This window comes from Cavia porcellus, unplaced genomic scaffold, assembly GCF_034190915.1.
Source record: "Cavia porcellus strain 051 isolate PalLab524CR breed Dunkin Hartley unplaced genomic scaffold, mCavPor4.1 scaffold_8, whole genome shotgun sequence".
NCBI lineage: Eukaryota > Metazoa > Chordata > Mammalia > Rodentia > Caviidae > Cavia > Cavia porcellus.
The window spans coordinates 83314771-83419818 of record NW_026947491.1 but is presented as its reverse complement, the minus strand read 5'-3'; the positions used below and the strand labels follow the sequence as shown (position 1 = coordinate 83419818).

The 105048-nt window shown below is 42.2% G+C and overlaps 2 protein-coding genes across 6 annotated transcripts; one reads left to right on the top strand and one right to left on the bottom strand.

Moving 5' to 3' along the window:
* Nucleotides 1–10025: 10025 nt before the first annotated feature.
* Ube2n (ubiquitin conjugating enzyme E2 N) lies at nucleotides 10026–42415 on the top strand. Of its 2 annotated transcripts, XM_063255298.1 has the most exons (4): nucleotides 10262–10459; nucleotides 37043–37289; nucleotides 37476–37616; nucleotides 38479–42415. In XM_063255298.1, the coding sequence occupies exons 1-4, from the start codon at nucleotides 10430–10432 to the stop codon at nucleotides 38517–38519; spliced, it is 459 nt and encodes a 152-aa protein (XP_063111368.1). In that variant the 5' UTR covers nucleotides 10262–10429; the 3' UTR covers nucleotides 38520–42415. The 2 variants fall into 2 exon arrangements, 1 of the variants encoding a protein (XP_063111368.1); XR_010049426.1 differs by lacking the exons at nucleotides 37476–37616; nucleotides 38479–42415 and adding an exon at nucleotides 12914–12991 and having other exon boundaries at nucleotides 10026–10459; nucleotides 37043–37235.
* A 2136-nt stretch (nucleotides 42416–44551) lies between these two features.
* On the bottom strand, nucleotides 44552–63403 carry Nudt4 (nudix hydrolase 4). 4 transcript variants are annotated; one of them, XM_063255296.1, is made up of 5 exons: nucleotides 62686–62925; nucleotides 50803–50913; nucleotides 49722–49766; nucleotides 47426–47513; nucleotides 44552–47181 (listed from the first exon to the last, which is right to left on the bottom strand). In XM_063255296.1, the coding sequence occupies exons 1-5, from the start codon at nucleotides 62782–62784 to the stop codon at nucleotides 46979–46981; spliced, it is 546 nt and encodes a 181-aa protein (XP_063111366.1). In that variant the 5' UTR covers nucleotides 62785–62925; the 3' UTR covers nucleotides 44552–46978. The 4 variants fall into 4 exon arrangements, 2 of the variants coding, with proteins under 2 accessions (XP_063111366.1, XP_063111367.1); XM_063255297.1 differs by having other exon boundaries at nucleotides 47426–47510; nucleotides 62686–62924; XR_010049424.1 differs by lacking the exon at nucleotides 44552–47181 and having other exon boundaries at nucleotides 47422–47513; nucleotides 62686–63403.
* Nucleotides 63404–105048: the final 41645 nt, after the last annotated feature.

Below are 105048 nucleotides of genomic sequence, written 5' to 3'. Positions count from 1 at the left end.
GTGCCTCACTCCACGTGTTCCCCAGAGAGATCGCCCACCCTGGGATGGAGATGCCACGCTCCAGGGGATCAGGGGTATCTCTCCCCACATTCTCAGAATAAAGGTCATTTATATTTCATACTTCTTATCTTTTCAGCCACCACCTGTCCCCCACAGTTCTATCAAGACCACCGCCATAACTGTACAGTAGTTCATTCTAGGGCCAGAATCTTTCAGGTGTCACCTTAATCTGCAAATGATACAGAAAAATGAAATTTCTGACCTACTAAGTCCGCGAGTTCATGTTCTCTGAAATCAAAGAATGAATTTTAGGAACAACAGAGGTTAAGAGTAGAATATATTTATTGAGAGAAAGAAAGCTTCTGTGTGAAGAGAGACAGAAGGGGTCCCGAGCGGATTGCCAAACACTCGGTCTTTCCTAGGGACTTTTATAAAGCAAAATCATGGGGCAAGATGAGTTCAAGTTGGGGAAGATGGGGAACTCAACAAAGCAGATGGGTATAAGGTGGGACATAACTATAGTTAGCCAATAAGATCAATAGTTCAGGTAAAATTGATTACATTAGGGACAGATGGGGAAGCGAGTCACATAGAAAGTGGGCATTCTTTTTTTTTGAAAGTGGGCACTTCTTAAGGAGCAGTGACTCTTCCCTAGGGGTTTGGAATGGGGACTCCTGGCTTCCTCAGGGTGATAGGGAACTATTTAGAATATCAATCCTCAGGATATGGGTGCATTTGCTTGGTTTTTTTGTCTTGAGGCCTGTCCCACAGCAGGAGATATCATCCCCCACCCTTGAAGTTGCCAGGTATCTGGGCTTCTGCACTGGCTCCTTTGAGGACCTAGCCCTGTCTCACTGCCTATAATATTTCTAACTCACTCAGCTGCGTGCAACACAGTGATCTGAAGAATCTAACATTTCGACCGTGAGAATTTGAATAAGCAGGAAGAAAGCTATAAATATGGGTCAGAAGAGTTTAGAAAAACAGGAAGAAGGGTAAGTCAAGGTTGCTAATGCAGCTGTTTAGTTTTTCTTGACCAAGTCAAATAATGTGACATAAAAATGCATAGACTCCTAAGGTTTGGAGCCTTCTGTGGCCCTGGGTTGTGACAAACAAATGTATGAGGCAAGTGACTTGAACTTCACTGTTGGATGGAGTCCCTTCACCTTTAACCAGGTTCCAAGGCCAGAAAGCACCCCAAAGTCTGAAAACCCCTGCTCCAGGATATCTCTGATGCCAAACTATGTACTAGGAAGAAAACACAGATTTCAGAATCATTTCTACTGAAGCCAGAACCAAGCACAAGACAGTTTCCTGCAGACAGTGAGCGAGACAGCTGAAAAGCAGATGAGACATACAGAGGAGGAGAGCTGGGAGCTGGTGGGGTACTGAGAACACCCCTGGGTGGGGCAGGCCAGGTAGGCAGAAGAGAAGAAGGGTGGAGGCCCGGCGGGCTGAGTGTGCAATCCCAGGTGGAACCAAGGACCCAGAAGCCCGCAGTTCTGGGCACCAGAAAGGGTAGCGCGCGGGAGGCAGGGCGGGATCAGTTGTTGCCTAACCCAGCAAAGCTGCTGGCCAGTGAGTTGATTCACCATCCTCCGGAATCCTGTTTCCGCTGGGAACTGGTTCAGGAAAGGAGACAAAGGTAGTTGGATGAGCTGTCCATCCACCTTTTTAGAAACCTTGTGGAGTCAATGAAGGGCTCTGCAGAACTCTCCAGTGGTACAGTCACTGAAGGGTTCCCGCTGGTTACAATAACAATCCCTCCTCTTACAGATACTTGTGTCCAGATCGCCCACAAGGCAGTGTCCTGATGCTGCAAGGTATAATGAGGGAACTTGAAAACAAATACTTCTGCCTCCACAACTATGACGAACTGAACTCAGGCTTATGAAAGAGAGCCTCTATTAAAGGTGTCTGACGCATTTTCCAAACGGATCTGTTTTGTCTTTGCAAAGCCTGAGACTTTGTGAAAAGCTCTGTGGTCCTGTTGCCAGGAAGGCAAGCTGAAAAGTGGAGGGATAAACAGAAGCATCCTGTACTTTCTGTAAGCCCTGGCTTACAGAAGTTCATGAGTCTGTGTTAACCATTTTCAGGCAAGTGTTTATTTTCAGCCCTAGTTCATTCCCATGGCAGTTGTTTTCTCCCAACAGGGTTTTGCTGCACAGCCTAGATTGGCCTGGAACTTTCCATGATCCTCCTGCCTCAGCCTTCCCAGTGCTGGAATTACAGGGTATACCACCATAGCTGGTATGTGGCAAAATATTTTTAATTTATTTATTTTTTGTCTTTTTCATTTTTATCGGTACCAGGGATCGAACTCACGCCTGCTTGCTTGAAAGGCAGGCGCTTATGCCGCTGAGCTAAATCCCCAGCCCCAAAATATTTTTAAGAGTCTTCATGTAGCAAGAACCAGTGCTAAGATCCAGGGATCCTAGGGTCTTGGTTACAGTGGTGACCAAGATACAATAGACCCCTGATTCTGAGGACCTAAGTCATAAGAAATGTACTAGGTTTTTGTTGCATCTGTTAGAAGTGATGCATCTGTTATTATAGAACTGAGGTAAAAAACCTGCACTATTTGGGGTAGGGAATAAGGAACCCAAGGCAGTCAAATAGTTTGCATAGGAGTAAGAGATCCTCCTGGAACTCTGATTCCTCCAACTCAGCATCCTTGCGTGCTCTTCCTGTATCATATTGCGACAGAAACAGAGACTGGAAAGAAACAAGTCAGACAGCAAAGACTGACAGATTCAAAAAAGATGAATCAGTTGAGAATTTGGCCTAGCGCTATTCAGAGTTAGCCATTTTACCTGTCCACTGTGATCATTTAATTCAGTACCACGGGCCAGAAACTCTGCCGCTGAGTCTTTTCTTTTGTAAGGCAAGGCCTTTCTGTGTAACCCAGACTGGCTTTGAACTTGCCATGATCCTCCTGCCTCAGCCTCCTGAGGCCTGGGATTCCAGGTGTACACCACCACACCCAGCTTTTCTCTTTTTTCTCGATTCCCCCTGCTGCCGTGAGGTGAGCAGTTTCCTCTACTGCATGTCCCCACTGTGACATAAGGCCTTACCACAAGTTGAAAAGCAAGGAGCCAACTGAACATGGATGGAAGCCTCCAAAGCTGTAAGCCAAAATAAACCTTTCTTTTAATTTTATTGGTACGTTTTATTTTATTTTGTTTCGTACATTTGAGATACACATCATGATAACAGTCATGGTAGGGGAATGTGATTGTCATGTATATCTAAAATGTACCAATAAAATCTCATAAAAAATTCCATCACAGGCTATTTGTACATGGTATATCTTCCAGCTTCTTTCCCCCCATTCTCCTCTCCTCTCTCTCTCTCTCTCTTTTTTTTTTTTTTACCCATACCAGGGATCGAACTCATGACCACAGGCTTGCAAGGCAGGCGCTTATGCCACTGAGCTAAATCCCCAGCCCCTCTCTTCTCTCTTTAGCCTGACTTCCCCTTTTTATTTACAAAAGTTTTGTTTCTATTTTTCCTTCTTTTTTTCTTGTCCCTTCTTTCCTTCTGCCCTCCTTGGACTCCTCATTTGAACATTTTCTTGCCATTTCCCAATACCTATAAACCTTTCTTCTTAGAGTTAACAGAGTTCTTTTAAGAGTTACTGTAATAGCAGGTATTTTTTCACAGAAACAGGAAGCTAACACAGTAAATTAAAATATTTCCCTTTTGTTTCTTTCCTCCAGGTGCCCAACACCTCTTCCTCGAAGGAATGGATTCAGTTAGTTTATTCAAGATCTTTATTTTGTTTGTAATTTATGGATATAGTAAATGAATTGTTTAGCACTGAGTAGTGAACCCAGGGCCTCACGCATGCTAGGCAAGGGCTGTAACCTGAGCTACAAGCCCAGGCCTTCCAGCTTTATTTTGGAACAAGGTCTCCTAGTCTCCTGGCTGGCCTCAAATCCCATGCCTCAGTCCCCTGAGTAGATGGAATTAAAGGCATGTGCCATTGTACCCAGCTAGAGGTCTTCTAAAAAAATGAAATGTTATTATGTATATTTAAGGCACACAGCATGATGTTTTATATAGATAGTCAAAAAAGTTACTATAACGAAACAGATTAACATATTCAGCACTTCTTATAGTTATCCATTTTTTGTAGCAAGCTATTAAGCCTTTCCATTTAGCATAAATTCCATATACAGTATATGTTACTACCTATAGGGCTGGTGTCACCCATTAGATTTCTAGATCTCTATCTTTCCTCCATGTCTGCTACTTGATGGCCTCCAATCCATCTATTGTCTTCAGCTCTATCTCTGTAGTGCATGTAGTAATAGATTTCTAAGCCAGTCTTCTCAACCGAGAAGAAACCCTGTCTCAGTCCAGTGGCAACCTGTCCTTCTTGAATATATCCTGTTCTACAGGACTTGAATGAATCAGAGGTTTAGATTTTGCTTTCCAGATTTTTTTTTTCCTTTCCAGATTATTGCAGTATGAGCTGTTCTCCACGGAAAACAATTAGGTAACATGAAATATATGTGTATGTCTATCTATATAACTATAGCTATATAGATATTTAGGGTTTTTTTTTTTGATATTTAGTTTTTCAAGACAGGGTCTCACTATGTTGTTCAGACTGGCCTTGAACTCACTGTGTAACCTACTGTGGCTTTGAACTTGTGTGATTCTCCTACTTCAGCCTCCCAAGTGCTGGCAATTACAGGCATACATTACCACGACCAGCTTAAAAAATATATTTTTATATTATTATTTGAAAAATACACTTTAACATGTCACTAATTGGGGCCAGGGATTTAGCTCAGCAGCATAAGTGCCTGCCTGGTAAGTGTGAAGTTGTGAGTTTGATCCTGGGTACAATAATAATAATAATAATACTAAAATAAAAGTTACCAATCTAAGAGAGTGTCATACCATCAAACTGATCTCTGCCAAGCAAAGTTATAACGTCAAGTTTACATCACAATCCCAGATTTGAAGTTACAGGTACAAAACTACAATGATAAAAACAGCATGGTACTGACACAAAAACACACAAGTGGTTTAATGGAAGAGAATGGAAGCGATAGAAACAAACCCAGGCACATCCAGCTATTTGATTTTTGACAAAGAAACCAAAAGTGTGCACTGGATGGCCTCTTTAACAAATGGTGCTGGGAAAATCAGCTATCTACTTGCAGATTGAATCTCAAACCATTATCTCACCCTGTGCTAAGTTGGCATCAAAATAGATTGGAGATCTAAATGTTAAAACAGAATCTGCTGGAAGATAAAGTAGATCATAAACTCTTGAACAATTCTTGAAGACATAGATGTAGGCAAGAGCTTTCTGAACAGAATCATAATGACATAAGAAATAGTACCAAGAATCAATGTGAGATTATATCAAAATGCAATACTTCTGTATGGCAAAGGAAACAATCAGTCGAGTGAAGACAACCTATAGAATGGGAAAAAATTTTACCAGCTGTTCCTCAGCGGACTAATATCTAGAATATATAGAGAACTACAAAAAAAATGAGATCATCCAAAATAAAAACTCAATTATGGCTATGGCTGGTGGCATATGCCTATAATCCCAGCACTCAAGAGGCTGAGGCAGGAGGACTGCCCTGAGTTCAAGGCTAGTTTATTTATTTATTTATTTGTCTTTTTCCTTTTTATCGGTACCAGGGATCGAACTCACGACTGCCTGCTTGCAAAGCAGGTTGCTTATGCCGCTGAGCTAAATCCCCAGCCCCCAAGGCTAGTTTAGGCTACATAGTGAGTTCAAGACCAGCCTGAACTATGTGGTCTCAAAAATGGGCCATTGAAATGAATAGACCCTTCTTAAAAGTACAAATGGCCAATACATACATGAAAAAATGTTGAACATTGCTGGCTCTTAGAGAAATGCAAATTAAAACAACATTGAAATTCCATCTTACCCAAGAAAGAATGGGCATCATCAAGAAATCAAATAATCCTAAAAACAAAAGAAAATAAAAAAGAAAAAAGAAATCCAATCCTGGGTAACTTTCTAAAAGAAATTAAATGTGTCATACCACAGCAATATATGCACACCTAAGTTTATAGCAGCACCCCAAGTGCCCATCAACAAATGATAAAGAAGATATGGTTTCTTTATTTAATGGAGTACTGCTCCACCATAAAAAAGGATACCCTTAGCTCAGCAGCATAAGCGCCTGCCTTACAAGTGAGTTCGATCCCCAGTACCAAAAAAAAAAAAAAAAAAAGGACATACTTGAGACATTTCTAGGAAAATGGATGCACCTTGAGATCATACTCTTAAGTGAAATAAATAGGTCACACGTGTCAGTATCGCATTGTTTCTCTGGTGTGGGAAACTGGAAGTGTAAATAAGGACCAGCAGGCATAATAGGTGTTATGAAACAGGAAGAAAATGTTCAAATGGGAGGGAAACAAGGGAGAGGGAAGGGGGACAGGAAAGAAGGGAGAAGTTTTTAAAAATGAGAAGAGAAGGAAAACACGGAAACAAAGCTTTTGTAACTAGGGAGAGGTAGAGGGGTTGAAGGGAGGGTAGGGGAATCAGGAAAAAAACCCACGTTATATCGTGTACAGTACAAATTCTCTATGAATGAATTGGATCATTAGGTATATCTAAAATGTACCAATAAAATCTAAATTTTTAAATTTTTTTTGTGGTATCAGGGATCAAACTCACAACCTTGTGCTTGCTGGGCAGGCACTTACACTGCTGAGCTAAATTCCCAACCCAAAATCTCATTTAAAACAAGGAAATCAAACAATAGCAAATGCTGGCCAGGCTGATGGGGGGCTCCTTCAACACTATTGCTGGGAAAGTAAATTAGTACAACCACCATGGAAATCAGTATGGAGAGTCTTCAAAAAACTACAACTGGAACTTCCATTTGACCCAGATATTCTCCTAAGTATCTTCCTAAAAGTGTTTGAGACATTATATTACAGTGATACCTTTATACCCGTATTTAGCCACACAACTTTTAATAGCTAAATCTTGGAAGCAGCCAATATGCTCATCAACAGATGAATGAATAATGAAGATGTGGTATTTATACATAATTTACACATAATGGAGTATAGTGGGATTGAGGGTGTTGGGATTAAGGATGGGTGGTTTCCGGATCAGGCCATTGGTTGGACTGGCACCACCCTAATCCCAGTAGACTGGATACAACACAAGGGACAGAAGGAGGCTTGTCTCTCTCTCTCTCTGCTGTTGCTTTTGCTGTCTTATGCCACTATGAATTGTTTCCCCTCTGCTATGTGCCACCCTGCTCTGGAGCCAGCGGATTATGGACTGAAACCTCTACAAACTGAAATTATTAAATTTCCCCCTTTAACTTTGGGGAGGAGTTTATCTCAGAGATGAGAAAAGTAACAGAGAAATATCTTTTGGTCTTTTTCATTTTTATCGGTACCGGGGATTGAACTCACGACCGCCTGCTTGCAAGGTGCTTATGCCGCTGAGCTAAACCCCCAGCCCCTAGAGAAATATCTTTTTCAAACGGGAAGAGGATGGAGGTGGAAGAAGAGATGAGGGATTGAAAAAAGAACTGAAATGTGTCATGTATATGTACCAAGTCCCCACAAGGAATGTCATCATTATGTAATACAAACACATTCTAATAAAAAATAGAAACAAAAAATGTAAAAGATTTGATTTCCAAAAGAAAACTATACCTGGCTTTACCAAGTCACAAAAATAAAACATGTGGTAAGTGCTATGTACTTTTTAAAAAATTTATTGTTGTGTTTTTGAGACAGGGTCTTGCTATTAATTCTGGCTGTCCACAAATTTACAGCAATCCTCCTGCCTCAGCCTTCCACGTGCTAGGATTACAGGTATGCACCACTGCACCTGGCAAGTAAATATATTTTATAGGTGAAGAAAATGAGAGTTAAGCAAAATGCATGTTTCCTACTCAGGCCAAGACTTCAGAGCCTCATACTTACTCTGTGTAATAGTCATTAAATGTTGTGATAGACAGTAGTCAACAGAGACCAACAGCAACTCCTGATTATACTTTATATTTGTTCATTCAAAACTCTTTTGTTCACAAATAATAGGATACATCAAAATTACCTATGTTGTTTAATGTAAACTCTCAGTTCTCAGCACAGGGCAAGAGAATTCCAGTCTCTGCAGAAAGGCCTTCTGGAGACGTTTTTTTTTTTTTTTTTTAAACCCATGCTGCAGGTGATTCTAAGGTAAGTGGTTGGCAAGCAGACTGACAGATACATATGCAGCAGTTCATTTTCCAAAGTTAGCCACAACCAAGCCTTCCATTGTACATGGTCTAGGAATTTTGAAATCTCACCACTTCCTTTTAAGAGGTGGATTCCATGTTCTGTATCCTTGAAACTGGCTGGATTTTTGTGGTTGGTTGATCAATAATAGATTATGATGACTACGATGTGAATGTGGCTTCCAAATTAGGTCAAAAGAGACACATTCAGCTTCTATTTGTGCTTGCCGGAACTCTCACTTTGGAAGTCTGCCACCATGCAGTGGAGAAGGCCACAGTTCCCCAGCGAGGCGCACTGAGGGGAGTGAGCAGCCAGCTCCTGGTGTAAGGAGGCATCTTGCAGCTCCGTCTTCTGGCCGTTCAAGCTGCCCAGCCTGAGGCACATGATGCACAGCTGTGTTCCTGGCTAAGCCCTGTCCAAACTGCACACTCCCAACCCTACAGTTGCTGTTATTCTACCGGGGCAACCTCTCATGTGCCCTTCCCAAAATCTTCTCAAAGCATCTGTGTCCCACGTTACTGATCTTTTAGTTCACTAACAAGCCATTTCAGATTCCTGGTTATTTGAATTCTCATTTTTCCCTCTCAGCCTTAGTTTTTTATTCAGGAGGCACTGGGAATAATCCAACCTAACTCGTCTTCACAATCAATGAGATGATCCATGTAAGGAAGCAGTTAGCACCATTCTCACACAAAATGTTGCGTGTTATTCTTACTGGGTTCACCCATTCACAGTCTCAGTTTCTTTCATTCACTTTCTTGTTTTCCTTTTTTGTGGCACAGTGTCACTTCACAGACTATTTCTTTTTTGTCTTTTTCCTTTTTATTGGTACCGGGGATCGAACTCACGACTGCCTGCTTTCAAGGCAGGCGCTTATGCCGCTGAGCTAAATCCCCAGCCCCTTCACAGACTATTTCCTGTGCCAGGCGTGCTCTTCCCTGACCTAATCCACTACCTTCTTACTCATTTTTTTTAGGTCTCTACTCTTTAAGACGCCTTCCCTAAATTCTAAAGCAGTTAATGCCTTTCTGTGCTTAAATAGCACCTTAGAGGAATCTGTCACAACCCTTAACGTATTAGACTGTGATCATTTGTCTAGCTCTGAGGGTACACTGGACCCCGGACAGCATGGCCAGCCTCGTTTCTTTGCAGTCTTTCGTCCTCAGTGCCACCTGGTACCACTTCGTTTGCCATCTAGTGTCTCAGACTGTGATAAGGCTTTGGCAGACTTACCTAGAAAAAAATAGTCCCACCTTCTGCTGCAACCTAGCAAGGTAACTCCCTAACGTCTGTTTTAAAATGAAGATAGCTTCTCCTAAAGACAACTGTGAAGACTAAGTAAACTACCTCAAAAGGAAAATGCCTAACAAGGGTTCAATCATCAGGGCACAATGCGTTCGAAACTATTTCCGTCCCCACCCCTACTCACTGATCTTCCATTTTAGCTCTCCATTCTAGAGATAACCCCTCCTTTAGGGGTACTCTGCGTTCTCCCATCCTAGTATAGCTAGCAATTCTTCGTCTCAACTGCGGGGTGCAGGCATTCAGAAATAATTCTTAGAGCTCCTAAATCGCTGCATTCCCTACTCCCTGGCCTAGGGATGTAGCAGAGGCATGATTTATGCAAATATATAAGTTCTGCAAGACTGGCGAGACCCACAGTTAGAAGCCTGACGAGCGAGTTTAGGTCGGCTAGGGCGCACGTCCGCAGTGGCTGCCGCAGCCACACCGAGCCCTGGGGTAGGGCAGACGCGGTGAACTGGCAGAGGAACAAATGAATGGGCTACGTAATGGGCGGAGCCTCTGTGACTCCGCCCCCACCGCTGGCGCGCCCTTGCGTGCCTGAAGAGCCTACAGGCTCGGACCGCCCTTTTCCCTCCGCCTCGGCGCCCGCTCGACCTCGGCGCGGAGCTCCTCCCGCCTCCCCTAGGTCCCCGCCCCGTCGGGCGCGTCACTTCCGCCACCCCCAGCTGGGGTTGGGGGGGGTAGCACGGGGAGGGGGCCAGGTTGGAGGGAAGCCGCCCGCGCCTGAGGAGGGACTACATTTCCCGAGGGGCCTCGGCAGCGGCGGCGGCGGGCGCGGCGACGTCCCCCGGAAGTGGAGCCTGGGACTTCCAGTCGTGCGTGAGGCGAGCGGAGCCGGAGACGCGACCAGAGGCCGAACTCGGGATCTGACAAGATGGCTGGGCTGCCCCGCAGGATCATCAAGGTAACCGCCCCGACTGGCCTCCGGCTCCTTATCCTGCACCGTCCGTCAGTGGGGCGGGCCGCGCGGCCTCGCCTTTCTCCGGCCGGCGCTGAGCGGCCCTAGGCGGCGCGGAGGGGGTCTGGCCGCCGCGGCGAGGGACGTCGAGCGCTGAGGAGGGGGCGCTCGGGAGACTTCCGGCCGCGGCGGGGCAGCCTGGCGGCGGGAACGCGGCTTGGTCGGCTCCCAGACGGACTGCAGGGCTGCGGGCTCGGGCCTTTGGCGCGGGCCTCCGCGGTCTCCCGGACCACCCCCGGCGGAAGCCGCGGGCGCGCGGGGATCGCGGCGTGGCCCGGACTCGCGGCGGGGACTGTGGCCTAGCGTGGTCGCCGGGCCCTGAAACCCGGATTCTGCCTGGGCTGGAGCGCGGAGGTGCGACAGCCCAGGTACAGAATGAATGAACCGGCCGGGCGGGGCCCTGCGCTGCGGGAGGCGGCCCCGGGAGGCCGCGCCTCAGGCCCGGTAGGCACTGGTCGCCCCTTGCTGCCGGCTCCGGGATTGGGGGCCCCGCGCCCCGCTGCCCTCGCTTCCGCGATCTGCTCTTTGCTGAATGCATTTCCGCTCTTTATCGCCGCGAAGTGATTTCACTCCGGTTGGTAAACTCTTTTCAGAGCGGTTTCTGTTCCTAGGAAATAGTTTTAACAGAAGGTTTGGAGGACCGCAGTGATGGGGGATCTTGTGACATCTTTTGCCTCACGATGTTGTGCGTTTTAACGATTAAATCGTCTTTTGGCTTTATACTCTTGTCAAGTACATATGGAGCTATGAAAAATTCCCAAGGTACCTGGATCTTGTAAAGTCTTTACATAATGTCGCCGAGTCCTCAGACTTACTGAGTCTTTTTGCAACCCACGAAAACTAAGCCTTGAAAAAAATTTTTTTCGGTCAGTTTTTATAAAAGAAATTATTTGAACATCTGCATTGTTGGGGCTGCACCGGGCGCGATATAGCCTGGTGAACGTGTATCATGCAGTCACAAGTTTAACTGAGATTGGGAGGTGGGTAATTATCGACCGAAAGGTAGATATTAGAAATGAGAGAAAAACAGATAGTAAGTGTGGAACCTAATAATTTGACTCTTCGTTTTGTGTTATACATTTGTCTCAGACTGTGCGAGGTGGTTTAACTGCCACACATATAGGAAGGTACTTTTAGTTGTGGTGCAATCCCATGTTCACCAGTGATAGTGTTTATTGAGGCCCCAGTAGAAAAATGAAAGCTGTGTACCAAATATCTTAGAATTTTTGCTTATTATTTAGGTTATAAACAAGTACGTAACAAATTGACAGTGAATATAACTTCTTTTACCAACAGCAGACTGAAACAGTTTTCCATTTTTGTTTGATTTGGAAGATATTCCTCAGTAATAGGAAAGCCTCGAATGGTAAAATAAATTCTGTGAAATCTTTTTTATAAATTTATAGAAATGATTTGCTGCAAAAAGTAGGTATCTTTATAATTCCCCTTAACATGCAATTAAATTTACAGCAAGTATTTAACTATTTAAGTGATTAACTTAATCTTGCACTATAATCTTATTTTAATTTCTATTTTATTGATGGCATCTCTAAAGTATGTACCTTGATTTTCTTTGTTTTTTGGCAAAAGTTAAAATTTGGTGACTTAATAGCCTTTATAATTGTAAAGACACTTCTTCAATGCCTAGAAAGGATTAAAAGGTAGAAATTGATAGTACCCTTGCTTGTAGTATGTAGGCTGTTGTATAATTAGTGAAAATACTTTTTCTTTTGGTACTGTGAAATTTGAACTCAGGACTTTTCACATGCTAGGCAAGTATGCTACGCTAAGCTATGTGCTCTCCTGAAAATGCTTTTTGTGTAGCTGTGTGGAATATACTGGGGATGAGGCCTTGACAGTGAATTGCACCTGTGGTTGGTGGATCTATCACTCTCTCTCTCTTGTAAATTTTGAAACAAGGCCTTGTTAAGTTGCTAATGTCCCCAAGCTGGACTTGATGAACTTGCAGTCCTCCTGTCTCAGGCTCCCAGAAGAGTATCACCATGACTGGCTTATTTTTTTTAAATATCAGAATTTATTTTAAAAAGTTACTATTCTGCCAACCATTACGACAGGTACTATGTGGAATATAATGGTGGGTGGAAGGTAGCTGTACTGTCTTGAGGTGATAGAAGCATAACTTCTTTTATTGGATTTTTTTTTGGTGACTTTATTGTTGCTTATGTATCTGTTACTATTCTTAGTGAATGGAAATATTAGGGTGGCTTGGTTTGAACAAGTATTAATATGATGCTCTCCATGTCATAATGGTCTTTATTTACATTTGCATATTTCCTTAGCCATTTGATGCTTGCAGAAATTTGTGAGTAAAAAATTCTTTTTTTGTGAACTAGACAGTATGTTTACAGTCTAGTAACTGATTCAAATGACTTTCCTAAGGTCTTAAACTGGCAAGAGACGGAACTTGGATCTTGGCCAGTGTGACTCTCGTCTCTTGTTACTGGGAAATGACATGAGGTATGTACAAGTACCTTGACAACTGTGAATAACTTTTATCTGTAGATGTCCTTTTTGGGTTACTGTTCACCCAAGTGCTTTCTTACTCTAATTCCTGTATCTAATCCATAAGCACATTGAAAGTGCTGTATCTACTTTGAAAATTTGTTGCGTGGCCTGCTGTTTCTACATACTTTACCCTTTTTTCATAGGGAGGGTACTGGAGATTTAACCTAGGAATGCTTTTACTGAGCTATAATACCCAGTCCTTTTTTCCAGTCAGGGTCTGGTTAAGTGGCTTAGGCTGTCTTCAAACTGCCTTAGCCTTCCAAGTAGCATGCACCACAGTGTTCAGCTTGTATTAGTCTTTTTTAAAAAAATGATTTTTAAAGATAGAGTTTCTCAGTGTAGTTTAGGCTTGCCTTGAGTTTATGGTGTCCCCCTGCCTCAGCCTACCAAGTGCTGCATCGCCATACTTGGCTTGTATTAGCCTATTTCTAAGCCAGGGTTATCTTTTAAAAATACAGATGGTGTTACTTCTTTGCTAAAAAACGTTCTCCACATAACAAAATCCTGGTTTTCCTCTCTGAGCTCATCCCCTGCATCCCTGTTGCACTGCTGCACCCTCAATAGGAAGTGGTGAGCTCACTACAGTCACAGGACTTCACTCCTACAGCCCTGTCACACTTTGGTTTTATAGCAAGCACTCTTTACTCACAAGTATCCTCCAGCCTATCTTAACTGCTTAGTATAAACCAGCTTCTTTTACCACCATTTCTCTTTTTTGTATATAGCATTCATCACTGCTCAAAGATAGATGAGGACTTTTGAGTGACCTGGACATTGCTCTTTACTGCCCAGAATAATTCTTGGCACATGGTAACCACTGAAATATTGATTGAATGAATAAACCTTATTTTTTTTTTCTTTTTCTTTTTTTTTTTTTTTGTCTTTTTCCTTTTTATCGGTACCAGGGATCGAATTCACGACTGCCTGCTTGTAGGGCAGGCGCTTATGCCGCTGAGCTAAATCTCCAGCCCTAAATAAACCTTATCTCTTTGGAGAAAAGTTCTAGGAGAGTTGTTACTCTGTGTCATAACTTGACAGTGCTGTAGGTTCTATCTGAAGAGTGTCTGAGCTGAAGCCTCATATTCCTAAATTGGATGCTGTGATGCATGCTTGTAATTGTAACACTCTAGGAGGCTGAAGCAGGAGGATGACAAGTTTGAGGTCGGCCTAGGTGACTTAATGAGACCCAGGCAAAAAACCAAACCAAAACAAAACTGGGAATGCATCTCATTGGGATGATCCTGGGTTCAGTTCTCAGTTACTTCCTCACCTCCAGATCTTATTCCACCCATTCGTTTATTTAAAAAAAAAGTCAGTCTTTTGCATTATTGAGTAGAACTTTACAGTGCAGCCTGTAGAAAGGCTCACAGGTGTGTCCAATCTGTGGCCCGTGAGTGGCTTGCCTCCTTTTTTAAAAAATGTAATAACAAATGTAAAAAATACAATAGATTTTGTTGCTTATCTATATAGTATGCATTTTGTATATAATTCAAAATAATTTTTCTTCACTCGGTGTAGCCCAGGCAGGCTAAAAGGTTAGGCATGCTTGCAAAGGTACAGGGAGAAAATTAAAGACTCCCTCAGTTATCCTTTAGTGTTCTCTCCTCAGACAGCCACTATTTTTAGCTTTTTTTTTCCCTTTTGTCTTTTTGAGGTAGGGTTTTGCTGTGTTGTTCAGGCTGGCCTTGAACTCACTTTGTAGCCCCAAATGACCTTTAACTTGCTGCAGTCTTTTTGCCTCGACCTCTTGAGTGTTGGGATTCCAGGAATGCACCAGCTTGCCTGGCTTTTAATTTAATTTTAACTTCAATTAATTTATCTTTTGACATGAGGTTTTGCCTGGTAGCCCAGGCTGACTTCAAACTTGTGATCCTCCTTCCTCAGCTTTGTGAATGGTGGAATTACAGGTGTGCCACCATGCCAGGCTGGCCAGTCACTATTTTTGTATTTTTCCTGAAAAGACTGAAGCAACTCAGTGTTTATATGCTAGACTTCTTCCCCTCTTCATGCAAATACCTTGATCCTCCTCACCCCCAGCCTCAGTTCCAACCAACAATTTATCTCTGAAGTAACCTTCCTCTTTTTTTTGTTAGACTTTTAACAGATTGCTTATTAGTAATTTTTAGATTATTCCCCAGGGTGTGCTATGCAAGCAGTGGTATAAAGAAGAGAAACTGCCAGCTGTGGTGGTACACACCTATAATCCCAGCCAGCTGGAGGCAGAGATAGAAGTATGCCTGTGAGTTTGAGGCCACCCTGGGGAACATAATAAGTTCACTACCTGACAAAAACCCAAAAAGAATAGAAATAATACAGCAATGTGATCAGTGAATATGGCGTTTTGTCTAAGTCTTGGCATTCTGTTTTTAGCCAGAAATTTTTAAATTTACCTTTTTTGCTTTTTCTGGCCAAAACTAAACCTCTGAGTAATTGAACAAGTAAAGGTTAAAATTCATTCAGATTGAGTTATCGTAATACCTCTAAAATGAGAGTTCCTCCCTTATCCTGTCATAAAGAAGAACCAGTTATTTTGGGAATACCTACATGAGATTGACATACATGTTGAATCTGTTTCAGTTTTATGTGTTACATTGATGTGACATTCTTTGCTTTTTGAAATTAATTGTGAAAACTGGCATATAGTCTTAGGAAATAGTCATTATTATTATAATTACTATTATTATTATTTTGGTTTTTTGAAACAGCATCTTGCTATGTAGTTCAGGCTGGCCTTGAACTTACTATGTAGAACAGCCTGGCCTTGAACTCGTGACAATCCTCCTGGCCCAGCCTCCCAAGTGTTGGGATTATAGGTGTGTGCCACTACACTTGGTCTGTTTTTTTTTTTTTTTTTTTTTTTTTTTTTTTTAATATATGACTTCTGGGAATTTAGATTCTTGCCAGACTTACTTGTGAATTCCCAAGGTCCCCTTGGATTCCATGTTAAGAATCCCTGGACTACTCTTGGTAGTGATTAAACTTTTAGGTTGTACTGATGCTACTTAATATATGATCTAATGTGTTGATTATGAAATGTAAGTATAATTGAAAGAATAGCTGACATTATCTTTTAAGCTCCTCTGTATTGAGCATTCTTAGATCTAGATTGATAACTCCCACATGATATGAATGAGTTTTGTGAAATTGTCAAGCACTTGAGTATCTACCATGTTAAGTGACAGTTACAGCAGAAATGATACACCTTTGCTTTGTCAAAGTTTGGTTATTCTTACTCTAAAGGTTTTCCCAAGTGGAGTCTTTTTTAAATTTTTAAAATTTTTTTTTTCCAAGTGAAGTCTTTTTAAAAAATATTCAATATAGTCACGTTTCATTTGTGAATTATATAGTGTCTTAGTTACTTTTTACTCGTCGCTGAGACAAAATATCTGATGCTCAAAGTTGGGAAAGGAAAGGTTTATTTCTTACAGTTTTTGGAGGTTTCAGTCCATACTCCAAGGCAGGGTGGCATGGTGGCACCACAGTTTGTGGCGGCTGCAAACAGTGAGGCGGAAACCCACAAGAGAGAGAGACGTACACCTTCTTCCTGCCTTTACATTACATCCTGGCTCCACCCCCAAGGCCAGTGTAGCACTCACCCCCCCAATCCAAGCATTAGATGATGAACCAATCACAAATGAACAATGCAAGCGCCTGAGGCCTGGGGGCTACCAGCATAAACCATGACATACAGGATGTAGAATCATAGTAGTCCAAGAGACTGAGAAATGTGGCTCTATGGCAGTGGTGGCAGACTTTTTGGAGCTTTCACCTGCTATGGTGCACACACCATGGATTTACCACCACTACACTAGGGTCTGTTGTGGCAGAAGTAGGATAGTAGAGTTGAAAGAATTCGTAATTGGTAGAAGCCCTCAGAATCAAACAAAAGAATTCTTCGTTCATTCTTTTAAAAGCTGTGTATGTGGAGTGTGGTCATACATGCTTGTAATCCTAGAAGTGGGGCTGAGGTAGGAGAGAACCTACCTGAGTTCAAGGCCAGCCTGAATTACTCTGTCAAAAAACCAACTGTCGGGGCTGGGGATTTAGCTCAGCGGCATAAGCGCCTGTCTTGCAAGCAGGCAGTCGTGAGTTTGATCCCTGGTACCGATAAAAAATGAAAAAGACAAAAAACCCAACTGTCCTCTGCCCACAAGCTGCACAAAATCAGTAGTGTCACTGTATATTTGTTAAAATGTTGGATGAAACTATTCTAAATTTCCCTGATGTTACTTAGGAGTAGGCATAATTTTGAATGGCCTGTGTCTCAGGTGTATCTGCATAGTTTGCATTCTGCTGTACTTTAACGTTTTATTTTATCTTCGGTGCTGGGAATTGAATCCAGGGCATCATACATGCTAAGCATGCACTCTACCATCGAACTACACTCCCAACCCCTAAAGTACTTAGAAACATTGGCTTCATAATCTGGTGTCATATTTTGCTTTTTTAAAAACTTGGCTATTTTTTCCTTATATATGCAAATTCTATACCATATCTGCCAGTTTGTCTAGGTTTAGGCAAATCAGTTTATATTTTCAAAGTCTTTACAAGTCTAGGGATTGAACACATTGTAGCTGTCAACAGTAGAAAGAAATGTAACAAATGTTACCTATGTATTTTAAAACCTAGGATAATTTTATTATCCCTCTACAACTTTCTAAGATTCCTTTTAGTTTTGTCAGGAGAATGTCATTTCAAAAGTTAACTTTTTGCATCTGTAATCTCAGCACTCAAAAGCCTGAGACAGGAGGGTTACATCCACTTCAAGGTCCACCTGAGCTATGTAGTGAGTGCAAGATCAGCCTGAACTACACAGTGAGACCCTGTTTCACCAACTCCCACTGCACCAAAAGAAAGTAACTTGTTATGACTCTTCGAGTTGGATAACCATTTTAAAAATAGGCAGAGACACTGACTATAAGTAGGTTACTAATAGCCTAAACCAAATTTCAATCTTTAATAACATTGTGATTTGTCTTTTTTATTATACACTCAAGATGTTTCAGTTATCTTTATTGGACATTTACCTAATGTGTGATACATACGCAGTACTAAGCTAGGTAAGATAGGCATCCTTGTCTATTAGAAAACACAGTTGTGAAATTAGGAATTACTGACTGGATGTGTGATGAGAGAGGAATTGCAGGGATTTACCATAGGCTAAGGAGATGTATCTGTTGAGAAAGTGCTCTTAAACTGATGAGTTGACCAGACCAGGAGAACTTTAGTTAATGAGTTTCTATTAAAGGGCAAGAATGTGAAAGCTAGAAGAAGAGACAAAGAATTACATATTCTAGACATCAGTGTGCGTAAGACTTTTTAACTGTTAGGGTCCTATGAAAAATTTTTACTTTTATTACTAAATTCAGAGTTGACATCGAGAACTATAATAGGGCAAATGCATTGTTGGCTTTTCAATTGTTAAATTGAAATTTAGTCTGCATATTATATTTACCAGAGTGAAATGTGATGACGTTCTTGAATTGAAGTTGGGTATACTGTTTTTTATTATGTAAAGGAACGTATTTTTTAAAAATATTTACTATATTGTATCTAAACATGTTACATGAATTAAGTTCTAACAGCACTCTGATGATATGGATCTTAGTTTTACTGCTATTTTATAGATGAGATGTATCCTCCACGAAGAAGTAATTTAACTAGAGGCTTTTACGTATGGTACTCTTTTCAGTAATGGGGTTTATTAATAGAGCTTGCCTAAGGTAGAACGGCCCTGGTTTAGGTGCCATGACCCTTTCTTGCCCTCTGGAGTCCTTGGATTTGGGGGAAGTTTCTGGTTCTGTGGGAAGAGGGTACAGAGCAGTTACTCCTTTTCTTTTCCTGCTGCTTCTTACCAGCAAAATAGGTTTGAGGTATCCCTGGATTAGACTTAACACAATTCTAATGATAGTTTTAAATAGGAATGTTTTTACTCAGTAAGCCAAAATACAGATTGGAATAATCTTATGCTTGTTGATGTATTAGGTTGAGTTTGGAGTCTTGTTGTTTTTTATTTAGAGAGGGCACCAAACTTAATTTCTCGCATTCAGAAAAACAAAGGAGAAGTTTTTTTTCCCCTAGTATAATCCCTTTGTGCCTGCAAATAAAATTCTTGCTTTGACTTTTAGAAAAAGTTATTTCTTTTCACAGTTGGAAACAGTGATTTACAGCTGTAAAGGTTGACATTTGCCTCAACTGTAAAAGAGCTGTTAATGTATCTACTGGTGGAGCTAGGAATCAAAACTGGCCAGGGTTTAGGCAAGCAACCTGTGACTGAGCTACATTCCCAGTCCAAAGAGCTGTTCTAATTAAGTAACACTATTTCTTTTAAATAAAGCAGTTGACCACCCTCTACAGATAGATAAGGGTTAAATTAGAAGTATTAGGAGCTCTATTCTGGTGCCTGCCAATAACTGTGATTCAAGAGGGGATGTTGGTCAAATGGTGCCTATTTCTTATCAGAACCTTCTGGTTTGGTTGGCAGAGTTGATTGATGAGATATTTTCTCTGAACACCTATTTGTAATTTGAGTATTTGGTTTGTGGTTATCTGGGGTGTTTGTAAATTTGACAATTGCCAGCCCCAGTTTTTTTTTTTTTTTTTTTTTAAAGATGTCCAGATATTGGCGTGTGCATGTTACCAAAACACTTGTCTTGTGTATGCTTGGCTTCAGTGCAAGGATGGGTAAAATTGTGAAGACATTTTTTAGAGGGTAACAGTTGATCTGAATTTTGAAGGGTAAGCAGAAAAGTGGGGTGGGGGAGTAGAATACCTTTCCACATTAGACATACTAATAGTGCTAAAACTACCATGAGTCAGCATGTCTGTGCTTGGATCTTTGATATTTAGCTTCAAATTTTAATTTGAAGTTTCTTCAGAACAATTTCATACTAAAAAGCTACTTCCCTTAATTTTATTGTACTATTCCAATCTAGTTTGTAGACTAAATGCTAATCTTACAGAGTATGTATTGAAGGAAAACCTAAATGTGTTAGGGTTCCAGGTTTTTGTTTTTTTGATGTTAATTCATATGCTATAAGTAGTCACCTTTAAAAAAAAGTTTGCAATTTACTGTATTTTAATATATTCACAAAGCTTTTTGATCATACCACTAGTTTCAAAAAAATACTTACACCCCCAAAAGAAATCTTGTACCCACTGGAATCACTGTGTGTCCCTATTCCCCTTCCTCTGTTGTTGCCACTGGTCTACTTTCTGTTTCTAGGGATTTACCTATGTTGCACATTCCATGTAAATGGCGTCATACACTATGTGGCCCTTTCCTGTAGGGTGGTAACACTTGGCATAATGTTTTCAAGGTTTGTCTGTAATGGAGCATATATTAGAACTTCTTTCTCTTGTAATTTTTTTTTTTTTTAGCTGAAGCTTTTTCTAAATCAATATGTTTAAGAAATGATTGATAAAGCAGGAAAGAAATTTCAGGAGAGAGGTAATCTATATTGGCTCCCATAAAACTAGCTAGTAACATTGACACCTGATTCTGTATCTGACACACTAATTTTTTAGTGTGGAAGGTTTTTTTAAAGGTAGAAAACTGCCTGGTGTGGCCAGCCCAGTAGTGACAGGGAAGGTGAGAAGCCTGTGAGACATATCAGTAGTTGGTTTGACTTCAGTCCTATGAAATTAGGAATTTTTATAGCATTGTGGTTTTTGTTGTTTTAAACTCGGTTGACTTTCAGGTTTCTTTAAATAGAGCATGGTATGTTCTAGAGAAATGTCTTTGTTCCAAATCAGTTGAACTTTCCTACTTCATAGGGCTTTCCTGCCAGCTCTAGGTAAGAGAGAATTATGTTCCTGCCTTCAGATGAGAATGTTAGAGAAAAATGAAGCATTAGAGAAAAAAATGTGCAGAGGAGATGGGCAGATGGTGCCTCTGTCTTTGTGCTTGCTGACCCTTGTCTTACCGGCCAAGGACTATCAGAACATATAAAGAAACTTTCTGTTTTAAGCTCTTAACATGTCTTTCATTTACAACTTCGTCATTATATGGGAATGGGAGTGTAGGTGTGAAGCATCAAGGTTGCTTAGAGATTGAAATTTCTAGCAAGGTGAAGGAAGTATAGAAGTATAGAATAATCCCTTTGACCCTACACTTTGGTCATGTGGGAGGTTGCTGAGGACATTTCTGTCTTCTAGGTCTTCAAAGGTTGGATCTGAAGATTAAATTGACATTTAATACACAAATCCATTATAAGGATTAATCTGGGAGTCAGTCTCTTTGCCTCAGAGTTGTGGTTATATTTACATAGCTTTTCCATTCATTATTCCGCTCAAATTTCAGTGCCCTGCCTTGGTTTTGGCCAGTTATCAGATAGCTTAAGCTCTTGAGATTTCCTTTCCTTTGTCTATGGTTCTGGATTTGTATATGTTAAATCTAGACATTGTGCTTAGCCCTCTGAACAGCTTCTACAGAAGAGTCCACTAATTGCAATCATTTTTTAAGTTTGATGGTTTTATTGATGATTTAGGGTTAGGGTTGGTACCTATAATGCAGCAAACAGCCATGACCCATCTTGTTGGCTCTTACTGGTTTTCCTCTTGTATTGGTCCATTGCTCAGATTCTTTAAACAGGGTGCCCAGTTAATGTAATTCTTGACCTCAAATCCAAACAAATAATATTCCCAAAGTAAGATGCATTTTCTACCTCCAGTGAATTCCAAGATTCATATAGCATTTTTCCGTTAAGTCAGCTTTATTTATTTATTTTTGGTCTTTTTCATTTTTTTCGGTATCGGGGATCGAACTCAAGACCGCCTGCTTGCAAAGCAAGTGCTTATGCTACTGAGCTAAATCACCAGCCCTAAGTCAGCTTTGTTAATGTTTAATTTATGTATAATGATACCTTTTTAAAGTTTGTTTTTATAAATACATACAAACGTGAAGCCATTACCTTACTCAGGCTACAGAACATTTCCTTATTGTAGCCCAACACTTAAATAAGAGATTACCCTGTTTCTAAATGTGCCTTTACTTTTTTTTTTTGTCGGTACCAGGGATCGAACTCACGACTGCCTGCTTGCAAGGCAGGCGCTTATGCCGCTAAGCTAAATCCCCAGCTCCAAATGTGCTTTTACTTGTACAGAATAAATATTTTTCCCTAATGTTACATATTACACGTAAAGAGTTTTTTTCCTGTAGGCTTTGGTATGATTGTTGTGATTGTGATTCTGGGGGGTATTCCTTACAATAAATTCTAAGAAGTAGAATTGTTAGGGAATCATCTTATAGTGAATATCAACAGTTGTATATGTTAGTACAGTTTTCTCCTCAATACCAAATGCTGTTAGCATTGCTTTTTTTAAGTTGTGAATGTTTGTAAGAATGTTTTAAGTTGTAAATGTTTGTAAGTTGTGAATATTAACAGTACTCTTGACGAGATATTATCTGTTTTGAAATAGGGTTGCTCAGATGTGGCGTCTCTTAGGTGACTTTATTATCTTGCTTTTTTGGATAGCATTGTTTTATATGTGAAATGTCTCATGTTTCAGAGGTGGAACCTGACAGAAAAAAGCTGGTCACTGGGGTCTTGACCTAACAGGGTATGTTCTCATCACTGGTCCTCCTTTTGCCCACTACGTCCTGACCAGTTGAGCAACTTTCTTCCACCAGGCCGTTCCTACAGTGCTGTTTCTGCCTTCTAGCTGGGCAGCCGGGAGCTGAACCATGGGAAACTGAGCCAGATAAACCTCTCCTGTAAGTTGTGAGTGTTGTAGTCACTTGCCCCATCAACAGGCAAGTGACTGCTGTAGATAAATAGTAAGTTCTATGAAAAGGTTTACTGTGGACGAAATGCTTTCTACCTGTGTCTCAGCTACCTAATTCCCTATTTTAAGAAAATCATCACTATTTACACTATTTCAAGGGTTATTTATTACTTTGTAGCCTATTACTCATATAATCTCATGTTAATGGTTTATGTTGCTGGCAAAAACTGAGTCCAGTATTGATGATATGTTATTTCAGATTCAAACTATTCATAGGAAGTGGATTAATTTGGACTGGCATTACATGCACAAGGTTCCATCATATTACACCTGCCTTTATACATAAATCTCTATTTATTTAAAGTATCTAGATCATTTCTTTCCCTGGCTTAGCAAGGAAAGAATAATCTTGTGAAATCACAGAAAAATATAGTCTCTAACCTTGTATAAAGTTAGTTTCTTGAGCAATATAATTTCAGATTGTTCTAAAAACTGCTGAGATAGTGAGCAGTCTTTTACTTTATTTTTGTCTTTTTTTTTATTTATTTATTTTTAAAAATTGGTGCGGGATCAAACTCATGACCGCCTGCTTGCAAGGCAGGTGCTTATGCCGCTGAGCTAAATCCCCAGCCCCTATTTTTGTCTTTTTAAGACAGGGTTTAACTGTGCAGTTCAAGCAGGCCTTGAATTTGCTTTGTATCCCAGGCTGGCCTGGAAGTTGCAGTGATCCTCCTACCTCAGCCTCCCAACTACTGGGATTACGCCACACTCAGTTGAGAGCAGTCTTAATATATGAGCCAGTCTATTTGAGAAAAATAATGGTAGGATGGTCAGAGTTGCTGGAAGAAGCAGAAAGTCTAAGTATAGTACTATATCTCTGAGGCTTCGCATTTGGTCCTTTTAAGTAAGTATGGAACCTAATATAATGGCTAAGACTATTGAGCAGAAGTGTGATATGATTTGTGAAGATACTGGAAAGTCCCTTTTTCCATATATTCCTACATTCACAGTCAGAGTAATTTTAGTCCTACCAGTTTTGGAGGTTCTTGAATTTCTACTCTCCCAGTGAGTACAGTAATTATCTTTCCTCTGTGGAGTTGGTCTCAGTGATTCGCCAGTTGATCTCTTCATTTAGCTGGTGTGGAATGTGAGTCTGTGGCAATCAGCATTGGACCGTGCTGGTTGTGGAGGCAGAATAAGATAGCCAATGACTAAGGGACGCTTTCTAGGCAGTATTCATGTCTGTTTTCCAGCGGTGTGCAGTAGCATTTAGTAAACTGCTTACATCATCTTTTGTGTGTGTGTGTGTGTGTGTGTGTGTGTGTGTGTGCTGGGAATTGAACTTGGGACCTAGTGTTTCCAGGTGGGTGCCGTGTCGCTGAGCTGTATTCCTGGCTTCTGCTTGTATCTTAATAGACAGCTGCCTTTCACAATGATAGAATGACTGTTTTTTATGTCTGAAGTAAAGTGTGGATCAAATTGCGTTTTTGTGTGTGTGTTTTTTCAGGGGGTGGTAACATGTTGAACTCATGACCTCACACTTGCCAGGCAGGCACTTGTGCTGCAAAGCTAAACCCCTGGCCCAATCAAATGGTTTTTATGTTACTTCCTAATTGTCCAGAACAAAATACCAGACTAAGGAATGGGGAGGTGCATAGTCCCAGTATAGGAACCTGTGGTAATACTTTAAATCTACTTAAACTAACTTAACTCTAACTAAGGAAGGAGTAGAGTGTAAAGAGGAGTGTAACCTGATACTCAGCCTTACGTGTTATTGGGTTTTTATGTGACCTGATTTTACAAAGATGGTGCTTCATCTTAAATATAAAAAAAATGAACATTTATATTTTAGTAAGTAGAAAAAGTCACATGTTAATTCCACAAAATAGCATTAAACCTGTCTAAAGTGAGGCAAACATTTTGAAAGCCCTGTAAATGTCATTAACAGTGGATAGGAAAAAGTGAGTGTTTTAGAAAAATACTACATTTTCCTGCCTGGCAAGTGTGAGGACGTGAGTTCAATCCCCCGTACCACAAAAAAAAAAGAAAGAAAAAAAAAAATACTACATTTTAAATTTTATCAGTGTTATCGTATATACAGTCAGTTTTCATGAGGTAATTTATAGAATGTGAAAGACTGTCTAATTTCTTTCCCTAAACTAATTGTGCTAGTAGCACAACTGGATGGAGAATGCAAATTACCTGGATGTGGTGATACAACCTGTAATCCCAGCTCTCTGGGAGATGTTGACAAAGGAAGATTGCAAGTTTAAGCCCAGCTTGGGCAACTGAGTGGCTTAGCAAAACTATTTCTAAATTAAATTATTAAAAATGGGCAGTGGGTGGAGCTCAGTATGAACGCCCTGGATTCAGTCCCCAGTATAGGGAGAAGGGAGAGGGAGGGAGGTAGAAGGAATATGCAAATCTGTACCAACTGATACTTGCCTTTGCTTGCCTTGCTGAAAAATTCAGTAGCCCTACTTTTATCTGTTTTTGTCTGCTATTGTAAGCGTGGGAATTTTGTATTAATTGAGTCCTTAGGCATTAAATTTTGATGTGATTGTGGTATTTAAGACTAGAATTAACCTGAAGGAAAAAGAGTTGAATAAGCAGTGTATAATAGCTCTATGTAAGTATATTCACTAGCTTATAGGCCAGGGAAAATACCAGACAGTTTGCAGAGAATACTGATTTATCTATAGAACACCCAACTGTGAGGAAAGCCGACAGGAGTGACCCAATGAGTATATCAAGCAGAATCTTCCTTTCTCTCTCTTTTTTTTTGTACTGGGAATCAAACTCATGACTTTGTGAATTTGCCAAGCAGGCACTTATGCCACTGAACTAAACCCCCAGCCCCAAAGGGCTTTTTTTTTGTCTTTTTCCTTTTTATCGGTACTGGGGATCGAACTCACGACTGCCTGCTTGCAAGGCAGGCGCTTATGCTGCTGAGCTAAATCCCCAGCGCCCCCCCTCCCCCAGGGCTTTTTATTTGTTTGTTGTCTTTTTTGTGACAGGTCTCACTATACAGTTCAGGTTGGCCTTGAGCTTACTTTGTAGCCCAGGCTGGTCTCAAACTTGCAAGGATCTTCCTGCCTCAACCTCTTGAGTGCTGGGATTACAGGCATGAGCCACCACTCCTGGCTCTTATGGCTTTTGTTTTTTGTTTTTGGTACTGGGGATCGAACTCATGACCTTGCCACTTACCAGGCAGGCGCTGTGCTGCTTGAGCTATATCCCAGGTTAAAGGGCTTTTATTTTTATCAGAACAAAAACATGTTAAACATTCTATAATGTTAGCGGGATTTTGGTTAGGAGAAGTATGACTAATCTTTTTCATTGATAAACATGTAAAAAATGGGAAAAAGCAGATGCGTGAGCTGCATTTCTTCCTTATTTGATGTTTAAATTAGCGTAGATGCTAGGGGTGTAACTTGTATTCTGTCCCCCACTCTAGCAGGGAAGACTGTTGAACAATATGTACAAGACTCAAAGGGACCTTTCAGTAGCAGTCAGTCTAAAAATAAAGCGGTCAGTTTACTGTTAGAGAAAATCTTTGAAATGTTCAAGGGACTGGTTTTAGAAGGCTGGAAAGGTAGTTGACTTCCTGATTACATGGCAGATTTGTCCAGTTAAAATTTGGATTTAAGTTGGATTTGGTGGCACATTGCTTGCAATACCAAGTACTGGGGAGGCTAAAATACAGATCTAAAGTCTGAGGCTGGTCTGCGCAGCTTAGTGAGATCCTGTCCCAAAAGAAAATAGAAAGTCGGGATGGGAATAGCTCTGTGGTAGAGTGGTTGCCTAGCCTTTGGGGGCCCTGGGTTCAAACCCCATAAAAGGTATTAAATTTAGATACCCTAAGTCTTTAAGCCTTCCCTCTCTCTGCTATGATGCACTAGTCTACTTAGTTGAATTTCAATCTCTAGTGTGAATTTAGTACTATTTTAAAAGGCTTTTTAACTAGGTAGGACATTGTTAATAAAGAGATTAGTGGACCTTATGCTCTACTTTGATTTTGTTTAGTACCAAAGAGATGTTTAGTTTCTTAACCTTTATTCCATACTTTACTCCATTTCCCAATCATTTAACTCCCTTTTCTTCCCTGTCTAGTTCATTTAGAGTTTGTATCTGTAGCAAGAAGCACATGCAGCCTGCTTTTTGGCTATCTTAAGCAGACTAGGGTATTTATTTCAGTTTTTTAAAAAAAATATTTGCCATATATAGTGATTACATTCCTTGTGTAAAATTGGAGCATGAAGTTTTTTATATATGACATTTTAATTCTTTTTCATTCCTGTGTTAGTTGCTGTGACAAAATACCTGACATCTGAAGTGAAAGGAGGAAAGATTTGCTTTGGCTCACAGTTTGTAGAGGTTTAAGTTCATAGATGGCTGGCCCCCAGGCAGTGTGGTATGTATGGCAGAGAGATATCATAGAGGAGAAACAGTTCGTGGTGGCAGAAGACAGCAAATCGTGAAGAAGCAGCAGGTGATGACAGCAGCCCTCTTTCTGTCTCTTATATCCAGGCTCATATTCAGGCTGAGGCACTGCTACTCCTACCCAGAACTATAGCAAACCAATCTGTGCACTAATTTAGTAATCATGCATCCTTGATCTCAGCATCATACACTCCAGATCTGTCCGCCTCTGGAAAGCCCTGCCTATGACCTCATGAAGCTTTGGGGAGACATCTAGACACAAGGCAGAACAATCCCCTTCCCATTTGGAAAAGGTCTCTCCCAACGTCTCTTATTTTGCTCTTTGTTTATGCTTTGGGTTTCTCATGTAAGAGAAACCTTGCAGTATTTAAGCTTGTGTGTCCGGTTCACTTAACTTTAACGTATGGTCTCAAGGTACATCTATTTTATTGAGTTGCTAAGTAGCTCACACTCTTGAAAGGAGCGCCAAAGAAAGAGGCAGCCTCACAGTGGAAATGTCCCCACATTCTGTGGTTGGCCCTATGCTGTGTGCTGTGTAGTTGCTACTGCCAGGTACAAAAGGCCTCTACCAACTCTCCGCCACAGGGCCTCAGTGGTGAGTAGAAGAGCTGCGTCCTCTTATGCCTCAGATGCCTTAGCTTCTGAGACTCAAATGTTGACTGATCCTAGATGACATGCTTAGGTGCAAGTGAGAGGAAACAAACCTGGGCTTCTATTGAGGGAAATGGGGATTCATGAAAGTATGTGGGGGAAGGACGATGGGGTGTGAATGTCTACTGCAAACTTAATTTTTCCATTACTGCTGCCAGACAGTCTTTTTGTGTTAAGTTTTTCTGTAACTGTCAACTTTAATCACCTCCTCCAAACCCCTTCACTGAAAATAATGTTAAAGTAAAATAAATCAGACTCAGAAGCTTAACTATCACATGATTTCTGTTATGAGAAACTCAAAATATAAATAAATTAAAGAGCAAAACAAAAGATAATAGAAAACAGATATCTATTGTAAAAGGAAAGGGGACCAAGATACAGAATGGGGCAGTAGGTAAAGAGGAAAAAAAAAAAGTATTAAAATGAGTCCAGGTATTGTGATGAATGTCTGTAACATTATTTTCTCAAGGTGGATCCATTTTCCCACAGACAACTCAAGTTATCCCTTCTTTATGGCAGAATAGTATTCCATTTTCTTTATTCATTCATCTGTTGATGAATATATAGGCTGCTTCCAAGATTTAGTTGTGAAGATTTCATCCTTGGTAACAGGGTCTTTGAAGTAGTTCCCTTCTGTATCTGCTTCCTAAGAAATTATGGCATAAGGTTTGAGAGTACTTGCTGAACTATATATGTGTCATTATTGGCATTTGACATTAATAAAACCATTTTTCAAGCATTCCTCATGGCTCCTGGCAGCTCATTTAGGGGTTGTAATGGGTTAGTGGCAAGATGCCCAGAAGGCAGAAGCAGAAAAGGAATACAGAATTAGCTTAGTTTTTTTGCTTCTGTTGGGTTTTTAAGTTATTTCTGTTGCTTTTAGAATATAGATCACAGTAGGATTTTCTTAAGGATAGAGTCAGATGAGTGCTAAGTTTGCTTTGCTTCTCAAGGTGTGATTTTATGGTGTGCTGTGTATTTATTTTTAAAATAAACCATTATAAGTAATATAGGACTTCAAAACCTTATGAAAGCAACAATAATTACCATAATGCCTTTTGTTGTCTTCCAAATAGCTGTAGTTACTTTTGGACATAGTAAAAGTCTAACAGATGAGAATAGAATAGAAACCATAAAACCAAAATAGTGAATGCACTAAAGCACTTCTAAACAGGGCTGGGGATTTAGCTTGATGGCATAAGAGCCTGCCTGGCAAGCCAAGGTTGTGAGTTCGATCCCCACTACAGAAAAACAAAAAAAACCTTCAAAACAGGCCACTAGTAAATAAAAAATGGCTACCATACTGTTTCTTACTGTCTTTCAAGTAGCTGCTCCCAACATTAGATTTAACATAAAAGAGAATAAAACCCAACCCAATGAAACAGTGAAGATGGTAGTTTCTCTGTCCGGATTATCTCCTGGTGAGGCCCCTGGTTCTCTGCCCCCACAGCCGTTGAATGGCACAGACTCATCATGCTCTTTATTTTTTATTGTTAATTTACTGTGCGCTTTATTATGGCATTGGATTCTTTTAAAGAACCTGCAGGCTAGATCCCTCCAGTGTGCCTTCCTCAGTAGAAGCTTCACCCCATGGGAATCTCATGTCTTGGGGATCTGCCGGGTAGTTGGGGCAGTAATGCAAGCCAGAGGTTCTTGATTGGTTCATGTCCTGAGGGCTGGGGACCCACCTTACAGTACAGTGCCTCCTTTATTTTTCCTTCATGTGAGGGGTTTTTTTTTTTAACCTTTTTGTCAAACGACTTTTTAAAATGCTACATGGAAAAGCACTTTTTTCCCTCGTAACTGCGTTCCAGGTCAGTGAGATTCAGCTGATGACAGATTTGTTGCTTGTCTACCAGTCCATCGATATAAAATGGTATGCACTTTCAGAACTTAAAGAGATTTGGGTGAAATGAACTTTCATAACTGTTGTTTTGTTTTCTATTTGCAAAAAGGCATCTCTACCTCATTTGAAGCAGTGGTGTCTTATGTCCACTAGGGGGTAGTGTATACTGTTAACATTTCCTTAATCCATGTATCATGCTATTGTTTATTCTGAATGCATTTTTGTTCATGTAGCATCTTTGTTTTTTTGAAGCTGTTAGAGATAATTTTTGAGTACAGTTGGTATGGTAGCTAATGCCAGTGCTTTAGCCACACGGGAGGCAGAGGAAAGGGGATCACAAGTACCCAGACTGGGTAACTTGGCAAGATCCTGTCTCAAGATAAAAATATAAAGGGCTGGGGGTGTGCAGAGATCCAGTGTAGCTCCTGAGGTTCTTGGGGTTAAGGATCCGGAGAGGATGAGAAAAAATAAAAGACAAAACTAGGGTCAGGTGGAGCCCTCATCCTCCTGATGGGGGGAAAGGAACTGCTCAACCAATGCAGGTGTATTTATACCCTCCAGAGAAGGATGTCAATTTCAGCCCCACTGCCTAGCAACTTGTTTGCCTGGCAGACCCCCAGCCTTTGTCTTTTTGGTGCTGGAACAGCTTGTTTACATAGCTTGTTTCCTCTCTGTTTTTTCTGGGCTGGCCTTGCTTTAGCCTCACACATATGATCAGCTCCTTACATGGGATGGTGCTTCATGGTAGAGCATCCTGGGTTTGGTCCCCAGTACTGCAAAAAAACAACAAAAAGATCTTGGTCAAAGCAGTCTTTCATACATATTTGTTACAGTACTCTAGGTGCCAGAGGTAAATAGTGATAATTTATAGTTTCTCTTCAGAATTTTGCTGACCATTTACAGTAAGTTTAGAGTCTAAATGACCTGTAAGTAACATGGCAATGGGGTTGTCCTATTTTTCTCTATTCTGTGTTACCATGCTGGTCCTTTGAAATGAGGCTGTTATGCCTGATGTGTGTTGTAGTTGTAAATTACACACAGCATTTAAAGACTTGGTATAAAAATATAAAATGCATTAATAATTCTTTTTTTTGGGGGGGGTCTTTTTGAGACAAAAGTCTCACTGTGCAGTTCAGGCTGGCCTTGAGCTCACTTTGTAGCCCAGACTGTTCTCAAACTTGCAGTGATCCTCTTGTCTCAGCCTCTTGAGTACTGGGATTACAGGCATGTGCCACCATGCCCAACTTTTTTTTTAAAGTAGGCCTTCACTCTATATTTCTGTTGATCTTGAGCTATATACCCCAGGTGGATTCCTGCCTTAACCTCTTCAGTGCTGCTAGAATTACAGGCATGTAATCCTGTAATCACCAACTGTTTTTCTTATGTGTTAAAACAATATATTAAATATATTGAGTTAAGCAGGGCGTGGTTATACACGCCTGTAATGCTAGCACTCAGGCTGAAACAGGAGGATTTGCAAGTTCAAGACCAGTCTGGGCTACAAAATGAGCTCAATTGAAGTCAGTTGAACTGCATAGTGAGACCCTATTTTAAGGCCAAAAAAAAAAGTGTATATAAGGTTAATAAAATATTATTACAATTAATTTACTTTAAACAAATTATACCACTTTTCTAAGGATACTATTTAGTGTGTTTTTCAAATTTTACTAGATACAATTTAATCATTGGCTTATAAAATGTAGGACTTTGTATCACCTCATAGCACAAATTATTGAATATAAAATGAAAGCAGTCTTGATTAAAAATTCATTGAGAGAATGTCAGATGTAGTTTACTGTGATAGGATTCTTGAGTTTGTTTAAATTCCAAAAGATCTACTGATAAACAGATCAATTTGATGTGGTGCTCAATTCTTTCAAAAATATTTGTGGCATATGCTGTTGTACATATTCTGTAACATATCCTCCTTGAGACTTAAATCTTGTTGCCATTTAAATCTATTTCTTCCCTTCCTCTTTTTCTTTCTTTCTTTCTACTTACCTGCTTACCTACCTATCTACCTACCTAGTCTCGCTATGTAATGCAAGCTGGCCTGGAACTCACTTTGTAGCCCAGGCTGGCCTTGAACTAACAGTAATCCTCCTATCTCAGCCTCCTGGGTGCTGGGATTACAGTTGTGTGCCGTTATGCCTGCCTGTATTCTGTTCTTCAATGTATTTCCATTTCTACATTTTAATAACTTACTTCCTGAATGCTCTACAGTGTTTTCTGTAAGGAGATCTAAGCTCAGTTCTACCTGGGCTTTCATTCTTGGATTGCATTTAAACATAGTAGGATTAGAGTATAGTTAAAGGTTATTTTGTTTTCTTTAAAACAAACATTGTTATACTTCGCAGAAGAAAATCCCTGGTCTCTACAAGGTTTTTGAATCGAGTGTGTGACTAGCCACCTCTGATCTCCTTTTGCAGTGTTACCTTATTTGATAACTGTAGTATGGTCCTAGTACCCAACACTCTGTCTGCCTTTTGGTCCCGGTACACACACGGATTCAGTGCCATTTCTGTCTTAACTAAGAGTTTACTGTGCACCATCTTGTGAGATCTTGGCAAGGTCAGGATACTGTGTGTTTTTGTTAAATTGAGATCTGTCATCTTTTCTCTCAGACGTATTTAAATTGCCATTATTACTAGTAATGCACTAGTAAGGGTTACTCCAATCTGACCTTTTTTGTTGTTTTGTTTTGAGACAGAGCCTCAGTTTGTAGCCCAGGCCAGCCTTAAACTCCGCAATTCTGCCTCGGCAGAATACTGGGATTACAGGCATGTGCCACCATGCCTGTCTTTCTAGTCAGTTTTGATGGTCATTCTGATAACTAAGACTAAGTGGCTATGAGCAGCTGATGGCCCAGGAGTATATTCCTTTGGGGGAGGCAGGGCAAAGAAGAATGATTCGCTTCCAAGTGGGAAAGTGAGAATTCCTTGTGCTACTCAGAATGGTGCACAGTTTAATTGGGTATTATTTTCAGATTATCACTGAGACTCAAACTCAGCTTTTGCTTTGACTGAGCTACATACCCAGACTTCTTTTTCTTCATTTTTCTTCCATTTTGTGGCAGAGTCATGCTAAATTGCTTAGACCGTGTTTGAATTTATGATCCTCCTGCTTCAGCTTCCTAGAGTTCGGGGATTAAGGGTGTGCCACCATGCCAGGCTTGGAGTTTTCCGTATTTTGACTATGTTGACCAGGAGTAGCTGAAGTCATAGAAAGGCCAGTGTGTAAGGAGGAGACTGCTCTAAGTATGCTTAAGACCTGGTGAGGCAACTGGCTTAAGGCCAGCTTGCTTACATAGTTAAGCAACTGAGGAGGAATTTGAGCCTTTTAACTTATGCCTTGAAAGAAGTCATACTGCACTGTGATGTTTTTCTGCCAAAAAATAGTGTAAAACTAGAAGGTATTTATTTTATGGTTAATCATGTAGTAAGAAGGATTGCATTTTCTACCTAGTTTTTTCTTTCTTAGGGAAAAAAGTTGACATCAGTTTGTTTCTGTGCTCATGTCCTAGACTTTCTCCTTTTAAATCCTTTCTCCTTTTAAATCTTGGGTAAAACAAAAGTCTCAAATAACATGATTGGATTTCATTATTTTCACTTCTCAGGATTTATACTGTGGATTGGCTTGGGAAAAATTAACTATGTTTCATTGAATAATTATGTATCTGTTTATTATGTTAAATTAATTAGAATCTGGAGCATATAAAAACTATTTCATCTGTCCTCCACCCCTGAAAGTTTATTCTTGAAGGGATTCCTGTAAAATCCTAAGGATTTCGAGGCTACGAATGTGCTTAGTGAGTATGCTGTTTAGCAAGAGTGACTCTGAGGGTGAACTGATGATGAGAAAGTGACCATGGCATTCAGCTCTGCCAGTGCATCCTGAGAGTGATGCTGAAGCTATTTTGGGAACTGATCTTGGAGGCCCTTCTGGGAGTTTTTTGAACTTTAAAAAGAGCTGCCACTATTTTGTATAACCATGGAAGGGCAGTGGGATTCTTAGACCCCACCCTTCTCTGACCTGTCTCCCTTTTAATGAAAATCTTGGGTAAAACAAAAGTATGAACTTCTAAACATGAACCTCCCAAATTGCTGGGATAGAGGTACACCACTGTGCCTGGCTCAAAAGTAAAATTCTAATTGTTTACTTCACACTTACTATTCATAATTCAATAGATGTTTGTTGAATATCCATGATAGTGCCAGGCATTGTTCCAAATACTGAGGATGTAACTGAATAAAAAAATCTAAATCTGTCTTACTGAGGACTGTTTGGAGCAAAATCAGTGAGATGTGATCAATAAAGGGGGAGAGTAGGGCGGTGTGGAATGGAACCTGCAATTTCAGCATTAATTACTTCACTGGAAAACATGAGTTTTTCAGACTGGGTTTCACTAAGCAGTTCAGGCTGCCCTTGGAATCACTGCGTAACCCAGACTAGCCTTAGTCTTGTGATGATCCTTCTGCCTCAGCCTCCTGAGTGCTGAAATTACCGCTGTGTTCCACCATGCCTATTCTAGAAAGCATATTTAAATGAAGACCTTAGGGACCAAGTGAACAAGCTATGTAGACACCTAGAGGGGAGAGACCTTAAAGTGGAAGGCATGCTTAGTAAGTTGAAGAACTACAAGGAAATACAGGATATGAGACTGTGGCAGGAGGGTTGTCACAGTTTGGAGACCAGCCTAGGCTACTTAGTGGGTTCCAGCCCAGCCTGAACTAGCTAGCCAGACCCTGTCTCAGAAACAACGACAAAAGGAACATAACACTGGAATGAAGATAGATTTACATTTTGAAAACAAAAATAATTTTTGAAAACTGAATTTCAGGCAATCGTAAGCCAGATTGTTTGACATTGAGATAGGACATTTGGCCCAGTTAGAAATGCTGGAGGAATAGACCCTGTTTTTTTAAAAAAAAAAAAAGAAAAGAAAAGAAAAAAAATGAGAGGAAAGACTTGAGTGGATGAATTTGAGAATAAACAAGATGAGAAGTTTGGTTTTGGTCATGTGAAGCTCTGTCTGTAAGTCCCATTTTCTATTGTTAAACAAAGTATGGCACCTGGATACTTTATAAAGAAGAGATATAGGGCTGGGGGTATGGCTCAGTGGAGGACTGCTTGGCTAGCATCAGGAGGCCCTCTGATCCCTAGTAGCATCATGGAAACTGACAGGCCAGGCTTGCTGGACAGCGACTGGGTCACTGGGGTCTGGGCCTCAGAACAGAACTGTGCTGCCCTAAATGAAGTCACCCTATGCCTTCAGCCTCTCCAGTGCACAGCCCTTTCCTTCCTTGCTTGTCTACGGTTGGGACAGGTGCAGAGCAGCTTCTCTGATAGCTGGCATAGTCCCCTTCTGAGGCCGAGCCCCAATGACCCAGTCACCCACCGTGCACTGGGGTCAAAGTTTCCAGGGCCTGAGCATTGAGAATATGGGACAAACCCAGATGTGGGGGCGTAGCGCGGCATGGTAGGGTTGGGGACCATATCCAGAATGTACTAGGTGCTACTGCTTTAAGAGAAGATGACAGGCTGCAGGTGTGGACAGAAGAGCAAAGCATGTCAGGGTAGAGGTTGACTGCATTTGAATCACCTCAGCATGGAGGGAGTATAGGCAGTGTTTAAGTCCATTGTGATGCGTGAGATCACTACAGAAATGCACAGACTGAGCAGCAACGCAGGACAGCCCCAGCTAGGCACAGAGGAACCAGCAAGGAGAGTAAAGGTTGCCGCCAGACTGGGGAGAGCCAGGAGAGTACAGAGATAGGACGCTGACTGGTGTCTTGTGAAGAGGAAGGCAGAGCAGCTGGGTAGGATGTTACCTTCAAGTCAAATAAAAATGAAGCACTGGTTATTGGAGTTAACTGAACTGTTGAGATAATCATTGGAGACCTTGATAAGCAGGTGAGGGGTTACATCTGATTTGAAAGTGGTCAAGCTAGAGGAGCTGGGTAGTGTGCCATGTGTCTGCAATTCCAGCTCTGGAGGTTGACACAGGAGGTTCACAGGATCAAGTCCAGCCTGGGCATCTTAGCAAGATGCTGTCTGAAAAGGCACCAAGAAGTGGCTCTGTGGTAGAGCACTTGACAGGCATATTCAAGACTCTGGGTTCATTCCTTAGTAGTACTATATTGCTCCTGCCCCGGGCAGGGAGGGGAGGAATGGGAGACATGCGGTTCCACACAGCTTCCAAAGGCAAACAAAGCAGTTGGTCAGTAGCTGAGGTGAAGAGAATTTTTTCTCATGAAATAGGAAGCAGAGCATAGCCACAGGTAGGTATGAGGATGGAGATTTCAAGAGGAGAGAGAGAATTATTTAGATGGGAGGGAGAATGATGGAACATGACATTAAAGCATGCGGATCTATTTCTCCAACCCTGCTTGGATACTTAGCTTCTTCTTATTTCCTTTCTCCATTACAGTTGATGCTTGACCAACTATGGGTAGAAAGTATTGGGGAAAAGTGTTTTTGTAGTGAACATTTATAGATTTTTCTTGTCATTATTTCCTAAACAAAACAGTAGAAGGACTGTTTACACTGACTTACACTGTTAGGAATTAAAAAGTAATTTAGAGAAAGTTTGAACTATTCTGGAGGAGGTTGTGTGTGATATCTGTAAATTCCTTGCCATTTTATATAAGGGACTTGATGAACATCCACATATTTGAGCATCTTGGGGAAGGGATCCTCTATACACAAAAGTCTCAAATAACACGATTGTTATATTTTACAGGAGATTACTTTTTGTCTTGTAAATAACTTGATTTTGATAATCATGTTTTCTTATGGTATTCCTGGTATTGTTTCCCTCTTTTTCACTTTTGAGTTCGTTATTTGATTTTTTTTTTTTTTTTTTTGGAGACATAGTCTTTCTCTGTAGCCCAGGCTGGCCTTGAAATTCAGGGATCTTCCTGGTTCAGCCACTCACATGCCGGGATTATAGGCATGTAGCTCCCCTCTCTTCCCTTCTCTTTTTTGAGATGGTCTCAATGTCTATTCAGGCAGGCCTGAGTTCACTGTGTAGGCCAGGCTGGCCTTGAACACACAGTGATCCTCCTACCTCAGCTTCCAGAGCGCTGGGATTGCAGGAGTGCGCCACCATGCCTGGCTCCCCTGACTTTGTTGGCAATATATTTTGGTAAGCCATCAGTATTCTTTTGCAGTTGCATCACCTAGCTGTAATTACTTAAAAGGTCTTTGGATTTTAAAACTAAAAACTCATCTGGAAATTGGAGAGGTTTTGTTTTAGTTCTGAGAGGTGAACTTTTAATTTTGGTGTCTAGTGAAGTGGCATTTTGTTTCACAGCTGTTTTGTTTTTGTGTTGCAGGAAACCCAGCGTTTGCTGGCAGAGCCGGTTCCTGGGATTAAAGCAGAACCAGACGAGAGCAACGCCCGTTATTTTCACGTGGTCATTGCTGGTCCCCAGGATTCCCCCTTTGAAGGAGGGACTTTTAAACTTGAACTATTTCTGCCAGAAGAATACCCAATGGCAGCACCTAAAGTACGTTTCATGACCAAAATTTATCATCCTAATGTAGACAAGTTGGGAAGAATATGTTTAGATATTTTGAAAGGTAAGTGCTACCTTGTCATCATTTACTATTTCTCCTTGCTTTGCTAAGTATCCCATATTAGAATGTAAACTTTGTAATCTTACCTTGGACCAAGACCACAGAGGTCTGTGGGAGGGAAATGCAGCAATTCTGAGCCTATGTTTTCCTGCTTTATCATATCATCTACTGGGCCTGTTGCCTTCATAGATAAATGGTCGCCAGCACTGCAGATCCGCACAGTTCTGCTATCGATCCAGGCTTTGTTAAGTGCTCCTAATCCAGATGACCCATTAGCAAATGATGTAGCGGAGCAGTGGAAGACCAACGAAGCCCAAGCCATAGAAACAGGTATTTAATATTCTCCTGTACAGCACTTGTGCTTTGAAAGCACATTGCTGCACCATTAAAATCTAAGCTTTCGGCAAGCAAAAGTAAAGTAATTAATTATATTGAATCGGATTCTGCTTTTGGTATTCAAGATACAGTTGTACCTCAGTTCAGGAACACCTTTGTTTGCAGAGAGTTCCTTTTGCAAACAGAAGGCTTATTTGGCCAATATATATATATATATAAAATGTATGTATGTATGTATTTTTTCTTTTTTTTTGGTTTGCAAACTCTGCATTAGGTGACAAACACCCCTGTGGCCATCTTGTCCAGAATCAAAGAACAAATGAAGTTCATGAGCTGAGGTACCACTGTACATCTTAAAAGATGTTCGCCCTCCTCCTTTCACACCCTGCTTGCGCTCCCACTTTAAAATCGTAATTGGGAAATGTTAAGACTCTGGCATGTCTAACATTCATCTAGCAGTAAATAGACACCAGAAAACTTTTGAACCATTTTTGAACTGTTCAAGAAATTGACCATACGGCAGTAAGCTATAGAGCATGGAATTAGTGAACTTCATTCTGCCGCAGTTAAAACAACGTGAGTGGGGAGCATTATATATCCAGAAACAAAGACTGCAAGTCTTCTCATCCTATTGAATTTTGTAGGTCTTTTGAGTTTCATTGTAATCTTCTGGTAACTCAGCATCAAAAGAGTCTTTCAACCCTTGATGGTTTATAGGAGATAACATGAATTTGAAAGATTGTAGCATGACATGTCCATAATTAACTTAATTGTACTTGTTTACTGTTGCTAGACTTTGAGGAGTAATCTGTTGAGCTTAGTAAAATAATAATCACCTGTTTGTTTTTGTCTGCAGCTAGAGCATGGACTAGGCTATATGCCATGAATAATATTTAAGTCGATCTGATCATCACGTTTGTGTCACTTCTCCTGTTCTGCCAAGACTCCTTCCTTTTTGTTTGCATTTAATGGACACAGTCTTAGAAACGTTACAGAATAAAAGCCCAGACATTTTCAGTCCTTTGGTGATTAAATGCGCATTAGCAAATCTATGTCTTGTCCTGATTCACTGTTGTAAAGCATGAGCAGAGGCTAGAAGTTTCATCCAGATTGTCGTGAAACATTGAAAAGCAGTGGCCCTCTGCTTTTATTCATTTCCCCCATCATGGTTTTAAGTATAAAGCACTGTGAATGAAGGTAGTTGTCAAGGTTAGCTGCAGGGGTATGGGTGTTCTTTATTTTATTTTATTTTATATTTTGAGGGGAAAGGTAGTTTCAGTTTTATGGGCTCCCCACCCCCACTTTTATGGTGATCTAATGCATTGGTTAAAAAAGCAGCTAACCAGTTCTTTTAAGATACACTCTCTAGCCAAGTCTAACTTTATTTAGACACTGTAGATGGACAAGCTGATTGTTCGAACCAAAATGGGAAACATTAACAACTTCACAGCTCTCACTAATAACATTGTGATTTTGCAGTCAAGTATAGATTCCCTCCTTCAAAAAAGCTTGTGACCATTTTGTATGGCTTGTCTGGAAACTTCTGTAAATCTTATGTTTTAGTAAAATATTTTTTGTTATTCTACTTTGCCTTTGTATAGTTTATTTTACTGTGTTTATTTCATTTTCCCAATGTGACAATCGTATTTAAAAAATTAAAACTGATGGAACATTCTGTTTTGGTCTTCACAATCTGACAGAATGGCAAGAGATGGATTTGCCAATTTCTTTTCACTGATGCAAATTTATGTTAAGATTACTGAATGGAGTTTATAAACAGGGCTTGAGCATGCATAAAGCATCAGTATCTGACCCTTTCCCACCCCCTAGAAATTCGAATAAAGGTTCTATGTTACCTGGTTAGGAGATTGTTGGTGTCTTGCCATAATGTTTGAAAAGCAGTGCACAGGAGCGTGGCAGCAAAGAACGCAGCTGTGACTGACATCTTGGACTTTCACATTGTGCCACTTCTTTCTTTTTGCCTCAACTGAGCTATGACCTTTTTCTTGGTTCTTGTCTGAAAACTTCATGTGTTACCATTGGTGTGTGATTAGGAAATACCAATCTGATAATCATTTGGGGTTTGCAGAGATACTTGTCAAGTTTTCCTTACAGAACTAAGAGGAAATCTCAAGCAAGCAGCTTGCATAACCATCATCAGAAAGATTTTTTCCTTGAAGAGCACCAGATTTTCAGTTGAGTCTTGTGTCCATCCTTTCTAGTGTGCTGTGGGAGCTTTTATTCTTTAATTTGCTTACAGTAAATTTTTCATTAGTAAGAATTTCTTCCCTCACAAAACAGTTCTTTCCCACCTCTCTCTCCATCTGATTCCCAATTTTTGTTATTTTAAAGTCTTACGTAGCCAGTCTTAAATGTGTAAATGTTAACCTTTGGGTTGGGATTGTTGTCTCTTGCAGTTTGAGGTAATGGATATTGTAGCCCATCTGCATTTTCCTTACTCGTATTCTCATGACTTCTGGCATTTCTTCAGAATGTGGTGTATTTTATTGTGCTCCTATGTAAGATGAAGAATTATCTATTAAAATTACATTTTCAACATACAAAAGTTTCTGGTGACTCCTGATATCCTTCCAAATAAATGTAATGCTTAGTAACAAACGTTACGTTCAGAATACACAGTTGTTGATAACCCTAATGTCATATATTTATAGCAGTTGTCAACAATTGTTGAGCACAGGGCGCCTTTGACTACAGCTAAGGAAATTGTCTCATTCTAAAAAGCAAACTCAGGACTGGAAGTACTTACGTAGAGATCAGAAATCATCATGTACTGCTCATTATAGATAGCTGATGTCACGGTGACTTATGAAGGTCCAGATCTCTCTTTATTCCATTATAAAGTCCATCCAGAGTATGTCTCGAGCTTGAAAGTTAATGGAAGTATAGGATGGAATAAGGCACTGGTTTCTTGTGGGAATTCTGTCTTTATGGACTCGCCTTGTGTAGCTTCAATGAGAGTCCCCTTTGTTATAAGACTTGCTTTCTCAACAAGTGGGGTAAAGTGAGAGCCAGTGAATAGCTGTAGGTCTTGTGAGGACCTGAGAGAGGTCAAGGCAGGTGTTGAACATCTGACCTGCTTTCCTCGGCCTACACTTAGTTGGTTAACCATTCTGAATTTGATGCCGACATTTGTTCACCTCCAAGATTGCCATGAAAAGCAAGAAATTTGTCTCTTTTAAATGACAACACTGTTAAGTAGAGCCAACCCACCTTTGTGCCTGATCTCTCCTGGGAGGAGCTAAGTGATGCTTACTGGCAGGATTCTCCACCACTGTCCTCTTACCCAGGTCCTCACCAGGGGCCAGGGTCCTTCCAGCTGGTTGGCTTCTTTGTGTAACCCTGTTCCCGTGTAAGCCTATCCCAAAGTAAAGGGAACAACTCACTTGAAAAAAATAGTGATATGTTGTTTCTCAAATTCACTTCGTTCCAGAATCATGGAGCACTGAAAAGTCTGGACAAGTGAACATATTTTTCCCGTAATAAATAATGAAAAACCAATCAGTTCTGAGACCAAAAAAATTGTACTTATAAATTGTTTTTTTTTCAAGACTTATATTTTTGCCGTGATTTCTTTTCCTCTATAATGGTTCTCATTGTTGCTCTTAGCTTTACTCCTTTCTTTGGAGCCATGCTTATAATATTTAATGCAAACAAAGTGCAAAATGAAAAAATCACAATGACAAATGCTTTAAGGCACCAGCACAAGCACTGTGTGTTGCCTGGGCCAGAGTGGCGTCTCTCACTCTCATCCCCTACAGGCTTTTCCAGGTTGGTTGGTGTGACTGTTGAACAAAAGTTGCGGACACTGAGCAGATTATTCTTGAATTTCACTATTCGAGTAGTGGAAAATTCAGGCTTAGAGCTGCTCAACAACTGAGTATCACTGCAGATGATCCCTGCTCATTACTAGTTGGTGACGAGGTCAGTGAGTGCTAAGGGGCTTTCCCGTGAGGATCTTGCAGTCAGATGAGGGGAGGGGACATGAAACAGTGCAGCTTGGTCATAGAGATGGGAACCAACTGGGAGGCCTCTTTCTGGGACCCATGTGAATACCTTCAGGCAGGGAGAGAAGCACTTGGAGAGCCCTGGGCGAGAAGGGAAGAACCAGGGCCTATTGATGAATCATTTGTCTCTTAAAAATCTGAAATCCCGAGATGTTGATTTGAGTGTTGTCTGCTTTGCTAGGAGTTGTTTCCACTGACAACCAGTTATCCTTGGACCTCTCAAGAGTCCACCTAGTATGACGTTAGACCTAATGTATGTAGAACTTAAACCTTACTCTAGACCAGCAGTGTACTTGTAAATTTCAGAAATGTTAAAAGCTTTAAATACATAATCAGAGTATAAGGGCCATAGGTGCTGTGGTTTAGTACTTTTTTTTTTCTTTTTTAAGGGAATGGAATTGGTGTCCTGTCCATTAGAAATACATTTAACAAAGTAAAACTAAATGGTGTAGGAACTGGCTACATTCTTCTGTTTGATGTTTTCTGGCTATTCTAGCCACTTTCATTTTTGTTGGTTACTATAGTACTAAAAGATTAGTAATATTTCATCTAGAAAAGCTGTCCAAAAATAAAGCACATAACTCAATTTGAGAACGATGTAATATTTGATTGAATAATGTGTTTCGGGGCTGGGAACAACATTTAACTTAGCTATTTAGCATGTTGCCTATCTTACAGAATTATAGCAGGGTTTATATTTAAATGACAACACAAAGGAAAACATGTTGAATGTAACTTGAAAATATAAATAAAAATCTAATACACCAATTGGACTGACTGGCGGTATTTGTCTATTTCCTTAACTCTAGGACACTCTTACATTATTTTCCATTTTATCTTTTGGAACCTTTTTTTTTTTTTTTTTGGGTACCAGGGATTGAATGCATGACCTTAAACTTGCCAGGCAGGTGTTTGTGCCACTGAGCTAAGTCCCTGGCTCCATTTTATCTTTGAAGCTAGAAAGTGCTTTTTAGAAGTTGGCTTTGCCTATATAGCTTTATGGTAATCAGACAAACAACCATTGGCTGAAAATCTGGAAGCTGGTCTAAAATTTCCCAATATGAACAGTTTGGGTTTTCTTCCATTTTTCTAATTTCATCTTTGCTAACCTTGTGCTGACCTCATTTTCTGTGTGCATATTGGTGCAACACTTAACGGTTGTTAGTGTAGACCTCTTGTCATGCTGAGCTGCTGCTGAATTGGCTATGTAATTGCTTCTATCAGTTGAAATCTCACTGTTTTATATAAGCTTTTATGGCATGGTACTGCTTATGGAACAAAAAGAAGAAAAAAATAACATCATAGGCTACAATCAATGTAGAATTACTAGCACATTTCCATATTATACTCATGATCCATCAGGACTGCTTTGGAAACGACCTAGCATACTCAGTAGCTATTAAATTTCACTATAACCTTGTAATGTGATGTCTTATGACTGAAGTTTAGGAGCAGGCTATTTAAGACTTACATCAGGCAAAAAAGCAGGCTGGTTGTACATTTTTTCTTTCCTTTTCCCTTTAATACTGAGGGTCAGACCTGGGTGTTCTCGTGCTTCATGCGTTCTTCCGCTGAAGTTCTACCAAGCCCCAGCCATACCAGATTGGAACTTCATGTGTAAGTTTTGGCAGGAAGTACTGGGACTACCTACCTAAAAGGGTAGTCAAGTTTTCACAATTTGCATTTTTTCTCTAGTGAAACAGTCTTTTGTCTGATGACCCACAGTTCTATACCACCTGCTCAGTTCTGCCATTGTAGTGAGGTGGCAGCCGGCCATGGACATGCCTGCCCTGGTTTACCCCCCCCCCCAACTACCCAAGATGTAGAACTTCACACATTTTGGGTGTGAAGATAGGTAGTAGGGAAGGTGACGTAGTTCCCACCTTTGACAGTAATCACTCGGCTTTACAAGAGAGTATGCTTTCTTCAGAAGGGCCCAGTACTTCCCATTACTTGGGTCAGGATTAGGGGGCTGTGGTAGTTTTCTTCCCCTTGCTGATACTAACATTCTGAGACAATGTATAGTTTAAGCATTTATCAGGCCCAGAGTTGCACGAAGACTATTAGACACTTCTCAAAACATTTAAACAACTGTATTGTTTCTTTACAGAAAACGTGACTTACAGTTTTTAAAAACGCCTTTAGCCTGGCATGGTGGCCCATGCCTGTAATCCCAGATTTGAGAGGCTGAGGCAGGATCACTGGGTTCAAGGCCAGGCTGAGCTGCACAGTGAAACTGTCTTTAAAAAACAAGGCTGACCCTAGTTTTTCATTAGTGATGTTTGCAATGCGGTGCTTACATTCCTTGTGGGAAACTGATTACAGGTACATAACACATCTCAGCTTTTTTCATCCCATCTACCTCCTTCCTTCCATCTCTGATCCTCTGGGAAATTCTGTTTTTAAAGATAAGCCTACATAAAACTGTATTTAAGAAGTTCTCAACTAAGTATCGGTCATTTATCTGTGCTCTACTGCAGTGTGTGCTCCTCAAGGGTGGAGACTTGTGCTTGTTTGACCAGCCTGTGTAAAAGTAGACGGGTGCATACCCTGCAGCTACTGGAAGAGGTAGAAACAATCTTAAAATCAACTACACAGTGGCACTGTTTAAAACTATCCTGGAAAACGTTTCAGTGACTAACTGGACAGGACTGGGACGTAGAAAACACAACAGCTCCATACTCCTCCAAATAACCAATCCTTAAACTATAACACTAACGGCACCAGGGACAGGGGTGGGGTGGGGTTAGGTGATTTGAAACCACCTGTGTGCATGGTAAGGTATGTGTACACCCATCCTTGATGGGAGGGTACTCTAGATCTATGATTGAGGAAGCAGTGCATTCAAAGTCCAAAGCATGTACCTTAGCCTAAGCTTAAATCTGAAAAAGAAAACCAGAGAGATGCGTTTCCATTTTTATTTGTTTCCAAATATAAAAAAGTCAAGATCCTTACACCAATTATCTCAAACGGGACCATGCAAAGCAATTCATTGTGTACAACAATCATTTCTCCCCTTCAGTTTTTCTGGTTTATAGTGGCGTGGCTGACAGAAAACTGGATATCCTGTGCTTGGTTGGAAAATACCATCTCTTTACAAAAACATGCAGGGCAGTTCCTACTTTGCCTGTGAGTCAATTTACACTAACTGCTTAATTTCTGTTTATACAGGAGGCACATGGAGCTGAAAGTTAGCTGCCCAGTTTTATTCAGCTATCTCACAAATAAGCACAAAGGACAGTATCAACACGGTAAACTTTGGAGAGTTGAGATAGTAGACATTATTTATCCTTAGTGGATTCAACTATATAGGCCTGGTATTACTGGCTTTTTCTGAACTTCCTTAGGACTTCCCCCCCTCTGATTTTGCTAGACTGCAGAACCCCTCATGGAATTTATGTGTGAGAACTGTATTCTGTTGTATACAAATTTTTGCTAATTGCATAGCCTAACAACAGTTGGGTTTGCTAAATAAATGGTACTACAGAAAATCTTGACCCAAGTGGCACTACTTAGTCCAAATGTTTCTGACCAAAGAAAATTATACAATATTTATAGTCTACAACTTAAGAGATGGCTGACAAACTGTACATTTTTACATGTCAAATACATAGTCCAAGAGTTTATAAAATAAGTTCATGCATTATTACCTAAGAATACCATGTACAAGAAAAATCGCCCTAAGTTCTTGTGACAGCATTTCAGGTGGAAGCAGCCTTATATACAAAAACAATCCAGTTTTTCTGTTAAGTATATAATTTGACGAAGTTTCAGAGATTGCTGAGAAAATCTTAGTCTACTGATGATTGGTAGAAAATGTTGATTTGTGGGATTTGAAATGTTTACTTAAAAAAAAAAAAAAACACCCAGAATTATATAACCTCTGTACAAAGAAAAATATAAAAAATTCTGGATGACCATGCCTGATCACACTACATAATTTAGAGTGGAGCGTCACTGGTTTCTTTCTCATCCCTTTGACAGCATTAATTTGTGAACTATCACTTATATTTAATTTAGCTGCATTCATGACACAAGATCTCATTTTCAAAATGGCACCAATTTTCCTTAAGTGTAAGGACTATATTTTTAGCAGCAATTTTATCTCTAAAGGTGAACAATTTATAGAGCTTATGTTTTAACTTCTACTTCGTACTCACCAGCTGTAATATTTACAAGACTAATGTCTACATTAAAAATTGTTTCAGAAGCCCAATCCCACATCTTCAAAGATTTTGCTTCCTTCCTCATCTCTGACCTCAATGGGGAAGTGTGGGAGTTTCAGACAGGGTGTGTATGTACACTTTAGATGGGACGCCTGATTCTGAGACAAATCCACAACAAGATCATTGTTAAGTACGTTCCAGTGCCCCACAGGCTCTGTGACAAACAGTACTGACAACCTAGAAAGGGTGAGACATTCAAAGGTGCCCTAATACATAAGCCTGTGACAGCTGCAGCAAGGCGGCCTCAGCCCCCACTGGGAGGCAACCACCACTGACTGGTTTAAGAGCCATTTACTTTGAAGGAAAACAGTTCTAAGGTATTCTATGTAAAGAGATTACAGATAAAAGAATTGGCAACTGAGCATGCTAAATAAATTCCATGAAATACAAGTTTCATGACAATGTACTACATGCATTTTGCTAATATTTCCCTAAAAATTAATTAACTATAAAGTTGTATTGCATTTTTAAACCAAACTTTTAGGGGAAATAATTGTCTCTGGTTGATGGTGACAAAATATATGGAAATTCAGACAAATGAATTGACAGAATCCCAATATAGAAACTTAAAAGTTCTCTGTCAAAACAGAGGATCATAATGAAATAGACTGAATCTACAATTTATGAATTAAAATCAGGATCCTATAAAGTTAACTTGGGTAGATGGATTTAAATACCAAAAATATTTTAATTCCAGCTGTAGATTTCTTGAATAAGTTAATGCTGCAAATGAGAAAACAATTTTGGGAGAATTTACCCATTGAGTAGTTTGATCTCTGACAAAATAAGCAACACTGCTTATATGGATAAGAAAAACTGAAAATGCTGCTTAAAAAATGACAACCAAAATAACACTGGGAAAGGGGAGCACAGTTAAGGCATCTAAAAAAAAAATTCCACATGGCTTTGGCTTATTAAAATATTGTACACTTTTTTTTTTTTAAAGAAGATTTGAAAGCATCTGAAAAACATGCAAATTGTTTGAAATTCCTGCATGGCAAATTCAGACAGTTTGCGGGCATCATTCAGATGTTGGCCAAGGACAGTGCGGAGCCTCTCCCTGAGCTGGAGGAGAGTGTGCATCGGGGCAGCCCTCTGACTCTCCCTATCTCACGCTGGATGGCAGCCCAGGGCTCTGTGTGGTGCTCACGAACAAGGCGCTGTTCTCTGGAAGGGATGGGACCGTGGAGTTTCCATTGGTTGGGGAACAACCCAACTTTAACTTTTCCAGATACTCTGCATGTACAGGCTTATGGCACTGGAGAACTTTGATTGCATCTTCTACTTTGAACCACTCTCTTTTCCTTCCTAGAGAACATGAGGACATGGGTTACTATTAAGTCAATTATTAAAAGTACACAAGACCTACTGACACGATCCCCTCACTCTCTGCAATGTAATGTCTTTGTTTTTTAAGAAATGGCTTACATAGTATGCTGGAAAGACTATTAAGGTACATCTTCCCTACTCTGAAACAACTACCCAAAAAACTTAAGATAGAAATTAGATATAACAGTGACTGAAAAGAATTCAGATAACAAAAAGAACTTACCTATATTAACAGAATCTTCCCAATCTTCTAATATTTCAGTGACTGTAAGAACATATACATACGTTCTGTGCTTTCGGTCTTGGTTCTGCTTGAATATAAAAAGAAAAGCATTTTAATTTACAGGTGCTAGCTGTCAAGTTTTCAGGGCAATCCGTGTGGCACGCTGCTGATTGGTACGCTGCTGATGGCAACAGACAGGGGCCTGATGTTGGTATAGAAGGGTTCGTACAGGCAGAAAGTACACGTAAGGAAATGGAACCTCATCACCACTGATGGTGAAATTATCTCCCAGTAATAAACTTCTAAGAATTATATGTCTAATTTTTATAAAGAAAATCTTAAGATGTGAATGGAATCTGTATTAAAACAACTGTATTCCTGTAATTTTTATCCCTCCTTCTACTCCCTGGGCCTTTTCAGTGCTGTGAAAAGCTGCTTCAGTCGGGATCTGTACAGCAAAGCTCCCAGTTCCGTTAGAGCACTTGGGGGATACAAAGTGCACATAAAAGCACAGGCTAGCTATGCTGGCTGGGGCCTCTGCCTTGGCTGTTAGAGAGTATTGAGAATAAATGGCTTTCTTTTCCTTTCTCCTGCCAGTTCCAGTCACTTAGGGATACCTGTAGTGCTAACATTTTGTTTTAAAATGAAATATAGCCTGGGCTGAATAAATACTGTTAACAGAGCTAATGTTTCCTTTTGTTTTTGAAATGGCTTCACTGTGCAGTTTAAGCTGGCCTCAAAGTCAGCAGGATCCTCTTGCCTCAGCTTTCCATCTGCTGGGATTATAGGCGTGAGCCACCATGCCCAGTGGAACACAAATTGGCCTTCACATGAAGGCTCTTATCCTGATTAAATTTAATCATTTATAGTGTTAGGCTTGAAACAACAGCCTTCATTTTTTTTTTTCCTAAATAATTTGAGCAACCACTTCAACTATTAGTTTTGAGAAGGAATAATAACCACAATAAAACATAGGCACGTGTCATGTAAAAATATTTTCATTCTTAAGAATTTTTCTTATTTTTATGTCCAGCAAATCAGTGTTTACTGTAGTGCATTCACAATCACCAAAATAATTTTCACTTAAATTTGCTAAGGGGTTAGATATAGTTTGATGTTTTCTATTAAATAGTATTTTTGAGGTGGGTGTGGTAGTATGTGGCTATTATCCCCGCATTTGGAAGCTGAGGCAGGAGGATCACTGAATTTGAGGCCAGCCTGAGTTACATGAGTTTCTTAAGGCCAGGCTGAACTCTACATGGAGACCTTGTCTCATCCTCCCCTCCGAAAAACAGTATTTGTAAAACAATAGTTACTTTCCAATTATTATAAGCCTTATAATTAGTAAGTTTTCTTCAAAGACCTTGTCACCACAATACAGAGATGTCACTTGTATCACGATATCTAAATCACAGGGAAATCTCGGTGGTTTTTCAGTTTAACCAGGAGATGGTGCTATGGAACTGGGTAAAGTAAGTGCTCAATCTTGGAAAACTGTGAATAATACCTCAAGAACTTTGTTGTAATAACTACTGTACTCTAGTCTGTCATTAATTCTACAAAGTGCTATGCTATACAGCTCGGATTTTTTCCTGAAAGCTTCAAAGTAAAATCTGTATGCTCCAAGAAGACTGGGCTAACCCTTAAGTATTAAGTTGCAAAAAGAGTAAGTTTAAAGTGCCCATGCTCTGGCATACTCTGTAGCCAGGTCTGAAACACTTGAGAACTCCTAATTCTTGGAACCTGACTTCGTCTGTCCTCCATGAAACACCTAACATTTCAAATTCCCTCTCTGAAAATCCAATTTTGCCCTCAGGAATAAGCATTACATGGTATGAGAATTCTATTCCTATGTTTTTTGATAGGGTCTGGCTATGTAATTCAGGCTGGCCTCAAACTGGCTGTGATCTTTCTGCCTCAGCTTCCCAAGTGCTGGGGCTGCACGCACACACCATCTTGCCTGGCGGAAGCTGACTTTCGTTGTCTCCCTACAGTCCTTTAGGGATAGTCATTATGCTGTCTTAATATCTGCTGAGGGGATGACCAGCAACTGATCCTTAGACGGCTCTGCAGGTCAGTACGCAGTGTGGTCTGGACCAAGACTGAGCTTTCTGTGTTGCCCCTCTGCATGTCAAACAAGCAGTCACGCATATTGATGGCAGATGGGAAGATGCCACTCTTACTTACTTTTCTTGATCCTGTGACCAACCTGCCTATTGGTAGTTTTATTTTTCTTATTTTAGAAAAAAAAATCACCTATTCTATGAGCCAAGTGAGATTTAATTTTGTAACTCACCTCAAATATTCCCAGGAGCCTACCCAATTTTCCTCTGACTCCTGCCTGTTAAAAAGATAAAATGCCAAATATTAATTTTTCACGACACTTTTACAAACTATATTCTGGCTCTTTCAGATTTTAAATCTAAACATAACAGACCTTCTCTACACCAAGCCACTATCTTTCAGCTTTGTGAAGACTGCTGCCTGTAGTTTGCTATAAAGCCTCAAGTGGCAAAATCTAACAAACGAAAATCAGACTGCCAATTTGGGCCAAACATCAGAAACGAGAGGCTTTTAAGGATAGACTTCTGCTTTCTTAACTAAAGGCCTCTCTCCTTTTACTGGGGTGCAGGTAGACAGTTCTTTCCGCACAATACCCTTCTGCAGAGTCCTCTTGTTTACCGAGGTATGCAGCCCAACAGTTCTCTGGGGAGCCCCTGCCCCTGCCCGAGGTGTGCTTCCCACAGGAAACTGGTTTCCAAGACCCACTGCTGCAAAACCTTCCCTGACAAGCAGCATGAAAGCACACAGCACACACTTCTGTGGGGACTGGCACTGCTGCTCACTTGTGTTTTTTGTTTTACCTGTCACAAAAGTGAACCCTGTGGTCAAGGAAAAGACAACTAGGGGATCAGGTCGTGTGCCCCTGTGCACAGGATGTGCCACGTGTGCTAAACTTTGAGAAAAAAAGCAACTGGCTTCTCATTCATTTGAGAACTGTAGCACACAATTAACTTCTGTGCAGTCATGTTCACAGCAAAGCCATCATGTTACACACTGATCACTGGTCAAACAAATCTAACAGGCAGTTAGGTACTAATGCAATTTTGGGGGACTTCCACATTGAATTTAGCACTACGTATTTTACCAGGTTGAAAAAATATCTTTTTTTAAGAACTGAAGGTACAGTCCAGTGGCACAGTGCCTGCCTGTCAAGTGTGTGGTTCTGAGTTCAATTGCCAGTACAAAAAAGAAAAAAAAAAGTATCTGTTTAACAAAATAGTATCTATGGTCACATGCCTAAAATGTTGAGTTGGACCACAAAAAAAGCACTGCTGTGATCTGACCCCCCAATATTACATAGTGAAATCCCTCACCTCCTCATAAACTTCCCTCACGGCTGCACCGCCCGGCTCCTCCTCAGGCTCCATTCCGCCTCCTGGGACGATCCACTGGTCTGGATACCGACTGCTACTCACCAGCAGCACCTGCAAGCAACGCCCATGTTCTCAGCCTGAGAAGCACGATGAATGCAAACATTCTCAAGTCTTCTGGGCTATATATAGCTCCTGCCATGTCAGGCCTTCAGTTTTGTCAAAATTACTAAAGGCACGTGTTGTATCACCAAGAAGCATCTGGGGAATTTTGTGAGCACAAAGGCTAAAATCAGCTGGGTGTGGTGGCACATCCTTGTAACCCCAGACTTAGGCTAAAGTGGAATGATGGTCAAGAGTTGAGGCCAACCTGGGCTACATAATCTGTTCAAGGCCAGCCTGGAATACATACAAGATGCTGTCTCCAAATAACAGGCTAAAATCAGAATTCACCATTAACATGGCCACACCAGTAGAGCACTACAGCCTAATGGAATCACTTACAGTACAACTTTCTAATTTTTAGGTATTAACAAAGGCTAAAACCAAAGGTTTTTTTTGTATTTGTTTTTTTTCCAAAGCCCTAGAGTTGAATGTGCTGAGGCTTGTGGTCAGGTCAGTTATAAATTTAAAGAACCTATGTATCTTCCAAATAAGCGTGTATGACTGTTTGTAGGACACCTTGTTCTCTTACCTGGAAGATGTAAGATGTAGTGAAGTTTTTAGTAAAATGAAATGTAAACTTAACCCTTAACGTAAGGTTTAGGTATTACCAACAGGACTTAACATGTTCCCACCAGCTTGGAACGCCAGTGGTGCAAGCATAACTGTCCCATCAGACAGCTTTTGGTGCTGGATGACACCATCCCATGCTGTCCAATGGCTAGCAGAGACAGGTATATGTCAGCGGTGGTCCAGAGCCATCTGGCAGCAAGAAGTAAAAGTTACAGCCTCACCATGAATGTGCTAAGTATCAAAATTAGGAACTAAACTGCCAGAGTTAAGCAAATCTACCAAGTATCAGAAGATAATACGTTTGGACTTGAAAGTATCTGTGACTATACTGATAACTAATGGGTTTCTTTCCGTGGTGCTTTCCAATGCATTAATATCCTCACCAGGGATGTCCAATCTGTGGCCTCTGGCTGGACATGCCCGTGAGAAATAACTATCTTGTCCGCCTGACAGTGCACTACACACCTCAGACACGGGCTGGGCACACGCTGCTGACCATTCCATGATCCATTCTCAACTTACTGAGGTGGACGCACTGCTCAAGAACTAGGCTTGTTTCCAAATGCTACCAGTTGTCCTTGGCTTACAATTTCTCAGGATTGATGATGACATGAAGGAGAAAAGAGACATATCAGAACAGAGTATGCAGTGATTTATTAAAGGTGGGCTAAGAAATTAAGTATAGATAAGACTAATGTAAAAGTTTGGAAAAAGGAAATGATCAGCTAAAACGCTGCTATGGTTCCTTTGTTCAAATTCTACTTTAAACAAGGTGAAACTGGAATTTCAAAACCTTTGAATTCTATCAAAAAAGAGGTGTGGGCCACAGGTGTGAAGCAGGGGTAAAGAACTTGCATGGCTTGATCTCATGACCATTAGAAGCCTGAGTTTGGATCCCTAGATAGCAACCGAACCACCACTCAGAACAGGGTTCCTGAGGCTCTATGGTAACCCATGGCTGTGTCTCAAGACTGGTCCCCAAATATGGGTAAGGGCTCACAGGCTCCTTCTAGCCCCATCAAGTTCTTTCTTCCCCTTTCCCTTGCTCCCTCCAAGTCCCCTTCCTGCTTGCATAGGATCTATCTCCCTCTTTCCTGTTACATAGATTTAATTTTGCTGTTTATACCTGGAGGTTGTTTTGCTTTGTTTTGAGACAGGATATCACTATGTAGTTTCAGGCTGGCCTTGAAATCACAGCACTCTTCTTGCCTCAGCCTCCCTGAGTGCTGGATACAATTTTCAAGTTTGTATGTTTACATTATCTCATTTAACATTATAGTTTCAAAGTGCACAGCTGGGTAACATTCTTGCTACCCAATTCTACACTCTCTAAGCAACTTCACTTAATGGGACCAGTCTAGGTGGCTAGCCACTGGAAACATATCATTTAGTAAAGGAATTTTAAAACCATCAATATTCGATATGTTGGAGCCCCGAAAAATAAAATTGAAAGTGGTATGTGAACAGGGCAATGATTATTATGTTCCTAATTCTCCACAATCGTCTTTAAGAGCATGTTGGGAAACACATTAGTATAGTCTGTGTCTGTTTTTCTGAACATTTAAGCTTCAAAAGTTTGTTTAGGGGGATGGTGCTGGGAATGAAACCTTAACACTGAGCTTTATATTTTGATAGGTACTCCTCTAAATCACTAAAAAGCCCAAGTTGGATTCAACCCTCTGGCTTCACCCTCCCAGAGTGCTCAATGGCCACAAACAAGGCCAGCTTTTAAACTTTAGATTTTAAAACTAAATTTTCATCTACAGGATTTCAAGCAAGGTGTGATTAAGTATTCTTCCAAAAGCCAGAGACTGGAACCCAAATGATCCAGTATCACCCTTTCATAAATTATTTAGGAAGCCTCATGAAACAGACCTACACAAATTATGGGGAAAGGCTTTAGCCTAAAATGTTGTGATGGTTCACCTATAATCCCAGCATGCATTGAGAGGCTGGACGAGAAAATGGCTCCCAGTTCATCCTGGACCACACAGGGAGACTATGTCTCAAAACAAAACCAAACCAAACCATGATTTAGCCTAATCCAAGAATTTTAACATGCTCGGAGTCCCTTGACAGGCTAAGAAAGATTAAATTTGATCAAAAGATCAAACACCTATAAATTTGAATGAGTAATTGTTAAGGTCTAGGAAACATCTATGTGACTAGCTTAGGAAAAGAGATCTTGCTGGGCATGGTGGTACAAGCCTGTAATCCCAATACTCCAGAGGCTGAGACTAGGGAATCTTGTGAGTTTGAGACCAGCGTGGGCTGCAAAGTGAGCCCAAGGCCAGCCTGAACTGCACAGTGATACTGTCTCAAAAAGGGGGGAGGAAGCTCAGCGGCATAAGCACTGCCTTGCAAGCAGGCGGTCGTGAGTTTGATCCCCAGTACCGATTTAAAAAAAAAAAAAAAAAAAAGGCGGGGGAAGAAAGGAAATCTCCTAATAGCCATCTTTCGGGGATGGTAGATTTGAAACCTAGCATATTAAGCCTCTCCTTCTCGTCCCCACCAACAACCCTTCAGATGAAACAGGTCCCTGACTTGCCAAGAATTCCGGCCTGCCCTGAACCCTACTTTTGGACTTGTCATGTTTTTTTAGGCTGTAGAATTACACTCTATGTCACACTGTCATTAGCACCATATGGCTATTTAGATTTAAGACTGGATAAAATATTTATTTATTTGAGACAGGGTCTTGCTTTGTGGTTTGAGCTAGCTTTGAACTCACTTTGTAGCCCACGCTGGTCTCAGACTCACAAAATTCCCTTGCCTCAGCCTCTGGAGTATTGGGATTACAGGCATGTAATCCAGCAAGACTGGATAAATTTAAAAATTGAGTTTCTTTGCCCACTAGTCTTATTTTAGGTGTCCTATATTGTTCAGACACCACAGATCTACGCCTCTGGAAAGGTACATCCCTTTGTGAGACTTACCCTAGTGATTTATTGTCCAAGAACTCTGACATTCCAAAAACATTAAATATGATCAAATCATGAAATGTGTTTTTTTTTTAAATCAGTTTAACTGTGTATTTAATTTATATGGTTTAAAATGATAAAACCACGAAAAAAGAAATAAAACTTTTGTAAATAAGAAAGAGAAGAGGGTTTGAAAGGAGGATAGGAGAATGGGAAAAAAAAATCAATGTGTGTCATATACAGGTACAAATTCCCTAGATGAATGCCATTATTTGTACTTAATATATCCCAATAAACTTAAAAAACTGGAAAACGACCAAAATACTAACTTAAAAAACAGAAATCTGACATATGTGCCCCAGCCTTGAAAACCAGCTCGCTTTATGAAACGCTGCCTACTTATCTGCAAGACTCCATTACAATTCCAATGAGAGCAAGGGCACCCCTGGGGCATCCGGGAAGGTGGTGATTAGGAACAAGATAGAGAGAATGAATGGACTAGGGCACTGCCTGCAAGGGTGCACGGAAATCAGCAGCGCGAGCATGGACAGAGATGAGGATAATTCACACAGCCTCTCTCGCCCCCAGAATAAAAAGATGAAGATTTGGTTTCTGTAGTACTGGGTCCTGGACTCAGCACCTTTACACTGAGTTTCATTCCCAGCCCTTCCTCTTTTGAGACAGGATCCATTAAACTGCCAAGAGGGTCTTGAATTCGAAGTTCTCTTGTCTCAGCCTCCCGGTGCGGTGCGCTGGATGTGTAGGTGTGTGCTACCACACCCTGAGGATGGACAAATTTAATCTGAAGTCAGCTAACAGGGTGAGCAAAGCCATTCTTAGAAACTCACTGGAGTTTACCACAGGCATGAGACAAGGGTGTGGAAACACACAAATCATCCCTAATACTAGATTGATAGAGGCAACAGAAAAATTAACATTGCTTCAGAAGATGTTCATATTTTAATCAGGCAGACTACAGATAGTAATTTCTTAGGCAAGGGGTTAAAATGAACAAATAGGATCTCTCAATACCTTTCTTTTTTTTGAGACAAGAACTCATTACATAGCCCAAACTGGCCTTGAACTCCGTGATCTCCCATATCAGCCTCCCAAGTGCAGGATCACAAGCGTGTGCCACCAGCCCGGGAGCTCAATACTTTCTCAGTATTTTGTAAGCACCTCCTCCTTACTCCCCAAGAACCCTCACACTTGCTCTAGTTCAGCAGGTTTTGAGATGAAAGCCAAATTTATACTCATACATCATTTTATAGTTCCCAGTGTTATAAAGCCATTTTTCCTGCTAAGGAAAGGTTTCCGAAAGTTAAAAAGCCTCGGATTACTGGCAGTTGGGCCTGTGAGTGGTGAGCTACCTGTGCCTGCCACACAGGTCTCTGTGGAACCCTGGAGAAATCAAGTCCAACCTGTAACTCATATCAGGAAACTGCAGGGCTCCTGGATCTAAATTCAAGGCCAGCCTGGGCAACCAAAGGAGAGCATCTCAAAATACAAAGTGCTAGAGACAGCGCTCAGGGCTGGAGGTCCTGACTATTTGGGCCAGTCCCCATTACTACAAAAACAAAATCAGAAAGACGTAAGAGGGCTTCCTGCTGACATCACAGAAATTTGTTACGAAAAACATCAAGTTAAGACTTTTCTCGATCACAGTATTTTTCAAGAACCACTAGAGAAATTCCACTTTAAGAATAATTTTGTAGCCAGGCATGGTGGTTCTAGCATTCTGGTGGCTTAGGCAGGAGGATTGCTGGGAGCTTAAGGCCAGCCGGGGCTACACAGTGAGTTCAAGGTTAGCCTACATTACATGGTGATACCCTATCTCAAAAAAAAAAAAAAAAAAAGTTTTTAGTCTATTCAGCATTGTTTGAAGCCAATTAGTTAACTTTCATTATCAAACTCTTATACTTCTTTTTTTTGTTTGGCACTAGGGCTCAAATTCACGACCACACGCTTACTAGGCAGGTGCTTACTACGCCTAACCCTAACCCTGACCCAGTTGTATTCTTCTAGTTGAGTTTAAAACAAGTAAATCTAATGTCACTAAGTCTTCCCCATTATCAGATGTTTAGAGGCAGCACATCTTTGTTACTACAAATTTAGTTTCCACAAAATTTAAGATCAATGGCCAGGTGTGCTGGTATACACCTGTAATCCCAGGACTTAGGAGGTAGAGGCAGGAAGGTCACTTTACTGAGTTCAAAGCCAGCTTAGACATAGTAAGTTCAAGGCCAGTCAGAACTGCACAGTGACTACCTGTTTCAAAAAAAAAAAAAAAAAGCTTGTATAGTTAACAAGTGAAACTTTTTTTGTATGAATTCTGAGATCCTAGTACTGAGCACAAGTGATTGTTTTTACTGAAATAATTCACATCCTCAGACTCATTATACCTTTTTATGTAAGTCTGTCAGTAAACTGAACTATCAAATGTCTTTTTGTTTTGTTTTTGAAATAAGGTTTCACTGTATAATTCAGGCTGGACTTGAGTTCACTATGTAAGCCAGGGTGGTCTTGAACTCAGAGTGATCCTCCTGGCCTCAGGCATGTGCCACCAGGCCCAGCTAAATGTCTTGTACACATGTGGAAATCTAAAAAAAAAAAATCAAGCCTCAACAAGAGACTCCCCCCGCACAATAAATTAAAAATAAAAAATCCCCCAAAGCATACTAACAGCATCAAACATTTTTGTAATGCCTATCCCCTACACAGAAAGACAGCTAACATGCTAATTAATGCTCTAAAAATGGTACTGCTTAAGTAACAATGCTGAAGACTAAAGGTTCCAGCAAGAAGACACACTAACAACTGACAGAGCTATACATGGTCATTCACAGGGTAACTCCTTTAAGGTATCCATCAAGGCAGCAGGTCTGTCACAGTAGTGACAAGATGACAGATGAAAACAGACATGAAGCCTTCCATCTAAACCAGAGATTTATAAGAAAAAGGTTACATACCCCTCTCCTAAGTTACAGAGCCAAACAAGATTCATACTCAAAGCCCAAAGCCAAGGCTGTTGGAGTGGGGAAAAGCACAACTCCTCCTGGCATGCTCCAGCCTGGCAACCTCCACACTGCGCTCCTATGCAACCCTCCGGCTGCCTTATGCCCTCTCCATGCACCTGACAATGACCAGAACAAAACAGCCTTCCCTGACATGGCTGAGTAGTCACTTCTCACACCTGGCTTCTTCCTAGGTCCCTAAGGGGGTATTCAGTGTCAGTGGTGTAGCTGGACGCTGCCTCGTGTCTTGCAGGATGAAGGTGATGTGTGAACTAGAATGATTTCCAGTAGTGATTCCGGACCTGCGTCAGCCAACAGCTCCTCCTGGCTGAGGATGTGTAAGAGCGCGTTGAACAAAAGTGCAGGCCTGGTCCTCATAACGGGGTTGCTGCCTTCAGGGGTTACGTTGGCCATTCTCTAACAAGTGGCCCCAAATTGCCCTCTGGTTCAGCTTTTACCCCTCAAATTGCTAGAGGTCATAGCTTCTTGCTGAAAACAGCTAAGCACCATAGATCACCTCTTTGCTCAGGGTCACGGGGTAGAAGCTTAGTGATCCCCTTAAATCTAAGAGTTCCTTCTTCTACATACTTAGGAATCAGGGTATCACGAATGACTAAAACTGTACATTAACCTACTTACTTCTACTGCAGCCAACAGTTTCAAAGGAATCTAACCAAAAGTAGGCCAGAGCAGGAGATCAGGAACCTCCACAAGGCACCAACATGGCCACCTCCAAAGACCGCAGGCCTTGTGGCTGCGTTGTGCTCTTGCTCTGTTCTGTGCTACTTTCTGGACTACGAAGACACAGAAGGTCACAAGCAACAGTTGCTTCTCCTGAACTATGCCTAATTTAAAATGGGTGGCATTAGATTGGTAGCGACAGAGGCACAACGGTTAACACGTTCACGACAGGTGAGCCACAAGTCTCGCTGCCAGACAGCTCGGTCCCATCGGGTGGCATGGGATATTCTCATCATGTGGTTCAAGCTGCCAGAAAGGTGATGGATTAGGCACAGTATTCTGAAGTGAGGATACGCTGGTTCACAGTGAGAAAGGCCTGATCATATATTAAGACCCTAAGGACAAGGTGTGTCGGTTCTACACAGGAGCCTCCCACGAACAAAACGGCTCAGCGTGTCCTAACAGGCTGCCCTGTAGGCAGCTCTCTACACGTGGACATTCCCTCTTTGAAAAGACTGCTTTTTCACAGAACTGAATCTTGATGGAAACAGCCTCTTGAAGAAAATCTTTGGTGACTTGAGAACTATAAGCTCCAGAGTACACATATACAAAGACTGCCAAGTCTACCTGTAAATAAAGACACAGCTGGGCGTTGTGGCGCAAGCCTGTAATTCAGCACTCTGGGAGGCTGAGGCAGAACGAGCAGTTTCAGCCCAGCCCAGGCAACCTGGTAGTACCCAGTCTCAAATGTTTTGAAAGGATCGGAGAGGGGCGTGTCAGTGCTTTCTTGTTGTAATCCCAGCAAGCACTGTGGGAGAAAATAAAGCAGGATTCCAGTCTGAGCCCAGCCTGGTGACCTAGTGAGTCAGGGAGACCCTGTCTCAGTAAAAGGGAGAGAGACTGGGGAGGTTAGCTCAGCAGGAAGGCCCTGGGTTCAATCCTTAGTACTGCAAAAAGTGCAAAGATGTGAATGGAGATTTAATATTGTATATGTACTAATATTTTTTTATTAACATTGCCACTGTTTCTATTTAGGGTTTGGTTCTAAGTTTAGTTTTCTCACTCTATCGTTCCCTACCAACTCTTGGCTTTACTGTGATCCTGAGAACTCAGATCCTCAGGAGTATGTACTCAGCATTACAGCAGACCCAGGTATGAGACTCAGTCCATGCCCCTGGGGCTTAAAACTAACTGGAGTTACAAATCCATTGGCAGAGTAGGGTCAGTTCTAGGGCTGCTCTAAGTTAATGCATCCCACTCCTGTGTCTGTGCCCAGGATCAAGTCATTTCTATTTCTCCCTGTGGCAGTCTATACTATTTTGCTGCTCAGTCACTCTCAAGCTTCAATGCACTTGGATCCTAAATGTTCTTCCTTTGTTCAAAAGGAAGAATTCTTTTCCTACCAAGTAAGTTCTCCCTCTTCCATGTATGGTGCTCTGATTTTCAATTGCTTGTTCTATGCTGTCCTACACTGTAGCCCACTAGACCACAGCCCCAAGGCTTGCTCCATTTGGAATGTGTGGTCCCCTATCCCACTCATTCAAAGCCAATTCCAAATGATCCACATTGGATTTGAACCCCAGAGTACCTCAAAACACTTTTATCTTACTGTGCTTTCCTTTTCATCAGTCATAACCTCCTCCACTAACAGAGTATGTTTGTACAGTGCAGAAACCATCTCTGCATTTACTGTTCAGACTCTGCTGTAGCAAATACATTCAGTGCAACGCGTTTCTAGTTATCTACTTGTATTGTTATCTTTGCTACCCAAGCACAGTGTCCCAGTTACTCTACATACGGTAATTTGTGGCCTTTTCTGGAAGCTCAACTATCAAAAATAAGGGTGGTTCCCCACAGAAATAATTATCTAGAAAGGTTGGTCAGATAAACAGAAGACTTAAAAACCTTGGGCTCAAAAGGCTTCCATGACCTTGGGACAAGTTACTCTTGCTAATTTCTTGCTATACAAATGCTAACAAGACTACAAAGGAGATTTCAAAGCCAGCAGGAACCACAGAGATCCTGTCTCAAAAAGAGAAAATCCTCTGTATCAGAAAAGTTAATAAAATTGATGAATGTTAAAACAAAAAAATGAATGCTAACACTTATATACCTCAAAGAAAGGTATATACGGGAAAGGTAACACGGGAAAAATATAAAGCTACTCAAAAGAAAATGAGTCCACTGTTAGAACAACCTTCTTTCCTTAGAACTACTTGTTCTAAAGTTAAGGACTTACTGAGAACGCGTCCCTTCACGCAGTACAGAAAGGTCGGGTTAGACACCTACCTGTTCAGGGTCAAACAGCAATTATTCCTGCTATTTTAATTTATACTCATCATTAAAACATGTATTTAAAATATCCCAACCAGGATCTAGATGTTCTGAAGCCAGGAAAAACATGTCTTACTTACTAGGTAAAGAGGTGGGTCTGAGCTGGTTTGTATCCTATCCTTGGAAGGCTAGCAATGTAATTACAGAGTGGAAGCAAATCCATAGCTTTCCTGGACATCTTCCCCTTTTGCTAAGAGTTTATACTGTAATTACACAATAGAAAGTGCCTGGACCATACACAGCCACAGAAGTGATTCTGGAGAGCTAAAACCAGATGTTAAAGCTGGTTGTGCATTTTTCTTAGAGAATTCCAGTCTTCCCCTCAGAGCATATCCTCGCAAGCTGATAAGCTGATTCACTTCATTCTCAACCTACCACTGATAGTTTTACATAATGCATTTCTCTAATCTCAAAATCTTGTTTCTTCATTTAATCTAATGGCAATAGTCTCTTGTACACTTAATAGTTATTTTACAGTAGAAACAACTTCCTGGCCTTTTTTTTTTTTTGGACTGTGCTGGGATCAAACCCAAGGACTCCCCATCTTTCAGTAATGCGCTACCACTGAGTTACACCCTCAGCCTCCAGGCAGAATAATTGCCACACACAAAACAATCCATGTATCTCCTAAGGTAATTCCTGAAGCTCTTGTTAGAATTTTTCCTTTGCCATACACACAGCATGGACTATTCAATTTCCTTCCATTGCTTTTATTTTTCCCTAGAGTCTTTTATGTTCACAAAGCCTTAACTTCCAAATTCACATCATGGCAAGACTTCAAAGGTGGCACTTTCAGAAAGACTTTGAGGCTCTGCCTCCCAAAATCTCACTCATTCAACAATCAGTGAGCATCCAATTGCCAGGCCCAGGCTGTGTGCCAGGAGCTCAGCACCAGGGGTGGGGACTGGACTCTGGATTTTGACAATTCCACTTCCTAACTGTGTCACCTGGGCACCAAACTTAGGTTCTGCACTCTCTCCCCACCAATAAAACAGGAATACTCACCACTACTTCCAAGTGTTAAAGCATTAAATGTCACAACTGTTCTCTGGCTGTATTAAGAGTATTGTAAAACTCTCAGCTAAGGACACAGCTCTTCTTGGGAAGGCCCTAATCGTTTTTCTTTTTTTGGCAGAATTTAATGCTGGATGGCTCTGTTCACTTTGTAAATGTTAACCCCCCTGCCCTGCAGTTTCTATGTCCCCTAAGGAGTCCCATCTCAAAGCCACTCTTTCTCTGGAAACTTCTTCAGGATTTCAGTTTAACACTAATGGCCTCGGAATGAGTAATGATCAACCAACCTAAGTGACTCGTTTCTTTAAAAAAAAAAAGGCCAAAGGAGTTTCAGAAAGGGTAATTTTCAAGCACATGACTTTTGTTAACGTAAGAACAACTAAGCCACCGAGGGTAGACTGTCATAGTTACAGCGCCCAGCAATAAGGAAGCCATTCGGTGTTCCATCTCCAGTTTCAGCCTGCATTTTACTGGACACATCTGGTTATGAAAGAGAGAAGATTAACTTCTTCCCTCTCATTTTTATGCCCGGCAATGCGAAAAGATTTTATCAGCTACCAGATGACTACTTACTCTGTCACATCGAAAACAGTGAGCCGTTTAGAAATTAAATAAACGCAACCTAACTAAAAACCGAGAAACTCTAGGCACCTTCCTGAGAAGCTCAGTGCAGTGGTAAGCGAGAGCACCCTGACCGCTTCCTCTTAGCACAGGCCCGGTTCCTCCCCGGAGGTCCCCGAGCGAAGCAGCCTGGAGCAAGGCGCCAAGCGCCCGAGTCCGCTCTGAAAATGGCAACCGTGCCCGCATCTCGCCCAGTTTATCCCTCCTGGCATCGCTCCGCCTCGCTCCCTAGCTATCTCTCGTCGGTCGGGAAACTTTCCAGGAGGAGGCTGCTTTTTCGAAAATGCAACAGAATTACGCCGACGGCTGGTGAGGCCCTGGGTCCTCTCAGAGGGGAGGGCAGGGGTTTGACGTTAGCGCCCGGGGACCGATCGCCGCCCCGCTCACGCCATTTCGGCCCCGGTCGGCGGCGAAGGCGCGCGGCGCTAGCGGCTAAGATGGTGCCTCCCTCCCGCTGGGGACCCACCCGACCCGGCCAGGCCCAGCCCGGCCCGGCCCTTTGTCTCCTCTCCCGCTGGAGCAGGAAGGAGCGCGGGCCCGCCGCCGCGGCTCCGAGCGCGCCTCACCTCGTCCTCCTGCTCGCTGCGGAAGCACAGGCACGCCGCCCGCTTCTTGAATCCCTCGCGGTCGTAGGTCCGCGTCTGGTTGGGCTTGAACTTCATCATAGAGGCGGGCGCCGGCGGCCGCCGCCACCCCGCCGGGCAGCGGGGCGAGGGCGAGTCGGGGCGGCGGCGCGCGAGGGGCGGCGAGGCCGGTCAGCCCCGGGGCCGTCGGCCGCTCCGATGCGGTGCGGGACGCGGGACGCGGGCGCGGGTCACTGGAGTCTGAGTGCCGGGAGGAAAGCGCCGCCGCTGCTCCGACGTCTGCCGCTCTCCATGGAGCCCGCCACCACCGCCGCCTCAGCTCCCTGCCGCTCCTGCTACTGCTGCTGCCGCCGCCTTGAGCGGAGAAAGCGCGAGGCTCACGACGCGAGGCTCGCGCAGGGAGGAGACAGTTGCGAGAAACCGCGCCGAGCCAGCAGCGGCGCCGCGACGGCTGAGCACCGCCCCCTCCGCTCTTATTTATACTGCCTCCGGCCCCGCCCCCCCCCCAACGGCGCGCGCCCTCGCGCCTGCGCGTCCCAACCTCTGCGGCGGGGAGAGGCGGTGCAGAGCGGCGAGGATGCGGCCTCGGCCTCCGGGTGGGCGGAGCCGCGTGCTCTGGGCTCGGAGTTGGCGGGACCTTGCGGCTGGTGCTCGAGCAGACTTGGGGTAACAAAGCCTTGGGCATGGACGTGCGTGGATGGAAGCCAAGCCTTGCCGCCTCCCTGGTTGAGTCCCGCGCCAGTCCCCCGGGGATCCTTGACCCCAGCGCCGTAGAGGGCGCCTGACCACCGCATCCTCCGCCGAGCAGGAAGTGCGGGCGCCTGGCGCTCACTGTGCGGCGTGGCAGGGACCCCGGAGCGGCAGGCATCCAGCTGCCCTCAGCTGCCCGTCCTGGGCCTTCTCCTGAACCCCCTTGTTTATTTCCCTGGAAGGCAAATTCTCTGTCTCTTCCCAGCTCAAGCTTCAACAAGTCTTTGCCACCACTAGAGCATCCCGCATTGTCTCACCCTCCTGGATGAGCTCAGTGTCACCTCTCAGCCCCTGCTTTTGCCCTTTAAGCGCCCAGGCAGTTTAAGTCCTGCACCAGATTGGCTTTTCACTCCTGAGGGCCTCGAGGTGCCAGGTCTGGCCTCTAACAAAAGCAGTCAAGCGCTTTCCAGGAATGTAGGACCCAAGAGCAGGCAGTCAAATGGCAATCAGGAACAGGGGCAAAAAGATGACACTTGATCTTACCTGTAATCCCCTGCACTTGAGAGACTGAAACAGGAGGATCGCTGCAATCCCTACCAAAACCTTCTGAGTACATTGGATTAGAGACATGAGCCTGTGATGTTTTTGCTTTAGAGACAGTCTCGAAATGTGGTTCAGGCAGGTCTTGAACTCACTATGATTTTTTGTTTTGTTTTTTGAGATAGAGTTTGCTTTGTAGTTCAGGCTGGACTTGAACTTGCTATATAGGCCTTTAGCTCATGTCGATCCTCCTGTCTCAATCTACGAGGCCTGGGATTGTAGTCATGTGCCACCATGCGAGCTTGGCCTTGAACTCACTGTGTAGCCCAGGCTGCTGCTCTCAAACTCACAGTGATCCTTCTGCCTCTGTGGTTTCCAGCATCTTGCACAAGGCTGACCTACAATACCACAGCAAGTCTCAAAGTGTTCTGAAACTGTAACAACACAACATGTTATTAGCAAGGTCATTTTCACTGGAACAATGTCCTTTTCTTTTCCAGTAAACACTAGAAGAGTATGGAAAGATGCTCAGAAAAAGCTCCAGATTTTTTTTTTTTTTTTGAGACAGGGTTTCAGTATGTAGCCCAAGGTGTCCTCAAACTCCTATGGACCCTCCTGCCTCAGCCTCTCTAATGTTGGAATCACAGGCGTGTGGCATCATACCTGGGAAGCTCTGGATTTGAAAAAATTTGTTATTTTATTTGAGGTGCTGGAGATTGAAGCCAGGGCCTTGTGCAACATCTCAGAGTTACACCCTGAGCCCCAAGCTCGAGATTCTAACACTATAGAGAAAAGGGATGTAACAGAAAAGAAATGCTGTAATGAATTATTTGATAATATGAGCAGTAACTTCCACTATGTATTACACTGTTTATCAGGTGTTTTGCTTGTTTGTGTTTTGCAGGCATTTGAGAGAGACTCTAACAGGCAAGGAAGGCAAGGAAGCTTTTTAGACCCAAGGAGAAGGACTCGAGAAAGACAAGGCCAGGACTTGGTCCTCCTGCGTCTGTTGCTCACTGTCAGTTAATGCAGGCCCAGCCCCAAACACCCAGTTTAGTGCCGTTTAACACGCATCACACATCGGAAGCGAGCTCTGGCTCGGTTCAGAGTTGAGATCATATCCAGCCAGATTGCATCGGAGATAGACGCTGGCTTGTTTTTCCTTGCCAGGGCCAGTAGGGACTGGGCTACACCGGCTGGATCACTCGGGGATCAGAGTCCAGTTTCAGACTAATCTCTGTTGAGTTCGTTCGCCAACGGATTGTCTTACTGGAACTGATTATCCACAGGGCTGTGGCACACATGATTTTCAAGTTTCCTAACTTTCAGAGAAGGAGAGGGACAAGCTGCCTTGCACCGGGGTGTGACGCTCATGGCACAGGCTTGCTGTCTTGTCTTGCAGGAAATCCCTTGTCTTAGTAAGGCTGTGATGATGACAGGTGACCCCTCCCGCTTGTCTTTCCAAAGAAAAATAAAAGGTACTCCTTACTGCGCATGCGCAGGATTAATACCTTCTGATTGCGGCTCACTGTCCACAGGCTGGTAACCCTAGGGCAGCTTCTGTCTTTGCAACGTGAGTTCTAAACTCCAGCATTGCACTCCTGTGACCTCTTCCTGCCCTTTCTATTATTACCTAGTGGTTAATTACTCTGTCAGTGCTGCATTCGTACACGCAAATTTCTTTTGACCCTAAAACAAAACAAAACAACAACAAAAAGAATTTAGGGCTAGGTATGGTGGTGCACACCTGTAATCCCAACACTCGGGAGGCTGAGGCAGGAGGGTTGCTGCGAGTTCCAGGACAGGCTGTGCTACATAGTGAGTCAAGACTGAACTGGACTGTATAGCAAGTCCGTGTCTCAAAAAAAAAAAAAAAAAAAATGTAATTGAACTTGGGTCGTTTTAGAGAGGGAGATCGAGGTGAGAAATGGAAGTCCGGGTTAATATTTTATTTACTCTAACTTTTTTTTTTGTACTGGAATTCAAACTCATGACCTCATGATTGACAGGCAGGCACTTACGCCACTGAGCTAAATCCCCAGCCTCACGTTTCTCTTTTACAAATGCACTGAGGAGAATGGAATGGATGAACGTTGCAAAAGGTCTTAAATTAAAAGTTTAGGGTTAAAAATTATAAAAATAGCCAATCAACCCAACTGGCATTTAAGCTTTATTACTTTGAAACTTTTAAACAAGTTTTTTGGATTTTTGAGACAAGGTCTCTTCCAGGAAGTCCTCCTATCTCAGCCCTCCCAGAGCTGGGGTTACAGGCTTGGGCCACCACGCCCAGCAGGTTTGATTCTTTATAATTGCTTTCATTGGAATAAAGAAATGATCCGGGTGTGGAGATGCACACCTATAATCCCAGAGAGGTGAGGCTGAGGCAGAAGGAGCATAAACTTTAGGCCAGCCTGGGCTACTTAGTGAGTCTCTGTCTCAGTAAAACCAAACCAAAACAAAACCCACTCTACTTTCAGATTTAAGACATTCGTATCTTCCCAGTTCCTGTTTGCTGAGCACTGGGTTTCTCAAACAGGGGCCTGGGTCGGGGGGCTGCCAGGTGTTTGTGGGACTGGGCGCTGGGCTCCTTATCACCCAGGAGGTGTCTGGCCGGTCTATCTATCACAGAGCATGAGTCTGCATTTCTACTGCCTCTGCGGCTGGCGATTGGGAAGTGCTGCTTCATTTGGAGATGGTTGTTTTTGCCACATAATTCATTTTTCATTCACAGATAAGGGCCAAAAAGAAAATGGGAAAACCTTTTGCCCATACATGACAAGTTATCCAGTAACAATACATGAACCTTTTGACAAGCTAGGTCTAATAAACGAAACAAAAAACAAAAACAAATCAAAAAGATTTAAGGACAATCTTTTGGTTCTAGATCTGTAAACCCATTGATTACTTGGACATTAGGCAACTACTATTGGTTTGGGGAGGGTGATGCTCCAAACGGAGAGTCTTTGTCTTTACAAGACCTATACTGTACTAAAGATATTTGTAGTGCTATTTCCTTCAAAATCTAGGTTTCTGGGGATGGAGGAAATGAGAGAGAATATGAAGAGATCCGATTGCCCTTGAACTGATTATTGTTGAGATTTAAGATACAGGTGCATAAGGATGCTGAGTTTTTGACACAATAAAAGAGAGAATATAAAGTTAAAAATAGCCTTTATTTTAAGGATGGGGAGAGAACTCCATGACCGCCAGAGCCTGGCTTTCTCTGCCGGAAACGAGGGGCGTGGGATATACATATAATTTCCGACTGGGGTGGCGCTTAGGATGGGCATTGCTGACGTGGAGCAGCTGATTGGAGTTTTCTTCCTGGGCAAACAGGAAGGGGAATTGCAATTAAGGCTGAGGAAGAAGCCGGAAGTGGGAGGCTTCTCGCTTGGTCTTCCGCCTCGTTAGACCACCACCGTAAGTTTTACTGAGGCAAGAACCTTTCAGATGCATTATATTTTATTATTTTACTTTATTTTAATTTATTTTTGTTTTTAGAGACAAGGTCTCACTATGTAAATTCATACTGGCCTCAGACTTGAAGCAGTCCTCCTCACTCAGCTTCCTGAGTGCTGGAATTATAAGCATGAGCTATCATACCCAAATGGATGCATTGTAATTTAAAACATATCTTTGAGATTTCTTAAAATAAAAACACTTTAAAATTTGAATTATAGAGGCAGGCATGATGGGTCATGCCTATAATCCTAGCACTCGGGAGGCTGAGTCAGGAAGATTACCAAGAATTTCAGGCCACCCTGAAAGACATAGACACTCTCAACTTCTCTCCAGCAAAAGCCCCACCTAGGATTGCATGAGGTTTTGGGGGAGATCAAGACATAAACCATAACACTCTGAGAGACCACCTAGGTGCAGGGTTCAGGAGCAAGATGCTGTAGTTATAGGCTAATCACATGCTTGAAAACCAGAATCCATAATTAAGTACAAAAGAAAATGTTTGGAACGGGGAAAAGGAACAGAAACACAACAAGCACAAAAGCAGTCAGTACATGTTGCTTGGAAAGGAATTGCTTTTAGAGTTGAGGAAAATAAGTTTTTCATTAGTGATTATATACTGTGGGGTGAGTTAATGTCTCTGAGTTACCTAATAGTATATGATGGCTCCACTCTCCTTCCTAAGAGCTCTCACTACATCTTTCAAAAGAGCAGGAAGGAGCAGGGTATAGTGACACATGCCTGTAATCTCAGTACTCAGGAGGCTGAGGCAGGAGAATCACTGCAAGTTCAAGGCCAACCTGGGCTACAAAGTGAGCTCAAGGCAAGCCTGAGCTGCACGGCAAGACCCTGTCTCAAAACAAACAGAAAAATTAAAACAGTTTATAAAAGATTTGAGATGATGGACACCTGCTTTCTATTACCTACTTATTCTTAGTTACTACATTTATAAATCATGTCTGAGGCAAACAAATGAACATACACACCATTCTTTTTTACAAACTACTAATGTTTGTAACCATATCATATAAATGCAGATTAGGGCCAAGATGTTCCACAGAACAATTTTATAGTTTACAGAATAAAAACAATTTACTTCAAAGATTGGCTGGTAGTGTGAAGGGTTCTCATGGAACAGGAGGCAACTTTATTTCTGTCTGATACAAACAATGTGGCATGCTGCTTGCAGGATACAAAAGAAATAAGAGATAGCTTTTAACTACAAAATGATTGCAATCTTTTGGGGAAACAGGAAACATTGTAGGCTACACAGCAACAGAAAGTATTAAACTGGTTATAACCAAGTGCTGCATTGTAATCACACTGACAGGGTAGGGGAAAGGCTTCCAAAGGGCTCTTAAACAGTAACTCATCCAGGGGCCGCACACACACACCTGGGTGAACAACATTCAAAGTCATTTTTATTTCCTATTTTAAAGATAAATCAATGCTATATTAAAGCATGATATGTAGTGGGCTGTTCACTTTCAGGCGTATGACCTCTGAATCTTTGACATTTCACTTTAATAATAAAATCATCCCTACACTCATACATTTTAGATGGGCGACTTTTTTCAGGATAAGCTTTTGTGTATCTGGTCATTAAAAAAAAGAGATTGTGCTTCCTTACCTAAAAGGAGTTGGTAATGTTAAAATCAATATCCACTGCTAAAATCAATATCAATATCCACTGTGGTGGCACATGCCTGGAATCCCAGGGCTCTGAGGGGCTGAGGCAGGAGCATTCGAGTTCAAACCCATTCTGGGCAACTTAGCAATTTAATGAGACCCTGTTTCAAATGAAACAAAACAATGACAACCAAACAAAATCAAAACCAAAATAAAACAGTAACACAAAACCAACAACCAAAAATCAAACTTAAAAAGAGCTGCAGATGTAATTCAATGTGAAGACGTTGGGTTCAATTCTTAGTATGGATGGGGAAAAATACACACACACACACACACACACACACACAGTATATTATATATATATTTCTGTCTGATACAAACAATCTGAGTATATATTTGTGCATAGCATACATTTTTTCCCACATTTTGTTTTGGAAGACACAGTCTTGCTATACGTTCTAGGCTGGCCGTGAAGTCACTATGTAGCCCAGGCTGAACTTAAAGTCTTCCATCCAAGTACCAACCAGGCCCGACCCTGCTTAGCTTCTGAGATCAGATGCGATCAGGTGCATTCAGGGTGGTTATAGCCATAGACTGCTGACCCTGAAATCATAGCAATCTTACCTCCGTCTTCCCAGTGCTGGGATTATAGGTGTGCGTGGAAAATGGGGTTTTTAGAAGACAAACTCCTGTATCCCCTTCTTTAAAAAAGGGTTCTCAAATGCATCTTACGAAGTGATACTTGGCCACCACTCTTGGGCTGGTTAAATCTCAATAGCATACAAAAGACAAATGACTTAGAGAAAGGACACTCAGGGTGCACAGGAGATTACTACGAGCAAATGATTGTTTCAGTTATTTGTTTAAAAGTGTTGACTGAAACTGGCCTGGTGGCTCACGCCTCTAATCCCAGCACTAGGGAGGCTGAGGTGGTAGGATCGTCGCGAGTTCGACACCAGCCTGGGCTACAAAGTGAGCTCAAGGCCAGCATGAACTGCATAGCGAAATCCTGTTTAAAAAAAAAAAAAAAGTGTTGACTGGATGTAATAGTTCATGTCTTTAGTTCCAGCATTTAGGAGGCTGAGTCAGGATGCTTGCCAGAAATTTGAGGCCAGCCTGGGCTATACAGACCTTGTCTTAAAAAACCAAAAAAGGAAAGAAAAAAAGGAAGAAAGAAAAAGAAAAGTAGGAAAAGAAATGTGTTCTGCAGACCAAATTTGGGCCAAGTAAAAGTAAAAAAAAAATACACTCTACAGCGTGAGATTGGCCTGCTTTGAGAGAGAACACAGTGCCCTGAAATATATTATTCTTGAGGAAATTTCAGGGTATTTCCTGCTTTTGTCCGTAATTCAGTGATAGTGTACCTGTTTTTCTTGGCTAAAGAAAACTAATGACTGAAACGCTTCCTCACTGCAGCTGTGTGCCCTTCCTCCAAGAGTTCTTGTTTGCTCATTGCTGGTACTGGGAAGTTTTGTGTGTGTGCTTTCTCTTGCTCTGGAGCTTGAACCCCAGGATGCTGTGCTGCTGGGGTTCATCTCCAGGCTTCTGCATGCAGGGAACAGGGGTGCGTGAGGCCAAACGTACAGTCCTCCTGCCTCAGCCTCCTTCAGTCTGGGATTGCAGCTGTGCACCACCATGCCTGGCTTGATGGAGAGATTTTATTTTATTTTATTTTTTGTCTTTTTGAGACAGGGTCTTGCTGTGTAGATCAGGCTGGCCTCAAGCTCACTTTGTAGCCCAGGCTGATCTTGAACTCGCAACGATCCTCCTGCCTCAGCCTCCCGAGTTCTGGAGTTACAGGCATAAGCTACCACACTTGGCCAATGGAGAGATTTTTTTAAACGGTGCAAATCTAGTCAGACACAGTGGCAGGCACCCATAATCCCAGCACTCACGAGGCCGAGGTAGAGGAGATTTTAAAGTCAAATCCTTCCTGGGCAATTTAGAGACTTAGTGAGTTTTAAAATGTAGTATTATTATTCTCTTACTCGATTATGATTTTAAAATAACATTAAAAAAAGACAGAGACAGCCCAGTGTGAAGACCTCGTGTTCAATCCCAGTAACAAAAAAATAAAAACTAAAAGGGGAAAAAAGATTGACAGTCATGCTATATAATCCAAATTATGGGCTCAGTGGCATAAGTGCTTACCTGGCAAGCGCAAGGTCCTGAGTTTGATTCCTGGTGTGAAAAAAATTTCCACTATTCAAGCAGTAGAAGACAAATGACCACATAAATTAGGATTTATCCACTTTAAGAAGTACTATGTAGCTATAAAAAATAAGGTTCAGCTTGTTACAAAGTTGCCTTCTAAGTATAAAAGGCTGTACATACAATGCAATCACAACCATAGGAAAATGCTAACATAAGAATGGACACTGCCTGTGGGGTGCACACCTTTAATCTGAGTGCTCATGAGGCTGAGGCAGGAGGGTTGCTGTGAGCTGGAAGCCAGCCTGGGCTACATAGTGACATCTCCTCTCAAAAAACCGTAGAAAAGCAAAACCCAAGAGCAGTAATCATTGAACTCCAGGCTCTGGGAGGCGCTGGCGCAGTGACTGAGTTCACTCCAGGTCGCTCAGCTGCAGAGCTCGCCCGTTAGCTGCACAGCAGGAAGTGGTGCTGTCCCACCGCTCTGGGGTTCACTCCATTTGGTCTCACTGACAAGCACGGTCACCTGGAAACCCTCAGGTCGCCCATCCCTTCGTCCCCCACGTCTCTCTCCTTTGCACCTTCTGATGTGATTTTTCTGCCTTCCTGACAGCCTGAATCAGCAAGCAGAAAGAGAACAGCCTGGTGTCTCCAAGGTGCGGGAGGGCTCGTCCTCCCTTTCTTCTTCCTCCCTTCCCTCCTTCCTCCTTCCTTTCTTCCCTCTCGGTAGGCAGGTGAGCCTCAGCCTTCCGGGCGAGTTCTGAGAAACAGAACTATTTCCTGCCGCTGAGCCTCAGCTACTGTAGCAGATGTGGGAACCCAGCTGAGTTCCCTTTTATTACTGAGTGATTTCGAAAAGGGGCTGGAGCATGCATTGGCTTTAGGCTTCCTTTCTTGCTTTTTTTTTTTTTTTTGAAAGGAGACAACTAAAATTTCCTAATGATTCATATTAACTCATTAACATTTTGTATAATTGCCCAAAGTCTAAAGTTGTGGGGGCCATGGCAGGCTTGTGAGTCCAGCACTGGGGAGGATGAGACAGGAGCTTCTCGGAGAGTTAGAGGCCATCCTGGACTACATGGTGAGCTCAGAGTCTACCTGAACTGCATAGTGAGACCCTGCAGCCCCTCCCCAAAGAAGAAGGATAATGAAATTGATCAAGGCCCCACAAGCTTTTCTGACATAAGACTGTTATTGAGTATCCTGTTCAGTAACAGTGCAGTGGGTGAATCTTCACTCAGAAAATAGGGCAGCATGTATGCGGCTCTCCCAAAACCTCTATGAGGTTCTCAAGGACACTGAGGTTTTTGTTGTCATTTTTTGGTTTTATACAGTGTTTTCTCAATCTTATTCAAAGTCCTGGGAAAATTTAAACTGTCTCTAGGAAATTTTGCCTTTGCTCTCTATTTTGTAACATATACTTTGTGCAATTATAAGACTGTCTCATAAGTACTATTTGCAGGGAAGAAAAATAAATATTTGCAAGCTGGGAAAGAAGAAAAATGACGGACGCATGGTCAGGGTCCACTTCTGCTCGGGGCTCCCCCAGGGCTGCCAGAGGACGCCCTGAAATGAGACTTTCCAAAGGAGGCAGGAAGGCGAGGAGCTGGGCAGGAGGATCACATGCCCCAGCCCCGCTGGGGGAAAGCGAAGCCTCCGGAAAGTGCAGGTTATGGTGTGGACGTTGAAGTATTCGACTTTACAGAGGCACTGGCAGCGCTGTGCTGGGCCAGCGTTTTCCAAACAGATTCAGGATGGATGACTCCAAGTGGGGCGTGGCTTCTCCAGGTGCACAGGCTCCTACTCCACTGTGTTGGACCTGGGACTGCAGGTTGCACCATCTGAAGCTGTCCCAAGAACCCCGTCCTGGGCTTCCCTGGAGCACCATGGGAAGAGGGGAGCAGGCTGGTTGCATGGTTAGATGGCAGTTCAGAGGGTCCCGGGAAGGTGGGAAGCCAGATCAAGAAGTGAGGGACTGACGGGACTTCTTAGAGTGTACAGGACCAGGCCCCGGTCACACATGGGGTATGGAGGAGAAGGGGCAGGGGGACGGAAGGGAGAGGAGTGGGGGAGAGGGAAGGTCTAAAAGGCTTCTAGATCTTGGTCACTGAGGTGGGGATTTTGCCAGAGAAGTAGGGTAGGGTGAGGAGAGGATGCTGAGCACAGTTCAGATCAGGGAGTTTCCCTGGCCCTAGCACAGTTGTGCCAAGCTGCCCAGGGGACTGAGGATTTGGATCCTATGGGCATTCATGTCTAATACTGGCTGTCTTAGTTACTTTCCTCATTGCTGAGACAAAATGCCCAGTACCCAAAGTCAAAAGAAGAATGGTTTATTTGGCCCGAAGTTTGTGAAGATTTCTGTCCGTAGTCTGTGGGCTCCAAGGCTGGGTGGCAGAGGAGAAGCAGTTTATGGTGGGCATGAAGTAGCAAAACCAACAAGCAAGAAGAGCCTCTTTCTGGGACTTGTGGCTTATCCAGGATCAGCGCAGCACCAAACCAATCAGTGGGTGGATTCAGTAATCACACACCCTCAATCCCAGCATCACACACTCTGAGTCCAGCCAACTCTGAAAAAGTCTTATGACCACATGAGGTTTTGGGGACCATCTAGACACAAACCATAACACTGGCCCAGAGCTGCGCGGGTGGTCGGGTGAGCTTCTCTTAGTGTCGTGTGGTTACCAGTGTCTTCGGCTGTCTAGAGGAAGAGCCAGAGTTCCACTCTCCCTCGTCCCCTGTTGGGAGCCGTTGAAGCTGGAAATTGACCACACGTGCAAGTCTGGAGTATGACCATCCCAAGATCAAAGAGAGCCCGATGCAACCACCGGAGGAAGCTGTTTCAGCCCAGAGAACACCTAGCCCCAAGGCAATCTGAACAGTGGGTGGTTAGGACAACAGGGTGTCCTGTGACATTAAGTTGCTAAAAGGTATAAATAAATGTCTCTGCAATGAGGGGCCGGTTCCTTTCCTCCCATCAGGAGGATAAGGACTCACCTGACCCCAGCTTTGTCTCTTCCTTTTCTTATCCTCTCGAGGTCCTTAACCCCTAAAACCTGAGGAGCTATGTGGGTGGCGGTACCTCCCACCTCGGTCCTCCTGGAGCATCTGTGTGTGACATACTCTCCATCTTCCTCCTTCTCGTGTCTGCCCCATGACCACTCATGCCCTTATTGTTAACAGTACCACGTCTGCTTGCTTAGCCACAGTGACCTGTACTGTGACCTTTGAGCCACTTAAAGCGGGATCTACCCACAGCACCAGGTGGCAGGTACAGAGCCGTGGCCCCTGGGCATGCCTGGCAGGACGCCTCCATCACAGTGGTGCAGCTAGGACAGCGCTGTGATGAGGTTGGAGCCAGAGCAAAGCCACTCTTAGACTGGCCAGGACTCGGTGGCCTGGCCAGTGCTCAGGCCATAAAGCAAATGGCCTGGCCTTCAGAGATTTACCTGTGCTATGGGTCCAAGAGGGGTTTGTGCTGTGGGGATAAAATCCACCTTCACACTTCCTTTGGAGATGAAATTCTTAGCTCTCCTCTGGCCTCTGGGTCTGACCAAGGAGGGCTCAGCATGCTGGACACTGTGGGTAACTGCACCCTACCCTGTGAGCTGGACAGGGAGCCCCAGGGTGAGGGCCAGGGAGGCTCCTGGGAGCTCGTCTGGGATGCTTTTGTACATGAGTGTCATGTGGACTGGTGGTGCTCTAGTTGAGAAAAGTGTGGGGAATGAAACATTAAAAAAATCTCCTCAACTCTCCAGTTCAAAGTTATCTCCAAATCCTCTCCTTCATGTTCATGTACATTGAACTGATGATAAAATTGAGATTTTGCACATTTGAAGACTTTCTTATTTAAACAGGTATCATCTACATAGAGGAATGTATAGATGCCAAGACAGGGTCTCGCTATGCAGTTCGGGCTGGCTTTCACCTCACTGTGTAGCTGAGCCTGTCGGGCGATCTTCCTGCCTCAGCCTTCAAAGTGCAGGGATTACTGGTATGCAACACCACACCTGCTCTTAATGAGTCCTCTCTGTCTGTCTCTGTCTCTGTCTCTGTCTGTCTCTCTGCTCTTTTTCTTGCTTTTTAGTACTGGAGATTAAATTCAGGGCCTTTTGTAGGCTAGGCAAGTGCTCTACCACTGAGCCATGATTTCGTCTTTGATGAGTTTTGTATTCACCCTGTCTCCCTGCCACTTCTAAAAGCCATACATAAAGACTAGGATGTTTCAGCCACCCCCAGGAACTTCCATTATTCCTCACGTCAGCTTCTACTGACTCCCTTCCACCCTCTCTGGCAACCACCGTGTTAGTTTTGATCACTGCGGATTGCCTCTGCCTGCTCTTGAGCTTGCTATGAATGGAAACAGCACACAGATTCTTGTGGTCTGCTTTTTAAACCTAGTAACTCAAGCCCGGGATTCAATCCCCACCATGCATAAAATAAACCTGGTAACGTTTGTAAACAACTTCTATTTCCTCATCACTTTTGTTTTTTTTGAGAAAAGGTCTTGCTGAGGAATGCAGACTGGCCCTGAGCTCACAGTGTAGCCCAGGTTGGCCTGGAACTTCCCGTCTCAGCCTCCTTCATGCTGGGATTACAGGTGCGCACCACCATGCCCAGCATAGCATCACTTTTAGTGGAAATACAGTTTTGTCTTTTATCTATGCGCTGGCCCATATTTAGTGACTTAACCAGTTCTTTTCGTGGTTTTTTTCAGGCAGGTGCTGTACCACTGAGCTATATCGCTGGCCCTTAATCAGTTCTTCTTGATGAATATTTTGATTTCTTTTATTCTCTCTCTCTCTCTCTCTCTCTCTCTCTCTCTCTCTCACATACTCTTTCTTTCTTATTGCAAACAGTTCAGCTATCAAAATCTTTATAGATAACTCTTTGCTCATGAGGCTAAATCGTCTCTGAAGCTTACATTCCTAGAAGGGCAATGGCTGTGTTCAATAAATACACATTTTGAGCTGTGTTGCCAATCATTTTAGTTTGTTTATTAATATTGCAGAACTGGGCCTGGTGGCACACACCTGTAATCCCGGCACTTGGGAGGCTGAGGCAGGAGATTCGATAACAGTTCAAGGCCAGCCTGGGCTACATGTTGAGTTCAAAGCCAGCCCAAACTGCATAGTGAAACCCTGTCGTAAAAAATGCAAAACACCAGATAAGCTTGTTTTCTTGCACTATGACCAATAATGAGTTTGAGGAAGGAAGAGGTTTTGATCTTTGTCAATATCATGGTTTGAATTCCTCAATTTAATTACTAATGCAGTTGGATACTTCTTCTTTTTTTTTTTTAACACTTTTTCTTCTGAGGAAAATTTCATCTTGCCCTTTATTATGGGAACAAACAGTCATTTCTTTAAAAGAAAATAAACATTCCAAATGATCAATAAACTGCTCATGGAAAAAGTGAGCTTAGGAAAGACAGAAGTTAAAAACAAGACAAGGTAAAAAGGCACAAGTTGGACTTTCTGTTATTTTTATTTCTCACCTATGGCTTATTCTATTGTATTGATTAATGGATGCTTGGTGCCTTTTAGGCTTTTACTTCAATTATTTTTAGCAAGGCTTTTAAGTAAGGGTTGCTTCTATTTGAGAGAAGAAATACATTCAGTTTTGGAGGTGTAGGTTTTTGTCTTTTTGAGAGAGGGTCTCTCTATGCAGTTGAGGCTAGCCTTGAGCTTGCTTTGTAGCCCAGGCTGGCCTTGAACTGTTACTGACTTTCCTGTCTCGGCCTCCCGAGTGCTGGGATTACAGGTGTGAGCCGCCATGCCCTGCTTGATGTGCAGGTTTTTAAAATAGAAATCTCCCCATGGAAGGTGTCTTTGTACTGGGACACACTTGTTGTTCTAAGAATAATGAAGGGGTGAATAGCCATGGTCCAGGCAGTGCCTTGTTTGGACCATGTGCTCAGCAACAGGGTTGATAACATCTCCAGCAAACAGCAACAGGTTTGCAAACATCTCAATCTTTTGTTTCAAATTCATGAAAGGTCGATATCACCTTACACACACAGAGGTCTACTTGGACATTTGACTTTTTTTTTTTCTTTTTGAGACAGGATCTCCCTATGTAGCTGAAATTGCCCTTGAACTTGCTGAAATCCTCCAGCCTCAACTACCTGAATACTGGGGTTAGAGGTGGATACCACCTTCCCTGACTTACTTTGACACTTTTTAAGAGAATTATTGGTAATTTAGTTATGGCTCACTTGAACTTGGGGTGGCTCAGTTCCTTATTTGTAGAATCTTGGAGCTGATTAAATGCATTATAACTTGCTTCAAAACCTAAAACTCTTTCTTTCTTTCTTTCTTTCTTTCTTTCTTTCTTTCTTTCTTTCTTTCTTTCTCTCTCTCTTTCTTTCTTTCTTTCTTTCTAATGAAATCAGAAATAATTTCTCAGATAACTACAGAGATGGTGACCATAATGAAGGACATGACTAGTTACTCTTGAGCACATACATATTAAAAATTGAGGATCTGAGGAAAAGGATAGAAACCATGAATGACCAACATAGGAAAGAAATAGAATCCATGAAGCAGATTCAGATATCCAGGAGTTTAAAAATCTCACCGAAAGTATACATAGCAGAATTTTTTTTTTTTAAATCAGTACTGGGAATCAGACTCACAACCGTCTGCTTGCAAGGCAGGTGCTTATGCCGCTGAGCCAAATCCCCAGCCCCTACATAACAGAATTGATATGTAAGGTTTGGAAACATCTCAGTCTTTTGTTTCAAATTCATGAATAGGTCGATACCACTTTACACACACTGAGGTCTCCTTGAACACTTCTCAATGTGAGGACAGCATATTAGATATAGAAGACAAGATTGAGATTAGTGATCATGAAAAGAAAGATTTCTCTTGCTCTCTCTCTCTCTGTCTGTCTCTTTGTATCTTTTTAATATTTCTTAAAAATAACAAGAATGGAAGCCATGCTGGAATGCTGGATCTTGGAAAAGTAACAAGAAGAAGAAGAAGGAGAAGGAGAAGGAGAAGGAGAAGGAGGAGAAGAAAAAGAGGAGGAGGAGGACGAGGAGGCAGCCAATTTGCCCTTCCCGTGACCTGGTGTAAACCATGTGGTCCTGGGAGGAGAACAAGCCAAATCTGCCCTTCCTGTGAGTCAGGAGAAGCTGTGCAGGGCCGGGAAGGAGTAACAAGCAGAACAAGAAGCCAGCTCACCCTTCCCATGAGCCAACTGACATGCGGGCTGGAAGACAGGAGTCCCTACCCATCACGAGCAGCCGGCTGATTCAGAGGACGGGCTGAGCTGATAGCATCTGAGGTGCCAACACAACTTAATGCTTCTATGTTTTACTGACTTTGCAGGTCTAAAGCCTGTAGTCTGAGCATCTATTAAGAGGATAACAATATGCAGTACAGCAAATATGGAGGATTTCCTTCTGTCTTGTTTTTGAAATCCAATATTGTTTTCACTGTTTTGTTTTGTTCTGTTTTATTCAATGTTTTGTTTTGATTGCTTTCATTCTGTTTTGTTTTGTTTGATATTATTACATCTGATGGTATGGGAAGCAATTTTGACTATAAGAAGAGGCATTGTGGTAGCCATTGTTGATTTCTTATTCTATTTTGAAATCTTGTGTCACTTGTCCTGTTTTGTTGTGACTGGCTGTATTTATTTATTTACTTATTTATTTATTTTTGAGACAGAGTCTCAGTATGTGGTTCAGGCTGGCCTTGGGCTCATTTTGTAGCCCAGGCTGATCACGAGCTTGCAACAATCTGCCTGCCTCAGCCTCCCAAGTGCTGGGATTACAGGAGTGCGCCACCATGCCCAGCATAGTCTGTTTTATTTTATTTGGCTTTATTCTCTTTAAAATGTTTTCATTCCTTTGTTTTGATTGGTTTTATTCTGTTTAGTTTTGTGTGATTTTTTTTATGTTTGATGGTATAGACAGCTATTTTGAAGAAAACAAGAGACATTATGGTAGCCATTGTTGATTTCCTATTATCTTATTTTGAACTTATGTATCACATTCACTGTTCTGTTTTGATTAGCTTTATTCTGCTTTGTTTTATTTGATTTTATTCTTTTTAAAATAAAAATTTAAGGGGCTGGGGATTTAGCTCAGCGGCATAAGCGCCTGCCTTGCAAACAGGCAGTTGTGAGTTCGATCCCTGGTACGATAAAAAGGAAAAAGACAAAAAAAAAAAAAAAAATAGCAAGGGCCTTGAAAAATAAACAGCTGCTAGATGATGTAAAGAAGAATAACATAAGATTGATCAGAGTCAATGAAAAAGCAGAAAAGAATGCAAAAAAAATCTGTTCATATAAGTAATGACAAAAACTTCCTAAGTAGTGAAAAAGAATTTGACATAAAGATAAATGAAGTATATAGAACTTAACCACGAATAAAAAAAATGACATGAAGGCATAAATAGTCAAGATTTCAGAGGTTCAATAGAAGAACAGAATATTAAAAGCTGTTAGAGAAAAGAAACAAATCAGGGCTGGGGATTTAGCTCAGTGGCATAAGCACCTGCCTTGCAAGCAGATCCCCAGTACCGATAAAAAAAAAAGAAAAGAAAAGAAACAAATCACCTATAAAGGAAAGCCCATCAAACTTCTCAACCCAAACTTTCCAGTCAAGGAGAGACTGAAGTGACGTATTTCAAGTTCCTCTAACCCAGATGATTTATTCCACAAAATCGTCTTTCAAGATTGATGGAGAAATAAGACAATTTTCATGACAAAGAATACCTGAAGAAATTTGTGACCACTAAACCAGCAGTCCAAAATGTTTTGAAAGACATTCTAGAAGGAGATAACAGGGAATACAACTCTGTGAATCCCAACAGAATTAATCCATCAGGCAAAACAAATTAAACAGAGGGAGAAAAAAGGGAACCAACAACAGGAAAAGAACCCAACAAGGATAATTCAATAAATATCAGTTATAACCAGTCAATGTTAATTATCTCAATTTACCTATTGAAAAACACAGATTGGCAGAATGAATGAACAAGAAAAATTCAACAATGTGCTACATCTAAGAACATCTTGAATTAAAAAGAAATGTATAAGCTGGGCGCAGTAGCTCATGCCTGTAATCCTGGCCCTTGGGAGGCTGAGGCAGGAAGATTGTTGTGAGTTTGAGACCAGTAGGGGCTACAAAGTGATCTCAAGACCAGCCTGAACTGCATAGAGAGACCTTGCCTCAAAAAAGAAAAGAAATGTACAGACCAAAAACCAAGGAATGAAAAACAGTACTCTGTATTATAGGAACCCAGAAAAAAGCACAGGTAGCTATTCTATTGCAGACAGAGTGTACTGACAAAGAGACAAAGAGATTACTATGTTCTTGTACAGAGAATAACCAAAGAGGAAGAGATAGCAACCATAAATATATATGCACCAAATAACAGTGCACCCAACTGCAGAAAACAAATATTAACAGACATGAAAAATCAAATGAGGAGCTGTGATCGTGCTTCTTTTTGATCTTTTTATTTTTTATTGGTACCGGGGATCAAACTCACAACCACACAGTTGCAAGGCAGGCGTTTATGCTGCTGAGCTAAACCCCAGGCCCATGCTTCCTTTCTTACTTCTAACTACCTTGCACTTGCACACTCGATAGCACACATTTCTTTTCCTGCCTTTAATAACCTTTAATAAATTTACAGCCTTGCCATCTTTTTGCTTTCTTGACCAATTCTTTGTTGTGGCCAAGAACCTAGAAAGAATCTCTAGGAAGATTCACAGCACCCCAGACAGGACCTTGCTATATCAATAAACTTAACTTTAAAAAAAGAAGAAAGGAAAAAATCAAATAAGCACTAATACAATTGTAAAGGGAAGCTCATTACCCCACCATCAGACAGATCAACTAGACCAAAAAAAAAAAAAAAAAAAAACCACAATCAACAAAGAAATATAAGAACTGAATCAAACTCTCTCTCTCTTTTTTTTTTGTTTGTTTTTGCGAGACAAGGTCTCACTATAAAGTTCAAGCTTGTCTTGAACTCACTTTGTAGCCCATGCTGGCCTTGAATACTCAACGATCCTCCTGCCTCAGTCTCCTGAGTGCTGAGATTACAGGCATGAGCCATCACACCTGGATGAACCAAACTCTTGAACAGTGGACTTAGTAGATGTCTACAAAGCATTTTACTCCACAATATCAGAACACACATTCTTCTCAGTTACACATGGGATGTTCTCCAAAGTAGACCACATACTAGCTTGTAGAACATGGTTAATAAATACAAAGGAGTTGAAATGATCCCATGCGTGTTATCAGACCATCATGTAACTAAATTGGAAATCAATGGTAAAAGAAACCACAAGCACTTCATAAACACAGGAAATTAAATAACACCCTCTTGAGCAACCAGTATGTCACAGATGAAATTAAAGAAGAAATTAGAGAGTTTCTACAATGAAAAATAATGGCAATACAACATACCAGAACTTATGGGATGCAGTGAGAGCAGTCTTTTTTTTTCTTTTGTCTGTTTCATTTTTATCGGTACCAGGGATCGAACTCACAACTGCCTGCTTGCAAGGCAGGCGCTTATGCCACTGAGCTAAATCCCCAGCCCCAGTGAGAGCAGTCTTATGGAGGTAATTCATGGTGGTAAATTCCCATGTCAGAAAAACACAGTTAGTGCAAATAAACAACCTAATGTTAGACCTCAAGCTTCTAGTAAAGAATGGTAAGTCTAGCCCATATGAGAGAGGAAATTATAAAGATCAGATCAGAAGTTAAAGCAGTGGAGTCTAAGAAAACAATACAAAGAATCAATGAATTGAAGCATCAGTTCATTGAAACTAAATAAAAGCAGAAAACCCTTAACCAACCTTATCAAAAAAGGAAAAGAGGACTGGGGGCTTAGCTCAGTGGCAGAAGCATCTGCCTGGTAGGCACGAGTTCCTGAGTTTCATCCCTGTTACAAAAAAACCTGGAAAGAAAAGACTCACATCCGTGTAATTAAGAATGAAAAGGGTGAAATTGTTACAGATCCTGCAGAAATCCAGAAGATAATCTATAACTACTGTAAGAATCTGTAGTCTAATAATATGGAAAATGCAGAAGAAATGACAGATTTCTAGACATTTATGAATTACCAAACATAAATCAAGAAGGTATAAAAATTCTAAGTAAGCCAATATTAGTCAATAAAATTGAAGATGTAATTAAAAGTCTACCAGCAAAGAAAAGCCCAGGCCCTGATGGACTCACTGTTCAATTCTGCTAGAAATTTAGAGACTACTTAAAGCTGCTACTTCTCAAACTCTTTAATGAAATTGAAAGGGAAATAATACTCTCAAATTCATTCCTAGAAGTAAACATTATCTACAAAACTACACCAGAAGACTTCTAGATTTAATAATCAAATTCAGTAGCATAACTGGTCAACATTTAAAAACCAATATCCTTCCTGTGCCAATATAACAAACTCACTGAGAGAGAAATCAGGGGAACAATACATTTCACGGTAGCATCCAAAAAAGTGAAATCCCTAGGAGTCAATCTAATGAAGGGAGTACAAGACCTTTACGTTGAATTCCTTGTTTTAGCCCCCAGAGTCTTGACTGCTAGAGGGTTTTATTCTCCCTAGTGCCCTAAAATCATACCACTTGTCTCATTTATTTTAAGCTTTTGCTGTACACTCATTTGGGAGATTAGGTCCCAAATGAACCAGGTCCCTGATAACTGGCAACTAAACAGGGACCTAAAGTTCTTGGACTAGAAATTTTACCCTGAATGAATAGACTTTACATTGAAAACTACAGTATTCTGAAAAAGGAAGTTAAAGAGGATGCCAGAGAAAGGAAAGATATTTCTTGGGCAGAAAGAAACAGTACACTGAAAATGGCCATACTTCCAAAATTCTTATACAAATTTAATATAATTTTGATTAAAATACCAGTAGCATATGTGACAGAATTAGGGAAAACAGTTCTAAAATTCATTTGGAACCAAAAGGCCTAGAATATCAAAAGCAGTTCTGGCAATAAAGGCAAGGCAGGAGGCATCACAATCCCTGACTTGAAATTATGCTGCAGAGCTACTATGATAAAAACTGCATGGCACAGGCCTGAGGGTCAATGGAATGGATTAGAAGATGCAGATACAAATTCAAACATACTCGGTCACTTTATGTTTGACAAAAGAGTCAACATCTCCACTGGAAGGAAGAAAGGTAGCTTCTTTAATAAATGGTTCTGGGAAAACTGACTTTCCACATTAGACCTCTATCTTTCACGTGTACTAAACTAAACTAAAATCAAAATGGATCAAAAATCTCAATATTAAAATGGAAACACTAAATCTGCAGGAAGACACAATAAGTAAAATTCTTCAAGGCATAGGAGTAGGAAAAGACTTTATGATCAAAACTCAGATCACACAGGAAATATTACAAAGAATCAACAACAAAAGAAACCACCATAAGAGAAACCACCAAAAGAGTGAAGAGATAACCCCAAAGAGTGGGAAAAAAATCTTTGGCAGCTATTCTCCAGAAAAAAGACTACTATCTTGAATATATAAATAACTCAAAATACCCACACACCCCAAATTTAAAGACTCAATCCAAAAATGGGCACCTGACATGATTAGATACTTCACTAATGAAGAAGTAGAAATCTATGAAAGAACATTCAACATCCCTGGTGATTCAAGAGATGTAAATTGAAACAATGCTGAGATTCCATCTCATTCCAGGAAGAATGGCCATTATTAAGAAATCAACCAATAAGAAATGCTCATGGGTTTGTGTGTGGGGAGGAGGAAACTTTTTCCCCTGTTGGTGGGAGTGCAGCCTGGAGCAACCACTGTGGAAATCAATATGGAGATTCCTCAAAACTCCAACACTTAAAAAAGAAAAAATCCCTCAAAAACTAAAACTGGAGGTTCCATTTGACCCACTTATTCCCTTTCTTGGTATCTTCTTGAAAGAATTAAAAGCATCATACTACAGTAATATATGCACACTTACGTTTACAGTGGCACAGTTTATAACAGCTAAATCCTGAAAACAGTCCAAATGCCCATCTGCAGATCTTGACTATAATGGAGTAATGCTCTGCCATAAACTGGAGACATTGCTAGCTGCACCTCGAGACTATACTCTTGGCTGCTATAACTGGACATGCAGGATCAAATATCACATGGTTTCTCTGGTGTGAGAAACTCAAAGTGTCAATAAGGATCAAAATGTATAACAGATATTGGGAAATAGGAAGAGAATGTTCAAATGAGAAGGGGAAGGGCGGGAGGGACTGGAAAAAAAGAATAGAGCAATGGAAACAGAGGTTTTGTAAATAAGCAGTTGAAGAGAGATAGAAGGGAGGGGGCTGGAATGGGAAAAAAGAATTAAGCTATATCACGCACAGGTACAGCCTCCCTAAGATGAATATTACCATTACGTAGATCTAAAATATACCAATAGTTTATTTTTTATTTTTATTTTTTGTCTTTTGAGGGGCTCGCCATGCAGTGCAGGCTGGCCTTGAGCTCACTTTGTAGCCCAGGCTGGTCTTGAACTAGCAATGATCCTCCTGCCTCAGCCTCCTGAGTGCTGGCATTACAGGCGTACACCACCATCCCTGGCTTAAAATTTTTAAAAATGCAAAACAGAACAACAACAACAAGTCAAGCAAACAAAACCCACCCAGAGCAGAAGCGCTGGTGGTCTGTGCTCCACTCATGTGACAGTGGCCTGGCCGCCCTCGCTTCTCCGCAGAGCCCACCATCCTTAGGGTGTGACACCATGGAGCTGGAAGGCATTGATTGCTCCTTCTCTCGCAGAGAAGTGGGGCACTGCCCTTCTGCACCTCAAACCTGCTCTGCGGTGCCCTTCTCTTAACCCCTCTCCCATCACGTGACCCCGCTGAAGCCTGCAGGGTGACCCCTGTGGCTCCCTCTCTCGCCTCCCAGGTAGGAGAGGGGTAAGGTGTGGGTTCGTCTCCCAGCGGCCTGGGCCGCAGTCAGGACGTGGACCAAATGGCTATCGGATGCACGAGCGGCACCACTCTTGCCTGTACTGCAAGGTTCAGGACGGTCCCCACGGAGCAGTCCGAGATCCCACCCAGTCCTTCCTTCCCCTTCAAACCGCGGGGCCTGCCGTATTCCCCTCAAGGATGCTTCCTGACCCCTTAAGTTCTTTATACCTGCTCTGCCTGAGCTCTGCAGACATCATCTCATCCTCCCTGCAGCGCTCAGGGGTGGCGTTACCCCCATTTCACAGGTGAGGACTCCGGAAAGCTCACTGAGCTAGCAAGTGAGGTGCCCAGGACTCAAGGTTAGCAGGTGGATTCCAGGTCTGCGGGATCCGGGTTACGGTGCTTCTTTCCCACCATGCTGCGTGGCCCCAGACAGAGGGCTGGCAGGTGGCAGCCACAGCCAGTCCTCCCTGACAAAGGTAGAATCACAGGGCCTGGGGGTGTAGCTTGATGGCACGGAGCCTGCCGGGCAAGCAAAGGGCCTGAGCTCCATTTTCGGGTTTAAAAAAAAGGTGTACTATCAAACAGAACAGAATAGAATAAAATCAGTCAAAACAAGATGGTGAGAGCAATACAGGGCTTCAAGTCGAGTATCAATTTTGAGGGTATAGGCAACTACTTTGAAGGCAATAAAATTCAGTATGATGCCCATTCTGGTTTGACTATTTTCTTCTTTTGAAGTTCAGTAATGTCTCCAAGGTTTCAATTTTATTGGTTTTGTTCTGTACTGTTTTGTTCAATTTTATTATACCTGATGATATAGGCAATTCTTTTTAAGGTAGCAAGAGGCATTATGGTAACCATTGTTGATTGCCTTGTATTCTGTTTTTACATCATGTACTATGTCCATCCTTTGTTTTGACTGAACTCTGCTTTGTTTTGTCACATTTGGTTTTATTCTCTTCCAAAAAAAAAAAAAAAGTAGCAAGAACTGTGGGAGTAATAAAACCCAAAATGTGTAAATGTTATTGTAAAAAAGAGAGGAAAAGAAAGTACTCTAAAGGACACAACTGCAAGCGTGTTTAGGGGTGTAAGATAGATGACCATATTACTAAGTTTTTTTTGGATCACTGAACAAACTGTTTGCAGTCTCACTGTTTGAATGTCCACTTTGTGTGCTTAATTTTGTAACTGGATCAACTATTTCTAAGATGACAATATGTAATCTATTAACTAGTGATTTTTTAGTTTGTTTTTTTTTTGAAATTCTGTATTACTTGTACCCTTTTACTGTTTTTTTTTTTTTTTAATTAAAAAAAAAAGGTAGAATTGTGGCCGCTAGCGCTGCTCCAAGCCACGGGAGAAAGTGAGGGCGGGGTCTGGTTTGGGTGCAACCCAAGAGCTTCCAAAGGGCATGGCTGATTTGGGTAGGGTCACCGTCATGTGGGGAGCGTCTTGTCTTACGGGATTGCTTTTCATTATAGCAATGAAATGTACCTGGCAGGACACCTGTAGCAACAGCTGTGCATTTTACACATTCTCCATAGTTTGGGTCTGTATGTTGTTGTTTGTTTGCTTTGTTGTTTTTGAAGTACCGGGGTGAACGCAGGGTCTCGGCACCCCTAGCTCTTATTTATTTATTTTTTAGGAGACAGGGTCTCACTAGGTCCCTAACTTTTCCAGGCTGGGCTTAAGCTTGTGATCCTCCTGCCTCAGCTTCCCAGAGTGCAGGAATGACAGGTATGAGTCCCCGCACTCCAGCAGAAATTTGGATTTTGGATGCCTTCAGGTCAGTAGGGTCATGGCCTCAAAGAGGGATCACAGGCCCCGGCCCCATCCTGTCCTGACAGCAGCAGCTTCCATCTCCACCTGAGATACAGAGAAAGAAAAGCTCAGTGGAATCCCCAGAAGCCCTACACAAGAGACATTGGTCCCAGGCCAGCCCTGGTGACTTAGTAAGACTCTGTCCTGAAATCCAATGAAAGGACGGGGATGTAGCTCCATGCTGCCTGCACCCCCCCTTCCCCTCTCCTCACCCCCACACACGGAGAGGACGGAGAGGGCGGAGCAGAAGGCTACAACACCCTATCATCTGATGTAAAAACCATCCCGAAGTTTGCTAGTGTTTACTAGTAATATATATTTTAGTACAACCTCAAATTAAGACAATCTCTGTTTATATCATTCTCTTGGACTTGTGTTATCCACAGATGTGTTTAGTTTAATTTCCTTTCTCTTTTCTTGTCCCCCTGCCCATCTCGGTCTTTTGAGGTCAAAGTTTGTTCAGGACTCATATTTTAAATGTAAAATATTGCTATTTAAACAGAATTTTAATATATAATTTTAAAACATTAACCTGGTAGAAAAAAAAAAAGGCTGGGTATGGTGGTGCACTCCTGTAATCTCAGCACTCAGGAGGCTGAGGCAGGAGAGGGGCTGTGAGTTCGAGGTCAACCTGGGCAACTTACTGAGCCCCTGTCTCAAAACAAAAAAAAAAAAAAAAAAAAAAAGAAATCTGGTTTAAAAGAAAAATTAATCTGGTAGGATATATGACCTGGTGTTTTAGGAGGTTTTCACCTGTATTCTACAGTACCTTACTTTCTTTTACTTTTTCTTTCTTTCTTTTTTTCTTTTTTTTGTGGTACTGGGGATCAAACTCATGACCTGGCACTTGTCAATCAAGCACTTATGCCACTGAGCTAAATTCCTGGCCCTAGTACCTTATTTTCTTATTCTAAAACAATGTATTAGTTACCACCAAGTTACCACCAAAAAAGTCATACTTTTTTTAGCTTTGGTATGATCACAGTAAGATCGATAAAATACTTCTAAAAGATATAAGCACCTATTGTCTTTCTTAGTGTTGCCAGTATCTTAAAGTTGTTGACATTAGGGTCAGCAGCAACATTATTACTAGTTTGCATTGATGGCGAAAGACACATTTTTGTTATGAAGCAGATTATGCCTGAGCTCAGTGGTCCGAGCTCAGTGGTGCGAGACTTCAGGGGAAAGCCTTTTAAAAATCAGAAATAGCCTAGTGGGAGAACAAAGACATCATTAGATGCAACTGCTGCATAAAGGGCCTTCTGTTTTACAGAGTGCAGTTTATGGTAATTGACAAAAATCCCAAGTGCCGATTTCATTGTGTGCTCCATTTGTTTGCTTGCTGATGTGATTGAATTTCACACAAAGCAGAGTGCAAACTGTTTTCAGGTGCACCATTGTATTTCCTATAGATTCTTTAATTTCTTTAGAGCTCAGCTTTTGTGCAGTGCTCTCCATGGACATTTTAGTGGCTTTTTGTTTTAAAAATGAGAGCCTAAGGGGAACGGTATTTCTTTTGAAACCAACCTCTGATTCGATTGGATGTTATATTTTTGAAAATAGCAAAAATTAGCTTTCCATCACATTTTTGGTTTATTTCTAGGGAATGTCGAGATTAGGAGACATAATTACATTTCACAGTCTCTCGGGTTGTGTTTCCCAAACCATGAGAACACAGCTGTGGAGCCCGTGATGCGGGAGCACAAAACTTCATCACGCCGCGTTACCTAGTGCCCTGTGCTCAGCCTTTCCACCTGGCTGGCGGCTGACAAGCATTCGGGGAAAACCAGTCCGTCCGTTTTCTTTCCGAGGCAGCATTCTTTTCCTGCTGCGTGATTTTATGAATGGTGCATGGAATCCGGGTGTGGGGTGAATGGGGAGCCATGATCTAGATAAGGTGACAGTCTAGAGATGTAGGGGAAAGGCAGGGGAACGCTTTGCCTACAGTTGATCCCATGCTGTAGATGTGGGCACCCGAAAAGTTTGCCTTTGAGCTTATTAATGGCTTTAATTTTTGTAATCGAGGGAGGAAATACTACTATCTGGAATCACAGGAGACAGAAGGAAGATTGAAAAGACATGAACAGGGATATCTGAATCTCATAGTAGGTTATCATTATCAAAAGGTGGGTGTCTGGGGCCAGGGATTTAGCTCGGTGGCATAGACTGCCTGCCTGGCAAGCACGAGGTCATGAGTTGAACCCTGGTACTAAATAAAAAAATGCACGTGTCTCTCCTTAAAAGGTGGGTGTGGGGCAAATTTGGAATCACATGAGCCCTTGGGAAGGAGAGGTTAGTGCTGTTAGGGAACCCAGAGCTTGCTAATTGGTGGCAAGAAAAGAAAAGTATTCACGGGGAAATTGGACCAAAATGGAAAAGGAGGTATATGTTTGTTTATTTGCTCATTGTTCGTGTGATGAACAATAAATATTTACTCCGAATAATGATATTTACGCTATGCCAGGCGCTCCTCTAGTACTGGCTGCATAAATCTATAAGAGCATTGTCCTTGGAACTGTATGCTTTAGTATATTACAGGTCTCCTTTTCATCCTCATCATCATCATTGTTATTTTGGTGCTAGGGGTTGAACCCAAGGCCTCGTGCATGCTAAGCACAGTCTGCCGCTGAGCTCTACTGCCAGCCCTCAGCCCACCAGCCCTTTTTAATATGAATGCAGCGTGCATGAATGTTAGACCTGAATGCAATTAGGAATCATTGTTATGTAGTCTACGAAACAAATGTGTGATCTCGTGACTTTGGCCTATGATTAAAAAAACGTGTATAGCGCTCCTAAGTCTACAGTACTATGCATAATGACTGTAAATTGCAAATGTAACTTCCAAACAGAGGGAGACCTGGGGAAGTATATTACTAAAAATTTGAGGTTCTTCTAAGAAAACTGTGCTCCTAGAGAAAATGCCTTTTCCTTTCAATTTCTCTCTATTAGAGTTAATGAATGAGCACAAGGATGCACCATCATCCAATCTAGACCCTTAAATTCAGGCTTCATAAAGAGCCTTGTGAGGGATGAAGGAGGGTTAGGGGTGGGGAAAAAACAAGTTATGTCCAGGAACAAATTCTCTACGATGAATGTGACTGTTATATTGTCTAAAATGTACCAATACAATCTAATTTAAAAAAATAAAAATGAAGCCACGTGTGGTGGCTCATAACTGTAATCCCAGCACTCTGGAGACTAAGGCAGGAGGATCATTGCAAGTTTGAGGCCAGTCTGGGCTACAAAGTGAGCCCAAGGCCAGCCTGAGCTGCACAGGGGGACCCTGTCTCAAAAAACAAAACAAAACAACAAAAAACCTGAGAAAATGGTGGAGGGGTCTACAGCAGAGAAAGACCGTCCTCCAGTTTTGGTGCCCACATGCTGGAGTATGGCAACATGGGGAAGAGAAGGAGGAGGGAGGTGGGTCCCATCGACACAGGAAGGATCCGAACTGAGACCCGAAGCCCCGGAGAGGGATAATTCAGGAATCCCGCAAGAATAAGAAAACCAGGGATGGCAGACCTGCTGGCTGGGGAGAAACAGCAAGGAAGCCGCCCCGCCTGTACCCCTAAGAAACAGGATGCGACCCGGGCTGAGACGTTAAAACTGAAGCAGGGAAGCAAGCTGACATTTACGCTGTTCGACTGACCTTGCAAGCCTGGGGTCAGGAGTCTGAGGATAACCATATGCAATAGTGTAATGCCGTGGATTTCCTACTGTCCTATCACTGTTTTGCTTTGTTTCATTTTACTGTTCTGTTTTACTCCCTTTAAAATAATAATTAAAAAATTCAAATTAAAATTAAAAAAGAAAAACAGGGCCAAGGATTTAGCTCAGTGGCACAAGCGCAAGGTCTTGAGTTCTATACCTGGTACAAACAGAACAAAACAAACAAACAAAACAAACCCAAAAAACCCAAAGTAAACCAAAACCAAGAACAGGCTTCATGGCTGTTATTAAAACAGTCTTGTTCCAATGTTTTATTCATTTATTTTAGGATAAATGTGTGCATTTGCATAGCTACAGCTGAACACAGGAATGCGCTAGGTCAGTTTCTATTGACTGCATTTTGCATCGTGGTGATTTTTGTTTCTAAAATCTCCACTGGTTCATTAGAATTTTGTAGAAATATTACGAGCCCATGGCACAACTGACTTTTTTTAATGAAAGGAATAATCCAAGATCCTGGTGTGCAAAGTGTTGAGATTACATTCATGCAAATTAATGGATCCCTGCAAAGATTTGGTTTTTGTGTCCGGTTCTCTTGTAACAGACGGAGGGTTGGAATGGTTCCCACAGCTCAGCCACATTTTCCTGTGGCTCAGAAGCAGTGGCTCTATTTGCTGCCCCTTATCTTTTTAAGGATGTTTGTGTAACTGAGTGGCCTTCAGAGACAGGGGTAACACTGTATCTCCTTTTGCAGCAAAGGTAGGGACATGTTCCCTCCCCATCATAGAAGACGCAGGCTTCCTCTCTTGTGATGAACACCATGTATGTGTGGATGTCACCTGACTCCCTTCCTGTCACCCTGCGGGACTGGGAGTCTTGATACTCTGGCTACCAGTTCTGATGTGAGTAATAAACTCCTCTGTGCCTGACCCCGGGGAATCGTGTCTTCTATCAGAATTTGTAAAACAATGGTGGGCTAATTTATTAATTTGCAAATGGGGCAAAATCTCAGATCCTTCACAGTTCTTAATGGCCAGTACAGAACCACAATTCAGAATCATACTTCTTCTCATGTGTGCTTGGAATTGATATAGCTGTACAGGATATATAACTGATAAAAGAAACAAAAACAAAAGTGAGGGGTTGGGGATTTAATTCAATGGCAGTAAGCACCTGCCTGGCAAACGCAAGGTCTTGAGTTTGATCCCTGGTACCACAAACAAACAAACAAACAAACAAAAAAACAAAAACAAAAAAAGTGAGGTCTAGCTGGGCCTTGGAGCACTGCCTGTACCCCAGCACTTAGGAAGCTGAGGCAGGAGGATCACTGCAAATTCAAGGCCAGCCTGGGGTTACATAGTGAGTTCAAGGCCAGCCTGGACTATGTAGTGAGATCCTGTCTCAAAAAACAAAACAAACCCAAAAGAGTGATTACTGATCTTCTCAAACAATACCTAAGGTTTTTAGTATCTTTATTTCTCCCACTATCCCTCTCTTCCCAGTCTGTTAACCTGAGGGCAGTTTTCAGTTTAAGTGGAAAAAAGTCAATTGAATTTCTTAGATGACTAGAAATCAATCTATGACTAGAAATTCAGATACTGGATGTTTAAAAAACAGGGATGCGAAAGCCACGAGGGAATCGGTTAAGGGCTGTGGGGTGAACTGGCTCTGTCATGCCTAGAAGATTTCCTGTGGGTCAGGTCTTTCCAGGGTGCTTATAATGAGGACTAGGCTCATGTCTTTCTCATTTAAAAAACAATTTTGGGTGCTGAAGAGTGAGTCCACGGTGTCACATGTGATGGGCAAGGGCTCCACCTTGAGACATGGTCTTGCCATGTAGCCTGGACTGGCCTTGAACTTAGGATCCTCCTGCTTCAACCTCCCAAGGACCTAGAATGACAGGCATGTACCAACATACCAGCAGCTCCTTAATTTTTAAAAATGATGAAGCAAGGCCTAAGATTAAGACCTCTGAAGGCAGCCAGGTTAGGTTTGTATCCCGGCTCCAGCGATGCCATCTGTGAGTAAACTATTTACCCTCCCTACGCCTCAGTTTGTCACTGTTAAAACAGAGATCAGAACAACCTCCCTTATTAGGGAGCATGGCTGAGATGCTGAAACGAGGTAACGTACCACGCACACAGCATAGGAAGCTCTCCTTAAATGCTAGTTTCTGTCTAGCACTAGATATTTTATTAAACGTACGCCTGACGACTAGCAAATCCTGGGCAAACCAGTCAATGAGCACAGGCGTTCTCGATAATTAATGCGGGGCATCTCATTTGGCCAATTTGCTTTTACAGCAGAGGCGCCCGCGGATTGATGAGGCTCCCTCGGTGCAGCCCACGCGGTCTCCCAGCGCCTCTGCCTCTGTGCCGGCTCCGGCTTTGAGTTAATTAGATTCCTGGCTCTTCTGCAAATGACTTGGCCCCAGGTGCTCAGAAATTTCACTTCTACTTCAAGCACTTTTAGGACTCCTTTGTCACAATTAGAGTCAGGATGCCGAGTTTCCTGGCTGAAGAATAGGCCCTGGCTTCACACTTACTTTCTTTCAAAGCCATACTCAAGAGCTTCTTTTTTCTTTGTTGCTTTTGCAAAGCATCAGGCGAAGCCAGCCAGGACCTCGGGATCCTGTTACATTTATCTCACAAAACTCAAAAAGCCACTGCCCAACTTCTTATGGCCAATTTTTAAAAACCAAAAGCAGGTAACTGTTAATGAAAATGGAAATGTGCCCACTTGTAATCCCAGCACTGGGGAGGCTGAATCAGGACGATTGCTGTGAGTTTAATGCCAGGCTGGCGTACATTGCAAGACTTTGTCTCCAAGAAAGGAAAGGAAAGGGTTTTTGGAAAATACAGCAGTCTTAGTGGTTCTCAAAGGCAGTGAATAAATAGTGTGCTCACTGTTCAGGAAAACTGAGAAAAGAATAATATAAACATTTTCTCTCAAAGTTACATATAAATTATTTATTGCAACATTATATTCATGCTAAATTTTTGTTGTAACAAATTTTCTATGCATTCTTGGCTTTTCTGTAAAGTCATGAGTTTTATTTTTAGTTACTTTTTGTTTTGTTTTGCTTTGTTTTACTTTTTGTTTTATTTTTGGTACCACTGATGAACTCATGACCTCCTGTCTGCAAGGCAGGCGCTTCTGTGGCTGAGCTAAATCCCCTGTTTTGTTTTTTTGAGACAGCATCTTGTTCTGTAATTCATGCTGGCCTTGAATTTACTATGTAGCCCAGGCTGGCCTTGAACTCATGACAGTTTCAGCCTCCCAAATTCTGGGATTACAGGCATGTACCACCAAACCAGGTTAAAAATAGTTTTGTTTGGAAAAACTAGAACAAACAAAAAAGGCAAACCTGTGTTGGTTCTCTAATTCTTTTTAAGCTAATTTCTAAAGTCAAAAGTCTAAGAACCAGAAATAATTACAATGGTGAACACTTACGAAAGTCTTAATGTGTGTATGGCACAGACCTGTAACCCCAGCACTGGGGAGGCTGAGGCAGGAGGATCGCAGTGAGTTTGAGGCCAGTCTGAACTATGTAGCAACAGAAGTAGGGTAGCGTGCAGGCCTGGCTAGCAACCAGATTCCATTCTAAGAGTTTTACAAGCATTAATCTCAGCCTGGGGCAACCTTAACAGCTAAATATGGGCACTGTGCACAATTTATAGATGAGGGAAAGGTGGCACAGAAGGCTGAAGTCATTTGCCCAGGGTTGCATTGCTCATGGAGAGACGGGACTCTAATCTAAATCAATTTCTTTTCCTCTTACTTACACTGAGAAGAATGCCAGAAACTTTATGGAGCTATGAATCTCAACGCCACATGTGAATATTAGAAAGAACCTTTGGCAATAGCTGTCAGATGCCTCAAAAACGTATCTATGCTTTATCCCGGCATTTCAAAGCACTTATTTTAAGAAAATAATCAAGAAATTATACCAAACTGAATGTGGTGACACACACCTGTAATCCCAGCACCCTGGGAGGCTGAGGCAGGAAGATCACAAACTGAAGCCCATCCTGGGCAATTTAATGATTTGGTGAGACTTTAAAAAAAATTATGTATTTATTTTTGAGAAATCATCTTATAATTTTCAAAACAGGGACCTGGGGATTAGCTTAGAGCACAGACCTTGGGTTTTATCCCCAGTATGGGGGGAAAAAAGAAAAAAAGAAAAAAACAAGAAACCTAAAAAGAAAAATAAAAAGCTAAAATATGTTACAATGGTGTTTATGCAACTGTCCTCCCAGAACTCTTGTGCTCGTAGGGGTGTTGACGTGACTGGATCACGCCAGTATTATCCACAGGTGGGTTTATAGCAGTGGGTGATGTGGGGGTGTGAAGCCTGGTGGGAACAGGTGGGTCGCTGTGGGTGTGGCCTGGAAGCTGTGACTATACATCCCTTCTCCTCCCTTGATTCTCTCTCTGCTTTCTGTTGCCCTGCCATGAGCCAGCCGCCACCTCTGCGGTGTCCCTCGGCCATGCCGCCCTGCCGTAGAGCCAGCCGAGTACAGAATAAAAGCTCTACAAACTGTGAGCCGAAATAAATCTCGCCTCCAATTTGTGGGTGTCAGATATTTTGTCTCAGCAATGAGAAAGTAACTAAGACAATATACATCTAAGTGGGGAAAAAAGTACAACAGAATGCAAGCATATTAATTATAGCATTATTTGCCTTGTTCCTCTGGAGACAAATGAAAAATAGAAACCAGGCAAATGCCCACACATAGGGGATTGTTTAAATAATAGATATTACAGCCATGCAAAGGAATGCTGAACGATAATTTTTAATTGATTGGGTTTTTAAAGTGTGTTTTACAAAAACTCTGGTCTCCTATGACATGCATTAGGAATTCCTTGAACTGTTTTGCTTGCATTTCTTAGATGCCGACTGAGATTGATACATAGCTACAGCATCTCCACTGAACCCCCATTTTTCCCTTTTGGTTTATAAAACATGATCTCATAGATCTATTTGAAGGCAAGTCAATGTTCTACATTTGAATAGCTATTCCTCTCTGTGGGTTGATGGATGCCTCTTGTCCTTTTGTGCTTTTAAACTGAGGATACTTTGTAGACTGAGTCTATTTTCAAGGCCCCCAGCTGCCTGTGGTCCAATGGGCAGTCCTGGTAGGGCTTTCTGCCTGGCCGACCTTGGCCTAATGCAGTCTATTACACCTACTCACCAGACTTTGCCTTGCTAAACTAGCATGGTGCCTGGAGGATTCCTGACAGTGAGATACTTCTACACTTAATTTTAATCTGTTTTATGTGTCAAGACCATGTAAAAAGCTGGGGCTAATCAACCAGTGTTCTCCCTTGAAAATATAGGAAGGGGTACATGGATTAGTGTCTAATACAGACAACAATGTTTTTTTTTTTTTTTTTTTTTGTACTAAAACACTTTTTTGGCTGGGCATGCTGGTGTATGTCGGTAACCCCAGCACTCTGGAAGCTGAGCCAGAAGGTTTGCCAGAGTTTGAGGCCAGCCTGGGCCACACGATGAGTTTAGACTCAGCCTTCTAAACTACATAGTGAGATCCTGTCTCAAAACAAACAAACAAAAATAAACCACATTTCTTGGGTTGGGGATGACTGCTTGTCTAGCATGCATGAGTTTGATTTCCAGTACTACAAAAACAAGACAAAACAAAACAAAAAATAGCCACAGAAACAAACAAAAAACACGGAAATACAATCATATCGTGGTCTGTGGGAAAGGCAGATTACCTCCATAGAAAATTACGAATCAGTCATTCACTAGCTCTGAAATCCTGACTGGTTCCTTTATCTTCCTGTGCATTTCATTTCTACAAAACGGAGATTACTGGAAGGTTCTTGCCTTAGTAGAAAATATGGCAGTGGTCTACCGTGGCAGAAGGCCAAAGTGGGAAGCCCACCACTTCCTGCTTCTTCCTCAGCCTTAATTGCAACTCCCCGTCCTGTCTGCTTGAGAAGAAAATTCCAATCACCTCTTCCTACGTCATCAATGCCCATCCTAGGTGCACCGCCGGTCAGAGGTTATATGCATATCCCATGCCCCGTGTTCCAGCAGAGAAAGACAGATCGCCGGTGGTCATGGAGTTCTCTCCATGTCCTTGGAATAAAAGCTACTTTAACTTTATGTTCTCTCTTTCATCGTGCCAAAAACTCTTTCCTAACGGTGCCCATGTGACTCGTATGGCAGAGGGAGTGGCTCCTGGGAACCCCCCCAGTGTGAGTCCCCTGCCTGAGAACCCCCTTTTCTTCCTCTGGGATTGTTCACTTGCAGCCGCTAATCCACAGGCAACAGTGACCTTCCTCACTCCACGCAGGTGGGCTGCCTGCCGGGTTTTCTGTTTCCATTTCTTAGCAAGCTTGCTGCAGAGAACCCATCCTGCCATCCCCCAAAAAGGATACCAGTTACCGGGAGGAGAATGGGTACTGGGACTTTCCGTGTCACACTTTGAAAACTGGTGATGACCTCTTTTGCTAAGTGTGACCCAGGACAGCTTCCCCGTTCCTTGGCAGAGAGCTAAAGTTCTTATGTCCAGAGGGGAAGTTGTTCTCTCAGCTCACTTATAATTTGGTCATGGGGACCACTTCCTGTCCCCCGAGAAACACACCTCAGGGGTGCCTGGCTCATAACCTTGGTGCTCTTGGCCTCAGGGCTCTACAAACCAAAAAGCTGATCCTGTATTTATGCTTCTGTCACAATGGCGGTGAGTTGGCAGAAACCCCTCATCTTTAGGCCTTTTTTACTCTGAGGACGCGTCCTCCTCTCACTCTGTCTTCTGTGATGGCCCAAATACTCCTGGCTCGCTCTGCTCCCCCAGGATCTCTCCCTCCCTCCCCACCAGACCCCTTAGATGATGCAGTTCCTGTCTTTACAGCTGCTCCCCTGCGTCTCTCATACCAAACCCCGCAGCCTTCTCAGCCTTCTCTGTGCCCCCTGCGCCATCCTCTCCCCATTCCTCACCCCCAGTGGCCTCTAATCCTTCCCTTAGTGTCTCTCCCCAGTCTCCAACTTCTCTGTCCCCCCCACCTGACCCATCTGTTCTGTCTGAGGGTTCTTTGTCCCCTTCCCCTGCATTGCCATTTTCTCTGCCGGCTCAACATACACGGTCTGGGTCATTTCAGCCTTCTGGCAGGCCCATGGTTGCCAGCACCCATGTTGCTGCACTTGTGTGGTGGATAGCCGCCATCTTGCAGCTCTCTGCCACGTGACAGTGTGCTGCCATCTTGCAATGAGTCTCAGGGTCAATGGCTGCCCTCTTGTGGCTCCTCCTGCAACCAGAGCAGCCATCCTGCTGCAGGTCACATGATGACCAGCTGCCATCTTGGGCCCCCTCACTGTGTTATCAGCAGCAGCTAGGTTGCTGTGGGTCACATGGTGACCCGCCAACAGCCTGTGTTTTCTTGTCACATGGTGATAAGCAGCCATTTTATAGCCAATCATCGGGTAATTGCCCACACATGTCTGCCAGATGGTTGGCCACTCGGTGTCCACAGCCTTCTCAGCTTCAGTCTCTGCCCCCACTTTGGGAATAGGCTGGTCCCCTTCCGGAGGGATTAGCTAATATTAATGTTCCTTTTTTCCTTTCTGAGCTATCTCAGATTAGCCATAAATTAGGTTCTTTTTCTGGTATTCTTATTTAAAGAGATCTCTATTAATTGATTTACAAGAAGGTTCACACTAGACTATTTATTATAGTTCAAATTGATGAAATATATTTGAGTGCACTCTGATTTTATAAAATGATTGTCAGTTTATACATCTGTTGCCTGTTTGTCCATTTGCCTGTTCTGTCTGGAAAAAGCTGTTTCTTTTTATTTGAGCTCAACAATTTTTCCTCCTCTTTTACATTTTCAGATCATCTAATCAAGGTTTATTTGGGTTATAGACTTAAAAAACATGCTTCCACCTAAATTGCCAGCTGGTCAAAATGATGCTAAAATTGGTTAAACAAAATCCCTCAGGATGAGGAGACATTGGACAGGACTTCAACTGATAAACAAGAAAGTGGCCACCTGGTAACTTTAACCAGCTCTTGTTCATTAATTGGAGGCCCCAATAATCTTCATGGTCTTATTACTTAGGCATATGACTAATACAATTCATTGTTGCTGATCTGATGGTACATTAATGCCTTCAAATATAAAATTGGGATTGTTTAGGATGACAAGTGTTTTCTTTCAGATCCAGATGTCTGCCTTTTTCTTGTGCTCCAGCCAGGAGATTCAGGTCAGATCAATGCGAGGTCACCAGTCAAATGATAATTTTTAAACAAAAATTTACGTAATGTAAATGTTATACCTAGACATGCTTAAATAGTGAGCAGTCCAAACAATGTCACAAATTTCTTCAGTGCTCAAATGTTAAAATAGCCACGGTTAATACAAAATAATAGTTCCATTTAATGTGCTAGGTTAAGCTTACTGCCTCTACTGCACTGTACTGTTATCATCTTCTAGATGTTCAACAACTAAAATTAAAAGATAATTATAAACTCCTTTTGGATTCCTTTTGCTGGAATCCATCAGATCGTTTCCAGAAAAAGGTTATATAACACATATTGGGGCCATAATTAACTATACTCAACTGGCATTAAATGACACCACAGCTGATTTTGCTCTCCTAAATAAAAATGTAAAATTAATAAAACAGGCCATCCTCCAAAAATCAGATGGCATTAGACATTCTAACAGCACAGGAGATTCTTATAAAATTGTAAAACCTAAATGTGTGTAAGACAAATGAATGACATGTCAGCTTCTAAAATTCCCTGGACCTTATCCTTATCCTCCTTATGGGAAGCCATTATTAAAGTTATAATCATAAATACCCTGTCGATTCTGTTATTTGACTCCTGCACACTTGATTCTTTGCCTTTGTCTCCTTTAGACTTACAGCTGTACTCCTACCCAAGATAAAAACCAGATGTCTTGTGACTGTGGAGGAGACAGATACCTTCCACTGTGGTCCAGAACCCAAGACAAAAGGCTAAACTTGGCCCTCAAACCCCACAGGGAGACCTTCTTAATATGGCTCTTCATGTTTGCAACAAGAGAGATAAAAATCAAAAGGGAAAATAAAAATCTGATCTTTTAGCAGTGACACTTGGAGCTCTGAGACAGGCAAACCAACACAAGGTGGAGCTGCCTGAGCCCCTCCTGGACCATGCTTCAAGTACAACAAAGAAGGACATTGGGCAAGGGAGTGTCCCCCAACCCTGGCATTCTTCTGGGACCTTGCCCCTATTGCAATCTTAAGGACCATTAGAAGAAAGACTGTCCAAGCCACCAGAGAGTGGTAAGCCATCCTCTAACTCCTGACCCTCACAGGAGATCTCAGCACCATCAGATTCATCACTGGCTGATCTACTCAGACTTGCTGCTGAAGACTGATGGGGCTTGGGGCCCACAGCCCTCCATTAAAGTGTCCTTCTCAGAGCCCCAAGTCCCACTGGAGGTCTCAGGTAAGACAGTCTGTGTACTTGTGGAGATAGAGGCCATGAATAGTGTTTTTCCTGAGTTTTCAGGCTGCTATATTAAGTTCTCAGTCTCTATAGTGGGTTTTGACAGACAACCTACGCACTCTTTGCAGATAGAGCCTAAACTTTGCAGGTTCCAGATTCCCTTCTCCTCTGTTCGATCCCATAGTTTGAGATACCTCTAATCCTACCTGTGCTACCCATGCCATTCCTATTTTAATTCATCTCGAGGATCCTTCAATTTTTCCTTGCATTGCCCAATATCCCATAGCTCTCAAACATTTCAGGGACTTAAACCTATAGCTAAGCACCTTGTAGACAATGGTTTTCTTAAACCTACCCATTCACCCTATAATACTCCCATTCTCCTGGTACTCAAGCCTGATGGGTCTTATCGTTTAGTGCAGGACCTTGGGGTAATCAATGATGCCATTACCCCAATCCACCCAGTGGTGCCAAACCTTTATACCATGCTCTCTTAAATCTCTCCATCCACCACTCACTTTACAGTCATAGATCTTAAAAATGCCTTTTTTATTCCTTTGCATTTATGCAGACTGACCCAGTCAATATGAGGTCTCAACAACTTACACCTGTCATCTCTATAGTAAAACCTCTCCTCAGGGACACATAGCACCCCCTTCCTTTCCTATTCATCAATTTCACAGACACAACCCTGGTCAGGACTGGCAGGTAGATTTTCCACCTGTGCCCTGCCACAAAACTCTCAAATATCTTCTCACGTTTGTTTGTACTTTTTCAGGACGGATAAAAGCCTTTCCCACAACCAAGGAGACTGTTGATGTACTCACTAATGTTCTGTTACAGGAAATCATCCCAAGGACTACAACTAAGGTGGAGCAGCCCCTACCTGGTCTTCTTGTCAACCCCAAGAGTGGTCAAAGTTGCTGGGCTGCCATCCTGGTTCCACATCACTCAAGCAGTGGCCTCCCATCCCTGAATCTAACACCCTGAGTGGTCATCTCAACTTCTATCTCCCACTCGTCTCTATCTCACCAAGGCCTCACAGCCACAACTCTCAGGCTAAGTCATGTTTTGTTATCCAATCTGGTTCTTAATCCCTTATATTCTATTAATTAATTAATTAATTAATTATTTTTTTACAATAGGACTCTTGACAGTCTTTCCTAAAGACTCCCACATCATGTGTAAGATCGTCTTCATGTTGTTCTATGTGACAACTGTCTTAGTTCTCTCTACCCTCAGCTGTTTAGTCAAATGTGAGATTCCTGTGGGCCTAGGCTCTTATATACCTTATAGTGACACAGCCATGGCTGTCCTCACCCCTCTTATTCTTTCCAGTTCAACTTCTGGACCCTACTTATCTATGCTTTTAACTTTTACCCTTTCAGATGAGAGACTCATCACCTCTCATAACCCCTTAACCCTATCAACTCCTCTTAACCCCACACTTATTTTTCAAATTCTACCTCATCATGGTCCTGATGGAACGCATATTTAAATCAAAGACACCTTTCCTTTTACCTCACCTGGATCCTTAAATATGACAGTGGCCTACCTCCTCATCACACCTTGTCTCTTTATTTTTCCAGTCTAAGATGCGGGCATTCACCAATGATGAAGTTGTCCTGGCTAAAACACTTGCTACCACCTTCTGCATGGGCATCAACCATCATCCCTAACCATCATTAACCTTCCTAAACCCCAATATGGCATCCCCTTTCAGCAGGAAGTCGTAAGAGAGAGACTTCCCCTTTTTCCTAACAATGCAAAGATGGGAATGAAAGGTTCTTGCCTTAGTAGAAATTATGGTAGTGCTCTAATGTGGTGGAAGGCCAATGTGGGAATGCCTACCACTCCCTGCTTCTTCCTCAGCCTTAATTGCAACCCCCCTTCCTGTTTGCATGCACAGAAAATGCCAGTCAGCTCCTCGAGTCTCATCAATGCCTGCCCTAAGCACCACCCCTGATCAGAGAGTATATGTATATCCCATACCCAAGTCCTGGCAGAGAAAACCAGGCCCTGGTGGTCATGGAGTTCTCTCCATGTCCTTGGATTAAAGGCTATTTTTACTTTGTATTTTCTCTTTCATCATGCCAAAAACTCTTTCAATTACTACCTTTTGGGTTGTCCCAAGGATTAGAAGACATAGTTTTAGGCACTCAATTGATAACATAACAGGGGAAGTGTAGCTAATTTAGATAGGGGACTCAGGGAAGAGACCACCAGTTTACTCCTTTTCCTTGGCTATTGCCCTGAGTCTTGGAGATAACCTCATATATTCCAGGCAACAGGGGCCTAAGCTAATATTTAGCCTCTTGCACAATCTAACTCATCTATTTAGAATTTTACAACTTATATTAGTCACTCTGTCACTCTGTGCCATGTAAATCTTGTAAAAGTTCTCCAGCCAAAAGCAATAAATCTCACTGTGGTAAGATTCATGATTGTTCAAATAATGTGAACAGAAATACAACACAGATTTTTTCCCCCTGATGAGCCACTAATATAAGGGCCCACACAGCCAAAGGGGAAGCCTTCCGGTGGTGACAGATGGGTGGGTTCTGTTTCCTGTGCCTGTCTCCCCACTGTGCAGTTCTGTGTGCTGTAATTTCCAAGGTGCCTGTGTGCACTGTTCTATCACTGTACATGGGTCTCCCTCAGCTGATTATGCATCCCCAGCAGGCGGAGCTCCTGGTGCCCCTGACAATCCCTGGGCATTTTACAGCTGTGGCACTAATGCCATTGGTCTCTGGTGTCTGGGTCTCTTTCCACCATTTGGGTTCTGCTCCTCAGTCTGCTGCATCTCTTTTTCTGACCCTAGTTCCTATCCTTCCTCAATTTTTTGAGCCTTTCCCCAGTGACCACAGCAGCCCACATCTCTGAATGCTGTCCTTGTCTGCTCCCTGCAGGGACACTGGGTTCTCCCCAGAGATGCTGCTCCTATAGGGTGGCAGCTGTTTCCTGTCCTACAGTGTTCACACCCAGGGCCTGTGAACAGGATGACAGCCCCCTTAGGGCTTCCAGACCACACCCCCTGGGGCTCCTGGCCACCAACTCCAACTGTTTTGTCACCTGATCTCCTAATGTGTTGTAGCTCTTAGTTGTTCCTTCCTTTTACCACATTCCTCATTCCTTAAAGATGGCACTGTCTGCAGGGAACGGCAACAATACGTATTTTGCTGTCCTCACTACTTGGGAGGCTGAGGCAGGAGGATCATTTGGTTTGGGAGTTCAAGGCCAGCCTGAGCAATATAGTGAGATCCTGTCTGTCAGTCAATCAATCAATCAATGAAAGATCTTAGTTTCATGTTCTAACCCATCTAGCCTCTGCTCCGCTTCTTGGCTATTATTTTATCTTCATAGATTATTCTTTCAGGATCTGGGCTTGATGTCTTTGGGTTCCCTTTTCCTTGTAAACTTGCCACCTGGTGGACCTCAGACCCCTCACTTGTATTCCCAATCCATAGCCTTAGCAGTTACTGACAATTGCGGCCCACCCACAGGTCAGTTTCCAGGGCTACCTACCCTAGGTGCTATAACTATCTCCCCATCCATGAGGCCAGGCCCAGTGCTGGCTTTGTTCAGTACCACCCCACTGTGCATCCCCTGGAGGCCAGGGCGAGGATTAGACAGGATCTGGCATGAGTGACAGCCTGCGAGAAGGGCTTGGAGCATCGGAACAGCAGGGAAGAAAAGGGTTGGTTGAGGAGACAGGGTGCAGGAAGAACAGGGATGCATTAGTGCATTTTGGGGGAGAGGGTGGGCAGCATGAGCACTGGAGTTGGGGCCCTGGTGGGGAACAGGAGAGAGATTTCAGCCAGGAACGGCAGCCCCAGGGGTCCCTCTTCCTGGGGAGAAGGAGATGATGCCCCCAGAAGTAAGTGTTTGTTGAGCAAATGAATGAACTCAGGGAATCCTGGCTTTGGGTTTTGTTCCTGTTTCTCCAGCCTGGCTGGGACAGAGAAGTGAAGACGAGCCTGGGCCTGGAGGCATGGGCCACTGCTTGCTTATCCTTGCGGACTTCCCAAGCTACCCCAGGTCTGGGCAGATGGATTGGGAAAAGACTTGAACTAAACAGACCAAATTTCCACACTCCTACCTTTGGGGATTAGACAGTAGAAGAACGGTGAGCAGTTCTTAAGCCTCTCCTCTCTAATTCTTTGAGGCTAGTAGTGTTTGTCGTCATTGTTTGTCTTTTTTTTTCTTGAGACAGGTCTTGCTATGTAGCCCTGGCTGGGTTTGAACTGGTGGGCCCCTCCCACCTCAGCCTCCAGGTGTGCACCACCATACCTGGCAATTTTTTTTTCTTTTCAATTTATCCTTCCTTGGAACTTAGTATGTTTCCTGACGCCGAGAACGTGCTAAATCAAAGTCTGTGGGACGTCATGTGGCTGAGCCAGGCTGCTGACCACCAGGCTTCCCGCTCCCCCAAAGTCATTTCCCCCAGGGCCTCACCAGGAGACCATCTTTCCACCCTTCTTCCCTGGCAGTCTTTTCACTGTGAGACTCTGCCTGGTCTGGTAAACTGTGTTCATCTTGCAATGGCAAGCAGAGACACTGAAATAGCCAGGATTTGGAGGCAGATTTATTTATGGCAGATTTATCAATGGCACTGATCAGGATCAATCCCAGGATATCAGGCCTTGATCTCTGGTGGTCCAGGGCTTCTATGGGATGAGCAAGCAGGAAATACAGAGGCAGAATGGCTTGCAAACTGGGGATTGGTTTGTACACTGTGCATCATAGTGACCAGCTGTGTATCGCAGTGACCAGCTGTTTCTAAGAGACAGGAGCAATTGGGACTGCTACAGGATCTGTTACCTGGGCAACCAACAAAGTAAAGTCTACTGGCTGGGGGTGCTGGTGGTGGCATTTTCTGTTGTAATCTGACCCCAACGCAGACTGGAAACATTTTTTCTTGTTGGCTCCCAAAGATACTGGGACCTAAGTTTCCACTATTATCTCTGTTTGGTTATACTTGGTACTTGTT

Coding starts and splice junctions, on each gene's coding strand:
- Nudt4 (XM_063255296.1), bottom strand. CDS start 62,784: ATGATGAAGTTCAAGCCCAACCAGACGCGGACCTACGACCGCGAGGGA. Junction 50,914..62,685: donor GCAGCGAGCAGGAGGACGAG/GTGAGGCGCGCT, acceptor CGTTGCTTGCAG/GTGCTGCTGGTGAGTAGCAG. Junction 47,182..47,425: donor GGAAGATTCTGTTAATATAG/GTAAGTTCTTTT, acceptor CATGTTCTCTAG/GAAGGAAAAGAGAGTGGTTC.
- Ube2n (XM_063255298.1), top strand. CDS start 10,430: ATGGCTGGGCTGCCCCGCAGGATCATCAAG. Junction 37,290..37,475: donor ATGTTTAGATATTTTGAAAG/GTAAGTGCTACC, acceptor TTGCCTTCATAG/ATAAATGGTCGCCAGCACTG. Junction 37,617..38,478: donor AGCCCAAGCCATAGAAACAG/GTATTTAATATT, acceptor TTTTGTCTGCAG/CTAGAGCATGGACTAGGCTA.